Source organism: Microcebus murinus, chromosome 3 (assembly GCF_040939455.1).
Source record: "Microcebus murinus isolate Inina chromosome 3, M.murinus_Inina_mat1.0, whole genome shotgun sequence".
Taxonomy (NCBI): Eukaryota; Metazoa; Chordata; class Mammalia; order Primates; family Cheirogaleidae; genus Microcebus; species Microcebus murinus.
This window is the reverse complement of record NC_134106.1, coordinates 7,583,357-7,724,891: the sequence shown is the minus strand read 5'-3', so window position 1 is coordinate 7,724,891 and position 141,535 is coordinate 7,583,357. Positions and strand designations below refer to the sequence as shown.

The 141,535-nt window shown below is 54.1% G+C and overlaps 2 protein-coding genes and 1 non-coding gene across 6 annotated transcripts; 2 read left to right on the top strand and 1 right to left on the bottom strand.

Moving 5' to 3' along the window:
* The first annotated feature begins 11,754 nt into the window (after positions 1 to 11,754).
* Positions 11,755 to 18,861, top strand: ODC1 (ornithine decarboxylase 1). 2 transcript variants are annotated; one of them, XM_012778980.3, is made up of 12 exons: positions 11,755 to 12,078; positions 14,576 to 14,674; positions 14,780 to 14,898; positions 15,179 to 15,352; positions 15,603 to 15,775; positions 16,013 to 16,147; positions 16,301 to 16,382; positions 16,532 to 16,615; positions 17,313 to 17,475; positions 17,560 to 17,672; positions 17,760 to 17,974; positions 18,369 to 18,861. In XM_012778980.3, the coding sequence occupies exons 3-12, from the start codon at positions 14,797 to 14,799 to the stop codon at positions 18,511 to 18,513; spliced, it is 1,386 nt and encodes a 461-aa protein (XP_012634434.1). In that variant the 5' UTR covers positions 11,755 to 12,078; positions 14,576 to 14,674; positions 14,780 to 14,796; the 3' UTR covers positions 18,514 to 18,861. The 2 variants fall into 2 exon arrangements, with proteins under 2 accessions (XP_012634434.1, XP_012634432.1); XM_012778978.3 differs by having other exon boundaries at positions 11,756 to 12,078; positions 14,765 to 14,898.
* Positions 13,328 to 13,461, top strand: LOC142870361 (small nucleolar RNA SNORA42/SNORA80 family). Its single transcript, XR_012918771.1, has one exon. It is a non-coding gene; the product is annotated as a small nucleolar RNA SNORA42/SNORA80 family (small nucleolar RNA).
* Positions 18,862 to 29,230: 10,369 nt separating the features above from the next.
* HPCAL1 (hippocalcin like 1) lies at positions 29,231 to 133,358 on the bottom strand. Of its 3 annotated transcripts, none has more exons than XM_012778977.3 (5): positions 133,223 to 133,246; positions 48,422 to 48,508; positions 34,835 to 35,236; positions 32,519 to 32,624; positions 29,231 to 29,479 (listed from the first exon to the last, which is right to left on the bottom strand). In XM_012778977.3, exons 3-5 carry the CDS (start codon positions 35,210 to 35,212, stop codon positions 29,382 to 29,384), a joined length of 582 nt encoding a protein of 193 aa, XP_012634431.1. In that variant the 5' UTR covers positions 35,213 to 35,236; positions 48,422 to 48,508; positions 133,223 to 133,246; the 3' UTR covers positions 29,231 to 29,381. The 3 variants fall into 3 exon arrangements, with proteins under 3 accessions (XP_012634431.1, XP_075856660.1, XP_075856661.1); XM_076000545.1 differs by lacking the exon at positions 133,223 to 133,246 and adding an exon at positions 132,753 to 132,821; XM_076000546.1 differs by lacking the exon at positions 48,422 to 48,508 and having other exon boundaries at positions 133,223 to 133,358.
* Between the last annotated feature and the right edge of the window lie 8,177 nt (positions 133,359 to 141,535).

The following is a 141,535-nucleotide window of genomic DNA, read 5'->3' as shown; positions in this document are numbered from 1 at the left end:
ACCATCCTCCATGTTGTGGTCAGACAAGAGAAAATAAAACAACTGAAAATCCCTGTGCCCATTTACGAGGATCAAACCCAGCTGGAAATTCAAGATATGAACCTAAATTCACAGTGTCCAAGTGTCAAGAACAGAGACTGCTACATAAAGTGCTTAATGAATATTTATACAATGAATACATGAATGGATTGACCCATTGAACTTCAAAAGACACACAGAGTACAGGAATTTTATATCATACATTTCATTTTAAAAGGAAAAAAGTCCCTAAAATGGACATTAAGTTTCCAACATCTTCCTTTCAGCAGGCATTTACTAAAGACCTACCCGGCAGCCCACACAGCAGTGAAGGAGAATCTCTGAGCTCAGCCTGGCGGGGAAGATAAAAGTTAAACAAGTAACCACATTAAAGTCTGTGCAAATACCCTGAGGATAACAAAGACAATCTGAACTCATATTTCCTCACTCTCTTGATAAATTTCACTGTAGCAAGAACAAGTAACCAGAATCATTCCAAAGTATTGTAGGAGGTGCTTAATCATGTTACTCTGAAGATAAAGACGGTGTTTCTCCCATCAGACAGCATTTTAAACATATTTTAAGTTAACAAAGTAATTTTCTTGTCCATGGAAAGTTAAACACAGAACAGTGTAATCGATCGTGACACCGGGACTCACTGTACCAGGCAAATCAGGATCTATACCCCACTCAAATGTCATCTGGGACCCTATGTCTACCCTAAGTCAACCCCAAGAGTCTGCATAGAATGGGAGGCTGAGTGTTTGAAATCAGGACCTCATGGAGACTGTGGGTGTGTGGTCTCTGCATATTTCCATGAGAGCTTGGTTTCCAGGTGGATACAGTGATGAGAAAACATCATCCTCCAAGAACCACGCCATTTCATGGGGCAACAAGACAGCACACACACCTAAACACTAACATTCCACCTTGTCAAAGAAGCAGAGACCAGACAAGACCAGCTATGGCCACGAAGATGAGCTCCCAGGGAGGCCAGAAGCAGCGCAGCTACTGGGACTTCACCTATTTGACAAGAGGCAAATTTCAATTGGCAAAGACCTAAGTGCAAGGTACCGCAGGCAAGGAGAAAGCCAGCACCACGTAGATCCAGAAGCAGGTAAGAGAGAAAAGGTAGAGAAAGCACAGCTGTCAAGCCCCTACCAAGGTCAAGGCCTGAGCGAGGCACGTTAGGGTTTAGCTAATGGTCTTACAACCATGAGCCTACAAAATAACGGTTAGATCTCAGACTCAGAGAGGTGGAAAGACCTACTCAAGACCCCACATTAGCTGCCATGAGAGCTGAGGTTTGTGCTAGCTCCAGGTGTGCTGGTTCAGGAAGGGTGGGACACGGGCGCCGTCTGCCCCAGGTGCAGACAATAAGATGTGCTTTGTCTGTAGATAATTTAAAAATAATAATAAAACTGATTAAAAGTTGTTCTGCTTATTATTATCATCATGCCCATCAATTTTAAACAATGTTGCTGATAAAATACCACTCCCTAAAAAAAAATCTCTTTGTTCTAAACAATTGCTGTGGTTACGATGGTGTTTTAATAATACATACATGAACTCCACATTTTCATTACTCGCCTTTTCATAAAGGTATTCTGCACCTAAATTAATTCAGGGAACTCCCAGTTCCACACACGGCCCCTGAGTCACACAGACTTGGCTACAGGTGTGCATTTGGAGAGGAAGTTTCTAATGCTTTTCAATTCTTTAGCAGGCTGGCCAATGTGTCCCCGTCCACCTAGGACTTTTCTGATTTTCGCACTGAATGTCCCAGACCCAGCGGCAAGTCATGTCTTCAACTCTCATGGCATTTGAAATAAACAATAACATCACAGCCATTGTATTAATAAAAGCAAAGAAACAGTTTGAATTGGTTCATCTCCATCATTACCTGTGGTCAGTTTTGGTATTGAAAAATTAAACAGTGGCAGTGTCAACTGCAAGATGTAATATTTTTGTTTGATACACGTTTTAACAATTTATACCGTTTTAATTTATATATAAATATTTAACTTAATTTGACTAGTATCTTTAAAACTGGAGTTTTTCTTTTAAACTTAATTTTTGTTTTAAACCTAAGGAACAAATCAAGAAAATAATGACTGCTGATTTTTACGTAAGTTATTACAGAAAAAAATTATGTTGTATTGACACACTCTCCTTGACACACAAGAAGAGTGTGTCAAAAATTAACTGTTTCAGGTGTCAAATACAGCAGATACAACATTGGTGCTAAGCATAAATTATCTCATTCAGTTCTCACTAAGGAGGCTTCTGTTGTTTTCCCCACTTAGAGCTGAAGAAACTGAGATTCAGGGAAATTAGTTAACATACCATTGAGAAGCTAAGACTCAAATTGATGTGCTCTGTCTCCAGAGCCCACCCTCTGGCTGCTCTGCTAGTACATATTTAAACCCAGGTCTGTCCAGCCCTACAGCTGGGCCCTTCCAGACAGAAAATTGCTGTGGTATGGAGGTCTCGGGGGAGGAGGCTAAGTTTTTTGGTAAGACTATTGCAACTGTTTATTTCAGTTGCATGGCTACATAACAAAGTACCCGAAAACTTAGTGGGGTAAATAATCATCTATTGCATGAATTAGGTCCGTGGGTCAGGAATAGTAGATACACGTTTGTCTCTTTTGCGTGACATTTGGGACCTCAGCTGGGAAGAGCTGGTGGTCCCATGGCTTGGGACTGGACTTATCTGGAAGTGTCCTCACTCATGTGTCTGATGGTTGGTGCTGGCTGTCAGCTGACACCTGCACATGGGGTTCCCATGTGGCCTCAAGGTGACCTGAAATCTTACAAGGTGATCAAGGGCTCCCCAAGGCCACTGTCCCAGCTAGCAAGGTGGAAGCCACATTGCCTTTTTATTTATTTTGACAGAGTCTTGCTCTGCTGCCCCGGCTAGAATGCAGTGGCGTCCTCGTAGCTCACTGCAACCTCCGGCTCCTGGGCTCAGGTGATCCTCCTCCTGCCTCTGTCTCCCAAGTAGGCTGGGACTACAGAAGCACGCCACTATGCCTGGCTAATTTTTTGTTTGTTTTTTGTAGAGTTGGGGTCTCTATGTCGCCCAGGCTAGTCTCAAACTCCTGGGCTCAAGCGATCCTCTTGCCTCTGCCTTCCAAAGTTCTGGGGTCACAGGCCTGAGCCATTGCACCCAGCCTGCATTGCCTTTTGTGATGTGGTCTCCAATGACCTTTGCCACATTCTACAAAAAAGTCACAAGCCTGCCCTGACCGGAGGAGAGACTTCACCTCTTGACGGAGCTGACCGGACACACCGTCATAGCCACTTTTGCACAGTCCGGTTGGCCGCGTCTCTCTCCTCTCTTGTCCAGCTGGTCCCGACTCCTTTAGTCTCCAGGATCTTCTTGGGACCTCTCCAGACCCTGGCCTGTCACAGGTCTGTCAGGCATCCCCAGCCCTGGGAGCATTTTGGAGTGTGGACCCAGGAGGGGCAGCAGATAAGGGGAGACCTTCGCTATGCAGCCTGTCTACTGAGTCTTAAAGACATTTACAAACAACTGTGCAGTTTCTGCCTCCCCGAAATGTCAGAGAAAACATCGATTCAGACCTTGAAATTTCAGGCCCTCGCATTTTCAAAGTAAACCCTTGTTGAACTGATCTGCTGAATGGTTTTGAACATTTCATTTCATCCCAGCAGTCGCCTCCCCCGAGAAGGCACTGCCCATGCTGCCTCTGCCCCCTGCTCTGGCACAAGACAAGCAGCCTGGGTGGAGACCACTGGCCGCATGGACACCTGCTCTGCGTAGGGCGCAGGAGGGATGTGTGAGAAGCATGTCCTGCCAGAGTGAGTGGCCCAGTGGGGAGCAGCCATCGAGGGGACGCAGGGGCCTGTTTGCTGAGGAAGGGAGCGATCTAGCAATGGGCGTGAGCAGCTCCCAAGGATTTCACAGGCTGGAGAGAGAGAGGAGGGGGCTTGTAATGGTGCACTGAAAAGCCCTCCTCCCATGTTTAAGAAAGAAGCAAGAGAAGATGGGAAATTCTGTTTGGATGGACTTGTAATGGGACACCTCTTGAGGACAGAGCTCTGTGATCCCGGCCTCCTGACCATCATGTGTGCCATGGCCCGTTTATAGGACGGAGGATGAACACAGAACACAAAAAGACACACAGACACACACAAAGATGGTTACAAGACTGCAGCGCCAAACGCACCAGTCGTTTTAATTCTATACCCTAAAAAATCGAAGTTACTTCCTTATATGTGACCACCCAGGCCTTGCAGCAATGGCCACACATTCCGGAACACGTAGCCTAAGGACACAGATGTCTTCTGTCTCAAGGTTTCCAGGCAGTTGCTCAAGACGCCAGGCATAGATCACAGACCAAGATTAGCTAGGTTGGGCAGACAGCCACAGGGGGCAGTTTTCCTCCCCAGTTCCTCTTAGGCCGATCTCCTGCGGCTGTGCCTGGCTTAGGTCGCCCCTCCCTTGAGGGGTGTTATGCGTCATTGACTAACCAGCCATCTTATGGGGCTAAGCAGCAATCACAGGAACAATGTGTTTATCCTGTGGCCTGCAGACCTCCACTGCCGTGGGGCTGGGCAGTTCTGGCTTACTTGCAAAAACTCAGGTCCTTTGTTATGCCTCCAGGCAGCAACCCTGTTTGTCACAAGGACCCTTTCCGAAACACATTACTCTTAAATGCTCTGGGCAGAGCACATACATTACTCACTAAATTTAATTCTTAAACCAAGAAAGTATAATGTCAGTCCCCAACACATGTGCTTCTCCAGGGAGCCCCGCATGTGCCAATGTCTGCTCCTCACAACCACCGAGGATGCTGCGGGAAGCTCAGGGTCACCCCTGTGCCACGTGTCCCACGCCACGCCTCTCCTTTCTTCTGTTTTCCTGCAGGTTTTGTTCAGTATGTTCGCTTGCTAGGGCTGTGGTAACAAAGCCCCATGAACGGGGTTTAAACAACAGAAAGTTAGTCCCCCACGCCTCCAGAGGCCAGAAACCTGAGACCCAGGTGTTGGCTGGGTTGCTTCCTTCTGAGGGCAGTGCTGGGGGAGCATCTGCCCCGGGACCCTTCCCAGTTTCAGGTGGCCTGCTGGCCATCTTAGACATTCCTCATGCGCACAAGCACCACCCTCTCCTCTGCCTTCACACTCGTGCGGCGTCCTCCCCGGGTGCATGCCTCTGTGCGTGACTTCCCACTTACACAAGGACACCAGTCACTGCAGCCGAGCTCACCCCAACGCCCTCATTTAACTCGCTTACCTCTGTAAAGACCCTGTGTACAAATAAGGTCACATTCTACAATACTGGGGTCAGGACTCAAGATATGGATGGGGACGCAATTCCGTCGCTAACAGATGGCGTTTTCCACGTGGCCAAGCTCTTCCCAGGAGGCCCCATTTCTAGCTAGGGGTGGATCGCAATCAGTCTGAGTCAACTGTGGAGGTCCCCTGGGAGAGGGCAAGGCCATGGGACAGGATCGTCCCGCTGAGCCAGGAAAGGAAGTGTGCCGGGAAATGATTCCTTGCATAAAAATGGGCTCAGAGGAGGAGTCACCCTTTCCCTCTTCCCACGAGCCTCTGTTTTACCTGCAGATGACACCTGGTGCTGGGGCAGCCCTCTTGGGGCCATGAGGGAGCCGGGCCAGTGCCAGGCATGGAAGTACAGAGAGATGGAAAGAGTCCGAGTCTTTGATGTCGTTCTTGTGGCTCTGGAGACGTGAAACTGGAGCCTCCCTTCCTTGAGACTTCTTGTTACACGAGATGATTAATTCTCCTTGTTGCTTAAGCCAATATGAAATGTCACCCGGTACTTACCAGCACTCTCGTTAGGAAGTGGCCTGCAAGGGGACAGAAGGAAGATTTTGTGAGGCCTCTGGGCTGGGAGCTGAGCCTGTCTGAGCTTGCTGCGGCCCTGCTGTTTCCCGGTGGAGGGATGGGGCTGACCTCCAAGAGTGACACTCACCAGCTCTCTTGCCAGCAGGCTTCTCACTGGGAGGCCTTGGCAGGACCTTGGAGGATGGGTGAGGGGAGAGCGGCTCCTTTTCCTCCTCTGTCTCTCCCCCGCCCCCCATAGCAGCCTCCCTGGCACTGGCTGGTCCCCTCGGTGCTTCCAGCTCCCTCCGGCCAGGGGCTCTCTGTGGTCCCAGTTCCTGCTGGACAGCCTCCAGGTGGCTGCCACCCTGCCAGGGACCCTTTCTCCCTATTATCCGCAGTCCTATCGGTGGTAGTGGCCTCCCTCAGCTGTCAGACGTTCTGTTTAACTATTAATAGTTCCCGTGCTAAATTCCCTCTACTGAACTACCTGCTTTGGCCCTGAGGGGTGCAGGGCATGAAGTGCCAAAGGGAAACATTTTATACCCACGTGTGGCAGCCAACCTGCCTTCTGGCATTGCTGGCTCTGTCTGTCGTCAGCAAAGGTGTGGGTGGGCAGGTGGGACATGCAGGTCGAGGCCAGACTAAATCACCTGCACAACAAAGGAGGGGCCCTGGGGCGTCAGATACCGCTCCCAGAGTGATTCCCTTCTGCTCCACCCCACAGCCCTCAGTCCTCTCCCAGAGGAAAGCTGGGCTTGGGGGACAGGTGCCTCTCTCTATGCCCAGAGATCCTACTCTTCCCCCAGGTACCCCTACCCCTCCCTGACTCACCCTACCTTGGATAAGCCTTTCTGAGCCCAGGTCCCTTTTCTCTGAGCCATTTCTAACTCCTCTGCACTTGGGTCCCCCATGGTGGTAGCTGATGTCACCACTGTCCTGGTGACCAGAACATCTCAGAGCACAAGCCTGGGGGTGGGCCTCCCCTCTGGACCATGAGCTCCTTGAGGACAGGGACCTCCTTGGGGTCATCTTCTTGGCCCTGGCACATGGAAGGAAGAGGAAGTGCTCCCAGCTGTTAGAACGGTGAGCACTGCCCTCAGACCACCACGCCCCAGCAGCCGTCCCATGCCGAGGGGCCCATGTGGCTCCGTCCCCAGCAGAGCCTTGGATGGTCTTGACGCTCGCTTGGCAGGGACGGGGCACTCACCCTCGCCCGGGCAGAGCACACGCCTTCCAGGAGGCCTACGTTGTGCAATGTGCAAGGTCCCTTCTCACGCTGTTCCCTGCCACAGGAGGAAGAAATCTTGCAGGCTCTGGGGCTTCCCCAAGGTGGGGCCCTGCCAGGGTGGGGCTCTGGCAGAAATGGGACAGTGGCAAAACCCAGCAGAGGTGCTGTGACTTGTCGGGTCACAGGGAGTCATCAGAAGCTTAGAAGAAAAGAAAACAAAAGAGGCAGCTTTCCTGAAGTATGGGCTAAAGGTGAGGCATCTTTGGGTTCTCATCAGTCCCCTGCTGATGCCCAAGAAGTCAGCCCACGACTGCAGGGTCTCGAGGGTCTTCCCTCGCCCCACACACCACTCGCACGTAGGAGGCGCTCAGCAGACGTGTACGGAAGGAACAAAATGAATGCATGACCAAAGGAAGACTATTCAGAATCTTTTGTCCCTTGTCCCCAAGGCTGCATCAGAAGAACAAGGACAAGTGGCTTGAGGAGAAGGAAAGAGTTTATTAATTTGCTGGTAAATGAGGAGGTTGGCAGACTCCCATCTCAAAGTGCCAATGTCCTGTTTCTGAGCAGAAATACAGAGCTTTTTTTTTTTTCTTTTCTTTTTTGAGACAGAGTCGTGCTCTGTCACCCTGGCTAGAGTGCAATGGTGTCATTATAGCTCACCACAACATCAAACTCTTAGGCTCAAGCCATCCTTCTGCCTCAGCCTCCCAAGTAGCTGGAACTACAGGTGCACACCACCACACCAGGCTAATTTTTCTATTTTTAGTAGAGATGAGGTCTTGCTCTGCTCATCCTGAACTCAAGCCATGCTCCCGCCTCGACCTCCCAGAGTGCTAGGATTAAAGGCATGAGCCGCTGCCCCTGGCCAGAAATACAGCGCTTTGGCTTCTGATTCATCCCATCATCAGCTAAGACAATCTCGTGACCTTTGCCCAGGCAACCAGACAATTCCCTTGAGCCATCACCTGTGGCACAAGGCACAAAGGACATTTTCCTGCCCCTCCTGACTCCTCCTGCCCCTCCTATATCTCCTGAGGCAGGGATATAGGTTTTAGTTCTCAAAAAAATGTGAGGGGGTTTTGAATACACAGAAAACATTTTTTACTCCTTTTCAGGCCATTTTCTCTGTTACAAGCTAATCCCTCACAAAGCAACCACCAATGACAGATTTTTCTGGACAACCCCAGTTTCAACTTGACAACACTGAGTGTACAAGGAATTGGGTAAGAAGGTAAGAAAATCATGGTCCTGACTTGAAAGGGAGAGTGGTGGCGGGGAGGGTGAGGCAGGAAAACGAAGGTCCCCACAGCGAGTGATTGATGCACGCTCTGCTGGCAGGGGCAGGGCATTCGGGACATCAATGGCCCAGGGGGCTGGGGTGGCAGGAGAGGAGGCTGGAAAGGTGGGCTGGGAAGGCCTCGGAGGCTCCTGGGCACCAGGCTAAGGTGTTTGGTCTTTACTCTGGGGACCAAAGGCCTCCTGTGAAGGGCTTTAAATAAAGGAGTGAAGTGGCCAATCTCAAACCTTCTGTCCCCGTGTGAGATGGCACATCTGAACGCTGACTTGGCACAAACCTAGCAGGACTCTGACTTCAGCCCAGTGAAAGAGACAGGGCCGTGGGAAGTGAGCATCGCTGAATGTCACTTTCTCACTCAGCCTCTGGACAGAGGCCGCCTCTTCTCTGCAATGTACTGTGTGGCCGCTGACCTGCCCCAGGGCCCTCTGGGCTCCTGGACGCCCTGCCCTGGCCCAGTTCCTGCCATTCAGCTCCTGTCCTGGCAACTTCCCAGTGAGCCACGCCAGGGCTGGGGCCAGGTGGGGCCGTGATGCAACAACACTTTATAAAACAAACATCTGGGACTTCCACATGGGTGTCTTCTGCTTCCAACAGATACTTTTGGAAGAGTTCCACTTCTCTGATGACACCACCATTGCTCAGAGTAAGGAGGGCCTCCCTGGAAGTTGCTTTCCACGCCTCAGGCACATCATTTGGATTATCGGCAAAGGTGGCACACTTTCAGGCGTGGAGGGTGGATTGGCATTTTGGAAACTCCTAAAACAATTTGAGGGCAAGGCTAGAGTACTGGTGATTGATTGAGCCATGGAACACTATTTTTGGTGTGACTAAGGTGTCCTGTGGCTGGGCCTCATTGCCCAGGTGTCCTGAATTATGGCACCTTGCTAACCTCCCATAGTCTTCTTCGTGTCACGAGCTTCAGTCTATAGTCAACTCTCTCTATGCTTCCGGAAGAAAGTTGATGAAGCAGAATGTGACCATGAAGAACCCAAACCCATTTTCCAGAAAGCTTTCAATGCCAAATGTTCCAATATTGAGTAAATGGACATACAAATGCTTGCTGACTGTCATCTTTTATGTTATTTCTTTCCCATAAGGGTGATTCCTTAAATTTGTACTCACTATATACCTTTATAAGTCCTTTCATGTAAATAAGTTAACAATTAAGAACAAAAAACCTGTGACTTAGTCGGTCTAACTGAGCCTTAAAAAAAATAAATAAACAAAAAAGATTAATGTAACTATAATTAAAAAAAAAAAAGAAAAAAAGAACAAAAAACCTCCTTCATGGCCGGGCATAGTGGCTCATACCTATAATCCTAGCACTCTGGGAGGCCGAGGTAGGCAGATTGTTTGAGCTCAGGAGTTTAAGATCAGCCTGAGCAAGAATGAGACCCCAGTCTCTACTAAAAAAATAGAAAGAAATTAGCTGGACAACTAAATATATATATATATATATATATATATATATATATATTAGCTGGGCATGGTGGCGCATGTCTGTAGTCCCAGCTACTCGGGAGGCTGAGGCAGGAGGATTGCTTGAGCCCAGGAGTTTCAGGTTGCTGTGAGCTAGGCTGATGCCACGGCACTCTAGCCCGGGCAACAGAATGAAACACTGTCAAAAAAAAAAAATACCTTCTTCATCAGATGTATCTTCATTTTGGGTTCAGAAAACTTGGTCAGTGAATTTATATAGAACTCTATTTGTAAAAGAAGTCAGAGATTCTTTTATTTAATTAGTTTTTTAGAGACAGGATCTCAGTCTGTCACTCAGGCTGGAGTATAGTGGCCTAATCATCCTCCCATCTCCCAAAGAGCTAGGACTACAGGCACACACCACCACACCTGGCTAATTTTTTTTGGGGGGGGAGGTAGAAACAGGGGTTGCCCAGACTGGTCTTGAACTCCTGGCCTCAAGCAATCTTCCCACCTAGGCCTCCCAAAGTGCTGAGCCACAATGCCCAGCCCTGCTTTTCTCCTAAAGAAAAAAAAGATAGTAAGGCAGAGGATGAAGGCCACTGAAAATACACTGAAAGACAATAAAGTCATGCATTTTGAATAAGGCTAGGTTTAGTCACCACCAGTTTAGCTTCTTGAATCCAGGTTAGTAGCTGGGCTTTATGACTCAGGGCCTAACTCCAGCCCAGCTGCCAAGGGCCTCTTAGAGAGTCTGCCTGCAGCCCCTTCCGTCTGCCAGCAGGGTTTAGGGGCAAGGCCTCACCTCCCCAGAGGAAAGTGCGGCACGTGGGCAGGGGTGTGTGGGTTTGGGCCGGGGTGGCGGAGAGGCACGGTGTGCGGGTGACAGCCGCGTGAGTGTCTTGTGGGTGCGGCAGTCGGACAGACCACCTGGCTCCCTGAACCAAGAACTTGCCTCTATTCCAGTTAATGCTTCTAAATCTACGGGAGAGTCACAACTGGCCCCGTCCTTCCCTCCACGCCAGGCTGCGACAGGGATGCCACACAGGAGACATCATGTCTCCCGCAGCGTTTGGAGTGACTGATTGATGGATACGTGGGAGAGCCGGCGCTCCCGAGTGTGAGGAAAACTGTGTCATTGGGACAAATACCTCATCACCACAGAACCAAAGATGTCCCATTGGGCTCTTAAGGCTGTAATGTTCTCTGATGGGTTCTGATGGTTAATGTCATCCCTTGGGGGAGAATTAAGCTTACTAAGGGTGGAACTAACTCCCCTCTCGCTCCCTCTAGTCCAGGTACTTGGCACCCAGGGGTTGCTCGAGGATTATGTAACAATAAAGTCGATCAGGGTGCCCAAGAGAGGAGGGTGCACCGCCCCTCATATCCTTGCACACGTGAAGACACTTCTGCTCACGGCTCAGGTTGCACTGTTCTCCTTCCTCCGGAAGCCCAGTCTGCTCCAGGCAGAGCGGGACAAGGCACTCATTTATTTACGCATGCGCTCATTAAACGACTAGCCACCGCTATACCCTAGACCTGGAGTGCGGCACCAAGGAAGTTTACCAAAACCTCACAGGACTTTGTGGCCATAAAGATCCTTGGGGTGTCTGAGGTCCAGAGAAGAGACGTGACTTTTTCAAGACCACAGAAGTTAGAGGAAGAGCTCCGCTAGAGCACCGAGCGCCTCCAGAGCCCCCCTTCGCCCACAAAACAGCAGGAGCAGTGCCTCAACCGCAGGCCCCTGGCAGGCGTAGTGCGCATGAGCGGACGAACTCCAGGGCAGGGCGGGGCGGGGCCGGGTGGGGCGGGGTGGGCCCGGGCGGGGCGGGGCGGCCGGCACGCGCGGGGCTAGTGCTTCGCGCCGCTGACGTATAACCGCCCGCGCCCCGCCCCCTCCTCCCCGTCCCGGGTTGGCCGTCGCCGGCCCCCGCCCCTCCCCCGGAGGCCTCCCGGACGGAACCGATCGCGGCTGGTTTGAGCTGGTGCGTCTCCATGACGACACGCCGGCGCTATAAGAAGGAGCTGCGCGCCGTGGGGCTTTGTCAGTCCCTGCAGCTGCAGCCATCGCCGGCCGCCCCTCTGCCAGCTGCTCCGGCGCCACCTCGGGCCGGCGTCTCCGGCGGGCGGGAGCCAGGCGCTGACGGGTGCGGCGGGCGCGGCGGGGGCGGCCGAGCGCTCCAGCGGCTCCGGCTCCGGCTCTGCGCAAACGGCCGAGCGCTCCAGCGGCTCCGGCTCTGCGCGGACGGCGGCGTCTGGCTTCTCCATGGGGCTGCCCCGCGGCGCCCGGACGCTCTGAGGTAAGGGCGGGCGGGTGCCGGGCACGTGTCCGGCGCGCCTGGGCGGCCTGAGGGCCCGCGACCGGCACCGACCCGCGCCGGGGCTGCCTGCCAGGGACACGTGGTCGCGGGGCGGACCGCGACCTGGGTGCGCCACTTCCTCCGGCCTGGGTCACCCTCTGGAGTCGGGTGAGGGCCTGCGTCCTGCCCCTGGCTCCCGGCCGCAGGGTCCTGCGGAGACCCTCCCGGTCCCCGCGTCCGGCCTCTCCCCGACCACGTCAGCGGGGCTGAGCCGGGCGCCGGGCCGGAAGCCGTTGGGAAGGCCCCTGCGGTCCTTCAACCGCTATTTGCTTTCAAACCCGGCGGCAGGCCCGGAGCAGGTGCAGCGGAGCCCTGGCGGCCGCTCGCGCTCGCTTTCGTGAGGACGCGCCGTACCCTCTGCATTGTTGCCCTGCAATTTCCTCTTTTTTTAAGTTCTTAATTTCTGCTATTTGTGCGGGGCAGATGACACCGTTATAGGAGCCGGCGGGAGTTGCTAGAGCTTAGATAGCCTTGCAGCAACGATGGCAATAAATACTCCCCTGGCTATGACTTAGAATGGTTTATTTAAGGACTCTTTGAATGACTTAGTGATTTCAGAAGAGGCAGGCTCAGGCTCACAGCGCGCACGTGGGAGCCAGCTCTGAGGTTTTCAAAACAGGCTGATGGCATTGTATTAATATTCTAAATAATGGGTGAAAGTGTAGGGAGCAGAACCTCTCAGGAATGTCTGGGGAGGACAAAGAATGTGTTGGCTTACTTTATTCAAACCTAAAATTGATAAGAATTTAATAGACATGTGAAATTTTTTCAAAGTTTTATTTTTGAATTAGTCCATCTCTCCTAACATTACCATCTTGTGTTAATTGATTCACCATTTTAAATAACTTAACTGTACAGAAATACCAAAAGGTGTTAAGTGAAATTTATTCAAATAAGCTATTCAAATAAAACTTTAAAAGGTACAGAAAAGCAAAATACTAAATAGTGCTGTATTTCAAAGAAATTAAAACTTCCCAAGCTTAAGGTTGAACATTGCCTTAAAAATATTTAACAAGACCTTGAATTTACTCAATTATTGATTGAGCCTATTATTAGCCAATTGTAAATGTAATTAAAACAAAAATGGTTTTGCTGGTGCCTTTTGCCATCTAGGGGCGATTTAGGCAACTGATGAGGTTGACAATGCCAAAAAGTCACACTAGATGGGATCTTACAGAAAGTATACCGTGCATGGGTTTGGATTTATGGCAGGCCTGTCCCCCTGGGCCTCTCATAGTGTCCCATGCCAGAGCAAACTGTGGCCCCGAACCATTGCCTGGCCTGTGCCCATAGGCTCCTGGCACTGAAGCGGGTTGCACAGTGGAAAAGATCTTGCTTATTTTTGTTATTGTTAGCCAGAAATTACTCCCATATGGTTATCATTCATAGCTAAGGAAATATTAAGAGTTCCTGTAAGGACAGTTGGCATTCCCATTATTGCTCATTCGATGGGCACCAATTGTTCAAGAATATTGAGTTCTGATCAGATAATAGCAACTATGATACCGTGTATAAAGTTGATTTGAAGATTACAGTTTAAAAAAATTTGTGCCCAGCTAATACACCATGAAAATTAGCTCATAAAATTCTTTTTTTTTTTTGAGACAGTCTCACTTGCCCAGGCAAGTGAGTGCCGTGGCGTTAGCCTAGCTCACAGCAACCTCAAACTCCTGGGCTCAAGCAATTCTCCTGCCTCAGCCTCCCGAGTAACTGGGACTACAGGCACGCACCGCCATGTCCAGCTAATTTTTTTTCAATATCTATTAGTTGGCCAATTAATTTCTATTTATAATAGAGACAGGGTCTCACTCTTGCTCAGGCTGGTTTTGAACTCCTGACCTCGAGCAATCCGCCCGCCTTGACCTCCCAGAGTGCTAGGATTACAGGCGTCAGCCACCGGGCCCGGCCTTCATAAAATTCTTAAGAAACATACAAGCAGTAAGTTGAGTGCCCTATAAACATGTCCATGATACCTGTTGGTCACATAGAATGATTTCTAGACCCAAAATCATTCTATGTAAGACTTAGTGAAAATAGGAAATAGCAAGATATTTGTGTCTGTATAAATGACCATAATGCCATTTTAAGTTTCCAAAGAGTTGAAACAGCTTTGAAATAAAGCAGACTGACCATTATAAAACTTTTTCCATATCAGTTAACTAAGTGCAGACAAGCTTGAAACCTGTATTCAGCGTTTTCTTTTCTTGGCACAAATATTTGAAATGGTTACATATATATAATTTTAGTGTGCTGCTTTGAAAAAAGACTAGTATTGAATCCTCAGATACTGTAGAAGTTTATGGAGTCATGTGACTTACACCTAGGAATAATTGGGATTACCACACAGTGAGTGACATTGGGTGTGTGATTAGCCTGCTTCCTGTGTATGCTCCGTCAGTGCCCCATCTTTCAACTTGATGTGTTCCTTTTTCATCAGAACGTTTCCACTGTTGATCTGAGGGCACGCGATTCCTGGAGAATTGCCTTTGTGAGAAGCTGGAAATACTTCTTTAAATTCCATCTCTTAGTTTTCCAAGTAAGTATACAGTTTACACTTGGGTTGAAGGTTAATCTTAAGATTTGTAGTGGTAAAGCTTCTGAGAGACTTTCTCCACCCTATTTGCAGCTTGTTGCATTTTAGAGGAACATTAAGGAACCATGAACAACTTTAGTAATGAAGAGTTTGACTGCCACTTCCTTGATGAAGGTTTTACTGCCAAGGACATTCTGGACCAAAAAATTAATGAAGTTTCTTCTTCTGTAAGTATGCAAGGCCCATGTTATCAGTGTACCGAGAATGCTGGGAAAATGGGAAACATTGGTGGGGTCTTGAAAGTGTAATGAGGCTTACCTGTCTTATTGAGGAAGTTAGGAAATTAATTGGCTGTGGCTTGGCCAGTGAAAATGGTGAGGTTCGAGTCAGTGACTAAACTCAAGGGTAGGGCTCATTGAGAATGCTGGGAAAGAGAAGGGAGGCTGGTTGTCGATGTGGCGTGTTGAGAGGCTGCTAATGGTTCACCTGTGACTGCTCTCATTTCAGGATGACAAGGATGCCTTCTATGTCGCAGACCTTGGAGACATTCTGAAGAAACACCGAAGATGGCTAAAAGCTCTTCCTCGTGTCACCCCCTTTTATGCAGTCAAATGTAATGACAGCAGAGCCATTGTGAAGACCCTCGCCACAATCGGGACAGGATTTGACTGTGCTAGCAAGGTAAAGCACAAGCAACAGGATTCAAAACCAGTTATATAAGATGGTCCTGGTGTTTCCATTGGGCAAATGAAAGTTGTGTTTCTTGGGCCATAAATGCTAATGAAAAGAGAGGTGCATGACACCTTCCCATGCTTTTCTGTTTATTCCACTTATTAGCTACATGTGTATAGCATAATACCACTCTTCTTTTTTATTTTTTTTTTTTTATTTTTTCGGAATAGCATCACAGAGCTATACTCTTCTTTTTTAGACTGAAATACAATTGGTACAGAGTCTCGGGGTGCCTCCAGAGAGGATTATCTATGCAAATCCTTGTAAACAAGTGTCTCAAATTAAGTATGCTGCCAATAATGGAGTCCAGATGATGACTTTTGATAGTGAAGTTGAATTGATGAAGGTTGCCAGAGCACATCCCAAGGCAAAGTAAGTTGTTTTCCTCCATTTGAGGGCAAGGTTGGAGTATGGGATACATAGATTCTTATCAACAAACTTAAATTTCCAATTAGTAGAAAATAGTTTTAAATTAACTATTGATAAAACCTAATTATTAGACTCACACCAGAGTTTCAGTCAATATTTAGAGCAGAATTCTTTTTATTTTAGCAGTGGCTGTAGGTGATCTTCTATCATGAGACATCAGACAACTTTTCTTGCTTCTAGGTTGGTTTTGCGGATTGCCACTGATGATTCCAAAGCAGTCTGTCGACTCAGTGTTAAATTTGGTGCCACGCTGAAAACCAGCAGGCTTCTTTTGGAACGGGCAAAAGAGCTCAATATTGATGTCATCGGTGTCAGGTGAGATCTTGGCATAGCTAGTGGCTAAGACATTAAGCAATGCAAGTTTCATGGGCTTTCTGCCACTCTTAACCATTTTAAGAAATAACTAAAAGATAATAAAAAAATGAAAAAAAAGAAATAAGAAATGTCATCTCATCTTTTTTATTCTAGCTTCCACGTAGGAAGTGGCTGTACTGATCCTGAGACCTTCGTGCAGGCAATCTCTGATGCCCGCTATGTCTTTGACATGGGGGTGAGTATACGTGACCTCGTTAGTGAAGGGGGGCAGGACTGGCAAAAGTTAACCGCCTCCTAGTACAGGGGCTTAAACCGATCTCCTGCATCCATTTTTGTGACTTGGTAGAAATCTGAATGTTTGACTTTTAATTTTCTTGCCTCTAGGCTGAAGTTGGTTTTAGCATGTATCTGCTTGATATTGGTGGTGGCTTTCCTGGATCTGAAGATGTGAAGCTTAAATTTGAAGAGGTAATTTATAACAACTGTAATACACAGTAGCTATTTCAGCAAGCTTGTTTTTGGAATATTTTAAAACTTAAGTGTAGTCTTGGTGTGATAATTTGAGTGATTTTCTGTGCCTATCTAAAATTTAAATCAAATGTATTTAATAACATTTAGTTTTCTAAACTATGAATCAGCTTTCCCAGAAGTCTTGGATGATTGGTTATATTAAGATACATTGCTGTGGAATTACTAAGAATATGCTGACTTTAGTACATCATGACTACAAATGTGGTTTGCTAGACTTGTACTTCCTTCCCTTAAACATTTTAAATGTTTAGTCATTTAGGAAGTTATGCAATTAATGAGTTTATAAAATCTACATTCTTATTAAATAAGTTAAGCAGAGTAGAAGGATTTTTATCCTATTGACATAAATAAAAATATTTTGGCATCTTGATACCTCACAAGGTAGTAATTTGTGCTATTTTTTAATAAAATCATATGTATAACCTCTTAAAAAGGATGGTGTGTCCAGAGAGGATTCAAAGTGAATACCAGACATGTACAAACTGGTTTTCAGGGAGATGTTTATTTTTTTGCTTTTGTTACTTAGTGATAACTCTGTGGATGCCTGCTCTCATCATGTCATTTATAAAGCCCTATGATCTTTCTCTTTCATGTGAATTCCCCATGATGAATGGCTGCTCTTTCTGTCTCTTAGATCACCAGTGTAGTCAACCCAGCATTGGACAAGTATTTTCCATCAGACTCTGGAGTGAGAATCATAGCTGAGCCAGGCAGATATTATGTTGCATCAGCTTTCACGCTCGCAGTTAATATCATTGCCAAAAAAATCGTATTAAAGGAACAGATAGGCTCTGATGGTATGTATAAAGGATGAATTATTGCATATATAACTAAAAGTTGATACAAAAAGTGGTAATTATAAGATTAATCTGCCTTTCTAGATGAAGATGAGTCCAATGAACAAACCTTTATGTATTATGTGAATGATGGAGTATATGGATCATTTAATTGCATCCTTTATGATCATGCACACGTAAAGCCCCTTCTGCAAAAGGTAACTTCTGAACCTACTGTATAAAATAATTGAGGTGATTGGTCCCAACAAATATAATTAAATAGTACTTTCTCTCTTTTTGTATAGAGACCTAAACCAGATGAAAAGTATTACTCATCCAGCATATGGGGACCAACATGTGATGGCCTTGACCGGATTGTTGAGCGCTGCAACCTGCCTGAGATGCACGTAGGTGACTGGATGCTCTTTGAAAACATGGGTGCTTACACTGTAGCTGCTGCTTCTACTTTCAATGGATTCCAGAGGCCCACTATCTACTATGTGATGTCAGGACCGATGTGGTAAGTGAGGTGTGCATGTTCATGGTTCTGGCAAGAATAGGCACCTTCTCTGATTTATGCTTGCTCTTGTCTAGTGGAGTAAGAAATTGTTTTGCCCGGGATTAAATACAGACAAATTGGAGGAAAATCCTTCTAGTAATAATGACCTATAATTTTTTTTTAAAGATTTTTCTAAGAAAAGTTTTAGAAAATACTGATTAGGCTATATCTGTATAATTAGAATATTTAAGTAAATGCACATGACTTGTGGTTTTCTTAGTACCAATAAGATAATTATGAAGAAATGTTTGTTTTAGAAATATACTGAATTGCTTCCTGATGGAAAGTAAATACTTTCATGCCCAGTTGTGGGTGACTCAGGGTTTTTGAATATATGTCCTACTTTCTGTCTCAGGCAACTCATGCAGCAAATCCAGAACCCCGACTTCACACCCGAAGTAGAAGAGCAGGATGTCGGCACTCTGCCTGTGTCTTGTGCTTGGGAAAGTGGAATGAAACGTCACCGAGCAACTTGTGCTTCAGCTAGTATTAATGTGTAGATATTATTCTTGTAGCTGTTAACTTCGAGTTTAGCTTGAATTAAGGGATTTGGGGGGACCATTTAACTTAATTACTGCTAGTTTTGACATGTCTTGTAAGAGTAGGGTTGCACATGCAGCAATATGGAAGACTAGGAGATGGGGTCACACTTATCTGTGTTCCTATGGAAACTATTTGAATATTTGTTTTATATGGATTTTTATTCACTTTTCAGACATGCTACAAAAGAGTGCCCCTCAGCTGCTGAGCAAGCATTTATAGCTTGTACAATGGCTGAATGGGCCAAAAGCTTAGTGTTGTGACCTGTTTTAAAAATAAAGTATCTTAAAATAATTAGGCATTGGGAAATTTTTATAGTGTATCTATTCTAGACAGTTCACTAGCCCTATATATAGTTGGCTGTGGAGTCTCACAAAGACTAGTGGATCTAGCCCATGCCTGAGTAGCAGGGAAAGGATGGATGAGACCAAGGCTACATCCTGTGGTGCAGAAAGTACACACCTGCCCAGCCCACCCTGAATATCCAGAGTTGGCTCTGAATATGGGGTGCCTAGAGCCCTTTGCTGCAGGTGCCGTCGTGCCTAACTGGCTTGCCCTGTCGTGGCCAGTGCCCAGGGGAGGTGCATGGGGCCATTTGAGTCTTGCCTGCAGAGACCATAGTTGTTCCTCTGCCTGCCTTGACTTCACTCCCAGGAGTTGCAGTCACAAGTTAGGAACTTTGGCAGTCAGCTCATTTTAATAAATTTAACAGCAATTACTCAGTGTTGAAGATCTTTACCTCCTTGTCTGACCTTGACCACTGGCCTTTTATATTCTCCTTTTACTCAACTTATACCCCTGTCCCCCTAAAAGCATGGCAGGCTGTCATACTAATTTTTAAGCCCCAAAGTAGAAGTTCTGAATCCCTGTTGTCACTGAGGAGGGAAGGTTGTGCGAGAGCCAGAGTTGCCCTAGGAAAGCCACCAGTCATTGTGGGCATCCTGGAGTGTCTCTCTAGCCTCATTAGTGGGTAACAAGAAGACAGCACGGGGTGCAGACAGGGATGCTGTGGCCCTTCTTACCAGGGGGTGAAATGTTAAGCTGCTATAATTAAGCCTGCCAGCTGGTGCCATCAGTATATTTACCAAAGTTGCAGAAAAGAGTGACTTCTTATTCAAAAGTGCCACCTTCCCCCAAACCCTGGGCTCCACACAGTGGACACAAGCACCTTTCCTGGGGCTGCTCAGCTAAACTAAGGCTTGGCTTATTGCCACCTCTGGTCTCCCTGGACCCAGGGATGCCTTGAGTTGCCAAAACAAATGAGATATTATGAGAGCCACAGAGAAGATAGGTTCTCACCAGGGGTGTAGGGAAGGAACACCTTAGTCAACAGCCCCGCCTCCTGTGAATCTTAGAAGTAGTAGGGGGTAACTGTGAGTTCCCCTATGAGGGCAGGTCCCCAGGATCTCTGGGGCCCACTGATACATTAAAAGGAAATTGGCATTGAGTATATATACTTTGCCGAGAAATTTGAGCTAGATAATGATACACTAAAAGGAAATTGGCATTGAATGTGTACTTTGCTGAGAAATTTGAGCTAGATACCAAGCCTAAAATCTTGGTAAATTAGGTCTTCCATTTTAAAAGGGAAGACATTTGCAAGACCACTTAGTGGCAGTACTGAGCTTGAATTGGGAAAAAAGAAGAGAGGTATTCCATTTGAAAACGTAATACTAAAGGTTTGGAAACATTGTTCTCACAGCCAGTTGGGTAAAATGTAATCCAGAGAACTGTCACTAGTGCCAGTGAGTACAGAAGTAGCCCCAGATAATGCCATGCTGTGTGCTCTACAGCCTCTGAAACCTAGCTCTGATCACAGCTCGGTGCAGCCACATATGGGCCCCCAGGATGTCCAGGCCCCGCCAAGGCCAGGCTTGGGTCTGTAGAATGGCCTGCCTGGCTTGGGCTGAGTGGCCTTCCCTAGTGGGAGAGGACAGACCAAGGACAGCCAGGTAGTGGCTGGGGCCATGTCGACACAGCGCTGTCTTCCAGGAAATTTGAATTCTGCTTTCAGTTAATATATCTTCATGTATTATTAAAGATGATACTGTTTGCTCCTGCACAGCTACTGGACATTTCTAGACCTGTGATTTGAAGTGAGTATAGCTCTACAAAGACCATTTGTAAATTTTTCCTCCTAGTGGTGCTGGAGTCTCCACAGAGGCCCCCGTAACATAGGACTTGGGAATCAAGCTGCTGGGGGTTGAAGTTCAAGGCTGTGGTATCCAAACTGAAGGCTATGCCTTAGAATCACTTGGAGGGGTGGGGAACCTGGGGCCACATGTGGCCTTTTGTATGCAAATTTCTGTGAAGTTTGGATTCAGTTGAAGGGCCATACTTGGGGATCTGGAGGGCCACATGTGGCCTTGAGGCTACAGGTTCCCCACCCCACTCTGGGGATGGGGCAGTAGTGCTGGGACAGCTGCATAACCACCTGGGAAAACAGTATCCCCAACTCCTTATACCACAAATTCCAGATAGATAAAAACTCCCAGGCGCAGTTTTAAATGTAACAGATGAGGCCAGAAACATCTGAAGTCAAAAGGGCAAGGGACAAACAAGACTACAATACACATGGAAAGGGCCATTCTCTTCATATTAAAAGAGCTCCAACAAATCTATATCAGAACAATATAATAGAAAGTGGGCAAGACATAAACATGGTTCACAGAAATACCTTTTGAACATGAGATTTTTCAACCTCAAAGAAATGCATATACAACTAAGAATCAGGCGGGGTGCAGTGGCTCACGTCTGTAATCCTAGCTCTCTGCGAGGCCAAGGCGGGCGGATTGCTCAAGGTCAGGAGTTTGAAACCAGCCTGAGCAAGAGCGAGACCCCGTCTCTACTATAAATAGAAAGAAATCAATTGGCCAACTAATATATATAGAAAAAATTAGCCGGGCATGGTGGCGCATGCCTGTAGTCCCAGCTACCCGGGAGGCTAAGGTAGAAGGATTGCTTGAGCCCAGGAGATTGAGGTTGCTGTGAGCTAGCCTGACGCCATGGCACTCACTCTAGCCTGGGCAACAAAGTGAGACTCTGTCTCAAAAATAAAATAAAACTAAGAATCTTGCCTATCAGATAGGTAAAGACAAAATCAGTTTCCTCAGCTGGGTAAGCAGGCACTCGCTCAAACTAGCATGGAGGTACATTATAGGAACAGTCTCTGGAGGAAACTTTACAATATCAGTAATTCACATTTTTGACTCAGCAATTCTAACAAGTCTGATGAAGTACTCTTGAGACTACTCATTGTGGAATCATCTGTGCATACAACAGTGAGCACTGGTGAATTCTCACGGGAATTTGACATGCAGGGAGGCCTTACGGGATGCAGCAGATGCATCCGTACTGACATGGGACAATCTAAGCTAGACAGAGAGCAGGAGGGCAAGGAACACTGTGTAGGATACTATGTGTGTGAAAAGCAAAAACCAAAACCCACCAAATTGTGTGTGTACATATATACTTGCACATGCGCAGAACATCTCTGCAGGGATTTACAAGGAACTGGTCAACAGTGGCTACCTCTAGGCAGGAGAATCAGAGGCCTGGGGAGGAGAGTTGACATGTGTATGTATTACTGATGTTAATCGGCTTCCCAGGTGGAGAAAGACAGGCTCAGACAAGTCACTACAGTTATTCTAAGTGGCGGGCTGGCCACCTACTCCATTAGAGGGCTTTTGCGGCTGTCACCCCATACCTGCTGGGCCTGGGGGCTTTCTTTGTGCCACCTCTGGGCCCAGCTGAGAACGGCCCCCTGGAGGTGACAGTCAACTCTTTCCAATCTGGGCTCTGCCGACCAACAGTCCCGAAAATCCTCAGTGCCTGGGCATGGGAGGGTAGCAAGGGGCTCTGCCGGCTCCTGTTTCACCCAGTTTAATACCTCGGGTTTCAAGGTAGGGTGTCATTGAAGAAAAGGCTTTGCTGAGTTTTCCCAGCCTCTTTTTTACAGATGGGAGAAAGCCCACAGAGGCCAAGGTAAGTTAGTGAGTTAAGAGAAGGGCCCTGCTCCACCACAGGCTCTGCTCCTGGCCTCTGGTTGAATGACAACGGTGACGTGGCTTCTGTCTGTTCTCTCCCAGCTTCGTTTTTGCCCAGGTGGCAGCGGCAGCCCAGAGCACCTGTGGCTCTGAACACCGCAGGGGCTGGTACCTCGAGCTGTCTCCCTCTGTGGGCTTGAGCCTGGAGCTGGACAGACCCAGCCAAACCTGCACTCCCCCCTCCCCAGCCACAAGGCCCCTCCACCGCGGCCACCTCTTAACCAGGAGGCCAGTGCCCACCCGGCAGGGTTGTTACAAAGGAGAGGCAGTGAACCCTGGAAGCACCTGAGTAATTCTTGCTGTCATTATTGGGAGTAGGTGGGTTTTATCCATCCTCACTGCTGCCCCTAGGATGGGGAGCCTGTGACCAGATGTGCTGCCTCTAGCCAGGGCTTACTGAGGTGGAGCTTAGTCGGCGACCTTCTCAGGCCTCCTGTCTTTGCAGGCAAGAGGCAGAAGCAGGGGAGTTGGGGCTTCCCAGCCGGCCAGAGCCCAGCTGAGGATCGGCTCTGCCCAGGAGGAGGCCAAGGGGCCGGGGGCCAGGCTGGGCAAGGGGGCAGAGTCTTCAGGCACAGGGGGCTCCACCGAGTGGGCCATGTGCCCAGCCCTGTGGGTGGCCTGAGCGGGGCCTGGCTCCTCCAGCTTCCAGCCTGTTCCCAGGGTCATGCAGGCCTAACTCCCTGGCTTGACAAGTAAGGTTGCCAGATTTAGCAAATAAAAATAAAAGCTATTGCATGGGACATAAGTAAACTGCAAACTTTGTTGGTGATCTGAAATTCAAATTTAACCAGGTGGCCTGTATTATATCTGGCAACCCTATGTGGCGACAAGTCTTCCGAGTCCTGGGCACTGGGAGCCTGGCCTCAACTCCTCTGTGCTATCTGGTCTGCCACAAGTCAGGGGCTCTTCTGGACCTCAGTGTCCTCTGTCAAAAAGCACACATCTACAGCAGGTCCCCGCAGTTCCAGGGAGCCGCCCACCCAAGCCCAGGACGGCATTTCCACTGTCGCCACCAGGGGGCAGCAGCACCCCACGTGGATGGCGCAGTGGGGGCCACGAGAGCGCGGTGGAGCCCTGACCGTGACAGGAGGCCCCTGAGGGACACAAGGCTGTGGCACCAGAGTGTGGCCCAGCGCACAACTGACAACTCAGCCACACCCCAGACCAGGCCGCTCTCCCACCCCTGAACTCTTCCCAAGGCCCTCCAGGGGAAGGCCCCTGGCCTCCTTTGTAGAACCTGTCCAGGGAGCAGCTGGTGGGACCCCTGCCTGTCCCGGAAGTGGATAATGCCCTCAGCCATCGCCTCCAAGGTGTCTCCAGTCCTGCCCTGGGCTCCCCCAGCACCTGGGGACCCTGCCTGGCCGCCCTCACCACCCTGAGCGCAGCTTGTGGCCTGCACAGCCCTGGCCCCAGTGGCGGGCTGCGTGGCGCTGAGAGCAGATCAGACCCGTGTGCCCGCCCCCAGTGGAGCCGTCCTGAAGACAGCGACCTGGTACCTGTTGCCGAACCAGAGGCAGAGCCCACCCGAGGCCACTGACGCTGCCATCCCCACTGCAGCAGGTCCTGGCTCTTCCACCAGGCCAGGGTGCCTGACCTGGGCAGGGACAGGCTGCTCCGCTCCGTGCCCTGCTTCCTTGTCTGCCCGGGAGCAGGCGGCTGCCTGGCAGCGCTGGGACTGCGGGCGCCGAGGGAGCGCCTGTGCCTGGGCTGCCAGGGGCGAGTGCGAGCTGGGGGCTCACCCTGCCCGGCTGGAGAGAGTGGCCCCTCCCTGGAACGGCCAGGGTGGGCCTGGGTCTGCCCTTGCATGACCCGCAGGAGGCAGGTGGCCCCATTCAGGTCTGAGCCCCAGGGAGGCCCACCCTTCGTGGTGCAGTCCCAGAAGCTGCTGGAAGGAGCCCAAGTTGGTGAGGCTGGGGAGGGCCGCACTCTGCCCTCCCGGGACCACCACCCCCTGCCCAGCTGGCCTCAGCCTGCCCCCCTTTGCCGACCCTCCCCGGCCCCCCACGCAGGCTGAGCCCCCACAGCCACCCTATACCTACCTCCATGGTGCCTCGTGCTCCTGGGCCCCTTGGGCAGTGCCCTGCTCGGCCAGGCCCCCAGCTGACCCTCGGGAGGTGTTTGCTGGATAAACACCTGCCCCAGGTCCCCACCGTCTCTCCGACATCCACTCAGCTTCACCCCATCTCCTTGGTGAAGTCTCCCCAGGCCACCTCCCCGCGGACCCCATTGCGCCTGGCTCTGCCCACAGCCCCCAGCCCCCGGACGTCCCTCCACCGTGCCCCATTCTGGGCCCAGATCCATCGCTGCCAGCGGCACCAGGCCACCGGCTGGGAGGCGGAGTCGAGAGCCGGGCTGGAAGGGCAAGGGGAGCTGGGGGACCGGGACAGGCACAGGCCACTTGTCCCTCAGGCCGAGCCCTGCCCACCACCCACGAGCTCCATTTCCCCAGTCCCCTGAGGGCTCTCTGGCGTCCTGGACCGCCCGGCCTCCCTCGGCTGGGGAGCTCCCCAGGGCCCAGGGCAGGGGCCTGGGGGAAGGTCAGGTCAGGGGCAGACTTGAGGCTGAACTCTCCGTTTTCCCAAATACCTTCCCGGGCCCACGATCTTCCTCTCGGAAGCATGAAGTTCTCGGTGGGTTCCGCCATCTACTCGGGGGGCGGTGAGCCTGGCTGGACCCTGTTTTGGTGGCCCTGCTCAGGCCTGCCCCTGATCTCAGGAGATGGGTGGGGGAGGGGTCCATCCTGTGGCCAGGGCCTGGCCCCGACAAAGGCCCACTCAGGAGGCCCCCTGGGCAGTGTCGGGGGGTGAGACCCCTTTTCCACTATGGGAGTGACCTGGTGGGGGGCAAGGCCTGGGTGCCATCAATGCAGCGCCTCTGAGTCTCATCCAGGGACCCATTGTCCTGTGTTTTCCCAGCACGGGACACGATGTGTGGGGTTTGGGGGTGTCAGAACAGCTGGAAGGGTCCATGGAGCCACCGGAGCTATTTTCCTGAGGTTCTGTGAGCCCTGCACGCCTGTGCAGGATGGCAGAAGGCCTGGGATCCCGTGGCGTAAGGAGAAGGCAGGGCGGAGAGAAACTTGAAGAGTGGGCAGGCCCAGGGCCAGAATGGCAAATTACCAGGGAGGGACAGGAGGAGGCATTTTCTAACAACCAGTCCTGGAAGAGCCTGATCCAAGACAGAGGGAGAGGCTGCCAGAGGATTCCTGCTGAGTAAGTGGCTTGGATGACAGTCTGGGTTTTTCCTCCCTTTGATGAGCTGAGCATCTTGGCATATGGACACCACCTTTGAGGGCTACTTCCCCTCCCTCCCAGGCAGCAGTGGCTCATAGAACCATACTGCTTTCTGTGAGCTCCTGCCAGGACCCCAGATCCACATATTCCACATTTGATCAGAAGCAGCTGTGATAGTTAACTTTATGCATCAACTCGACTGAGCCACAGGCTGCCCAGACGTTTGGTCAAACATTACTCTGGGTCTGTCCGTGAGGGTGTTTCTGGATAGATTAATATGTGAATTGATGGACTGAGTAAAGCAGTCGGCCCTCTCCAGTGTGGGTGGGTCTCATCCAGTCTTGTTGAAGGCCTGAATAAAACAAAAGGCTGAGCAAGAGAGAATTTGCTCCTGACAGCCCTGAGCTGGGACACTGGTCTCCTGTCACTTTCAGACTCAGCCTAGAGCTACACCATCAGCTCCCCTGGGTCTCCAGCTTGCTCACTGCAGATTTTAGGACATCTCAGCCTCCGTAAACACACTCGCCAATTCCTTATGGTAAAACTGTCTATTTCTCTGTCTGCCCATTCGTCTATCTCTATATCCATCCACCCATCTCTATATTTATATCTATCTCTATCCACCCCATCCATCTCTGTATCTCTACAGCTATCCATCCATCCGTCTATCCCTCCATGTATGTATCTATTTACCTATCATCTTTCTCTATATCCATCCATCATCCACCTCTATACCTATCCATCCATCCATCTCTGTATCTCCCTGTCCATCCACCCATTTCCATATCCATCCATCATCCATCTCTATATGCATAGCTATCTACCCACCCATCCATCTATCTCTGTATCTATTTATCCATCCATCCATCTATATATATATTTATCTATCTATCCTTCCTTCTCTATATCCATCCATCATCCATCTTTTTTTTTTTTTTGAGATGGAGTCTTGCTCTGTCACCCGGGCTAGAGTGCTGTGTTGTCAGCCTAGCTTACAGTGGCCTCAAACTCCTGGGCTCAAGCGATCCTCCTGTCTCAGCCTCCTGAGTAGCTGGGACTACAGGAGAGTGCCACCACACCTGGCTAATTTTTCTATTTTTAGCAGAGACAGGGTCTCGCTCTTGCTCAGGGTGGTCTCAAACTCCTGAGCCCAAGCAATCCTCCTACCTCAGCCTCCCAGAGTGCTAGGATTACAGGCATGAGCCATTGCACTTGGCCTCATCATCCATCCTTATCCATCCATCCATCCATCATCTATCCATCTATCTCTGTATCTATTGATCCATCCATCCATCTCTATATCATTCATCCATCCATCTTTCCATCCATCCTTCTATGTACCTATGTATCTATCTATCCATCCATCCATCTCTGTGTTCCTCCACCCTTCTTTCCTCCGGCTCTGTCCCTCTGGAGAACCCTAACGCTGTGGTCATTCCCATCTGTCTCCACTGGACTCTGTTCCCATCATACCTGCAGCCTCTCTTGATTTAACCATTCCCAGTCCCAGTTACACTTTTTATAATGTTCAAGCCGCTCACCGGTGCTTCCTCCAGGCCAGGCAGAGTTGCCACAGGCACTGTCTTGCCCCTTCGTAGCGAGCTGAATCTACCCCTGGGCACCTGGCCCCACCCTCTGCACCCCACCTGGCCCTCCATCGAGGCTCGGCAGCTCTGGGTATGTGGGGGGCTTACTGTGACATGGCCTCTGGCAGCACCGCTGGTCAGAGGGCACGTGGCAGGTGGGCTCATCATTTCTGCTCAAAGAGGTGGGGACAGAGCCTTAAAAGATATGAAAATGACTAAAGAACAAAACAGCTGCTGTCACTGAAGGCCCACTGGGAGCCAGGCTCTGAGCCCTGTGTCTGCACTCATGACGCTGAGCCGGCCGCTGCCCGCGCCCTGCAGGGAAGGCACCGAGGCGCAGGGAGCCCACGCCAGGGGGCCGGGTGGCAGATGCCATCGGTGTCCATCCTCGAGACAGAGCCTCCATTCTGCTCACCCCTCCCCAGCCCTGTGCCCTCTGGGGGAGGGGTGCCTTCCCAGCCACGGGGCTCACGGGCAGCTCATGGCCACCTGGTGCACAGGGGCCACAGATTTGGCTAGTGAGCTGGGAGGCTGGTGGGAGAATTCTGGAACGTCTTCCTCCCTCTTGGTGGCAGGATAGAGGACAGGGCCGCTTCTCTTCCTGCCTCTGAATGCTCCCGTGTCTGGCCTGCTGCCCAGAACCACGACACGGCTGTGGGGACCCCAAGGAGACAGGTCTGAGGACCAAAGCTGACTGTGTGAGGCTGGGGGTGGTGGTAGGGAGGGTGGAAGGAGTCGGGGGTCCTGGGCGGTGCAGCCTTTGGCCGAGTTTCCCACTGCGGGGACCACAAGCGCTGACGCTGCAGGGAAGGCAGGACGGGAACCAGGGCTGCCCAGCGCACGGCGCCTCCGGTCCACACCTGTCCTCTCTCGGAACGTGGCTTTCATACTGCCTCCCTGACTGAGCCGTGGAGGGGGCAGGGGGGGAAGGGAGGCAGAAGCGTGACAGTCAGATCTGCCAAGGATAGTCATCTTTTATTTCCACGAGTATTTCTCGGCGTTTGGCAGATATTGGAGAACAGGCTGCGCAAGATTTGCAGACACAGTGCCGGCTGCGGGAACACAGGAGGGGCCGGGTTTACCAACAACGGCTGAGTCCACCTTGCCTGGGGAGGGTTGGTGCCCCGGCCAGCCGAACGGGGCCTCTCACGGGCAAACACGAAACTCAGAGAATGCCATTTATTTTATCACTTTAATACCGGAAATGCCAGACCAGTCAACAGGGAGGAAAGAGCGCACACGCAGGCCTGCGTTCACTCTGCGGGCGCCAGCATCGCCGCGGCTCGGGCGCATGCATTTCCTTTTGACACGGGCAGGTGGAGAGTGTGCGAAGACCACAGAACAGCCGGGCTCGAGGGGTCATGGGCCACGAGGGGGACCACGCTGCAAAGGCCACCGGAGGCATTAAATACGGGACCTACACGTTACATCTCACGTCACCACACGTATAATTTATATATTAAAAGGAAGGAGACCACAGTATATGTACGTGCAAGCGGCTTTGGTCAGAGAAAACGAACAGAGGAGGTGCAGCCATGCACAGGAGGGGCCCGCCTGTCCACTCTCCCTCTGCCTCGTCCCCACGGAGTCACCTGGGATCTCAGAATAAATTAGCCGGCCTCGGCGCCACCTTGGAAAGTCCTGCCTAGTATCCTCCTCGGCATTGCTCTCTGGGCCCCCTGCGGGCAGCGGGGCGCCCGGAGCCAGGAACACATGAACCTGCGTGTAAGCACATCCCTGGGAGCCGCCCACGGAGGGACCGGGCCGGGCGCGGGGGAGGAGCGTCGCACTGGTCGGGCAGAGGCGGGAGGCGCGGCCGGCCGGGCCGGGCAGGTGCGGCGTGCCGCCTGGGCCCCGGGCCCGGGAGGGCGGGGACGACGGCAGAGGCACCCACTGTTGCAAGCGAAGCTCAGACGGCAAGACGAGCCTGTGTCTCTCCGCCGCCGTCCAGAGGCCCGTCCGCTCAGAACTGGCTCGCGCTGCTCGGGTCGCACTGCAGCAGGCGCACGATGGAGGGGTCGCTCTTGGCACCTTTGATGAATTCTTCCAGGGACAGCTTGCCTGCGGGGCGGGGCAGGAGAAACCGGGGTTAGTCAGTGCTCAGCGTCCTCTGCGCTTCCGAAGAGGGTGGGGCAGCTCCCAAGGCAGGGACGCCCCTCAGGTCACGGGCCTGAGCCTTCTGGAAGCTGCAGTGCAGGCTCCACTCGCCCCACAGGGGAGTGGCGTCTTTCCAGAAGTCCCCCCACGCTCTGCTCACTACGAAGCGTGTGCCTTGCGCAGGAAGAACATGGCACTGGCCTCCGACCCACGTGTGATTCAGGGCAGAGAGGCCGTGCAGGGCGGCTGGCCTGCGCCTGAGGTCACTGCCCGGGGCACCCTGCCGTGTGCTCAGCCCGCTGCTGGGCACAGTGTGGGACTCCGTGCCTCTCCCCGGCGTGGCAGAGGCAGGACTAGACAACGCGGAAGGGACACCCCCCACACGCCACAGAATCTGCTACGTGTAAAGTCGGGACGTAGGAAAGTGGTTTCTAAAACTAAAGCGCCGTGGAAATGTGGGTTCCAGAGGAACCAGTGCTGACACGCACGCCCTCTCCCAGGACGGAGGCTCGGGGGACTCCGCGCTGGGCGGAGTGGCTTCGGAGACTCGTGGGCCGAGCAGGGTGGGCGGGTGTTGGGGTCACCCTCTCCCGTCTCCGTGGTCATCTTGATGAGCCCACGCGTGGGCCTCGCCGCACTTGTTCCGCCCACTCACACGTGCCCCCCCAGAGGCAGGGGAGGCACCTCTGGAGGCCACATCCGAGTGACGCTTCCGGGCCTGCTTGCCCCCGCTGGTGGAGAAGGACCGAGGTTCAGCATGGACCCTGCACCCTGGGTGGCCACGCCGCGCCCTGCGGTGGGGCTCCGCGGCTGTGGGAGGGACGCGAGTGCGCCGGGTGGCCGCCCAGACACGTGCGGCCAGGCCCCGCACGAAGGGCGCGCAGGCGGGGCCGCTGGCGTTTCCGTGCCTCCAGATCTTCCCCTTGAAAGGGGGAAACCGGCAACACCCGTCTCAAAGGCTACCAGGAGGGTGCACTGGGGGGCTCAGCCCAGCGCCTGGCCGGAGGACGCATTCGGTCAGTGGCCAGGAATTCAGCCCCTCCCACCACTGCCAGGCAGGGACACCCGTCCCCGTGGCCTCCAGCAGCCTGGCCTCTTCCAGGGCACGAACTTGATGCCTGTAAGGCCTGGGCAGCCTGCTGGCCCCACCGGAGACAGAACGGCGCCCAGGCTGAGGGGTGGGGTGGCAGGGAGGGCAGCCAGCTGGCACCTCCGCAGAGAAGGTCCCGGGACCCTCCGCTACACAAGAGCGCTGCTGGCCTTGCTGCCTTCCTTACAGCTGGTGAGGAATTTTGCAGGCCTTGGGCCACTCGGGGCAGAGGCAGCAGGGGCGTCCCCTGGGCTAAAGTCTAAAGCCCCCTCGTGGCCTCGATGCACCCCAGGTCTCCAAGCCCAGGTCGACCTCTAGATGGGGGAGCTCCGAGCTGCCTGGGAGGGCTCTGAGAGCTCTGCCCCTCCTCCTGGCAGAGAGCAGGTGGCCAGGGGTTCAGGTGGGGGACCCCTGAGCACAAGGGTGTCCCACATGTGTGGCCTGGACAAGTTTCCAGGAGAGGGTGGCTTTAGGATACTTGTGCCCTGGAGAAACTTCTCAGCCTAGCCCAGAGGCCAGGGGGAGCCACACATCTTTGGGGTGGCCAGGGGGAGCCACACGTCTTTGGGGTGGCCAGGGGGAGCCACACGTCTTTGGGGTGGCCAGGGACATGCTGTGGGCACCGTCGCTCCGAAACCACCCCCTGCCCCTACTCTGAGCCCACCTTCCCTGGCATCTCTCTTCCTCCTCTGCCCCAAGCTCTGGTGCGGACGGTCCCCTGGTCCTAGACAGTCCCAGAGGGCACACTGGCAAGGCACGGGCCATCCAAGTTCACAAGCAACCCGGGAAGGTGCCCTCCGAGGGGTGTGCCAGGCCAAGCCCGGTGGCTGCCCGGGGACACTGTGAAGTCAGGAACAGCAGCCACCACTGCGGAGCTCGAGTAGTGCTGCGGGCTCTAAGGCGCGTCTCACCGAGTCCCCTCTGCGCGAGACCGTGCCCCTCGTCCCTGTCTCACGGGGCAGGCAGGTCTGCGGAGCCCGAAGTCTGTGCCTTGCTGCACTGGAGCGTGGAACACACATTTCAAATCAGCCCAGGGCAATCCAGGGCACAAGGCTCTCTCCTTTTATGTGTGAATGTGTTTTGAAAACTGTCACCTTGCTGCCTGGAACGCTTTTGCTGCCTCAGGTACACTGGAACCCTCGCCTCCCGCCGGGTGACGAGGTCCTCTCACTTTCCTAGACTTCACAAAGCACGTGCCTGTGTATTAGCTTATTGTAAATCCCCAGCACACCCCAGGGAGTATTTTCTTTTCTTAATGTCGCATTTTTTTATTGTTCAGAAGCAAAGTCAACCTGGTTCTGCGGCAGCCCTGACAAAGCCAGCCAGGAGAGCAGAGCCGCCGGGCTCCGCCACCGCCTGTCCCTGCTGGATCCTACCGCAGCCCCCCGCTAATGCAGAGGGGGAAACTTGGGGCGCAGCCTCCGTGTCACTGTGCCACCCTCCCTGCCTCCTCTTGAGACCTGCGCCCCCCTGCAGCGTGGCGCTGGGGTCCTGCACAGCTGTCGTGGGCGCGGGAGGCAGCCGTGTGTGTCCAGAGTTCCCCGGGGGCACTGGGGAGCCCCACATCTCAGCATGATGGCAAGAGCGGCACGGCCAGCACCCCAGCACCCCTCCGCCTGGGACCTCTGACCCATCCCCTCCAGGCCCAGGTGTCCTCGGCACACCTACCTCCCCTCCCCCAAACACACCCCCGGGAATATCTGGACCTCCTGTTACTAGAGAGGAGATTATGGCTCAGGGGGGCCAGGACACAGCCATGGTGACCGTGACTCTGTACCTCGCCCTGCCCATGGCACAGCCACCCAGGCGGGCAGGGAAGGGTGGGGAGCCGGAGAAGCAGCAGGGGGCAGAGGTGTCCCACATACACCTCTGCCACCACCAGCATCGTGCAGACATGCAGCCCCCGCCCCTACCGTCGTTGTTGGTGTCCATCTGCCTGAAGATCTTGTCCGTTCGCTTCTCCGGGGTGGACTCGTCCTCGGGCATTTTCATCACCGAGGACACCATTTTGTAAATGGCCTGCAAAGGACAGCACAGGGTGCGCTCAGAAACCTCCATGCTCCAGGGGCGACGGGCAAGGGTGGGAGCTTCCCAGCGGCCCACAGCAAGGCCGCAGGGGGCAGGATGCTCACAGTGGCCCTGGGGACCCTTCCCAGTGGGAAGAACGTTCCCTGCCCCTCGAAACCACACCGACAGCCCTCACGGTTGCAGTGTTGAGTGAGGAAGCCGGCCAGGTCCGCGTGGAGTTCGTGAGCAGGCAGACGGCTCCACGGTGACGGTGGGGGGACCTCTGCCTGGAAGGGCGGGGTGGGAAGGTGCCAGGGAGGCATCCAGGGGCCTTCTGGGGGCTGGGAATGCTGAGTGAGGGTGGTGGTCCCACGGACAGATACATGTAAAGTTCGCCGCGCTGCCCGCTGCCCACTTAGCCGTGTGCATTTCACCATGCGGCTGTTACACCTGAACTAACAGAAAGTACCGAGCTCCTGAAAGTCGTCGAGAGCCACACCACCAGGCTCTTCTCTGTCGGGCACTGCCCGGCACCGCTGCTGGCCTCCTGTGTGTCTGCCCAAGTGGCCCCGCCCAGGCAGGTGTCCCTGTGCTGGTGATGGGCGTATGTGTGTGCGTTGGGGGGACAGTGATGAGACCGGTGATCGGCAGCTGATCAGAGCATGGTGCCAGGGCAGGGCAGTGCCGCCGTGGGATTTTCTGGGTGCTCTGTATGGAAGTGGCTTGATGGATATAAATGCTCATTCCAAAACAACAGGCCAAGAATGGCTCTTATATCTTAAAAGCAAAGCATTTAAAAAACAACAACAATCCTAAGGCTTCTGATATGTATGGTACCCTACTCATCTCCATTTTTCGGGCAGGGCAGGCTCCCATCAGCCTCACACCATGGGTGGCGTGTGCTTCAGGACACCTTCCTGGGACTGGCCCATGCCGCTGGCCCAGGGGCAGAGCCAAATGCAAAGTCGAGACCTCCCCAAGGTCTCCTGGTGGGCTTTTGGAGTAATTGCCACTCTAATCCATTTTGGGGAGGGTGTAGCAACCAAGTATCCTGTGAGAAGCACCACGCAGCCAGCCAGGGAGCCACCAGACAGCACAGGGGGAAGGCTTTCGGGCTCCGGGGACTTGGTCTGGGGCCCTAAAAGCCAGATCCCATTTGGACAAGAGCAGCTCCTCGCTGCACTGCCTGGTTCTACTGGCGCCTCTAATTTTTGGCCAGTCGGCCCATCCAGTGATAGGCACGCCCATTCCCAAAGGGAAGGGCTACCACGTGGGCTAGATATCTAGGATGCTAGATAGGTGATTCCCAAGAAGCAGAATTCTTACTTCCACACTGCTTACAGCTAAGAGCCAGAAGTGATGACTGAACCGGAGTTCCCCAGGCCCGTGCTTATTTACTCTCACGATGTAAAAACAATCTATGCCGGGAAATTGGGTTGGTCGCCCCAGAGGCCAGCCGCTGCTAGAGCGGGAGCTCATGGATCGAGGCTTAGCCACTGCTGGAGGCTTAGCCCTGCAGTTCCCTACAAATGGGACTGCCTCTGGCGAGGAATTCCAGAATCCTCCCAGGCTCAGGGAGGCACGGGGGAGAGGCCAGGGAGGGGCTGCTCTGGGCACTCTGCTCTGTGCGGCACCCCTACCCTTGGCCACGGGACGAAACGTGGCTTCTTTCTGGAAGACAGTATGGCCTCATCCGCTGGAGCTGCCGACAGGCACGAAGGGAAGGAGAGGAGGTCTCCTAAAGCGGTGTCCTCCCTGTGCGCAGAGGGCACGAACGCTCCAGTTCAACTTTATAACTGCACGCTCCTGGGGACAGGACGAGCTGTATGTCGCATTCTCAAATACAGGGTTCTCCCAAGGTCTTGGCAGTACCTCCTGCAAGTGCCAAGGGTCCCAGCAATTATGCAATTCTCAGGAATTCACCTCTCTGAGCCTCATGTTGTGTGAAATGCAGGGAATGACCCGTAACAGAGCTGTGAGGATGAAACCAATCAGAGTGCCCAGCCAGCCCAAAGTGCAAGTGATCAATAAATGTCGCCTTTATCACTGCTGTTTGCAAGAATCTGCCCAGCCAGGGGACACCTGCTCCCTTCCAAAAGTGCACCAGGTAGCAGCCTGGCCGGGAAGGCCCCAGTGTCACGCAGGGAATGTCACGCAGGTCCCCTCCCTGCAGGAGGCACAGGCTGGGGATGGGGTGGGGGCGGGGGCGCAGCCGGCCGTACCTGCACGATCTCCAGCATCTCGCTGCGGCTGATGTAGCCGTTGCCGTCCAGGTCGTACATGCTGAAGGCCCACTTGAGCTTCTGCTCCAGCTTGCCCCGCGAGGTCACGCTCAGTGCGATGATGAACTCCCGGAAGTCGATGGTGCCGTCGCCGTTGGTGTCGAAGGTGCGGAAGACGTGCTCGGCGAACTTGGAGGCGTCTCCGTAGGGGAAGAAGTTGGCGTAGATCTTCTTGAACTCGTCCACGGTCAGGTGGCCGGTGGGGCAGTCCTTGAGGAAGCCCTTGTACCACTCCTGCAGCTCGTGGTCGGTGAACTCCGTGTTCTCCCGCAGGTCCTGCAGCACCTCGGGCCGCAGCTTGCTGTTCTGCTTGCCCATGGCGGCCGGGGGTGGCGACTACACCTGCAAGACAGGGGGTCAGCTGGGGGCCCAGGGTCCTAAAGCCAAGGAGCAGGGCTGAGCAAGGGCCCCTGCGTGTCCTGTGCCCGGGGCTGGAGAGACCACATACACCCACCGTGTGCAAGCGCCGGCTTCAGCACATCCGAGATCCCAGCCACCCCGGCGGCAGGTGCGCGGTTATTTTATGTACCGCTACTAAGAAAACCGAGATACTCCAATTAAATCAGGACAAGACAGATTCCAACTTTGGGAATGCGGAAATGTGGGAAAAAGTACAACTTAAAATCAATGGAATGAGGCACCGTCAAGTGCCCAGTGAAGGCTGTTACGAGACGCTCGGATTAAAACCCACCCCAGCGTCACCACGCTCGGGGCAAAGGGTCGCCTGGGCCACACCCCAGGCCTTTGTTCCGGGCAGTTCTTTTCTCCTTCGGGCACCATGTTAGGTTTCTATCCTTGGAAGAGGTGCCCAGAAACTATTCGGGTGTCCTCCTTTTATGTTGCCTTTAATAAACTCCCTGGGTGGGAGGAGGATCTGAAATCGGCGCTGGGCAGTAGATGACGTCCCGAATGTCAGTGGGAAAAAATAGGCAGTTAGTTCTCCGAGAGGCCCATGAGTCTCAGTGACCCTGGGGCACTTACGAACGCACCTCGCTCTACCCCACAGTCCCACTTCTAGAAACTTCAGATCTACAGACACCCCCACCTGTGCACATAACTGTGCATGCCGCCACTGCCAGGTCGTTGTCTGTGACACCCAACGGCCCAGATGCCCATCATCACGCACTGGTAAGAAATAATCTCCAAGATGTATTTTTAAGTGAAAGAGAAGATGCAGACAGAGTTTGTTGCTATTTATGGAGAGAGAGAGAGAACCGCACGTGCGTGTGGGTTCATGCCTCTGCAGGGACTTCTGATGGCTGGGGCACGGGGACCAGCTCTAACTCTCTGCAATCTTAGTATGTTGAGCTCTGTGTATTTCCTATTCAAAGAATAAACATACAAAAGCAACAATAATAACCGAGCCTCTGTTTCTTGACCCAGGCACCTGAGGACGCGTCCCCGGTCCCCTCCCTGCAGGATCGAGCTGTCAATTCCTCTCTCCTCCCTCTGGCCTCTCTCCTGGGAACCTCTTGTCACACCATCAAAGCTCACAACCTCTGCTTTCTGCTTTACCAGTAGGTTGATCCTAAAAAGTGGAAACAGCCAGTCTCTCTGTAATGTGCTCCTTGGCTTCTGGATGAGTAGCTGGACTGGGGAGGGGAGGCCTAGGTGGGGCAGGTGCTGGGGGGCTGCACTGCGGGAAGTCCGCAGCCCTGAACACGCAGCTGGGGGCGGGGGGAGGGAGGCACCTCTCTGCTGCCACTGGCATGTCCCCAAACAAGGACAAACACGACCCCCTATTTCACGGAGGGGCTGAGGGATCACAGTAGGACAATGTATAGACAGGAGATTCACCCCCCCCATCCAGCCCTCTTATCCACCTGGGACATGGGGTAACACTGGCCTGCCAGCGTGTTCTGGAAGGCTTGAGAATTCCTGGTTTTAACATGTAGCTAATTTGCTTTGGAAACTCAGTTAATTAATAAGAGAAAATGCCCACTGAGATGTCTACATAAAAAAAAGGGAGGCCGGACGTGGTGGCCTCACGCCTATAATCCTAGCACTCTGTGAAGCCCAGGTGGGAGGATGGCTCAAGGTCAGGAGTTCAAGACCAGCCTGGGCAAGAGCGAGACCCCGTCTCTACTAAAAATAGAAAGAAATTAGCTGGACAACCAAAAAACATATAGAAAAAATTAGCTGGGCATGGTGGCGCATGCCTGTAGTCCCAGCTACTCTGGAGGCTGAGGCAGTAGGATCGCTTGAGCCCAGGAGATTGAGGTTGCTGTGAGCTAGGCTGACGCCACGGCACTCTAGCCCGGGCAACAGAGCGAGACTCCGTCTCAAAAAAAAAAAAAAGGGAAATATATATAAAAACAAATCAAACTACTGCTACCACCATAATGTCTGGCAGAAGAGGAAAAACTTGCAAGACACTGCCAGGATTTTTGTCCTATCGGAGGAGCCCTGGGCCAGGTGTGCACAGGTCCCCTCTCGACTCTGCCAGTCCTGACACTGCTCTCGGGCCTCCCCCAGATGAGCTCCAGGTCCTTCCGGAGTTGCCTTGGGGACAGCTCCGTGTTCAGAGAGCTGCCCTCGGGCGGGCAGGGCTGTGTCCCCCAGCACTCACGGTGCCCAGGGCGCGCCTCACTGGGACAGTTCTCTGTCCTCAGGCCCGGAAGTGTGGGGTGAATCATGTGCCCCCAAAAGATGCTAAAGTCCTGACTCACAGGATCTGGGAGTGTGGCCTTATCTGGAAATCGGGTCTTTGCAGACGATCCGGTGAAGAGGAGGTCACTGGGGTGGCCCTAATCCAATGCGACTGCGTCCTTATGGAAAGGGGACTTGGGCACAGGTGCAGACACACAGGGGGAAGACGGTGAGGAGACAGAGAAGACACAGCCACCTGCGAGCCACGGAACACCCGGGCTGTGAGGAGCCAACTCTGCCCACACCTGTGATCTCAAACTTGTTTTCAGGCACTTGGTTTGCAGGCCTTTGTTAAGGCAGCCCGAGTAAAACGAAATACGCCGCAGGGAGACACACAGCTCTGCTCAGAGCCAGGCACTCCCAGCCCCACAGCTGAAGCCCCTCGTGCCAAGACTATGTGCCCCTCTTACCCTGTTGCCTTTTGCTCCTGGACACACAGCCGGACTACATTTCCCAGCATCCCTTGCAGCCAGGTGGAGCCACGTGACTGCCCCCTGGCCAGTGGTGATGCCCACCACTTCCTGCCTGGCCCTCTATGAGCCCCAGGGCAGCTCCACGTCCACACTTTTTTCTGCCAGCCTGCTGGATGCAGTGTCCAGGGGAGGACTTGGGGGCCCCCGGGGGTGCAGTCCAGGCTTCCCCATCTGAACCCCAGCCCAGCACATGACTGGCGTGCCCATGTCCTGAGCACCCCTGGGGATGCTGCACAGCTGGTATTGATCTAGATGCCCAGGAGGAAAGCCACTCACTGCATGCCATGACGCCTCAGGGTGTTGGGACTTAACTCTTTCCCAGAACCCCAGTGGGGAGAGGCTGTGGGATGAGAGACCTGCTGACAGGAGGAGGTTTAAGTCCTTGAGTGACAGCATGGAGTAGAGTCCTCCCCTACCCAAAGTCACATCCCACTGTGACACGATCAGGAGGTGCATCTTTATCGCGCCAGGCACTGAGGTCGGGGCTGTTACAGCAGTCAGCCAACCCCGACCACACAGAGCAGCCCTGCCCTTCCACCTAGCACAGCAGGTGGCTGCCCCTCCTTCCACCACCAAAGAAGAGGGGAAGGATTTTCTGTTCAGGGGAACAACAGGCCCAGAGGAAGTTGAGTGAAGCAGCAGCAGAAATCGGGCAAGTGCAGGGAAAGAGCTTTCTCCCAAACCAGCTCCCCCACCCCAAGCAAGCATGGAGCTGGCCAGGATCAATCCCCGCACAGGGGCCTGGAGGATCATTCCCCAGAGAAACTGAGACCTGGGCATGCCCTCGGGGCCGGTTCCAGGCTAAGTGCGGGGTGGGTGCTCATCTAGTCCAGTACCTTGGGCCCTCTGAGTACCAGTCCCAGGCCGGGGCTGGCATGCAGGTCCCTGTTCTTTGGTTCCCCAGGCTGTTCATGGCACAGCGTGTCTCAGATGGGGCATACAAAGGGACACAAGGTGGGCACCGGGGAGGGGTCATCCGCACCCAGGGGAGCAGGCGTTTGCCTAGGAAGGCATTTGGAATCATGACTGAATGACACAGGATTTTAACGGCTACTGGAGGCTTGGTCCCCAGAGGCCACGTCCGAGGAGGACACAGCAGAGATTCCAGGGCCTGGGAAGGGGCACACCTGGCTCGGCCTGAAGCAGGCAACGTCATCTCCACCTCAGGGACACGGGACCGAGGCTGTGGTGGGGCCGGCTGTGGCCCCAGGGGCTCCACGTGGAGAGCCGGCCTCCTTCCCAGCCTCCTTCCCGTCGCGCTGTAACTGGTCCAGGAGCAACGGCACAGGCCACCCAAGGTGCTCTCGGCTGGTGTCCATCGCCTCCCTGGCCGTTAAACTGACCAGCTGGACAGTTTCACAAGACGGCCTCCCCGCTATAACTGTTATGAACCTATTAATGGAGCCCATGAACGCCAAGTAAAGCCGCCAGCCTCACGCACGCTGCCCGTCACTCACCAGGACGGCCTGCGTGTGCCTAACAGAGGCCCAGGCGAAACATGCAATACGAAGGCCCTCGTTTCCGCTCTCTCCTGGAAGCTGTCGGCCCCGATGCAAGCAAGCCGCCCTGCAAGGAACCGGGGATGGGTGCAGCGCCGCACGCCGTGGTGCCCCCTGTTATTAATTAAGCAAACGAGCCGATCTTATTGACGCTGGCTGTCTGGCAAGACAGTTGACAGGAAGCAAGCCTTTCTGCAGAGACAGAAAGCCACCACTCACATTTCCCAGCAGAAATGGCCACCGGGCTCCGGTAATTAGGCAAACCCAGTCTTCATTATCAGAGAGTCTTACTTTCATCTCCAAGGAGGGTGGTGGGGTGAGGAATCGGGGTCCCGGGGGAGGGCGATCTAGTGAAGGGCAGAGCCGTCTCCTACTCAGCTGTAAAAGCTTAATATTCAAGCAGGGCTCGGATGAGACTAGTAACAGCCTTCTGAGAGCATCAGAGACGACATTTTAATTCACAGTAATAAACACATGGGGGAGGGAGTTAATATAGCACTTGCATCCATCTCTCTGGTTCTCAGTTACTCTGTTACTGTTCTTAATGTGCTAAATTGTAAAAAAAAAAAAAAAAAAAGAGAGAGAGAGAGAGAGAGAGACAGAGAGAAGAAAGAAAAAAAGAAATGTAAACATGTAGCTGGGGATCCCTATGAAAATATTTAACCAAAGTCAGCACTGCTTATAAATTAAAGCCTTTTTTAAAGGCTCGGTTCTAGCAGCTGCTCAGGGAGGCTCCCGGGGACCGAGTGCTCGAATGTCCCATTAATCCAGCTCAGTGCCGGCTGATGGCGCCTGGCATCTTATCCTATCGCTCCAAAATGCTTCCATCAGCCAGATCTCCGAAGCTTGCCGGGCCCACCAGACTCAGACATGCTTGGAGGGAAGGCAACGGGGGCAGTCAGGGACACCAGCTCCTTATGAAAGACCAAGGCTCAGGAAGAGGCTGGAGGGGCGTTTGTCCTGAATTTCTACTTCCAGGGATCAGCGGGGCTTGGCTCATTCGAGATGAGAGCTGGTGCTGTGTGGGGTGGGGCAGGGGGGTGGGAGGCAGAAGCGGCAGGTGGGGAACAGATGGGTTCACGCTCTTTCTCATCCAGCACCAGACCCAGTTACTTCTCCCGGTGACCCACAGACGTACACTCCTCCTATGGCTAAGCCTCTGTTCCGGGGCCGATTGTATTTTTCAAAACTTGGACCCGTGTCCTTCTCTCCACCAAATAAGCAGGCGAGAGTCAAGCTTCCTGCAGCCTTGGCTCCCAGCATAGTTCTCCAAGGAGGGGCCGGACCTGTCCGGTCCTGACCCGGGCACTGTGCCAGCTGCCAGGACCTGGGCACAGAGGGCAGAGGACGAGGCTGTCCAGGCTGCAGTGTGACTGGGAGGACACTAGAGGGCGCAGCTGGGAGGCTCCAGGGCCTGAGTTGAGACCCCGCCCCCGCCATACTGCCAGCTCACTTTGTTGCCACCCTCATGGCTGCCTCAGTTTCCCCACCTATAAGCTAGGGCTCTTGCCGGCCACATGTGGCTATTGAGCACTTAAAATGTGGCCAGTCTGAACTCACGTATGTGCCCTTAGTGTGAAATACACTGGATTTTGATGACTTAATATGGAAAAAATACTGTAAAATATCTCATTAATATTTTTTCTATCTTGATTACATGTGAAATGATAACATTTGGGGATATAATGGGTTGACTCAAACAAGTTTTAATCTCCTGTGTTTCATTTTACTTTTTCAATGTGACTATAGGAAAAATGAAAATGACACATGCATGTGGCTCCCATCATATTTCTAGTGGCAGGTGCTGGGCAGAGGTAGTGTCACATGGATGATACCAGGTACCCTGGATCTGGGGCTAGCAAACAGGGAACCCTTTGAAGCTCATTAGCACCTTGTGGTAGCCTTTGTTTATTTCACTCCTTCCTGCCCTTGAATGAAAGATAATGGTGTTTGCATTTCACAATTACCTCTGAGTTTCTCTGTCAGCTGGCAGGGCCTGAGAACTCGCTGGAGGCCAGGTGCAGTGGGGAGTCCGGGTCTGACCCCAGCTGCAGTGGGGAGTCCAGGTCTGACCCCAGCTGCAGTGGGGAGTCCAGGTCTGACCCCAGCTGCAGCGGGGACTCCGGGTCTGACCCCAGCTGCAGTGGGGAGTCTAGGTCTGACCCCAGCTGCAGTGGGGAGTCTAGGTCTGACCCCAGCTGCAGTGGGGAGTCCGGGTCTGACCCCAGCTGCAGCGGGGAGTCCGGGTCTGACCCCAGCTGCAGCGGGGACTCCGGGTCTGACCCCAGCTGCAGCGGGGACTCCGGGTCTGACCCCAGCTGCAGCGGGGACTCCGGGTCTGACCCCAGCTGCAGTGAAGACCCCAGGTTCTGACCCCAGTAAGGCTGAGGCTGCAGAAGGAGGGGTGCTCCTTCCCATCTTGGGAGCTAGATCAGTAACGCTGCTGCGGCAGGCCTGGGGAAAGAGCAGGTTGGTGACAGCGCTGGGCAGACGGTTCCTGGTGTGCCCACATCCACACTCCACCTACTGCCCCCGAGCCTGTTTCTGGAGGTCTCCCTGAAACCTCTTGCGTCGCAGTGTTTCACCCGAGGGACGGGCTCCAGGCCAGTGACCTGTGGTTGAGAAATCCAGAGCCTGCCTGACTTCTGCACCCATTCCCCCACGCGTTTTAAATCCCCACGACTCCCCAAAGCCTTTAAAGAAACACAGGAAAGAACGAGGGGGAGGCAGGGCCAGCAAGGTGCGAAGTCCCCTCCGTGTCCTGACCAGCCCCACTTTCCTCTCTCCCGAGGTGGAAATCCCCAAGAGAATGTTCTCTCTCTCGCAGAAACTGCTACTGCGACAGGAAGAGGAACACGTGGGTGGTTCTCCCTGCACACCTCCAGCCTCTGCAGACAGGAGTTCATCCACGTGGCATGCTCTCCTCAGCCCTGGCGAACTCTTACTCACCTGCCAAAGCCCAACACACAAGTCACATGAGGATGCTTTTCCAGCCCCCAGCAATTGCTGTTCCCTCTGCATTCCAACAGCGTTTTTCACTTATGTCTGTTATGACCGCAACTTTTACTACATCATTTGCTTGTCTATTTCCTTCAATAGACTGTGAGCTCCTCAAGGAAAGAGAATGCCTCATTCGTTAGTCCAAGAACCTAAGCATGTTCTAGCCTCAGGGCCTTTGCACTCGCAGTTCCCGATACCTCCCTGCCCTCCCTCCCCTCCCTCCTCTTAGTGTCTCTTGGTATCTGCGCCACTCCCTCCCACTGTGTTCCTGTCTCTGCTCAACATCTTCCCAGCGCAGCTGCCTCTGAGGACCCATCTCAGTAGCATCCACCCTCAGCGCTGGTCCCTTACCTGCCCTTTGCACAGTGCTTCCTACTACCGGGCACTCTGTTCATGCATTTATTGATGGAATGCCTCCTTTTGTTCACTGCTGCAACCCCACAGTGCCCAAAACAGGGCCTGCAACACAATTTGTATTCAATAAATATGTTCGAATTGCCCAGAGCTGTGTATTCAAGGGCCTAGCACAGGGCCTGATCGAACGAACAAATGAATGAACAAAGCATTTTCTTCTCGGATCCTCCCTGCTGTGACATTTTGTGACTCTTCCAATATTAGGGAAGCTGGAAGGAAGGCAAGGGTTAGGATGGTAAAGTGCTCTCTGGCTCAGATTCGAAGGCACACGGAGACTTGGCGTTCTGGAAATCTCCACTGACTGGCACGGGAGCCGCTGCAGCAGAGTAGAGGTTCTGGGGTGTGTTGGACTGGGGGGCCATTCACCAAACTGCTGCCAGCCTCCCCCCGCCCCCTGGTAGAGCTTAGCTATATGGTCCCCAGCTGGGGGGGCAGAATGGGGGCTTCTGGCCACTCTCCAGCGAGACCATTCACTTTAGAGCCGACTTCACTAGAACTCGAGGCTTTTGGGGAGGAGCCCTTTAAGCTACTTCCCCAGCGGGGACAGGAAAAGGACACGCCCAAGAGAACGATCCTTTCCCTTACAAAACCTGCTAACGCAACAGGAAAGGGGAACTCAAAGGCAGGACCCAAATCGAGACCACGGGACTTTTCTGAAGGCAAACGCTGCGTGTGTAACCATCCTCATGTGAGCTCCACGTTTCTGCAGAGGTGGAGCGTGCGGGGTGCCAGGCAGGGGGCCGCCACGCAGCGCCTGTGCCCGGTGGGATGCGGGCCTGCAGTCTCTGCCCTGCCCAGAGCCCTGCTTTGAACGCCGGGGGCTTCCTGGCGGACCTCGGCAACGCCAGGCTGGGGCGGGGGGTGAGGGCTCGAGATGCGTTCCGTCACTCGCACCTCTACGGTTCCCAAGTGCCCGCCCCGAGCTGGGCGCAGGGACACCTGGATGAACGAGACACAGAGGCTCTTTCTGGTGCCCCGTGAAGTGTCATGTGCACCCATGAACGGGGGGTGACGCGCCTAGAGAGACTCAACGCAGGCCTCAGAGTTTAGGCGCAGAGCACGAGGTCAGCTGGGGCAGGACAAGAGGCGGGGTCCGAGCCGGGGCTTAACGGTTCCGGGAGCTTCCACGTGGGGCAAACAAAGGGCACAGCGGTGCCAGGCACAAAGAAGACTGTGTCCTGCAGCGTTCAAGCCCCATACGGCCGGGAGGGGCAGTGTCCCCACACCACGGAGGCTGGGAGCGTCAGCAAGGAGTGGGACCGTGGGAGAAGCGTGTGGCTACAACAAGGAATGGCCCGGGGAGACACAGGGGTGGGGGGGGTGGGGGATGAGGGGTGTGGGGGGGTGTGGGGGGGTGCGCCCTACGGACCACGCTCCGTAGAAACACTCCACATGACTCCACCAGTCGTGGGCTCAGGACTCCGGTCCCGTTCAGCCGTACAATACAAATTCAAAAGTTGAAGCAAATAACCATCCGAATCGCTCAACTTCTTACCCTCAGGCACCCGGAGACCACAAGCTAACTGCTCTTCTGAAGGAAACCGAGGCACGGCAGGCTGGAGAGGGCAGACTGCGAGCTCAGAGGCCCCCTCCCGGTCCCCCTAGACGTGACGCCGTGTGCGGTCGGCCCTGGGTGGGACACAGGTGGGCTTATGGGGGTGCTCCCCCTGCCCTACGGATGTTGTCCTGGGGTACAGGAGGCCCTCTTAGCACCCAGGCGTCAGTGACCCAGACCCGACCTCTGGGAGACCACACAGCAAGCACCTCATTCTTGCTGCGCAGCTCCGGGCCTGTTACCTCTCCGGGCGCCTTTACGGGCAACGAAGGGACTAACAATGTAAAACCGCACAGAACAGTATGGGACACATGGATAGATTAACAAATGTAGGGCGTGGGGAGGAGAGGCAGCTAGGGGAAGGAAGAAAAAAATACCACCAGACCTTAGGAATTCAGACTAATTGCTTGAAAGGCAGTTCAAATTTATAAAGTCTAAGTCAAAAAAATACCTGAAAAATTTCCTCTGAGTTCTTCATCAGGTAAAGGGCAAGGCCTGGGCAGAGTGGGCATCTGCAACGAGCAGGTAAGAACTCTGCTATTAGCACAGCTGTCATTTTCAACTTCAGAGCGGAGGCGGCGGACCGGGGGGCTGCGAATAAGCCACATGCCCGACAGCTCTCACTTCCCTCGCCGGTAACATGTGGGTGTGGGCAATGTGGTCCCCGTGGCACGTTCTAGCTTTAAAAGCGTCTTTGAGTCTGCCCCAGAGGAGGCCTCTGAAGCAGGACTTCCTGCCCTTCTCCCTGGGACCTCGTCTGGAGGATCCGTTCGCCCAGCTCTTGTCCGAGGAGGTGGGAGAAAGCTATCTTTCGGCCAGGTGTCTGCCTAAGGAGATGACTCCATTCTCATTTCACGGGCCTCGAGTGAACTATTTCCAAATTTTGAATTTACGTGCCCCAGTGAATAAGGTCTGACCACATTCTAGCATGTCTTGGCGTCTGCGAGAAGAAACATTATTAACGTTAGCCTGAAAAGGCGTTTGCAAGACACGCGTGCCTCCCTGGGGTTCTGTGGCGCTGGCACGCTCAGCCCGCGGGGCAGGCCCCTCTGGGACCTGCGGCCCCTGGGGGACGCCTCCAGCCAGACGCCTGCCCGGGACCCACTCTCGGCCCAGCACACCCGTCCGAAAACTTCTTATTGTTGTTTAAACTTGGAAGAAAACCTCCAGTGAATCATCTCATGCGCTATTTGATTCACGTTTGATGTCTCTGGGAAAAAATAAAAACAGTAAATCCTTCTCAATAAAACGGCATCAGCCCGAGGAGACTCGCGCACAGGCACGGACTGCTGGCCCCCGGGCTACTGTGGGGAGCTGTCCTTAGAGAGCGCGTTTAGGATCAGGAGTGGGGACAGCTCACACAAGCCGGCCTTTGCCACCTTTATTCTTTAAATCACAACACCAGCAGCCGCATGTTCTGCAGGGAGAGTTGGGGCGATGCAGATTCGCCGCTCCTCAGCACGCTAACTGAGCACCTGCTAGGTGCAAACCACGGCGCTGAGTTACATGAGAGACGTCCCCAAAGCGCCCGTGCGCTGATCGGGAAGGCAGGGTCTTCCTTCTTCCCTTCTCCACCCGACTCAGGGCCTACTGAGCCGGGCACGGAGCCCGGGTGCTGGTGGCAGAGCGAGGCGACACTCCAGGACGGACCGACAGACTCGGGCCCCGTCCTTCCCTGACCTCTTCCCCAAGGACACGGAACTGCGTTCCATTTACGCAGGGAGCGGCCAGGAATAATCCCACAGCCAATTATTAACACGGCACCTGAAACACAGGAAGTGCACGGTAATTGTCCGACGGGAGGAAGGAAGGAAGTCAGGGAGGGAGGGAGAGAGGAGGGCTAGAGACCAGGCCGCTCCTTCCAGACAACCTCCAAATCCTCGGGGAGTCCCTGGCCCACGGAGCACTGTCCCCGCACGCTGTGAGCGCCGCCTCCCTGGCCCACGCAGCTCTCTGGCTTTTCCATCAGACACTTTCAGATACTCTAACTTCCGTGAAAAAGCCAGTTTGCTGGGGACCCTCTGAGGGCCTGGGAACAGCCGGCAGAGCAGATGTTTGCTCAGATCTTCTACGATCCCGATGTTTACTTCTAAGCTAAAAATTTGCACATGGGGTCTGACAAGTCCCAGAAATGTTCAAGGGGTCGACAGGAGAGAGCACGTGCAGTCTGGGCTGTTCCAGAAAGCCCGGGCCGTGTGCCTGGGGTGGTGCTGGACCCCTCGGGGAGGGGAGGACAGGAGGATGGTGTGGACGCCACCTGAAGAGGCCAGTGACTCGGGTGGGGGAGCCGGGTGGGCGAGGACCTGGCTCAGAGGCCCCCCCCTCCCCGGGGCACCGAGCGGCGGCGAGGCCGGGACAGCATCATGGCGCAGCCTCCGTGCGGCACTGAGCAGACACCACTGGAGCCGCGCTCCCCTCCTCCGTCACCCCCGACCGGGTGGGGAGCCGGCTGGGCCTTGCTCGCGTGGGATGTGGACACAGCACCTCGCACAGAGCTGGGCTCGCAGCAGACGCCCAGGCGCCACTCACGGGCCTGGGTACCTCGCCAGGAGCCCACGGTCCCGCAGCGCAGCCAGGATGACGGCCCGACCCTGCACGGGCTCCAGGGTGGACGAGAACCCAGGTCAAGTCGTGCTTGCCCACAGCGGGGGTGTGTGTGTGTGAGCGAGCATGCACGCGTATGTGTGCATGGGATCTGCACCCCAGGGCTGAGGGCTGGAGGAGACGGCCACAGGAAGTGACACTGCAAAGTTGTCTCAAGTCACTCTAAAAATAGCGCTCAGCACACAACACAGGAGGCTCTTCCCTTCCTGGTGCCCTGCCCATAACCTCAAGTGCGCACAGGGGCCGTTGCAGGAAGCCGGTGTAGACGGCTCCTGAGATGCCCACCGGCACCCGCACACGCATTAGCACCCAGAGGGAGCCAGCCTGCACCGTGCCCTCCTGCCTCTTCTCTGCAGACCCCACATCTCCACGCCCTGTCAGTCTAACATCTTCCAGAAGAACTGGTGGCTCAACAAATCCCTAGGAACAGCAATTATCTTTTGAACCTGTGGACGGGCGCAGTGGTTCCTGCCTGTAATCCCAGCACTCTCTCCCGGTGGTGGAGGCCGCTCTGGAGCACCTGCTGCGTGTCGCTGAAACACGCAGGGCCCAGCACGGGGACACGAGGGACCCCCTCCCGCGCCCGCGCCAGCCCTTCCACGGGCCCGCATCTTGGCACGGCTGCCAGCCCCGGCGGCTGCCTCTGTGCTCGGTGCTGACTGTGGGCCTTGGGCGGGGACACCCGTATGTATGCAGGTGACGTCCCATGGCACAGAGCAGAGGTCGCCCCGCTGTCCAGCTCCAGCAGGGCTGGCGGGAGGAGACCAAGTGAGTAAAAGCAGCGCCTTGCACACGCAGCTGTGCCTGTTTTCTTGGGGGGAAGAAACCAAAGACCCCCTCGTGAACCTGCACCCCGAGGCCCAGGCCCTGCCTGGGTGTCTCCTCCCAAGCCGGAGACCACTTTGACGAGGGCGAGGAAGGGACAGGCGGTGGGAAGTGCCCTCCCCCAGGAAGACGGAGGCGGGAACACCACCCCACCCACAGGATGCAGGCGTCCCTGGGCCGAGGTGAGGTGGGGCCGGCCGGCGGGCAGGGAGCACGCTGCCCTGGAATGCCCTGTGCCGCTGGTGCCCGGCGGGAAAGCCACCGCGGCTGGGCTGCTGGGGACTTGCACCTGCCAGGACCACACATGGGCCACTGGCCTCTGCCCTCCGCACTGCGCACGCCGTCCTGGGGTGCTGGGCGGCTGCCCCACCCCAGTCTTCCCTGCTCCTCCCACTGACCTGGCGCAGCCCCACGTACGCACGGGCTGCGCCCCATGGCGAGGCGGGAGCTGCCCCTCCCCCCCCATCCTTACCCGCCTCAGGCCAGTTGGCCTCTGGGAGTCACTTACCCGAAACTGAGCGGAGGCCAAGGCGGAGCGGGTCAGAGCCTCCAGGGACTAGTTCCACGTCCTTGACCAGGCCACTAGACCATGCCCCTGGAAGAGAGGACCGACAGGTCACGAGGGACGTGGACACCCTGGCCCAGAGCCCACCGTGCTTCCCTCCGGCTGCTGCACTGTGCTTGGCAGGGGGCCACGGCTTTTGCAAGCTCCACGCTAAACACTGAAACCCCCGGCTCTGGCCCCCACCCGCCCATTACAGGCAGCGGCACGTGCTCACCGGAGGAGGGGCGTCCCCAACCGCACCGGCGCTGGCCGCCCCTCAGGCCGGGTCGCCAGGTATCACAAGGCTGGCTCGGGAGCCGAGAGTGGCCATGGCCTCTGCGACGTGCAAGCCGGGTTCGAGTCCCGATGGCATCGCCCCCCAGCCGATAGCGCCCTCCAGGCCGCCCCAGAAACAGCTGTGTCCACCCAGCACCCCACGCCTGGGGCTGCGTGCGGGTTCAGGGGAATCGCGCGCCCAGCCCTGGCCTGGCGGCCCCTTCAGGTCCCTCCAACCCCCGCAGCCCCCTTGTTTCTCAGCAGGCGCCCCCAGGGTGGCCCTCACCATCCGGCCTCCACCTGGTGGGCCTCCCCGGCCCAGCGCAGGGCACGGGTCAGTGCTCAGAAAAGGTCAGGAAGCATCACCTGCCACTCAGTGACAAGGCCACACGGTCACTGAGAAGGGAAAGTGTCCCACGTGCCCAACCACTCCCCACCTTCACACCTCCCTCCAGCTCCGACACAGACGCCCTCTGCGTGCGGAAAACTCAGGTGGGCCCCCCGCCCCGCCTCTGCCCGCCCCAGCGCAGACTGGTGACCTCCTCGCCGTGAACCCGCAGCCTCCAGGACCTGACGCGTAATAGCAGTGCTGTGGCTGACATCGCCGCCCAGCCACGCCAGCTAACAGCTTTCTGTGCAACTGTTTGCATAATCCAATGTCATCCTCACAACAGCCCTAGGCATAATTACTGTCCCCATTTTACAGATGGGGAAAACTGAGGCTTAGAGAAGCTAATCACTTGCTCAAGGTCATTGTTCTTCCAGGGAGCAAAGCCAGGATGGAACAAGAACAGTCTCTTCCCCTGAGACCCCGTTTCTCTTCCTCGTCTGCAGCACACCCACCGGGTATTTTCTCCCGACATGCGGTTCTCTTCCTCCCAGCAACGATCACGCTTACACACACGCACTGCACCGAGAAGTCTGTCCCCCTGGAACGTGCCAGCGGGGCTCCCCTCGCCCCTGCAGAAGGGGGGCTGTGTCCCGCCTCCTCCTACCCCTCAGCTGACACAAGCACCGCAAGGTCAGGCACGAGGCCACTCCATTTCCGCGCACCTGGTGCCTGGCCCAGCGCCTGTATATAGCAGGCACTCAATAAATAATCAATGTTTGACAAATGAATGCCCCAAAATGCATCGCATGGACATTATCGGAAGCAAGGTGTATCGTGCTCAGAGTTAAAGTGCTGCCCCGTTTCGCTAATATACACTTTTATAGGCCAACTATGGAGTGCAAACCCACTGCTGGGACTCAAGACCCGGAGGGGAAAAGCCACGCATCCTCCCGCCAAAACTCTCACTGGGAGACCACTGTGCTCTCCGATGGTATCGCATAGATACGTGTCATTTATATATGTACACATACACACACGCACATATATATTTAATAGACTTTTTTTAGGGAAGTTTTAGGGTCATAGCAAAATTGAGTGGAAAGTACACAAAGTTCTCATATACTCCCTTCCCCACCTCCAGGTTCCCCCCTTATCAACACCCCCCACCAGAGTGGGGCATTTGTTGCAACTGATGAACCTACACTGACACATCAATCTCCCCCAAAGCCCACAGTTTACCCTGGGGTTCACTCGTGGTGGGGTGCCTTCCACGCGCCGTGCGGACGCGTAGTGACCCGTACCCACCGCTGCAGTGTCACCCAGAGCAGTCGCTGCCCTAAAAGTCCCCCATGCTCCACCTTGTCTCAAGGCACTTCCAAGGTGATGGTCCCAGCTAAGGGATCTCACCACTGTGAGCCCTGCTGAGGGATGAAGACCTGGGTAGGGTCAGGGGCCCTCCACAAGGCCAAGGAGAAAACCAGTAACGGAGCCCGCAGCAGAACGTGCCAGCTCCTCAGTTCAACATCCCGCCCTCCCAACTGCCCCGGCAGACAGAGCTCGTGCCCACCCTCAGTTTATGGAAGAGGAAAGGGACTCTGGGACACCAGCCCAGGTCACACCTGGCTAAGCGGGATGTTGGACGCCAAAAACACAAATCCCCAAACACGTGCTCCGTCCTTTCCAGCTGCTCTCGGTAATTAAAGGGGCCTGTAAGAGGCCATGCAAGGAGGTAAGCAAGTACCCCCTCAGGTCAGGGGGGCTCTGTGTTCCCCACGCCAGAGCAGGTGACACCCCATCTGCTGGCCCTCTCGGCAGGACGCCCTCCCACCACCTGCACCATTAGCGCCACGGGGCCTCTCCGGGCTGCAGGTCCGTCGCTGTCCAGCTGCAAAGGCCACACCATCTCCAGCCTTGTGGCCCAGCCCTGCAGGACCAACATGCTCAGTGACCAGCTCCACAAAAGCTCCTTCTATCTGTCCGTCCCACTGGCAGGCATGGTAGCCCATGGGGAGAGCAGAGGGGAAGTTCTGGTCTTGCTGAGTGGGCTTCTGGGCTTGCTGAGTGACCTTGGCACACCCTGTGACCTCTGCCGTTCTCAGTTTCTCCATCTGTGACAAAGCAGGTGGGCTGGATCCCCGCAGAGGAGGCCAGGCCAGCTCTGACACCAGGCTTCCTAGCAGGAGGAGGGTCCACCGTTCCAGAGACCTTGAAGACGCTGGCTCCCAGGCTGCTTGGGGACACTCCATTAACTTGAATTGCAAATTTCCTCCTGGCTCTATCGCTAAGCCACAGGGGCTCCCTGGCCACCAGCTCTCCAGTGACAGATAAAGATTATAGTCATCGCTGGAGACAGAATCAAGTAGCAGAAGTCATTATGCAGAAATAATTATGTTGAGTTATGTCTGGCTGCTCCTGATTTCTGTCTAGCGATTGTCTCACAAATTGTCTTGCCTCTTCCTCTCTAGGAGAGCAAAATGCAGAGGCCTGGGTGCTTCCCACAGCCCTGCCGAACACAGTTCTACTGCTCCGAGCTCCTCCTGCCAGCTGGGACGTCGGCACCCAGGGTAGGGGGCTCTGTGAGGTCCTTTGGCTGAGTGCTTGGGAGACAGCCAAGCCTCCTGGTGTAGAAGGCAAAAGCCCTGGGTGGGGGTAGGGGGGGTCACACTCACAAGTTCCCCTGCTGGGCCCCACATGGGGGCCTCCTTCAAGGCCCCTTTCAGAGCTCACTGTTTTGTGGGGTCCTTCCTGACACTCTACCTCCTTCATCCCTTGGTTCATATCCGGCCTAAGGCCTCTGCCTCTCTTTGGTTTGGGTTCTCTGGCCAGTAACTTAGGCCATGAGCAGGTCTGACCCATTCTTGTGCTCCAGCTCCTAGCACAGGGCTGGCCCAGAGCAGGGCCCCGGGAGAGCTGCGGGAGAGGGCGGCAGGTACAGAGGGCTGTGTGGCCGCACTGTCCGGGCTCAAGGCCCAGCTGGACTATTTCCTAGTTGTGCAACCTTGACCTGCTATTTAACCTCTCCCTGCTCCCATTCCCCCATTTGAAAAATGGAGATGACAGTCATACCACTTAGCTCATCAAGTTTTGTAAAGTTTATTGGCTCCTTAAATGAGCCAATGCACAAAAAGTGCTTGGTACACAGAAAGAATTCGATAAATGTCAACTATGACTGAAAGAGCAGGGAGAGGCCTGCAAGAATCTAAGCCAACCAGAAAGACACAAACTACCAAAACTTACTCAAGAAATCAGCAATTTGAAAGACCTCTAACAAGTGAAGAGATTGAATTAGCAAGCAAAACACTACCCACAGAGAAAAGCCCGGCCCAAATGGCTTCACTGCTGAATTCTACAAACATTTAAAGAATGCCAATTCTTTACAAACTCCTCCAGAAAATAGAAAGGGTGAGTATACTTCCCAGCTCACTCTGAAAGGTCAGTAATACCCTGATACCAAAACCAGAGAAAGATTTCACAAGAGAACAAAATGATAGACCAATATCCTTGATGAATGTGGACACAAAAATCCTCAACAAAATAGCAGCACACCAAATGCAGCAACATATAAAAAGGATTATATACCATGGCCATGTAGGATTTATGCCTATGAATGCAGGGTTGATTAACTATATAAAAATTAATGTAACAATATCAAAAAATTAAAAAAAACTAAAGTTTCAGCATGTCAATAGATGCTGAAAAAGCATTTAATAATATCCAACACACTTACATGGTAAAAACACTAAAAAACTACCAATAGAAGGGAACTTCCACAACCTGATAAAGGCTATCTACAAAAAACTCACAGCCAACATCTTATCTAATGGTCAAAGACTGGATGCTTTTCTCCTAAGATCAGGAATGAGACAACGATACTTACTCTTGCCACTTGGATTCAAAATTGTACTGAAGGTTCTAACCAGGGCAATTAGGTAAGAAAAAGACATAAAAGGAATCCAGATTGGAAAAGAAGAAGTAAAACAATCTCAATTTGCTGAAGACATAATCTTATATATAGCAAATCCTAAGGAATCCACTAAAAAACTATTAGAACTATGTTCAGCAAGGTTGCTAGATACAAAATCAATATACAAAAAATCCATTGTATTTCCATATACTTGCAATTCAAAAATGAAATTTAAAAAAACCAAAGAATTAAATACTTAAGAACAAATTTAACAAAAGTAAAAAACTCATACTCTGGAAACTACAAAACATTGTTGAAGGCAATTAAGGAAGATGAAATAATTGGAAAAATATCTCATGTTCATTAATCAGAGGAATTAAAATTGTTAAGATGGCAATACTCTTCAAACTGATCTACAGATTTGATGCAATCCCCATCAGAATCTCAGTTCTTCATGGAAATAGAAAAGCCGATTTTAAATTTTTTACAGAATTGCAAAGGAACTAGAATAGCCAAAACAATCCTGAAAATCCAAAAAATCCATGAATGAAGAACAAAATTCCAACCTCAAAATTTAGTGCAAAGCAATAATAAGCAAGATAGTGTTGTACTGACACAAAGATAGACATACAGATCAATAATATAGAATTGGGAGCCCAGAAATAAACCCACGTATCTATGGTTAACTGATTTCTAATAAGGGTGCCAGGACCACCAACGGGAAAGAATATCTTTTCAACAAATGGTACTGGGAAGCTGAATAGTCACGAGAAAAAGAGTGGATTTGGACACCTACCTCAGATCATATACAAAAATTAAGTCAAAATGGGTCAGAGACCTAACTGTAAAAGCTAAAAATATAGAACTCTTAAAGGAAAATATAGGGGTAGATCTTCATGACCTTGGAGTTGGCAAAGGATTCTTACAGCACCAAAGCCCAAACAACCAAAGAAAAGATAAACTGAACTTCATCAAAATTTTTAAAATCTTACAACTCATAATAGAAAGACAAATAACACAGTTAAAAAACAGGCAAACAGGCTGGGCGTGGTGGCTCACACCTATAATCACTCTGGGAGGCTGAGGCAGGCAGATTGCTCAAGGTCAGGAGTTCGAAACCAGCCTGAACAAGAGCAAGACCCAGTCTCTACTATAAATAGAAAGAAATTAATTGGCCAACTAATATATATATAGAAAAAATTAGCCGGGCATGGTGGTGCATGCCTGTAGTCCCAGCTACTCGGGAGGCTGAGGCAGGAGGATCGCTTGAACCCAGGAGTTTGAGGTTGCTGTGAGCTAGACTGGCCACGGCACTCACTCTAGCCTGGGCAACAAAGTGAGACTCTGTCTCAAAAAAAAAAAAGTCAGATCAATACATGTATTGGCAAGGATCTGGTGAAATAGGACCCTCATATATGATTGGTGGAATGTAAAATGGAAAACAGTCTGGCTGTTCCTCAAATCATTAACCATACAGTTATCACATAACCCAGCAATTCTACTCCTAGGTATACACCCAAGAGAAATGAAAACACGTGTCCACATGAAAACTTGTACACAAACGGGTGTAGCAGCATTATTCATAGTAGCCAAAAAGGTGGAAACAACCCAACTGTCCATCAATGGACAAAAGGATAAACAAAATGCGGTCAACCCATACAACGCAACATCATTCAGCCATAAAAGGGGAGAAGACATATGCTACAACACAGATGAACCTCATCAAGGCAAGTGAGAGAAGCCAGACACGAAAGGACAAATGTATGATTCCATCTATATAAAATGTCCAGGACAGGAAATATGTAGAGACAGAAAGTATAATACATCAGTGGTTTCTTAGGGTTGGAGGACCAGGGGTAGTAGTTAAAGGGTATCAGGTTTCCTTTGGGGGTGATGGAAATTTTCCAAAATGGACTGTGGTGCTGCTTGCACGTGTGTGCTAAAACCATTGAAGTGTATATTCACACCGTGTACTTTAAATGGGTAAACTGTGTGGCATGTGAATTACATTTCCATGAAGCTGTTTTTTTTTTTAAAAAAAGACTCTAAGTCAATGTCCTCCTAACCCTCTCTACCAGAGGACAGGAGAGCAAAGAGCAGAGTCACAGGAGCAAGGGGTCAAATCACGGGGTTTGCAAGCCCTGCAGCCAGGGGACATGCAGGTGTCAGCACTGGTCACCCCTTACAGACGGGCGGGACGAACAGTGTCAACCTAGCTGAGTGTGAGAACCTGGCAGCCTCAAATCCGAGGCGTGGCCCCAGGAATGTGCTGTGGACTGAGCTATAAAACTGCCTTGGGAAGCCCCGGCGTGCACTCCACACCATGCTGAGTGTCCGACATGCGTGTCAGGCACAGGGACACCGTGCCCACCTGCCCGGTGGGGTATACACTCAGATGTGTGCGGGTGTCGGTATGCACTCAGACACAAGCTCTTAGGGTCACCCTGCACTCAAGGTGGTGACTGGTCCACTGGGCTTGGAGCAGGAGCGCGGTCCTTCGGGATGTACTCACAGTCCGTAAGGAGGCGCCGTGGGAGGACCTCTCAGCTCAAGTCCAGAAACAGCCCAGACTGTCACCCGGGCCCTGCAGGTCATGGCCTAAGCAAGCAATGGCTCTAGGGCCGTTTATGGGGCCAGTCCCTCCTTTGGTGGCCCAGCCCTGCAGGGCTTCGGCGCCCATCCTCCTCGCTGGCCAGTCCCAGGGAAAGGCGGCCAGGAAGGCGTCTTCCTTCCAGCACCCGACCCGCTCCTCTCCCAGGCACTGGCTCCGCGCCGACTCTAGGTCCGGCCTCTCCTGCCTGCTCATACCCAGGAGGTTGTGTGCTCAAGAGATGACAAATTATTTTAATATATTCTGAAACCCAACTTAACTAAGAAGCAAAGTCCCTTAGGGAGGAAAAAATATAATGGGGTATGAAGTTAAAGATGGATGGTTTTTGGATTGTGACTATTTCAGAGGTGACTACAGTTTTTAAATGACTAATTCTACTTCAGTCCCCAGGCAATAAAATAAGCGCAGTTGCTCAAAGAATATGGTTGCACAGACGTTTCGCACAACAGCTCTTTGTAGAGGCATTTTCTCCCCATTCAAGGAACTGAAGTGCAGAGGAGACTATGTGTCCTGCAGGGGCCACCAGGGTGGGCTGCGGTCTGGGAACAGCCTCAGAGCACACAGTGGAAGCCAAGCCGGATGAGACCAGCCGGGCTGCAAGCTTCACAAAGGGGTGACGCACTGGACAGACTGCCCCGCACAACAGTAGGCTGCACCCCGCGCCATGTGGCCATGACCAACGCCCTGCACAATAGTAGGCTGCACCCCGCGCCATGTGGCCATGACCAACGCCCAGCACCAGCTGCACCCCGCGCCATGTGGCCATGACCAACGCCCAGCACCAGCTGCACCCCGCGCCATGTGGCCATGACCAATGCCCTGCACAACAGTAGTCTGCACCCCGCGCCATGTGGCCATGACCAACGTCCTGCACAATAGTAGGCTGCACCCCGCGCCATGTGGCCATGACCAATGCCCTGCACAATAGTAGGCTGCACCCCGCGCCATGTGGCCATGACCAATGCCCTGCACAATAGTAGGCTGCACCCCGCGCCATGTGGCCATGACCAATGCCCTGCACAACAGTAGTCTGCACCCCGCGCCATGTGGCCATGACCAATGCCCTGCACAACAGTAGTCTGCACCCCGCGCCATGTGGCCATGACCAATGCCCTGCACAACAGTAGTCTGCACCCCGCGCCATGTGGCCATGACCAACGCCCTGCACAATAGTAGGCTGCACCCCGCGCCATGTGGCCATGACCAACGCCCTGCACAATAGTAGGCTGCACCCCGCGCCATGTGGCCATGACCAATGCCCTGCACAATAGTAGGCTGCACCCCGCGCCATGTGGCCATGACCAATGCCCTGCACAATAGTAGGCTGCACCCCGCGCCATGTGGCCATGACCAACGCCCAGCACCAGACCACAGGACCCCTGACTTCAGAGAATGTCCCGTGTCTCACTGCAGCTCCCACTCCCACGTCCACGACCCGGGCACCTGAGCTCCCGCCACATAACAAAAGACCTACTGTCTAGGACGACTTTGAAGAACTGTTGGCCTGTCCACTGAACACTCACAGCTGCATAACTGGTGCCAACCCCACCTGGAAACTTTCCCAACATCTGTCTGAGATGGGTAAACACACTGCAGCACATTCACACAATGGGTGCTGTAAAGCCATGGTCCCCAACCCCCCGGCTGTGGCCCGGTTCCATGGCCTGTTAGGGCCACCCGCGTCACCACCTGAGCTCCGCCTCCCCCGCCCCCCCCACTCCCGCCCCACCCCCCTCCATGGAAAAATTGTCTTCCATGAAACTGGTCCCTGGTGCCAAAAAGGTTGGGGTTGGGGACGGCGGCTGTGAAGCAATGCAAATGAACCCCAGTAACACATCGCAGAAACACAGCACTGAGCGAAGAGGCCAGGCACAAAAGCCTACGGGTTACACGTCTTAGTTCTGGCCGCCGTAGCAGGTGGCCACGGCTGTGCAGACCTGGACTCTTGCACCCCTGCAGGTTCGCATCTGCCGTGGGGCGAGGGATGCAGACCTGGCTTCTGGGTACGGGCCTGGGGCTGGGGAAGGAGTTTATGTTTTATTTTAAGCACAACTGTTGTAGAACTTTGAAAACCAAACAGTGCTGCAAAAGTATAACACTAGGCTCCAGGGAAAGGAAAATAAGATGCCCCGGCCCTTGGGCGGCCCAGAAGTGAGACCTGTCGGGCCCGGTGGGGGGGGACGGGGGAGGCACAGCTGCTCCCGGAGGCGCCGCGTTTCCTTGAGAATGAAAACTTGTCTGTTCACTCGAGACCCTCCACGGGCAGGAAAGAAAATAAAACGGCTCGTTGCCCATTAACAGAATTCTTGGAACCTCCCAAGCCCCAGCCACCGCCACCCCCCCCATGGCTCCCTGATGCCACCAACCCGGGGACCAGGGGCCATAACAACCTGCTCTGTTGTTCTTCTCAGGGCCAGCCTGAGGCGCCTCCTGTTCCAGAAGGAGCAAGATAAAAGGAACCTTTGCCAACGGGAACAATGGGGCAACCATAGGGGAAACACCGGAGAACAAAACATCCGAACCCAGCCCAGCACTTTCCGTCCCGGCAGCCTGTGCCCACAGACATGCCTGCGGTCCGCCGTCCACCCTGGCCCCCGCGAGCCTCAGGCTTTGCGGGGGCCTTAGAGCCCTAGGCTGGAAACCGCCAACGGTCTCTGGGGGCCGAGGCTCCCATGGGGGTCCTGCCAGGGCAAGGAAGAGAAGCAGCCAGGCCTCCCGCCACCCGCAGGGCCACCTCATCTGCTGTACACACAGACCTTCCCCCACGGTTTCACCTGAGAGGAAAAGGTTCAGCTGCAAAGAAGAATAAAAGGAAAGAAAAACTACCCATTTTATCCAATCCTTTCCTTTTATAGTGGAACAAACAGAGGCCCCAAGAGGAAAGGGTCTTACCTAAGATCAGAGCCAGGTGTGGCCAGGCAAAACTCCTGCCCATTTGCAGGGCAGAGGTGCAAAGATTCAGGCAACTGCCTGACTAAGTGCCCCTTCCAGCTGCTCAGGCCACATGTCACCTGTTACCTCTTGGTTACCTGTCACATGAGCTGGGGCCACAGGCCTCCCTGAGCACCACTGTTAAACACCCTAAAAGTTTCATTCATGATGATATTGGAGGCCAGAGAAGGACCAGCAGGTGCGCAGTTTGGAAATCGCCATGGGTACTGCCTGCCCACAGCGCACTGCCAGCTGTCCCTGCCGAGGCTGCTCCTGGGCCCACGCTGGACGTGTCAGGGACAGTGGGTGCTCAGAGCACCAGCAGTGGCATGCGTGTGGGGGTGTGAGCCAAGCACTCCACCACTGTGGAAGAGCCTCCTCTGACAATGGGAATCCGACCCTCCTCTGCGATGCGGTGAGGACCACCGGAGGGGCTGCAGTCCCACCGACGTGCACTCTTTAGGCGCGCAGGCCTTGGCGCGCAATCTGAAGGTGGCATTAAGGACGCACCCATCGCCGGGCACATCCGCCCACATGCTGTCCCTCCGGCTCCTCACAGGCCCCAGCAGGCACTGACCGTCCCCCTGCTACAGATGAGAAACAGAGGTCAGAGGTGCCGAGCGCCTTGCCCCAGGCCACACAGCCAGCCAGCTCTGAGCCAAGAGCTAGACCGGAGCCCACCCGGCCTGCAAGCCCTGCTCCCCGACCAGCTACCTGCTGGCACCACGCCCTGCCCCTCGGGGATGCCAGAGACAGAAACCTTGCCCTCAGGAGCAATGAAGGAGAGAGGAAACCGGTACTAATTAAATATTTAAGTGTAATTAAGTGATGAAGTGCAAGGCGGTGCAAAGGGTGGGCCTAATGCAAAAGGCAAGGTCTGTGGGGAGGCGGGAGGGGGTAGGTGGTGGGCAGAGGGGCCCGGCCAGGCTCCAGGTGCCCACCGTGACTAAAGCCTCTGAGTCCCCTTGGCCTGCAGACCCTTGCAGTTTGGCATCCGAGGCCCCGGACACTCACCTGGGGTCTCAGTCTCACCAAGTGGGGCAAAAATTCTGAGACTCCCACACCGCCTTCCCCCATTCCCAGGGCCCCGAGCCACCTGTGAGGGCTGCGGATAACCTGTCTGCTGCGCTCCTGTCCCCTCTGGGCTGAGTACCCGGGGAGTATCCTGCTCCCTGTGTCTCCAAGCCCCTGCATAGCACTGAGAACAGCGCAGACTCAGTAAACATGAAAGGGAGGCACCAGTGAGCCGCAGCTCCAGGCAAAGCCACGTGAGATGGGCTGGGGAGGAAGGACTGGGCCCATCCACGGAGGGCTTTGAATCCTGGAGTTCAAGCCGCGTTTGGCAATAGGGAGCCATGGTGGGCTCCTGAGCGATGGACTAGGAGGAGGATCAGCTTAGCAGCCTGGGCAGGACGGATGCCATGTGTCAAGGTGGATGTCAGGGAGACCAATGAGGGGGCAGGTGAGCAACCTAGGCTGAGGTCAAGCCGGCACAGGTGAAAACCTGAAATTTTCCGGCTAATTGTGACCATATGTGGGTTTCAGCTTGTCACACACCCAAACTGGAAACAAAGTCTGTCTCATAGGCATTGATATCCTAATTGCCAGACAGCCCTGGAACCCAGGCCCAGCCCGAGCTCTGGACCGTGCTTCCTGAGCAGGCCGAGGAGGAGGGAAGGCAGTTTCCCCACAAGGAGACGAAAAGCAAGAAAAGCACCCGGAGTGGAGAAGCTCGGACCCCTCCTTAAACGCAGCCTACAAAGTGCAGCCTGGAAACAGGCGTCCAGGGCAGAGGGGATGAAGCCACGCTCTCCCGAAGCCACGTATCAGCAGCCTACAGGACGCGCGGCAGCCGGGCGCAGGATCTGTGAGGAAGGGACAAGTCATCTGAAAACAGAAATAAATTATTCATCCCCCACAAATGAGCGGCCCCTGGGTTCCCACGGCAGCCGCCGCACCACAAACACCCAAAGGCCCCGAGAATCCCATTAGCGACACGGCTCGGCCCAGCAGACACCAGATTCCGCCGTGGCCCGAGCAGACAGCTCACCGTGATCTGCCCACACGGCTTTCCATTCTGCATCCGAGAGTGAAATCAGCCTCGCACAGCAAACGGAAAATCACAGCCCGGCCCGGCCTCGAGACACGCGGGCCCCTGCGAGGAAAGTGCTTGTACCAAGGCACTCGATTCACCCACATCGCCCGGGCTCCTGCCGGGGGGGACCAAGCCTGCAGCCGCTGCGCGGTACGGGGCAGACTCCTGCGCCCCGTCCCACAGCCCGGGTGTCCACCTGGGACACTGCAACCCTCACACGTGCCGGGACCCTCCCCGGGGGGCAGTCACGGCTGGCCGGCCTCCCACCACTGGGCGGCTAGGTCGGGTTCTCAGCCTCTGTGGGCCCAGGGCCTCGGACAGGCTATTGTGATGATGACGAGGACCATCGCCAAGCAGTGTACGCACGCACACAACACACACACACACACACACACACACACACACACACACACACAGGCATTCAGCAGAGGCCACTCACAGCAGAGGCGTCCCGTCACCTCTGTCTCTATTATGTTTGTGATTCCAGTCTGCCCAGCTCATTTCACAATTGGAAAGAAAGCTCTTGAGGCTCTTTCCAAGTGCCAAGCTCCGGCTGTCGTCGTGGTCGTGCTATTTCCCCTTCTGGGACACTCCCTAACGCCCCAAGGACCCGCTCTTCCCTCAGACCCCCGCTCAGGGTCCCTCCCCAGGGAAGCCCCAAAACTCTGGGCCGCTGGCTTTTATGCTGCGGTGTGGCTCCCTTCCCAGCTCGCTGACAGCATTTCATAGCTCCTCTGGGACTTGCTGATTACCGCCTGTGACCCCGCAGGGCAGGGACCGTGAGGGGAGGGGGCCGTGTCGCCATGCCCAGCACACTACCTGGCACCCAGCAAGCACCACTGTGGAGGGAAGAGGTGAGCGTGTGAGTGACAGGCCACCGCAGAGGGACCGGCTGCCCCAGCTCCCGGGGGCTGGGTGCTGGAACCCTCCCTGTGCACCCTCCCACATGGATGACAAGGGGCTTTGGTCCCTCGGCCCTGAGCTTTCACAAGGGGTCTTTTGCAAGAACAACACGGGCAGCCTCCATCCCATGCCCCACGGGGTCTGGGGGGGAGGCTTATCCCACAGGACTGAAGAAGGAAATGACCATTCAGCTGGGTCCCCTCCTCCCTCGCCCTACCCTTGGGGAAAGAGGTCTGTGCCGGTCCTGCTGCCAGCCAGGATCGGAAGCTTAGTTTAAAGAGTGACGGCAAGTACCAGGAAGCTGGCTCTGGCCCTAGAGCAGGTATGCAATCCAGAGCTACCAGCAGAAGGCGTGCATTTGTGTGTGCACACACACGCATACACGGACACATACATATAATCTAGTGGCTCCCAGCTGGAGTGACTTGGCCCCCTTGGAGACATCTGGCAATGTCTGGACACATTTTTGGTTATTACAATGGGGGGAGAGTGGGTCGTGTCTACTGGCATCTAACAGGTAGAGGCCAGGGATGCTGCTGAACGCCTTGCAGGGCACAGGGCACTGCCGAGGTTAGGACACCCCGACATAAACACACCCCCCTACTGCTCACCTCTTGGATTGACTTTTCAGCCAGTCGAGGACTGTAGTGGCAAAGGGCGTGCAGAGGGGACATGCCTCGTCCCCAGAGGAAGGGCCCGGGGCTGCGGGGCGTGCGGTGCTGCCACGCACATCGTTGCCCTCAGAAGTCTTGCACGAGCGAGCTGCCACTCCCCTGCTTCGCTTAAACAGGAAGGAGCTCTAGGAAACGGAGCTTCGAGTGCTCAGGAAAAGGGCCGAGTGCCCCGCGGTGTGGCTGGCAGACACAGGAAGGTGTGCAGGCTCTGTGGCCGGTTTGTCATGGAGACCACGCTCGGCAGCTGCAGCCGGATACACACAGGAGCAGGGAGGGGGCGGCGCATGCGGTTCCTTGTCCAGAAACAAAAAATGTCGTTTCGTTCCAGCCTCTAATCTAGCTGACATGTTTCGGGATGCATGCCCCTCTGTGCGACATTTTGGATGTGGCCAGTTCATTTTTTTTTTCTTAATTCATAAACTTAATTTTTTTTAGAGCAGTTTAAGTTCACAGCAAAATTGAGTGGAAAGTACAGAGAATTTCCACACACCTCCCTCCTGCCCTCCCCACTGTCAATACCCAGCACCAGAGTGGTATGTTTGTGACACTGCATGAACCTACAACGGCACATCACTGTCACCCGGAGTCCGGAGTCTACATCAGGGCGCACTGTTGGTGCTGGATACTCCGTGGGTTTTGACAAATGTGCAATGACATGTGTCCACCGCTACCCACACAGGGTAGTTTCCCTGCCCTAAAATCCCCCGTGCTCCACCTGTTCGTCCCTCCGTCCCCACTAACCCCTGGCAACCACTGATCTTCCTACTGTCGCCATAGCTTTGCCTTTTCCAGAATGTCATGTGGTTGGAATCACCCATCTGTAGCCTTTTCAGATTGGCTTCTTTCATTGAGTGTAAGCATTTAAGTTTCCTCCGTGTCTTTTCAGGGCTTGATAGCTCATTTCTCCTTAGTGCTGTGAAATGATATCCCGTTGTCTGGATGTACCGTGGTTCATTTATCCATTCTCCTACCCAAAGGCATCTTGGTTGCTCCCAAGTTTTGGTAATTATGAACAGAGCTGCCACAAACATACACGTGCAGGTTTTTGTGTGGACGTAAGTTTTTTTTTTTTTTTTTTTTTGAGACAGAGTCTCGCTTTGTTGCCCAGGCTAGAGTGAGTGCCGTGGCGTCAGCCTAGCTCACAGCAACCTCAAACTCCTGGGCTCGAGTGATCCTTCTGCCTCAGCCTCCCGAGTAGCTGGGACTACAGGCATGCGCCACCATGCCCGGCTAATTTTTTATATATAATTAGTTGGCCAATTAGTTTCTTTCTATTTTATAGTAGAGACGGGGTCTCGCTCTTGCTCAGGCTGGTTTTGAACTCCCGACCTCGAGCAATCCGCCCGCCTCGGCCTCCCAGAGTGCTAGGATTACAGGCGTGAGCCACCGCGCCCGGCGTGGACGTCAGTTTTTAATTCCTTCGAGTGAATACCATGGAGCGTGACTGCTGGATCATAGGGAGAGTGCGTTTAGCTTTGCAAGAAACTGCTAACCTGGCTTCCAAAGTGGCTGTGCCGTTCTATATTCCCACCAGCAATGAACGGGAGCTCCTGTTGTTCACATGCTCACCAGCACTTGGAGTGGCCGGTGTTCTGGGTCTTGGCCATCCCGATGGGTGTGTAGCGGTGTTTCCACCTGCAATTCCCTGATGGCTTTAAAGCCATATTTACTCTAAAATCACAGAGCACCAGTCTTTACTGTAGACCAGAGCCTCAAAATGCTCCATCAGGGAACCCTAACGACATTATGTTTTGGTGGCACAGAGAACCTGGGCAGGAATTGATACAAAGGGTGTCACGACACCCCCAAGTTGTCCAGGGGAAAGACAGGCTGACAAGTTCAGTCCCTTTAGTGCTGCCTGACACAGCAGAGCAGTCTCCAGCCGAGGCCCGGCCATGGGAGGTGAACATCTCTACGCAGGGCACTTTACAGTGCAGGAGTGTCACATTACTTGGTCATTTGATGTCTCCCCATGGAAACCCAGGCCTGAGAAGACAGGCGACTTGCTGAGGTCACACAGGGGAGACTCTCAGTCCCTGTGCGGGACGTCTGCTGGGGTCAGCAGCCCCGGGTCTCTACTATGCAAAGCACAACATTAGGTCCTTACAGAATCCTCTAAGGATCTCAGGTGGCTCCTTGCTTGGACGAAGGGATGCAGGCACCTCCTGGCTGGTGCCCGCTCCAGGGGCACCTGGACACCTCAGGCAGGGCCAGCAGGCCACCTGGGGCCCTGTTCTACCCACTAGTCCCATGAGGACGTGGGGGCTGCCTCTGTCCTGCACAAGCAGTGGTCCAGGGGACCCAGGCCCACCAAACACTCAGTGGTTCCCACATTTGAACTTCCTCACTGGGGAGGTAGGCTAGTCTCTGAGCTGGAACTGAAGTCTCATTTATACATTCGTTCACTCATTCAAAACATTTAAATTGAACTCCTGCTCTGCGCCAGCCATCGTCCTAAGTGTACAGATACAGCAGAGAGCAAGAGTGATGCCTGCTTTCAAGGAGCTCACGGTGTGATAAGTGCCCCACCCCAAGTGGCACGTGCCATAGGCAAGAGTGCAGGATTCCAGGGGAGTCCAGGGAGGGGCCTCCAGCCTGACCTGGAATCTGGGAAGGCTTCTCAGAGGAGGTGACATCTAAACAGGCACTTGAAGGATGACTATGAGTTAGCCATGCAGAGAGTGGGCGGTGGGGCAATGGGGGGAGCAGCTCCCCCCACAGGTGGGCTGTGGGGAGCAGCTCTGCCAGGGGCCTTAAGAGAAGCTTCTACACCCCTACTGGGGGCAGCTCAGCCCTTCAGGCAGGTGGGCCCTCTACTGATACATCACAGAGGATGGTGGGTGGTGGTGGCCGGCACCCCAGCCCCTTGGGCCTGAATGGATCCCAGCTGGGGAGGCCTTTGGCTCAGCGCCCGAAGACTTGTTCCTGCAGGCTGTCCTGGCTGGAAAACTCCCAGGGACCAGTCAGTTAAAATAGCCAGCAGCAAACACGCCACACCCCCTGCTGCAGCAGGCCCCTGTGTCAACATGCTCCAGAGTTCACGGACCCAGGTGTGCCCCATAAGACGTGGGCTGAGCCCAGGCGACACACACGTGGCTTTCCCACACACCTGCCCACACTCCTCCTCCAGCCCACTGCGTATGAGCTGGTATCTCCAGACCAAGCAAACCGTGCCTACTTCTGACTGAGAGCTGCATTTGTTTTTCTTCTTTAATTGCAAATTTACTGTGGCAAAGGGAAAAGCTGCCCGACAGTTGCACAACCAGTACATCAAACAGCTCTTCAGGGCTGTAGGCACTTGTGCAATTTAAATTCTGCAGAGCATTTCTGAAGTGATTATAATTCGTGTCTGGACTCGGGTCAGGAGTCCACCTCCCCAACGAGAGGGCACACCTGGCTCCGGGAGAGCCTCGTGCAAAGGACCCAGGCCAGGCCCTCCCGATTCCAGCTCAGGGCTGCAGCGCGGGGAAGAGTCGCTGTGTGCGCTCTGAGCCGTTCAAATCTTATTTTTTCTCAAACCCGTACTCTCATGAATGAACGACTCTATACTTAAACCAAAGTGCAAAGCCTGCCGTTCACCCCGTTACATTTCATCTTGTTTCAGCTCATCTTTTCCACCTACCAGAGCTTCTGGAGTTTGAATAGCTCTCCAGTTTTGCGCCCTCAGACAATCTGTCATCCGTGCCACCTCTACATAGCAGCAGAAGAAACCGCCGACACGGTCACGGCACAGCCATATGGCACCATTGAGAGACGTCCAGTGGCGACGGTCAACCCCTTACTCAAGGCCTTTGCGGTCAGGCCATCCGACCACCCACGAGGCCATGCAACTGACCATTGCTCGGCTCTCAGCCCAGGTCAGCCGTGGCCCTGCGGAATGTGAAGTGTCTGGCCCACGGCCCAGCCTGCCGAGAAAGGGGGCCGGGTCTGCGCACCCTCCAGGAGGCCACCCTCACACCTGCCTCTGGCACCATGGAGGTGCACAGAAAACACCTTCCCTCCCAAGCAACTTCCACAGCAACACCTCGCTCATCTTTACAGCTTTTCTGAGAAACAAGCAGTGAGGGACATTCACAGACACACAGAGGGAGGCGCGGGATTTCGGAGAGCAGCAGGGCCGGACTTCAAACCTGGTCTTCAGCGTGGCCCGCTGGCGCCAGCACACAAGCGCAGGCCTGAGCGCTGCAGACGCAGGGGCACCTCCCGCTGGGGGCGGCAGCGGGCGGGGCCGCGAGGGGAGGACGCAGGGCTGAGTCTAGTCCCAACTCCCCGCTCTGCCCTGACGTCCCTGGGAGGGTGTGGCCTTCTGTGGGATGAGGAGGCTGGACTGAATCACGTCCAGGTCCAAAAACTTCTAGGACTTGTCATTCAAAGTTATGTTTACAAATAATTTTGAACGACACAGGAGATGGAACAACATGGCACTAAACGGAGAAAGCAGGACCCGAAATGACCGGGCAGTCTGACGTCAGTGACGGCACAGCTCCACGTCCCTTAGCCTCGCTGTAAACCAACTAGGAGAAACGGCCCCCGGTGCCTGCTGTGCTCATCTACGAGCTGCAGGGCTGTGGATTATGTTCGCTGGTTTCTGCACTTTTCACGTTGCCTACCACGAGCGTCCCAGTCCGTCCGCCCTAGACCCCCGGGGCGGTCACAGACTGAATGGCTGTGCTCCCAGCCCAAGCCCAGTGTGACGCCCTAACCCCGACACGACAGTGCTAGCAGGTGGGGCCTTTGGGAGGTGATCAGGGCTCGCTGGGGCCATGAGGGTGGGTTCCCACGATGGGACTAGTGTCCTTCGAGGAAGAAGAGGCCAGGGCCCACCTGCAGTCCACGTGAGAGCACAGCAAGGACGCGCCCTCCCCCGCGCCCGGCTGAGCGCACACCCTGATCCGGACTCCAGCCCCCAGAGCTGCAGGAATGAGCATCCACTGTCTACGCAGCCCGAGCAGGCTGAGAGACGCTCCCTCCTTTGTGAGGACAGGAGGCAAAACAGCTGCAACTGAACCTCTCTGGCCCCACTGGCCTTGGAAATGTTAACCGTTCCTGCAAACGAGCCCCACACCTTTCAAAGCAGCTTTCAAAAGAAACCCAAAGCACGACACTATACCTTTCTCTACTTTGCCTTGGCCAAGCTAGCTGCAGAGTCTGGAACCTGGAAAACGCCAGAGAATTCAGACAGCTCATGCCACCCTCAGGATCCTGCCTTGATGGGACTGTCACCAGTCCCATCGAAAGCCCTGAATCTAGACAAGTTACCCCAAAAGGGCCACTGTCATCCTGTCCCCCAACATCTGGGCTGTCTCGAGGTCACAGGCCTAGAAGTTGCTACTTTGCTCGGTTAAGGTATTTGGCCCAGAGATAAGATCCGCCTTCAGCATCTTCTCCCTCGGTCCAGCCCCATCTTCACACGCCCTTCGGATGCCCTCCCTGGGTGCCCTGCCTGCACCCACCCCCCAGCAGCTCCTGCTCCTGGGACACTGTGGAGGCTCGTTTATGTTTCGTGTTCACTTTCGCACGGGCCTGACAGCTCCTCAGGACAGAACATCCCAGTGACCATTCTGTGTCCCAGCGCCACACAGTGACGGGCGGCTGGGGCCCCGGCAGGCCAGCCCAGGGCAGGTGTGGTGGCCCAGGGCAGGTGTGGCTGCGAGGAGCCCCTGCCCTCGGGGCTGAGGCTCTGCCAGGGCTAAGGAAGCAGGTAGGAGCAGGTAGGCGGAAGGGACGCTGGGAGCAGAGGGGAGGAGGAGAAACAGGAGGTGGGGCTCGGTGGGGGGTGGGGTTTTGGGCGAAGGAGCACCTTGTCCATCCGGGCACGTGTGTGCGTAAAAGGTCAGGGCAGAGGTCTGCGAGGCCATGACACTGGGATGCCAGCAGGTGGCCACAGCAGGTAAGGCCTGTTAACTGTGCCAGGGAGTCCACAAAGTTGGGAAGCCAGCAGTATGCTCCTTATGTTTTCAAGTCCATGTACCTTTCCAGGTGAAGCACCTCTAAAGGTCAAGCAGTGGGGAAAGTACCATAAACACAGGGTGTCCCAAAGGCCTGGTGCCACCAGGTAAGGGCACATCTGCTGCGGCTCAGCTAGGCCCCTTCCACCCGCCATCGTTCAGAGCCCGTCACTGGCGCCAGCGCGCCGCTGTGGCCGGCCTCCGCGCACCCCTCAGCGGTGCCGTGTGGGAGACGCAGCCTCGGCAATGAACAGCAGCGCTTCCGTTAAACAAATTAGCGCACACCCGGGCCCGGAATACTGCCAGAGCCTTCAAAACCGGGCCACAAAGGATGACTTTAATAAGACAGGAAAAACATCTTTGATCACGGATCATGTTGAACAAGTTACAATGCAGTATTTTAAAAAACACAGTCTGATTATGGTAAGCCAGAAAAATACATATTTTATGATGTTCAAGCGATGGAAGACCCTGCGATCAGGACCGCCCCCCTGGTGGGAGTGTTTATATTCTCGGCCAGATTCTGCAGGTGCTCCAGAAGTGCTGTCCTCACTCCCTGCCCACCTGGCCCCTCCCACCTTGGGCCCTGCACCCGCTCTGCTGGACGCTCTCCCGGGCAGCGGTCCCCACACCGTGCCCAATGTCACCTGCTCCACGAGGCCTGCCACAACGGACTTGTCTGAAATTGCAAGACCCGCCCTCCAACACACCCGACTCCCACTGTCTGCCCTGTCCCTTCCCATGGCGTGTGTCCCCTGGCTGTTTATTACGTCTGTCATCAGTCTCCTACTAAATGAGACGCTTGTTCTATTTTTCAGGCGTATCCCCAAAACCTACAACAGTGCTCCGTACACAGTAGGCGCTCAGTGAATACTGGTTGAATGGATGGATTAATGTTTACTGCTGTAACAAGGGGGAAAACAACGACAAAATATTTAAATGTCATTTTTTCCCTTCATCTAGGTCAGGCACGTTTCCCCTTAACATTAGACCTGAGTATTTTGATATACTTCGTTGACGTTAAGAATGGCATTTTGGGGGTAAAGTCAAGTTTAGTAAGGTATGCTTTACACACAATAAAATTAACCCTTTTTAGGTGTACAGTTCAGTGAGTTTTGGCAAATGTATACAGTTGTGTAACTACCAACATAACCACTGCAGCACAGGACTGAAATATTTTAAAATTATATGTTAATAAGCGGTTATAGCTCATATGAATGTATCGTCTTTCCAACTACTCTCCTGAATTATTTCATTAATTGCTTTCCAATTGAGTCTTTTTTTCCCAGGCGCGAAAGCAGCCAGCACCTGCTGAGTGCCCGCTCTGCGCAGGGGACCGCAGGAGAGGCTGCTTGGTTGCACTTTCTCCTCCAACCCCTGGAGGAAGGTACTGTCCCCATGCCCCTCTGTAAGGAGGACACTAACATCTGGAAGTCGCATAACCTGCCCAAGGGCCCATGGCTGCTGCGAGGAAGATGTGGGGCTCAAATCCTGGTCGATTCTGACTTCAGAGTGCATGTTGGTCCCTGAGCGCCACAGGACAACTGGTGGCATCGCTGCTGTGATCTGTGTCCTCGGCTCTCGGCTCTCGGAGCAGGAGTGGCGGTGGGACCCTCGTCTCTGCCCACCGCAGCTCTGACACCTGATGGCTCCTGCTCCCCCACCTGGGCCCAGGGAAGCCCTGAGCGCCCCATCCCCACCCCAAGCCCCAGGAGGGGCCGTTAAGTGTCCAGGCAGGAGAGGTTCCCTCGCCAAGCCCGTCCTGCCTGGCGAATCCTAGGGAAGAACAAAGTGTTGCTAAGTTGGGGGAAAAAACAAACATGCTTTACAACAGCAGATAAGGAACGACCTCACGAAATTCTATCTCCCCTGGCAGGGCATCCTTGGGTGAGACCACTGCACGCCACAGTGCGGCCGCTCCTGCTGCGGGGCGGGTAGGAATTCTTTCCTCCCCTGCCTCTTTTCTCTTGTATGACTTTCTAGTACTTCTTCCCTAAAGACATCCAGCTGGGGGGGGGTCTAGGCTCAGCTGCCCGCCAAAGACCACGCTTCTGCGGCCAGCCCACAGCATGCCCATGGCATTGCCCACACAGCCACCTGCCGCTGTCCCCTCCTCCTCCCTCCGTCCATCCAGTGTCTTATGGCGTCAGTTCTGTGTGGCGAATAAAGCCAAGAAGTCCCGACCCCTTGAACTTCCCCGCTCGCCGACAATCACAGATAAACAAGGTGATCACAGGGGGGTCCACACCACGCCACCAACACGGTGATTAGCCACCTGCTCTGAGCCATGGGGCGGAAACGTCCGCCCGCCCACTCCGAGTCCTCCCCGGCCGGCACCCAGCTCAGGCCCGTTGCAAGAAGTACTCAGAACGCTTGTCACAATGTTTTGTGTTTGTATTGGAATTAAATACTCCTGTGTCTGTCCCCCGTGCTCCCGGAGGGCAGGGTCTGGTTCAATCCCACCCCGCACCTGGGCGCTGGGGACAGGCTGCCTCCCCCCCCCCTCCGTCCCCGGCCTCCCAGCTGCACGGTCAGCCCCAGGCAGGTTCTGTCTCTGCATCCTGAAGAGAAACAACTCCTGCTGCAACGCTTAAAGACGCCAGCAAGAAAACACCCAGCCTTGCAATGCGAGTGCCAACACAGCAAGGAAAGCAAACCAAGACCAGAAGGGAACACACACACGTGAAAGCCTATGTTGGAAGGGGACTGCCAGAGACTTTCTGCTTTGCCCTGTATTTTGCCAATTTTCTGATATGTTGTTATGTAACTCTTATAATTAAAATAAGTGTTCCGTGCAGCCCGATGTCCCTGGGGCTCTGGTGTTCTGCCCCACTGACCTCGAGGACTCGGATGAGGCTCGGGGAGGATCTGGGGCACCCTTAGGGAAGGCGGGAGCCCACAGCATGTGAAGCCCATCTGGGGCCCAGCAGGAGAGCAGAAGCCACAGGCCCAGCCAGGTCACCTGAGCTCGAGGGACAGCCAGTCATGAGACTAGGGGAACGAGGACTTGGCTAGGCTGCATCTTCCTAGAGGCCCAACGGGGAAAACCAGACCTCATGTCCCCAAATACGTTACAGAGTCAACCTCGCAGGAGCCCCAATCGGGGCGCAAGGGGATGTGCTAGAAGTTCCCAAGGGCCCTGGGTTCCAAAGATTAGACCTAGATAAGATCCTTGGGAGGTGGGGAGGTCCCAGGCTTGGGGGCTGAGCCCAAGTCTAGGGGTGCTGGTGGGCCAGGCCAGGGCCACCTGGGTGGGAGGCCCTTCTGGTTCTAGAAGGCCGGTGGCCAGTGGAGAGGGGCTGCTTCTCAGGGCTGGCTGGCAAAGACTAAGGGACTCCCAGTGCTCCAGGAATACAGAAGCCTTTTGTCCTTGGCTGAGAATTCTGAAACATTATATATATATACACATAAACACTCCAGGGGATTTTGTGTCCTATATCATCTGCACTGAGATCCGAGCGGCACCCAATCTCCGGTTTCTAGGAACATTTCTGTCACTCGTCACTTTAGATCACTTTAAATTTTAATTTTTCTATTATCAAGTCAGATAATGATGATACTTCAAGGCCCTCCATCCCCCTCATGTCTTATTCATGGGGAAGCAGCACGGATGGCATCACGCACAGAGAGCTGCCCGGGCTGAGGGTGACAGGCGGAGCTGCACCCTGGGGCTCCCTTCCCACGTGGGGCTATCGGCCAGAGACCACCCCCTGCCTGCACCGGAACCAAAGGGGCTACCTGGGGCCCCAAAGCCCAGGTCAAACTACGTTCAGAGCATGCACAGAGAGCCCAAGCCCTGTGCTGTCCCTTCCTCCACTCCAAGCCTCAGTTTCCCCATCTGCCTCTCATTCCAGCCAGGGGATCTTGCCCACCTCCCAGATGACTCTCCTTCCCCAAGCATCCTCTTCCTCTTCTCCCCCATCCACAACTGGCCGGGAAGCCCCACGTCCAGCCTGCTGCGCCAGGAGGCTCCTGGCTGGTCACAGCTCTTGGGCCTGCTGCCCTCACCCGTCTGGCCCCGAGCTGTGTCCCTCTAGCCTCATAGGCTGCACCTGCTCAGGGCTCACGTCTGCTCGGAGGAGAGTGAAGCAGTGCCTGTGGGTGGGGCTCCCTCTCTCGGGTCCCCGGCAGAGCTGACCCCTCCCTCTGAGGGTCACTGAAGTGACAGCAGCCAGGAGAGGGGCTTCAGAGGCAGCAGGGGGCAGAGGTGGGGAAGGTAGCCGCCGTGGAACCCAGAGACTGGCCCCCTCTAGACTGGGCCACAGTTCCCGGGCCAGGGAGCTGTGACAGCTGGCTCCTATGCACCCCACAGGCTCCTGGTCCTGTCCTTGGGGCGGGGAGCAGGAGCAGCTGGCACTGTCCCCACAGGTGACAGCCCTTCTAAGGAGCAACACAGGTGTGCTGTGGCTGTGGCTGACAGCAGAGATAGCGACAGCCCTGTGCCACCCTCCCGGCAGGTGGGGAGGAAGAACTCCCCAGGCCCATCTCACCTGGCCTGGGAAGGCTGCAGCTGGGCGGGGGGTAGGGGGCAAGCACGGGGCCCCCGCTGCTGTGCCCTGCCACGGTGACAGTGCTTGTCCCATTGCGTCATAACCAGACACTCACCAGTCTGCCCCCCACCGACTGGGAGCCCCTGGGTGGGCCACCCTTACCCTTCCCTATGTCCAGAGTGTTAGACACAGCATCTGGGACACAACAGGTGCTTAATAGATGACAGAAAGCATGCAGTAGGCGCTCCACATGCTCTAGGAGATTCAGGCTGTGCCCACCTCAGTCTGCACAGCCCAGGGTGCCACCAGCATCCCTGCGTGGCTCATGCCATGGAAACGCGACTTTTCTGACCTTTAGCCCCGGCTGAGGACTGACCCGACACACAGACAGAGCAAAACCAAACTCAGCCCAGATGGCGAAAGACGGCTAGACTGGACACCCAGCTTTTAGGCCATGCAGTTCTCGGGTTTTTACATAAGATAAAGACAACCATTGTGTGTATTTCTTCTTCTGCAAAAATAATGAGGGCAGACGAAAGGGAGACTGTGAAACAGCCTCCTAAGAATGAGACAAGCATGCGAAGCAGTGCAGGCCTGGAGCAGGCGGCTGGCCCGTCATTCAGACTCCTGCACCGTCACAGAGCCACCCCTGACGTGGAGCCGGACAGAGCCAGACCCACCGAGGGCCCGCCCGCACCCCGGCCCGTCCTCCAAGCCACGCTGACCTTCGCGGGCAGGGCCGCGCCTGCAGTCCTGCCCTTGCCAGGCGGTGTCCTCTAGGAGGGGAACAGGAAACCTCAGAAGGAAACGGGAGTGTGGAACGCAGAGGCAGGGGAGGGCTGCCCTGGGAAACACAGGGCAGTGGGGGAGTGGAGTCATGGGCGAGAAGGACAGGGTTTCTCCAAATCGCCCACCGACCAACAGGACACGAGGTTCTGTGGGACCCCAGGCCGGGACTGAGGGCGACAGGCGGAGCTGCACCCTGGGGCTCCCTTCCCACGTGGGGCTATCGGCCAGAGACCACCCCCTGCCTGCACCAGAACCAAAGGGGTTACCTGGGACCCCAAAGCCCAGGTCAAACTCTATGTTCAGAGCATGCAGAGAGCACAGAGCAAACAAGGTGGACAATTTGCTAAGAAAAGCTCTTCTCAAAGGAGAATTGGAAAATAGGTCAAAGACATGGGGCAGATGTGGACACAGCCCGGCTTGTCTACTCGGCTCCAGAGACAAGGCCACCTCCAAGGAGCCTATATATATTCAGACTGGTGTCCCCTCCAACTGAGCAGCCAGCCAGGCTCACACACCCCAAGCTGCAAACAGCAAGGCCACAGGAGCCAGAGGCCACCCCCTGGACCTGCCCTGACCATTCCCTAGGCTTGACCTCTCCATCCACCTGGGCCTGGTGATCCTGCCCTGCCCACTGCCCCTCCCCCCCCCTGCCAGCTCCCGACCTGGCCCTGCTGCTGGGAGGTGCCAACTCAGCCTGGGCTCCTAGCAGCAAAGGGGGCAGCCCCCATAGCACGTCCAGTTCTGTGCCAACCTTAGAGGGGCCCCTCTACCTTATAGATGAGGAAACAGAGGCCCACAGGATGCATGCCAGCCAAAGCCAGAGGCACAGTCAGAATTTGAACCCAGTCCTCCCACTACCCTGCCGCTGCCTAAGCAGGGCACCCCTCAACAAAGGAACACATCCTTGGGAATTCTCAATAGCTGGTACAGCTTACTGGGTGCCCCTCACCCCAAATCAAATCATACCCCTGGCAGGCTCCTGTACCCTGCTAAAGGCCAGTGCTAGCGGTCACCTTGTGGTCCGGCGCCTACGCTAAGTGTCTAGGCGTCAAGGGCCAGCTCGCAGTGACCACTCACTCAGTTCCCACATGCTGGACCCTGCTCTGGGGACAAACAAAATGCAACTCGCCCTAAGCCAGCACCTGCTCTGCTCCTGGGAGCCTCTTCCTACCAGCACCCAGCCAGGCTTTCCTCGGAGAGACCGTCAGTTCTGCACACAAGGATTAGGGCTTGTCCAGGTGGCAGTGAACAGGCCAGTGTCAGACCAGGCTGGAAATCCCAACCCCGAAGTCTCCTCCAACTGCCAAGTTCCACGCACACACCTGCAGGCACGCGTGTGGGGGCACGGGCTGCATTTCTGTCCCTCCACCCCCACACACAGGTGTTCCACCTGCTCCAGGACTGATGGGAATTCAATTGGAAGAAGATAAAACCAGAGGCGATTTGGGGATGGGAAGGTAGGCACTTCGGAGGGAAGGAGACATTAGCAATGAAGCAGAAAAGGGGCTCCAGGTTTAGCCAGGCAGCTCCAACAGGCTCTCAAAGAACATGTGGGCTCCACTTGGGCAGAGGCCAAATGCACTATCTGCGTCCCGGCACCCCAGGGGCCTAGCCCAGCGCATGCTTGAAGATAAGTGGGCCAGGTAGGCGCCTGCACGCTGACATAAGGGCTAAGTATAGAAAGGGAAAGTTGTTTTTCCAAAAGCGTTAAGAAGCACATTTCAAGGAGTAAGGAGGTCTCAAGGACACGCTGGGGGTATAGCCTAATGAGGACAGAGTCTTTTCCTTTTTCAAAATTATAAGCTAAACTTCTTAAAGTATAACTAATTCAGGGCTGGTTGAATCTATGCCTCCTTTGAGATCACTTTCAGCTTTCCCAAGTGGACCCGAACATGGCATATTCATTATTATTTGATTAATAGGGAATTAGTGACAATGAACAAATTTGGCTGGCTTAACTGCCACCTCCTCCAAGAAGGCCTCATGGATTCCCTCCCAGTTCTCCCTCTACACCTGGGCTGCCGCGAAGCCCTATCCGAACCCATCATGTGAACACCTCCCTCTGCTTCAAGTCCTTGCTGCTCTTTAACTTGCTCCTGCATGGGGCAAGAGCTTGTGAATGCTGTCAAATGGGCCCCAGCTCTGAAGAAGCGGGAAGCCGAAGCCTTGCTCAGCCCCACCAAGTGTGTGCGTTCCCCTCGCCCCGCCCCCGAGGCCTGCAGCCATATGGACCCCGCAGGGCCTAGAAGGGCCTCTGAGCCCCCTGCAGATTCTACAGGCACCGCAAGGCCAGGGAAATCCCAGGGAAATCTGGAGAGAACTCCCCGAGGGGTCGAGTGAGCCCCGAGGCCAACAGCCCCTGCCTGGCAGGATGGGGGCACAGAAATCGGGCCATGGACGTCACGTGACTCTACACGGCAGAACTAAACGGCTCCCTGCTGCCCCGAACCACAGACCAGAGGGAGGATCCTTTCGCAGCTGCAGGCGCCGCACGCACGGTTTTCCGTCTGAGTGGGTCGTCTGTGTGACGGGCAGATTCCACCTGAACGGCAGAGGCAGGTGACACTGCCCCGGCCTGAGGCAGCAATGGGACCCTGGGCTCTCCCCGGTCCAGGGTAGAGCCATCGCCGCTGCCAGCTCGGGAGATGTGCTTTTGGGGAACTCGGGTAATTACGGCATTCCCCTGCTGTCTCTCCCCACTCGGTTTAGACGTTGGCGAAGAAAGCGAAGCCGGTTGTGGCAATGACTTCCAACAGATATAATCAAATAAACTATTCCTGGATTCTGCAAGTACTGAAATGTCGGTAATTCAATTCCTGAAATGTCATTTCGGAGCTGCCGGTGCAGGCCGGGGAGGAAGCTCAGTAAACACGCTCATCAGTTCAAGCCCACACACCGCTGACCTTGAGCCCGAGCCGGGCGCCGGGCTGGAGGCCCGCTCCCCGAGGACGGGGACAGCCACCGCCAGGCACGCCCGCCCGAGGAACCAGTCCAGGAGGGAGGCAGCGACAACCACAAATAAATATTGACAAGGCCACGGGAGGCGTGCCACCGGGGAAGCGCAGGAACTTGCTGGGTGAGGGAGGGGAACGCCACGCGTCAGGGGAGTCAGGGGCCCCCAAAGGAGGCTCTAGGCGTCCATCAATGCTCCGCCTGCTCCGAGACTACGAGCCAGGCTGGGGCTGGGTTCGGGGACACAGAGAGCTGGGACTGCCCTGCCCTCAGGGAGCTCTAGCCTAGTGAACACAGATGCACGTGTACAGGGGCGCATGTGCACATACACACGTACCAACGCGTATGCACACACACATACACACATGCACACGCACACAGTCCCAGGGCAGGCAGGATCACATGAAGGAAAAAGACCCCATGCAGCACCGGAGCCAGGGCCAGGGGTCCCCAGCGACTGGCCGGCGGCGGAGGCTGACTCATGCACTAACGCTGCGCACCCTCTGCTCCAGCACGGGGCCCAGTGGCATCAGCCCCAGGTTTTCCGTGAAGCCTGAGTCAGGGCACAGGGGTATGGGACTAGGTCTTTTCTGGCACTTTTGAAAAATTTTTGCTAGACAGCCTAAAATTTACATCTAAACCAACATGTGTGATTATGGTGATTATTATTTTGCTTTACATGTTACTTCCTGAAACGTATGGGTTTTCTACCATAAGGGCATTAACATTTTCGTTTTAAAAAAATGCCAACAAAATCCTCCCTCAAAACACCACCGCCATCTGCCCACCATCCCTGCGTTACGAATCTAACTAGAGCAAGTCTCTGCATATTTGGAGACAAAGTTATCCCCAAGTCCCGAGCAGACAACCATAAACTGGGAAAACAATTGGAAACCTCCGGATAACAGTCCCATGCAGACTCCCCAGCGTGCCGGGGCCTTGGCCAGGGTCTTCTTGGCAGGCTGCTCCCGGCCCCTGTCGGGTCATCTGCACAGTGTCAGACCAGCCTGGCGATCAGGGGCAGGGACAGCATCTCTGTGCAGTCCCCCAGCAGCCTTCCCGCCTGGTCCAGTGCTCTCATCTCCGCCCGCCTGGAAAATCCTGGGCCCACGCAGCCCCTCCAACAAGGTGCCGGGTGAGACAGACCCAGGGCTGCCTCTGGCTCCAGCAGCCGGACTGTTGGTGCCTCCACTATGCTTGGGGCTGCAGGCTCAGAGATGGACCTGGCAGAGAATCCACACCAAGGAGCTCCACCTGGTGAGAAGACGGGGTGGAAGTGGCACAGGGAGCCTGGGCACGGCTGGGCTCCCGAAGCCAGACAGAGGTGCTCCCGGAACAGCCGCCTGCGAACCAAGTCTGAGAAGACCAGATCTGTACTTAAAGCAAACTGTGAGATTTTGCACCTCACAGGCCCCAGCTGCAATGGCCCCGTCACACGGTGCGTCCACCCCTGGTCTATGCTCACGTCATGCTGGAGCTCAAGGTGCGGACTCTGCGCCCAGCAGGTGAGGCACATTCACAGAGAGATGGGCGAGGTCCGAGAGACGGGCGAGGTCCGAATCCGGAATGCAGCAGGCTCCCCTGCACCTCCCCTCTGAGCCCACTTGCGAAGTGAGCCCAGGAGGGCCCACCCGCTGAGCGGGTGGAGGGAGCCTGAGTGAGGTGGGCGGCCGCTGAGCACCTGCAGCCGCCCTCGCAAGCAACTCGGGGAGGGAGATGAGCACAGTGGGGTTGGGGGTGGGGGGAGAAGAGCCATCCAAGATCAGATGGGAAGAGAAACGAGGCGGGCTGCAGCCTCCCCCGGCCCCTCCCCAACGCCCCCACCCCAGGCTGCCTATTCAAACAGCAGGTGCCCCATCCACACACTCCAAGGTGCAAGGTGCACTGTGTCCAAGAGCCCAGGGGCGAGCCCCAGAGGAGGGGCTCAGGCTCTTGCAAGTACTCCCCACCTGGAGGAGAGAACACCCCTGGGGAAGACCAGGATCCCACCTATCCCGGAAGACCACCCAAGAGGGGCAAGATCAGGGTCAGGGACTAATATCTCCCTGGAGACCTCAGTTTCCTTTCCCATAAATGAGGTGGATGACTAAGTTCCAGAACTGGGTGGTGGCACACACACTCACTCGCACACTCACTAGAGTAGGAATGGGTGTGCACAAATTCCTCCTGCCTGGCTCCTGAGACTCCGGGTCATTTTCAGGCTGGTGGTCAGAAGGATCAGGACACCCACACCTGGTGGCACATGGGTGATGGGGACACAGGGTTGCAGGAGCCCACTACTACACAAGGCTCCCACAGTGGGTGGGCTCGGTGGGGCAGAGGGGCTTGGTCCCCCTCGGACATCGGGAAAGGGGCATGAAAGGAGGAGGGGGACACTTAGGAAAGGAGCAGTCAGGGCAGGGGAGGGAAGCTCCATGAAAACCGGCCAATGGGAGCAGGGGTGGGGGGTCTCCTCCAGCAGTGAGCTGGGCCAGGTGGCGCTGGGACAGTCCTCCCCTGGGACCTATCTGATGGGCCTCCTCAGGTGCACCCCCCCCAAGCTTCTAGTCTGCCTCCGTGGCCATTGAATTCCAGACCACTGACCCTGGAGGGCTGCTCCCTTCCCCGGAATCCGCTGCAGCACGCAGGAGGGCAAGCGAGTGTCACCCTCATGCCCCGTGCTCGGGGCACTGGGCCACCCCTTACTGCTCAGGAAAAACGCTGCAGGCTCCTGGGGACAGGCAGGCACGTGGGCTCGAGACAGCTGTGTGAACACGTTGTCATGGCCCCTGAAACCCTCTCTCTGTCACGGTATAGATTCCCAGGCCAGCAGGGCATGATGGCCATAACCCTGGAACTTTTAACTACTTAACCTTCCTGAGTCGCTTTCCAGAAAAGGCCGAATCCCTGCAAGACACGGAGCTGAGACTTGAAGGCCCCTGGGCGGACCTCCTGACACCAAGACTCACCGTCCCCACACCTGCCCAAGGCACGTGGCCCCTCCTTAGAAAGCCCATGATCTCCATTAGTTGGGGAGACAGATTTGAGGCCTGATTCCCCATTCTCCCAACAGATGTCTTCTGTATTTAAAAAAGAATTCCTTTCTTCCTCATTGTCTCCATAACTGAATCTCTGTGCGGTGAGTAACTCGACTCAAGCCAACCTGCCCCGTGGCTTAGATGACCGGCTCCAGGCCCAGCTCGCACACCAGGCAGGACACTCCTGCTCCGGCTCTCTAGGACCCCGCCCGCCAATCGTGCTGGGAGCCCGTGCGCCCAGGCAGGGCAGAAGGACACCAGCTCCGAGGTCACTACAAAGCTCTTCCCAAACCGAGGCCCTGAGGCCTTGATGCAACCCTGTCCTGCACCCAAGGCTCACCCCTCCTCCGGGCAGCGGCCCTGCAGCCCTGGCCAGGGACCCTTCCCGGTGGGCGCCTGGATCACCGGGCCCTGCACAGGCCGCAGCTCACTGAGCACGAGCTTCAGGCCGAGTGGGGGCACCAGACGCCTCACTCCCACCAGGTGACCCTCCACCCAGCACCCCGGCAGCTCCTGCCTGCCTGCCACGCTGCGGAGCCCTCGGAATCAGAAATACTTTCCTTGCCAGGGTGTCAGCGTGACCTCAGGAGCAGAGCTCCGGGAGAGCTACTCCTCCACTGCTCTGCCTCCTCATTGCAGTTATTTATTTATTTACTTTTTTCCTGAGACAGAGTCTCACTCTGTTGCCCAGGCTAGAGTGAGTGCCGTAGCCTCAGCCTAGCTTACAGCAACCTCAATCTCCTGGGCTCAAGCGATCCTCCTGCCTCAGCCTCCCAAGTAGCTGGGACTACAGGCATGCACCACCATGCCCAGCTGATTTTTTTATATATATATTAGTTGGCCAATTAATTTCTTTCTATTTATGGTAGAGACGGGATCTCGCTGTTGCTTAGGCTGGTTTCGAACTCCTGACCTCAAGCAATCCGTCTGCCTCGGCCTCCCCAAGTGCTAGGATTACAGGCGTGAGCCACTGTGCCCGGCTCACTGCATTTATAAACAATAAAAACCCTCCCATCTCAAAGCCTAGTTCAGAAACAAACAAACAAAACACTGACACAGTATGGGTTAGAATGAGAATAGGTTTCAAAACCATTGAAGGTGCTCCGGGCTGTGTGACTCTGAGAAAACTACTTTCCCTCTCTGGGCCCGAGAGGCCCCACTCACACTGTCCTCTGAGGCCCTTCTCTGCTCAGGAATCTTCTGACCACGTCTTCGCTAACACATTTCATAGCTGTGCCAAAGCCACCGGTCCGACTGAGCTCATCACTCAGAGCCCCTACCTGGCGCGGGGCCTCCCTCTGGGCTCTGGGCTGGAGGAGGGGCGAGGCCTTCTATGAAGGGACTTGCATCTGACACAGCCCCTGGCCGGCCCTCCCTTCTCTCCCCAGGCAGCGCACTCCGGATCCCGTATCTGCAGATCAGCAGTCTGGGACTGATGTGTCCCTGGCGGGCTGCCAACGACGGAACGTTCCAGCAGGACATCACAAAGGCCACCGCCCCGCACGCTCACCTTGCCCTTCCTGAAGGAACGGAAATGCACCTCTACGAGGAAGTCAGGGACGCAGCAGGAATGCTCCTTCCCCGTCCTCTCCTCCCCCTGCCCAGCCGGTCCTCCACATTCCCGGGACGTCTGTCCACAGAATTAGGACACTGAGGAACTGGGGGTCAGGACTCACGGGCACTCGAGACTCTGCTCGCTGCCCCTCGCCCACGTTGCCGCCACTGCCCCTCTCCCCCCAGCACCCCTCCACATGCCTGCCCCTCCCTCCCCAGGCACTATCCAGCACTGACTGCTGTCAGCTCGCTCTTGACATCTCGGTTCCAAAGCTCCATTGGCCTCCACGATACTGGCATACAGCAAGTGCTCAATAGAGACACTCACTGGTTGGGCCAGATTCAATGGCAGCACAGTCAAGGTAAACTAGCTCCTGTCCCACCACTTACTATGACAGCAGTGTGATCTTGAGCACACTACTCAACCCGAGTCTCAAGTTTACTCATTTTAAAAGAGAGGTGGGCATGGCGGCTCACACCTGCAATCCTAGCACTTTGGGAGGCCGAGGAGGGAGGATCACTGGAGGCCAGGAGTTTGAGACCAGCCTGAGCAACATAGCAAGACCTCATTCCTATAAAAATATTTTAAAAATTAGCCAGGTGTGATGGCAGGTGCCTGTAGTCCTGGCAACTCAGGAGGCTGAGGCAGGAGGATGACATGAGCCCAGGAGTTGGAGGTTGCAGTGAACCTCGATCGTGCCACTGTCCTCCAGCCTGAGCAGTAGAGTAAGACCTTGTCTCTAAAAGAATAAAAAATAAATTAAATAAAAGAGAGATGAAAATCCCCATTCATAGGGCTATTGTGAGAATCAAATTAGCTAATGTATATGCAAGCCTTTGGCAAGCGTTCAAGAGCTATGGAAACATCATTAATGTTATTATCAAAAGATAACGGTCACCACATGGGAAATCCAAGCCTCTAATGTAATAGAGTCAGATTCACAACATAAAAAGGGCTTTAGGCATATGTTAAGCATTATGTACATGGCTGAGAAAATCAGTTTAGAATAATTAATGAATCCGTCATCTCCAGTCCCCCAACCTGGCGGTTTCACAACGAGGACAGAAGGACCGGACCTGGACAGCCGGGGCTGGTCAGACTCTTCGGTTATGACTTCTCTCTTCCCACAACTAGGGAAACTGATGGAGAGCCCAGAGACCGAGCGAAACGTGATTTACCTGCACACTGTCCTCACTAGATGATGGCCCAAAAGTGACAGCCAGCTCGCTTCCTTTCTTGGATCCACCCGTCCCCACCGGCCCCTGCTGACCACTGACCGCCCTCCCCAGGAGCCCGAGGCCAGCCTGGGCGACCGAGCCCCGAGGACAAGCTGGAGCGGCCAGGCACGCCGGGCTCTCGGGGCGTCGCTGTCCAGACCCAGCCCTGGAGAAGTCCAGTCCCCCAGCCGCGGGGCCGGGCGCTGAGCGCCACAAGAGCAGGGCCACATCCAGCCACATAACTCCACGGATCCCAGCGCCTGGCAAACACGCTGCACGGGGCAGACACGGGGAGGTGTCCGCTGACGGAGGACTGTGGGCACACGGCAAAGTGCCCCTGGGCAAGTCCAAGGGGTGAGGAGGGCGGCGGGGGGAGGATAGAGAGAGAAGGAGAGAAAGAGGAGGAAGGAGGGAGGGAAATGAAAGGAAGAAAGGCGGACGGGGCAGGGGAGGGGGAAGAGGATCCCAGGCAACCGACTATTCTGGGATGTGTGCAGGGCTCTGGCCTCACGCTAGGAAGACGGCTGGTTTCCTGCCACATCGATTTGTTTTCCAAATGAACGACTGATAAGATTCAGTTTTATTTTGTTTGTTTTCCATTTTTTGATACTTATTAGGCTGCTCGCTAACTCTGAGAAGTCCCTCCTAGAGCAGGGTGGCCAGGGCTCTCTCAAGGCCTTGGCTCAGCATCCTGGGCTCTCCCGAGCTTCTCGTTCTCTGGAGGAGGCTCGCTGTCCCTCTGGCCTGGAGCTAGTTCCGTCCCCGCAGGTGCACGCTGCCTTGGTGACACCAGCACAGTCACCCGGACACCCTCCACCCCCAGGGACCGAGGCCCTGGTCCCCTTGGCCCCGTGTGGCCCCTTGGCCCCGCGCCTCCTCCGGCACAACTCTCCCCAGCCCGCTGGGCCCGGAGCCCCCGCCGGATGGAGTCCGACCACCCAGCACGGCGCCTGGCACCTGCAGGTGGAGAATGGACGTGGGAACGAGTAGCGGTGCTGCCCAGCGTCCTGCCAAACCTGGCGGGCAGCGGGAAGGGAGGCAAGAGGCAAACTCGGAGCCTGGCGGCTGAGGCATGACAACGACAGAGCCTGCTTTGACAGGGTATCCGTGCGCGCTGAGGCACCCACAGCATGTGAACAAAATCATCACCGCTGCGGGGAGCGCTGGACGCCAGGCCAGGGGATGCTCCTCAGAGTGAAGAGGGGCTGGCCTGGGCTGACTGCCACCCCTCAGGGGCTGTGGGCTGCCTGGGTCTGCAGGGGAGGCTGCCAGCCACCACGAGGGCCTGGAAGGACGCACAGCTTGGTCAAGGTGTCCTTAAAGACTTGCTTCCTTCCCTCTGGGCCCAGGGCTCTGACAGAGGCCACGGCCCCAACTTCCTCCTCCCCGAGGGGCAGAGGGTGGGAGGAACGCTCTCTCCATGCCAACTCTCTGCCTTTAATGTTGCTGGTCACACAGGCCTTGATGACTGGGCCCAGAGGGACATTCCTCTGGGAACAAAGATGCCTCGTTTCAACCCTTCAACTCTGCTTCGGAATCTCCTGCCTGCAGGGACTGGAAGGGAAAGCAGGTGACAGGCACTGGTGACTAGGAGCCCCCTGACCCCTGCCGGCGTGGGGTCCAGAGAGCCTTCCAGGCTCACCTCCCCCATACCTGGCCGGCCTGTGCACCCACCCTGCCAGCAGCCACTGTCATCGTCACCAGGCGTTCTGAAGGCAGCAGGAAACTGCCTCTCAGACTGCTGCGCTACCCATGCGTTGCTTCCCTCCTCGCACCTTCCGTCAAAAGTAGGGCTTGCTCCACTGTCGCCACAACCCCGATGCCATTGCACATCTGCCCCCTGTTTATTAAAGGGGGATGCTCAGGATCACTGAGCATTCAGGGCCATGTTTTCGGCCAGAAGCCGGACCCGAACTTTCTCCTTCCTGCAGCAGTTCCTCGTGGCGCTGGAGAAAGGCGCCTTCCACCAGGGCCGCGAGGCGGCCAGCGGCTGCAAGGGGAGCTGTGTCGGGAAGGGGAAAGGCAGCCTTCGGGCAGGCTCGGGGATTCAGCCCCTGAGCAGGTGCTAGGCTAAGGTCACAGCCGGGGTCTTCCAAGCGGCATCCTGGGGCAGGGTGGACGGGAGAGGGAGGCTGGGCGTGGTCCCCTCTCCCCTCCCAGCTGCTCCCACTTTCCTTTTTTCTTGCCTAAAGGAGTTGCTGCTGTTTCATAACAGGAAGACAGTTTTGTTTATTGCTGTTGGGGATGGGATTACGTAGGGAGGGAAAACATGCTTTCTTGATCTTCCTCTCTAAACTGCAGGTGGGGACAACAACCAACGGGAGTAAATAACAGTGTTCTGCAAACACCTCTCGGGGAAGAAAGGTCGTGATATTTAAAAGAACATCCCGGCCTCATGTTGGATCTCAATCTAGGGTGATCTAATAAAGATGCAGGAGGCATTTCTGCTCTAACACGCTCCTCAGAGGAAATGCCACCACAAGCAACGGTCTGAGACCAATCAGGGCAGCATTCTGTTGACGCCACGGCCCACGGGGTCCACTCCCCCAGCGGCCACGCGGGACGGCTCACGGGCACCTGTCACAGCTTCCCCGGCAAACACTGGCAGCACAGAAGGCACAGAGCTCACGCTGCAGATGACGAAGTAAGACAAGGAAACACTGCAGTAGGTTAAGCAAAATGCACATAGGAGAAAGAACAGACCCTGAAACAGCTGACAGCCCGGGTTGTGAGCTGTGCCACATGGCCGTGGTCACCCACTGGCTGACCTGGCCTTGAGTGCACCACACACCTCTCTCCCTTCCCACCTGGGGCTGCTCCCGGGATGGACGGCGCAGGCGCTGTGGAGGCTCGGGGGGCGGGGGTGGGGGGGCCGGGCCACAGGTGGAGAGCACCTCTATCCTAAAGTGCTTTACAGATGTGGGTACACAGCTGGGCGGGGGGCCGGGGAGCCAGTGAAGGATCTGCCCCCAGTGCAGGCAGGCAGGCCGGAGTCTGTCTGCAGGGAGACGGCCCTGAGCCCAGGGCAGGAGCTGGACCTGGGGGCAGGAGGGTGGGCGGAGCCTGAGGGGACATGGGGGTGGGGCTGCACAGGGCCCGGGGGCCACACAGGCAGGGGCTCCTCAGTACCTGTGCCTCTCTGCCTGCCTCCCACCTGCTCCGGGACACCATTTCCTGCTGCCAAGCTCCAGTGTGGTGTGGTCTGTGGGGCACAGGCCTTTACACCCCGGACCAGTTTCTTAACCTTCCTGGGCTTCAGGGTCCTCACCCGGAATTCAGGGAAATACGGATGGAAGGGGGCCGGGGTGTGCCCCCTCCCCAGGGCACCTGGCCCAGGGCAGCTTTCACCAGGCACGCCCCGCCCCAGCCCGACTACCACTGTCCCGGCCCACACTGTCCTGCCCCGGCTGTCACCCAGCCTGGCCTTCAAGGCCCAGTTCGAATCCACCTCCCCCATGCCTCAGGCAAAAGGGGTCTCCACCATGGGCTCACTGGCACGAAGAGGCCCAGCTCCTTGTGGCCTCAATGCTTTCACATGAGGATCGCGAGTCACTGCAGACACATCCCATGTCCCTTCCAGGAGGGCACGTGGTTTAGTGACTTAGGAGCTCGGTGTCCTTAGGCACGTTGCCAAACTTTGTTGTCTAAAACAGAGATAAACCTGTCTCCCAGGGTTGCTGCTGGAATCAGAAGGGCGAATACATGAATGAATTAATGAACAAATTTTGTAAAGGGCCTGGCGCAGAGCGAGCGCTTCATAGGCGTTGGCGATTATTAGTATTAAGCCAGTTACCAGTTGGTCAGCACCCTGGTGTCCACGTGTCCGCTGAGCGGGAGCGTGATGTGAGTTTTCTTTCGCAGCGGGAGGACAGAGGGAACATTCGCCACACGATCTAACAAACGGGGCCAGAGTGCAGAAGCCAGACTTCCAAGTCCCGCAGAACCTAGAACGTCAGCGCCGAAACGCCACCATCTCTCAGTCCTGGCGTTTTTCAGCCCCTGGCGGCCAGTGTATGCCTCTGCTTCAGCAGAGGGGAGGCAGTGAGGGTGGCCAGACTCCTTCCCAGATAGAAAAGCAGGGACCCAAGGGGGGAGGTGGCTCACACCTGTAATCATAGCACTCTGGAAGGCTGAAGCAAGTGGATCGCTCAAGGTAAAGAGTTCGAAACCAGCCTGAGCAAGAGCGAGACCCTGTCTCTACTAAAAATAGAAAGAAATAAATTGGCCAACTAAAAATATATTGAAAAAATTAGCCGGGCATGGTGGTGCATGCCTGTAGCCCCAGCTACTCGGAGCCTAGGAGTTTAAGGTTACTGTGAGCTAGGCTGATGCCACAGCACTCTAGCCAGGGCAACAGAGTGAGACTCTGTCGAAGGAAAGAAAAGGAAGGAGGGAAGGGGAGGGGGGAGGGAGGAGGGGGGAGGGGAAGGGGAAGGGGAAGGGGAAGGGGAAGGGGAAGGGGAAGGGGAAGGGGAAGGGGAAGGGGAAGGGGAGGGGAGGGAAGGGAAGGGAAGGGAAGGGAAGGGAAGGGAAGGGAAGGGAAGGGAAGGGAAGGGAAGGGAAGGGAAGGGAAGGGAAGGGAAGGGAAGGGAAGGGAAGGGAAGGGAAGGGAAGGGAAGGGAAGGGAAGGGAAGGGAAGGGAAGGGAAGGGAAGGGAAGGGAGGAAGGAAGGGAGAGAGAGAGAGAGAGAGAGAGAGAGAGAGAGAGAAAGAAAGAAAGAAAGAAAGAAAGAAAGAAAGAAAGAAAGAAAGAAAGAAAGAAAGAAAGAAAGAAAGAAAGAAAGAAAGAAAGAAAAGTGGGGGCTTCCCAGGCTGAAGCGATCGCTAGGCACTCGGGATCCCAGCCCAGCTGGCCGACCGGAAACGGCTGCTTCCCAAGGACAGAGAAGGGTCAGTGCACGTGTGAACCCAGTGGCACGGCCTCCTCTCTTCCCCTAATCTCCCTCCCCTCCACTCTGGCGTGTCTGTCTCCTCTCTCTGTGTCCCCGTGTCCGTGGCCACCCTCTCTCTGCATGTCTCTCCCGCGCTCCATCTCCCCCGACCACCGTGTTTGGGGGGCAGAGCAGGGCCTGGTCTGCGGCCACGCTGTCGAGCTTCGCACAGAATGTCTTCAGGCCAGTTCCCCCGCCAGTTAAGACAAGTATGTTTTGCAAAAAGGCCCACAAATCAATGCCATCCCACTCTCTCTGTGCAGCCCTTGGGGTAAATTACTGTGGCGTGACTAATGTTCCCAGGGAAGAGAACACACTCTCCAAGGGTGAGCCCGACGCTGTCACTAGAACATGTCCTCAGCCAGGGGCCCCCTCTCCAAGTAAGAGGAAAATAGGAACTAGTTTCTGAGACCCTCACAGCAGTGCCTGCCCTGTGGGTCCCTACAAGGAGCCAGAAGAAATCTTAATACTTCTTTATCTATTTAGAAAAAAATCTGTACATCTCCATGGAGTTTAATCTTCAAATGCCTCTGCAAACTAGCTACACACCCTCCCCGAGCCCCGGGCGGTCAGACTGATTTCCCAGCCGTGCCAAGGCTGTCACCGCAGACGCCAACAACGTTGCAGTAGAGGATCCAGGAGGAGCTGCCCACCTACTTTTCAGGAGCAGTTAAGTGTGCGGCTGTCCTGGCAAACACCTATGCGCCCTTCAAAGCTCAATTCACACGTCCCCTCCCCCTGCCACAGCCACCGGCCCCAAGAGCCTGCAGGCCTCTAAAGACGGGTGCATTGCCCACACTGCTTCCTGTCCTTCCGCTGGTCTGCGAGCTCCCTGGACACAAGACATCACCTCCCTCATCTTCATCTCCGCAGCTCCTAACGCAGTGCCTGGTGCATGGTCCATGCTGGGGGTGGGGTGTTGAATGGCAGGATCCATGAAGAGGGTGACAGTTTGCAAAGCAAAAGCTGTGTCACAAGTTCTAGCACAAGGCTGGCCCACAGGCTGTGTATTTAGGATCAGATGTTCTTGGAAAACCTGGGGCACTTAGACAATAAGCCCCCATCCATATTCTTCATTCTTAAAGCCTATGCAAGAACCCCAGAAAGAAGCAAAAAGTAGTTTTTGAGCAGTTAAAACCCTTGTCCTTGCCCTGCAGTGCGGGACCGTGGAAAGAATGTGAGATTCATAGCCAGGAGACCTGCACTGAGTTCTGATGCCTTGGTCTCGGCTGTGCGATGAGCCCGGGAGCCTTGGTTTACCTCTCTGTAAGATGGGAGCAATGACCGCTCCAGGACACCTGGCAGGTAAACCTGGAAGGTGGCTGACCCCGACCGTGGCCTTCACTTGGCCAGGTCGGCCTTGGCATCGGCCCAGAATTCCCCCAGAAGAGGCTGGGGATGCTGTTCAGGTGGACGGGCGAGCAAAGTGCCCCCTTAGAGTTCGGGGGGAGAAAGCAGGCCTGGGAGGCTCCCAGGAGGCGGGAGCCATTTACTCAGAAAGTATCTGTGGAATGAAGAAAGCAGGGGTGGGGCACCTGCAGCCTTAAGGTCACATGTTCCTTTAAGGCCACAGTATCCTTTAAAAAGGATATTAAAAATCCTTTCTAATAAAAGGAGTTTCTGTAAAATTTGGATTCCGTCAAAAGGCCGCACTTAAGAATCAAGAAGGCCACACGTGGCCCTAAGGCCCCAGGTTTCCCGCCCCTGGTGGAGGATGGAAGGGCTGAGGGCTGTGCCGGGGAGGAAGGAGCAGACTTGTCCTGGCCCTGAGGGTTAAAAAGGAAGACACCTAAGCTGAGGCCTCAGGAGAGCAAGCTAGGGAAGGACCAAGCGGGGGAACTGCATGATTCTATTGTTGGAACACACTGCTGCTGGGGAGTGAGCGCCCTGTCACTGGAGGAGTGCAAGCCCAGAACAGATAAGCGATCACATCACAAAACTGTAATATTAATACAGTGGATCCAAGTGTGGGCGCTCAGAATATAAAGTCCCTCTAGGTAGGGATCCAGCAGTCCGACTCTAGACCAGGGGTCGTCAGACTTCTTCTGTGAAGGGCCAGAGAGTAAATATTTTGGGCCTTGGAGGCCACAGGGTCTGTGGCCAACTACCCAACTCCTTAACTCTGCCTGTTGCACGAGAGCAGCCAGAGATAATGGCACAGTGGCGAATGAGTGCGCCCGTTCCAATAAAACTTTATTTGCAGTAACAGGCAGTGAGCTGGACTTGGTCCACGGGCCTGTGGTGTCATCCCAGGGAAGCTGTGGGTCAGGTGACAGTGTTGGCTCTGCCCTCCGTTCTGAATTGTCTAGCAGATCCTTCACCTTCAGGCCCGACTAAAAACTATCCCAGGCTACTGCCTTTAAAATTCTACCATTCATTTGACTATTCTCCCTAAGATTGTGTATGTTTGAAATTTTCTTTACTAAAAAGTTGAAAAAAGAAACCTCCCCACAGTCTGGCCTTTCTTGGAAAGCTGGTCACTTCAGTGGCCTCTTCTTAAAGGCACAGCAGCTGCACTAGGCAGTGCCCTCCGGACAGCTCTGGTCCTGGGACCACAGTGTCCAGAGTTTCACTACCATCAGAGATATTCGTTCGGAGGACTGACTATTCTGCTGAGATTGCACTCTTTCTTGTTCTCGTTGGTGTTAAAATGTGTTTGGTATCGTGAGAGTAATGGTAGGTCCTGTGCTCGGCAGACTTGTACAGGCCTTTGCTGGTTCTCAGACAAACCTGTGACCAGCAGGACAGAAATGCACCCATTTGACAGATGAGGAAACCGAGGTGCAAGAAGGCAAAGGGGCCTTTCCGAAGTCCCCCAGCAAATGAACAGCAAAGATGAGAATTGCATCCTCACTGAGTGCCAGCCAGCCCAGGCACTGGGGATTAGATCTGCCCTTATCTTCACCTGGTCAGCCAAAAATCCACCCCCCTCCCTTTGTCTGCAGAACTGACAAAGCACACTTTTCATGAACAGTCTTCTTTTTTCAGTGATCAGTGCATATCAAAAAGTATCAAGTATGCAACCTGCTCTGAAGTTTTTGCAATGTCAGGAATGGCATTCACCTTTAAAGAGCTTGCAAGTTGGCCAGAAAGACCAGAAGAAGATTCTTTCCGTCCTGCTACAGAGAGTGCAGAGGGCTGGCATGATCTACATGTGGTCTGAAGGCCTGGGCAGAGCTGAGGAAGACACCAAAGGTCCCTCCTGCTGGAGCTGGGGGGACACTGAGCCTGGAGCTCCCTCCCCAGCTCTCCCTGGGGGGGCCTGAGCTGGTTGCCGCGACTCTCCTGACCCCCTGGTGCTGAGACGCCCACCAGGACCAGAGGTAAGCAGGGCCCAACCAAGGAACCGGAGCCCAGACGTCCCCAGAGGGCTGCGGAGGAAGGGACGGGCCCGGGTCCTGCCCCAGCACGCGTGGCCTGTGCTGATGTAACAGCCGGCGGAGGGTGAAGTCAACCGTTTCCAGGAGGATTAATTTAGATCCAGACACCAAACCCTCCCGGGAAGTCAGCCCATTAAGAAAGAGAAAGAGATTTAAGCTGAGCATGGAAAAGTTCTAGCAACGTGTGGGTGGGAATCGAGGTATCTTCCACATCCTGGGGGGGGGGTTCCAGGGACGGAGAGGGGGAAGGGAGGCCCCCCGGGCTGAGAGGACGGGACGGAGGAAGACTGCGAGGTGGGCCAAGAGGGAGGAAGGGGTGCACAGACAGACAGGCAGCAGTGCTCTTGGTGTTTAAGGGTCTTTTATAAAATAACAGCTCTCTTGAGATACAGTTCACCTACTGTACAATTCACATGTTTGAAGTGTATAACTCAAAGCTTGCACAGAATTGTACAGCCATCACCACAACCAATTTTAGAATACTTTCATCTCCCCCCAAAGAAACCCTATACCAGTTAGCAGTCACGCCCCGTTTCCCCCCAACGCCCAGCCCCAGGCGACCACTCTTCTATTTGCTGTCTCTATAGGGTTGCCTGTTCTGGACGTGTCATACAAATGGAATCACATTATACAACGTGTGGCCTTCTGTGACTCACTCCACTCACTTAGCCTAATCCTTTCAAGGTTGATCCACATTGTGGCATGAATCTGCACCTCATTCCTTTGGCTGCTAAATAACATTCCATCGTGTGGATATAGCACATCTTGTCCGTCCATCCGACAGTCCGTCAGTTGCCAAACATTTCAGTCATTTCATTTTTAGCTATCATAAACAGTGCTGCCATAACATTTAGGTGCAAGTTTTCACGTGGACATGAGTTTTCATTTCTCTTGGGTATATGCCTAGGGGTGGAATTGCTGGGTCACATGGTAACTCTGTATTTCAATTTTGAGGAACTGCCAGACTGTTTTCCAAAGTGGCTGCACTTTCATCCCACCAACAGCGTGTAGGGCTCCAACTGCTCCATGTCCTTGCTCACACTTGTGCTCATCTGACTTTTCAATTCGAGCAGTCTTCGTGGGTGTGAAGTGGTGTCTCCCTGTGGTACCAGTTTCATTTCTTTTCTTTTCTTCAGAGAAAAGTCTATTCAAGTCCTTTGCCCATTTTTTTAATTGGGTTGCCCTTTATTATTGAGTTCTAAGAAATTTTTATACATTCTAGATGCAAGCCTAAAACATATATGATTTGCAAATATTTTCTCCTCTTCTAGGGGTTTTCTTTTCACTTTTTTGATAAGGTCCTTTGAATCACAAAAGTTTTGAATTTTTGATAAAGTCCAATTTATCTATTTTTTCTTTGCTTGTGCTTTGGGTGTCATATTTAAGTAACTATTGCCTAATTCAAGGTCTAATTCAAAGAAAACTTATATACCTTTTTTTCCCCCTAAGAATTCCATAGTTTTAGCTCTTACATTTAGGTTTTTGATCCCTTTTGAGTTAATGTTTTATATGGTGTGAGGTAGGGGCCCAACTTCATTCTTTTATATATAGCTATCCACTGGTCCCTACACCATTTGTTGTAAAGACGATTCTTTCCCTGTTGAATTATTTCCTACCTTTGAAAATCAAATGACCATAAATATGAAGATCTTTTTCTGGATTCTGAATTCTATTCCACCCATCTGTGTATATATCCTTGCACCAGTATTGTACTGCCTCAATTACTGTTGCTTGGTAATAAATTTTGAAAATCAGGAAATGTGAGTTCTCCTACTTAGTTCTTCTTTTTTAAGAGTGTTCTGGCTATTCCAGGTTCTTTGAGTTTCCACATGAGTTTTAGAATCAGTTTGTCAATTTCTGCAAAAAACCCAGCTAGAATTTCCATAGAGGTTATGTTAAATCTGTAGATTAATCTGGGAGCGATGCCATCTTAACAATATTAAGTCTTCTAATCCAGGAACATGAGAGATCGTTCCATTTATTTACATCTTCTTTAATTTCTTTCAAAAACATTTTGTAGTTTTCAGAATATAAGTCTAGCGGTTCTTTTGTTAAATGTATCCCTAGGCGCTTTATTCTTTTCAATGCTAGTGTAAATGGAATTATTTTCCTAATTTCACTTTTGCTCATGGCAAGTGTATAGAAATGCAATTCATTTTTCTATAGTGGTCTTATATCCCACAAACTTTGCTGAACTCATTTAATAAGTTCTAATAGCTTTCTTAGTGGATGCCTTAGGATTTTCTATACACAAAACCATGCCATCTGCAAATAGAAATAGTTTCACTTCTTACTTCCCAATCCAGATGACTTTTATTTCTTTTTCTTGCCTAATCGCTCTAGCTGGACTCTCCAGTACAATATTGAATAAAAGTGGCAAAAGTAGACATCTTTGTCTCATTCCTGATCTTAGGGAGAAAGTTTTCTGTCTTTCACCAGCAAGTGTGGTAGCATGATGTTCCCTGTTGCATGTTGTTTAGAGACAGGGTCTCACTCTCCCACTCAGGCTGGAGTGCAGTGGCACAATCACAGCTCATTGTAACCTCACACTCCTGGGTTCAAGTGATCCTCCTGCTTCAGCCTCCCACGTAGCTGGGACTACAGGCACACACTTCCATGCCCGGCTTTTCCTTTTTTTGTAGAGTTGGGGGTCCTGCTATGAGGTCCAGGCTGCTCTCGAACTCCTGGCCCCAAGCGATCCTCCCACCTTAGCTTCTCAAAGTGCTGGGATTATAGGCATGAGCCGCTGCACCCAGTGGCTGTGACATATTTAATTTTAAAATCTTCAGCCTGGAATTCATAACATTAGGAGACTTCTCCGAGTCTTAAGAGAGAGAAATCACACAAAGTTTTCTGTATATAAAAGCAGGCACAGGCCGGGTGCGGTGGCTCATGCCTGTAATCCTAGCACTCTGGGAGGCCGAGGCGGGCGGATTGCTAGAGGTCAGGAGTTCAAAACCAGCCTGAGCAAGAGCGAGACCCCGTCTCTACTATAAATAGAAAGAAATTAATTGGCCAACTAATATATATAGAAAAAATTAGCCAGGCATGGTGGCGCATGCCTGTAGTCCCACCTACTCGGGAGGCTGAGGCAGCAGGATTGCTTGAGCCCAGGAGTTTGAGGTTGCTGTGAGCCAGGCTGATGCCATGGCACTCACTCTAGCCTGGGCAACAAGTGAGACTCTGTCTCAAAACAATAAATAAATAAATAAATAAATAAATGAATGAATGAATGAATGAATGAATGAATGCATGCATGCATGCAGGCACAGATAGTAAAAAGACCAGAAGAAAACGGATTTACCACCTCCAATGGCCTTCCCCACTGCCCCCGGACTATGGGACGAGCTCTGCCCCCTGCTGGGAGGCGCAGACCACACTGGAGCCTTCCACTCTCTGAGTGGACCACACTCTATTGTGTGTTTTCAAACCTGCTTGTGCCAGTTATGCTTAAGTAATTACATAACTTAATTAAATTATATGTAAACTGTTAGATAGGAGTTACAAGGGTGGTGGTTTTAGGACACAGGTGAATGCTCCAGGAAGATGGCTATTCAATCAGGCATGAACAAAATAGCTGTGCACTATCGGGGGCGTATGGAAACCTGCTAGTATTTGGTGTTCAGCTCCCACTTCACTTGACAGAAACAGAAACTGAGGATCTCAGAAAATGCACAAAGGTGTGAAAAATCATCCAGTAGACCCATAACCCGAGAAAGGTCTTGGCTTTAAACCAAGAGATAAGGGATATCTTTATCATGTTTGATACTAAAACGAAATGGTTTATGTCAAAATAAAATGCTCAGTACGTCTCTATCATATTCATGATCCCCTCTTTAATAACCGTTTCTCAATCACCCAACTCCTCGCCAGGGCTGATGGTACTAGAAAAGCAGGCTTCTTCTGAGCACTCAAATGCACGGTGGTTACCTGGGCAGGCATGATTAAATATCCTCTTTTTCTATCTCCTTTTCTTTTTTCTTTTTGGACAGAGTCTCACTGTGTTGCCCGGGCTAGAGTGCAGTGGTGTCACCATAGCTCACAGCAACCTCAAACTCCTGGGCTCAAGCGATCCTCCTACCTCAGCCTCCCGAGTAGCTGGGACTACAGGCATGCGCCACCATCACGCCCGGCTAATTTTTCTATTTTTAGTAGAGACGGGGGTCTCCCTCACTCTTGCCGAGGCTGGTCTCAAACTCCTGACCTCAGCGATCCTCCAACCTCGGCCTCCCAGAGCGCTAGGATTACAGGCGTGAGCCACCGCGCCCGGCCTTTGTCTCCTTCCTACCGTTTAGTATTCCCGAGACGTTCTGACGAGTCTGGATTACTTTCATGGTACAGAGAAAGTATGTAAAATTTCTTTTTGAAGACGTAGATTCCGTCCCTGCCCGGCAACAACGGGAAAGGATTACGAACGCAGCGCCGTGACACTGGGGCCGAGACAGCGCCCCAGGGCCACAAAGGAAAGCAAGCGGGAAAGGTGCGAAGGGCAACTGAAGCAACGAAGTGATCGGGACTCACGCAGGTGGCTACTTTGATCGCGAGTTAATAAAACGTTGGAACGGATGCGTGCTGGGGCCGCACTCGAGGAGGGCACCGCGATTCGGCGCTGGGCGCTGACGGGCAGACGGGGGGTGGGGGGGAAGCCCCACGACAGGCTGGTCCGGGCTTCCTGGGAGAAGGCCAGAACCCAGAGTATTTTTAAAGAAACACAATGTTACTGCTCTGGTGTGGACAAAATAAGTGGACTAAGAGGCCTGTTTCACAGCCTCCAAGCCCCTGCCTCGCTGGGCTCCATCCCGCTTTTACATCTGCGGCACCACGCTAGGCTTACAGCAGGTGTCTAATAACTGCACGAAAGCACGAGCGACGCTGGGCCTTCTGCGACAAGCCAGGCTCCGGGACGTGGGCCTTCCACCGCCCCCTCCCGTCCCCATCTCAAAACTACGAACACGTTTTCTTACGCTCGAGACCGACTTCGCTGAACCCGCGCGCACCTGGCTGCCCGGGGACGCGGCAACGAGGGGCTTGAGGAGCGGGTCGTTACGTGGGCCCCGCCGTGCTCTGTGCCAGGCAGCACGCCGGATGCCAGCGAGACCTCTGCCGGGCCAGGAATAAAAAGCCACAGCGCCCCTGGAAAGAGGTGCTGGTCGAGGTGCGTTCAAACCTGCAGGGGGGCGGGGGCAGGGGGGCCCCCAGATAGCCGAGTTGGGGCTGAAGGAGGAGCAGGCAGTTGTTGTTCGGGCTGACAGGGCTGCAGGGCGGGTTGTCTGGGTTGTTTGGGTTGCCTGGGGCCCCAGCACAGCCTGGGGGGAAGAAACCTCCAAAGGAGGGGCAGTAGGTGTAGACATTTTACATCCGCCTTCCCTCCTCACTTCTGCCCCACCTTAGTCCATGCCTTAGCTGGAGCATGGGGACAATGGCCATTATCAGGCACATTTTACACCATCAAGACATCATGACCCAAGTCAGCCACCAGCTCCAGAAGAAGCTTTTCCCGAGTGTCCCCCCCAGCGCCCACCACGCAGTCCGAGACAGGCTCTGCCCGGCCGGGAGGACCCGCTCAGCTGGGGCGGGGGGAGGGGCCTGGGTGGTCGAATGACCAAACCAATGACCGAGTGAGCACGTCACTCTCCAGAACGGGCACCTCTGAAGGTGGAGGCGCCCAGGGAGGCAGGTGTGCTCCCTCTGGTTGAGGATGACCCGCGTGCCCGGCTGAACCCACAGCAGCAGCTCCTGCCCGGGCCTGCACCTGGGGCGGGGTGGAGGTGCTCCAGAGACTTCCGAAAGCGGACGCCAGCAATGCCATGCTCGGGCTCATCTGCGAGCACTGTGTTCCCGGGAGGACGAGAGCAGTTGGCACCACCCTGCAAGCAAATGCAAATCCCTCAGAAACTAGTCTGGGTGGGAGGGTGGGCTGGCAGGGAGGGTGAGAAGAACAAATGTTTAGAATCTGACATCCTCCTGAGCGGCCCTGGCCCCAGTCAGCCAGTCAGCGCGAGAGAAGGGGGAGGCGGTGCCTGCCGTGTGGGGGTGCGTTGGAGGACCAGACACGAGGAAGGAAGGGGAGGAAGGGGGAGAAAAGCGAGAAACTCACTTTCTCGTTTTTATACTATGCTGCTGAAAATGCCGTACGCTCGGTTCTGCTTGATGGTGGCGGCGGCGGCTGACACTCCAAGTGCCCTGCCTGCACTTAAGCGCCGTCGATAAAAACCATCGTACACACAGCCCCAGGGGCTGTGCTTCTCAGCTTCCTCACGGTCCTCCCACCTGGGCAGACGTCCTGAGCAGATCGTTTACACTCGGCCGGCTGGGGACACCAACACCCTCCATGTCTCTGGGAGACAGCACTAAGGAGGAAAAGTGTCACAAGGGGTGGGGATGGGGGCCGGCAGACAGAGTTCATATCCGAGACCCCAAAGCCCAGCCCTGAAGGGGGATTTGGGCCGTGCTGGGGTCGAAGGCAGGTCGGGTCGGTCCCCAGGCCTCCTGCCCAGTCCCCGCCGCGGCCTGACACGCGTCACAGCACTGCTGAGAGAGAAGACTGGGGAGGCCCCCGGGCCCCCATGTCCCCAGGTCTCCAGTCGCTGCTGCCAACTCCCTTCTCTCCCCCATCCTCTCAGAGGGCACAGGTGCAGCCAGGCTAGTGCCCTGCCTGGAAGCCACCGTCCCCACTCTGATAAGGGAGGTCTGAGGCCCTCCAGGCATTGCACATATGTGTATACACACACACACATGCACACGCCTCACTTGCTCTCTCACACACTGACGGACACAAGGCATCACACATCCGAGCACACAGACACCCACGCACCTTGGCTTTCTCGCTGGCATGTACAGACACCCACCCAGGCACGCTCCCGGAGCACGCACTCGTGCACACACTCAGACTGCCCACCACGCAAACTTCCATTTATTTCCACAATTATCCCTCATGGTTTGGAGAAAAACAGACCATCTGTGTGCCCGTGCTACTTAAGAAATCTCCCAAAATTTGCCAGATGTCCTCAGTGGTTATCCCACTTGGTGATGGAGGAGGGGGTTATAAATTAAGAATTGTTTTCTAGTTTCTGCACATTTTCTAAATATTCTATGGTGAACATGCATGATCACATTTATGTTCAGGAAAAGCTAAAGTATACAATTTTTAAGTTTTTCTAGGCCGGGCGTGGTGGCTCACACCTGTAATCCTAGCACTCTGGGAGGCCGAGGCAGGCGGATCGATCAAGATCAGGAGTTTGAAACCAGCCTGAGCAAGAGCGAGACCCCGTCTCTACTAAAAAAAAAAAAAAAAAAATAGAAATTAATTGGCCAACTAAAAATATATAGAAAAAATTAGCCGGGCATGGTGGTGCATGCCTGGAGTCCCAGCTACTTGGGAGGCTGAGGCAGGAGGACTGCCTGAGCCCAGGAGTTTGAGGTTGCTGTGAGCTAGGCTGACGCCACGGCACTCTAGCCTGGGCAACAGAGTGAGACTCTGTCACAAAAAAAAAAAAGTATTTCTAAGACAAATGGATAGCATCACGGTAGGACACATTCGCATATCCATCTCCTTCGCGTGTGCACCCAGCACTGTGCGGGATTAACTGTTATCTCCACCTTACAAATGAACGAGCCACGACGCAGAGCGTGGGAGCACTGCCCAGGTCACCCTGCCAGCAAGGGGCAAAAACTGAGAATACGGTACCCTCACTCCTGGGAAAAAGGCTTCTCTAGTGTTTCCCAAAGACAGACAAGGGGGGGGGGAGAGAAGGGAGAGAAGAGAAGAGGGGAGCTGATATGTGTGAGGCGTGAGAAGCCCATCTCACTCATTTGATTATAAAATATTTCTGAGCCACCAGATGGTATAATAGTGGCTGCAGATGCCCAATAGCTTTCCTTAATTTCTTTGCACAGGGCTCCATTTCAGGGCCTGAAGAGTGATATCCAAGAAGCTGTTCTGGAGTTCCATAAAGACAATAACCTTACAATTTCAGAAGCGCCACCCCATGCATCCGCTTAACAGATGTGCATGCGTTCCCGCTTCCTGGATAAACAGGCCTTATGCTAATCCTGAGGCACCTGGTGGCACTTTGGGGCCCCCTCGCTGGCAGGGCCTGACCGGGCAGGGCCTAGGATGTGGGCTTATTGCATACTGAATCCTTGGCTCCGGGCCGCCGCACACTCTGCACAGACGGACGGTCACAGGGATGGCCGTGGGGAGAGAGAACATCAAAGACCATGTCCCCAGCGTCCTCCGAGCAGGAGCCGCCGCGCCTCCGAGATCAAAGCTGAGGGCTGACGAGTTCACTGCGGCACTCCATCGTCTGCTTGGCCTGTTCTGCCTTTCTCGCGTTCTGTTTGGTTTTTAATAAGGAAGGCTGCGTCACGGCTCCTTCGACAGCTCAGCAGCCTGGTTAGGGAGCAGCAGAACCTCGGGGCTCTGTGCAGCTGCTCTGCTGGGCCTGAAGCTGCCCTGCAAGGCGGCCAGTCATCAACGCTCTCCGCGGCCAGAGCGGCGCGGCCTCCGGGGAGGCACGGGGCCTCGCTCTGAAATTGCTCACCTGCGAAGAGCAGGCCGTCAGCTGGCGTCCAGCCCTGCAGACTGACCCCTCTGCTCTTTCTGCCCTAGCCTCCCCTCTCTCCCCACACCCTCAGCCACCCCCACCCCAAGAGAATGGCAGAAAGACTTTAGGTCACCAACCTAACAATCTTCACAAGGAAGGGTTTTGTCTCTGGTCTTCGAATTTAGTCCAGTTCCAAATCAATCACTTAGACTTGGCATTGGCCACACTCTACCCAGCGTCTACAGTCACAGGCAGTCAAAACCTGCAAACCCACACGCCAGAGGCGCCACTCGAAGCCATGCCCATCTTGAAAATACTACAGACTTCCAGAAACCTCCAAGTTCAGAACCAGAAGAAAGGAAGACCCAGGGGACAACAGGAAGAGCTTACATGGAGGTGTGTGGGCAGATTAGGGTGGCCCACCTGCCCACCTGGTGGCCCACTATGCAAACACCCCCTTCCCACCCAGGATTCCTGGGGGGAGATATGGCACTATCAGTCTTTCACACGCTAGTAAGAATTGCCATCATCTTACCCCTAGAAGAGAACCTGTATTTCAAAGATGGGCCTTCTTAGCAAAAGGGCTGGGGAGGAGAGGTCAGTAATTTGAGTATAGTGTGTTTTAGGGGGGCGGGGCTGTTCTCTGGGGGGTGCTAAAGTGAGTGCCTCAAGGGAGAGCAAAGTCTTGGGCAGGATGGGCACACCAGAAGGAAGAGGTGCAAAGAAGAATGAAAGGAGCCAATGTTGCCTTTGCCTTATAACTCTGCACCCAGAGCCGACCTCCATTAGGGGAAAGGAAATAGCTCTTCCTCCTCCTCCTCCCTCCCGCCAACACGAGTCCCCACCGTGGGGCAGAGCCAGCCTCACATCATCGCTGGGTGCTGCAGCAGGGTCTGGTCCCAGGCCCCGAGTGGAATTCCTGCGGAATCAGGCCCCAGGCCCGACGTGACTTTAGCTGAAGCTCCCTGGTTTCACCTGCAGGGAAGCCTGTGTCTCGACTTCTGGGAGCCAGCCCATTTTTAAGCCGGGGGCTCCCGGCAAGGCCGTCACACAGCCCAGCAGCCTGCCAGCTCACAGGGACGCGAGATCTTTCCAACTGCAGGAGACAAAGCAGAAGTCCCCTCTGTGCTTGCCCAGAGCACTGCCAGGACGGGGGTGGGAGGAGACACACGGGGCCTGCACGTGGTGAGATGACGCTTATGACCTAACCCAGAGCGCCACTCACAAAATTTCACAACCGCATGGCCCAGGTGCGGCTTTCTGAATTACCTTGATCTTGCATGGGGAGGCCTGGAGTCCCGGGAGAGGGGGCATGGGGTGGTTTATGAACCAGCCCGGAAGTTATTTAATACTATGACAACAAACTCCTCGCCAGGCCACGCCCGCCGGCCATCAGCACTGCTGGCCCCACTGGGGCCTGAGGCCGGAGCTGCCTCTGCTGCAGAGAGAGCAGCCGGCAGCCACGGAGCCTGGGGGGAAGCAGCCGCCAGCACACACGTCCATGGGTGCTTCAGGTTTGATCCTTGTCACAGCTGGCTTGGGGACACTGACACCCCCCACAGGCACATGCCCGAGCTCAGGCCAGGCGTCCAACCCGGGGCTGGCCATCTCCAAAGCCTGTGCTTCTTCAGCGGGGCTCGGCCAGGCCCCAGTGAGGGGCAGCCTGGCCACAAGTGGGTCTGGGGCTTGGCAGGGAGAGACGCAAACAGCCACTCACAGGCCGCAGCCCGAGCTCCAGCCATGGGACAGAGAGACGAGCAGGGTCCTCAAAGGCCGGCCACATCGCCCTGAACAGCTTCTGCAGGGCAGCCGCCCCGCCCAGGAACAGCTTGTGCGTCTCTCTGCCCAGAAGTCGGGCTGGATGAAGAAACAAAACTCAGCTAGAAAGAGAACAGGAGCCCCGGGAAGGAGCTTAGTGCCCGGCTCACCACATCTGGCTCTCTGCAGCCAGGCACCTCTGCACACGCTGTCCCCAGGCCTGGGACGCGTTCGCCCAGTTCCCTCCCTGCTGAAAGTTGGACGTCCTGCAACGCCCAGCACGAGGTCGCCTCCCTGGGCCAGGGTAGCCAGTCGGTCGCCCCTGGAGCTGTTATTTATCCTCCCCCATCAGGCCTAGCGCTCTGGTCATGGCTGGGTCGCAGTTCCCTGGACCAGCTGGCCTTGCCCAGAAGGCAGGGCGGTGGCACCCAGAGCACCTTCGCGATGTGCACCTGGAGGTGTGTGAGGCGCGGGCGCCCGGCCTGCTGCTCGTTCAGTGCCAAATGGATGCTGGTTCCCCAGCAATGAGACATCTGTCTCAGCGCCTGCTAACTCCACATCTGAATGAAACAGGCAGCGAAACTCACGATAAAGGACCCTTTAACCTCCGGACCTGTGGATGTTTCCGAAGCATCTGAATTTTCGCAGGTGATCAGGAAGTCACAGACAGCCACGTCCTTCGGGAAGCACAGGGCCACGCGAGGCCTGCTCCCGCCCTCCCCTGCCTCTCTCGGGCAGACTTGCAACACAGCCTGAGCACAGAGAGACACCCCCCGCCCCCCAATGCAGAAGAGCCAACAGCTCCAATTCAGGTTTCTGAAGCCCCTCCCCCCCCCCCCCCCGCAGCTCCCAGGTGTTGAGGAGAGAGTTTTTGTTTAAAGACCCCCAGGCTCTTCCCCCAAAGTCCCCACCCGGAGGTCACCGTGAGCCTGACCACGGAGAAGGCCCAGCAGCTCCTCTGGGGTGACGTTTGTGCCACCATTTCTACTATGAATCTAGACCCCTGGGTAGCCAACCCAGGTTTTAAGGAAAATTGCCCGGAACAGCCCATTTGCAGCATGACTCCACTGAACACCTGCCTCCAGACATGCACGGGGCGGAGCTCAGCTTCGGGGCCATCACATGCAATTTATTCTCAATTTATCACCCAGCCCATGCCGTATCTAGAATTCTTAACAGATGTTCTGTGAGGGAAGGAAAAAAGCAGACTGATTTGACCCAGAGAAGCGAAGTCGGAGGGTTAATTTAATGAAAATGGCCTGACTGTAAGAGCTCTGTCGTGCCCGGAGGCAGGGACAGGACGGGCCTCACAGGCGAGGGGCCCTGCGATTCTCCTAAACAGCGCTTGGAGACGAGACTAAACCTGACACTCAGAAGCGACTGCATAAAAGCAAAGCTTTGATCCCAGCTCCGCGGCTTGCAGACAGTGGCCCTGCAGGTCCAGTCCACTCTGAGGCCCATCTCCTCGGTGCCAATGTGGGTGCCACCTCTACCCCCCGCCCCCGGACGACTCTGCACCCTTCTACAGGCGACCTCAAAAAGTACCTCTTCTACTATCACGAGGGATATTCCGAGTCACCCAACATTAACGGCACATTAATAACCAGAACATTCCTCCGCCAATCCCTGGAAAACATGTTTATCAAGATCGTGGTGCGGTTTTTAGCAACAGGCCCTGCAATGCCACGGCCACGCCCTGGGTGGTCAGAGCAGCCAGGGCCCACACTCCGCCGAGGAGCTCCGGCAACTGACGCGGGGGCCGAGGTGGCCTTGCTGTGCCGGTGAGGGAGCCGGGCTCACAGCTGGCGGAGGGACGGCACCCTCGGGGCTACGTCTCACTTCTGCTCTGCTGTGGGGAGAAGGCAGAGCAGGCCCCCTCCCCTCCCCCACCCACTGGACTCCCCAGTTTTGAAGGGCCGCAGTGTGAGAAACAGGCGACGTCTGTCACAGGGCCACAGACTTCACCAGACCAACACGAGCACGAGAAAGCCCCCCCACCCCAGTGTCATGAGGCCAGAATCCCCCAGAGGCTCACACACACAGCCGGAGGCCAGGCCTCCTGGCACAGGACAAGAGGGAGAGTGGCAGGCACAGCTGGGTGCACGGAGGAGCCTCAGGCCTCAGCGGTCTGGCAGTAGAAAGATCCAGCACCCAAGGAAGCCCAAGAGGCCCTCCAGCCCAGGACCACTGTCTCGCTGCGCCTGCTGCCAGGCCCTGCCACTCATGAGAGCGTGGCGAGCCCTGTCCCAGTCTTAGTGTGTAACCTTGCGTGCTCTGTGTCCCAATTTCCCCATCTGTAAAACGTGGACAGGAGCACCTACCTCGTAGGGTTGTTGGTTTTTAAGCTTTTTATTGCAAAAATTTTCAAATGTGTACAAACCCGAGAGACAGGTATAATGAATGACAGACACCCACCACCTAGCTTCATGCAGCCGCGTCCAGGCACACTTGGGTTTGTCTGCGCCCTCGCTCACTGCCCCTCCCCGGTGCTGCCTGGCAAACACATCCCAGATCACATCCTTCCGTCTCGAGCTGCTTCAGTAAGCTAGGGGGTTGCTTTGAGAATTAAATGAGATAATGCAAGCAAAGCACTTAGATACAGGATCTGGCAAGTAGTAAGAACTCAATCAACATTAGGCTGTGTGCCCTGCTATGATTAAATTACTGGCTGGACATCACCACTGTACCACTGCTGCCGTGCTCCCAGCTGCCTCTGCTGCTACCACGTGTCGCTGTCATCTCTTCCATCACGTGGAAGGCCACCCACCTTGGCCACTGCATGGATGTGCTTCCAAACTCTACAAGCTCCACAGGGGTGAGCTCTATGACCACCACCTCCAAGCACGTGGCACCGAGGGGTCTTGCCGAGTTGATGCCAGGTGCACAGGGGGTCTGCCCCATAGGTGAAGACCAGGCCTCACCTTCCTCACACACACCGGGGAGCCAGCAGGGTGCCAGGCACACACAAGGCAGCTGAACAACCCCAGCTTCCACTCCATGCGCCCTGCCTGTGCCAAGAGACACGCAGACGTCGCCTCGTTGAGTTTCCGACCCCACGAAGAGTGAATGAGCTCTACTTTGCAGGCCGGGAGACTAAGGCTCACAGAGATTAAGCAATCTATGTCTTTTAAAAAAATCACACAACTGACATCCAGACCTGCCTGATTCCAAAATTCACATTCCATTCTCTTATGTTGCCTCCCAACAATCTGTCAAAGTATTGTCCATTTATATTTGCTTTGTGTGATGTTAAGTGTACAGGTCAGTGGTTTTTAGTTTATTCACCTTGTACAACCATCACCACTAATTCTAGAACATTTGCATCACCCCCAAAAGCAACCCGTATCCTTTAGAAGTCACTCCCATCCCTTCTCCCCACTCCCTGCAGTCACAAATCTATTTTCTGTCTCTAAGGTTTCCCTGTTCTGGACATTTCATATAGTTGGAGTGATACAATATGTGGTCTTCTAAATGCATCACTGCCTAAAAAACTCACCCTCCTCAATAAACAACCACATCTCTTCAGTCCTGTTGACTAACGGGATTTGTGGCGCTCCCCTGGCTTTCTCTAAAAATAGTAAATCCCCTCCCCAAATCCAATGATGTCAGCGATACCTTAATACAGGTTAAGCTGATGCAGCCATGGGCAACTCATCCTCCCAGGGCGGGCTCCGAGGCGCTGCCAGGGACACCACCGAGGCCCTTCCTAACGACCAGCCGGCACTCGGTGCTTCTCCAAGGACCCTGACACCAGCCACCCAACATGTTTAAAACCAGGGCATGAGGCCGGGCACAGTGGCTCACACCTGTAATCCCAGCACTTTCGCAGGCCGAGGCAGGAGAATCACTGGAGGCCAGAGTTTGAGACCGGCCTGGACAACACAGTAAGACCCCATCTTTACGAAAAATATGGTGGCATGCACCTATAGTCCCAGCTACTTGAGAGACAGAGGCAGGAGGATTGCTTGAGCCCAGGAGTTCGAGGCTACAGTGAGCTATGATTGTGCCACGGCACACCAGCCTGGGCAGCAGAGGGGGAGGCCATCTAGCTGTAATGGCACAGAGCAGAGCCGCAGCCAACAGGTGATGGTCATGTCACTTGAGGGAGAAAGAAACCTTTGTTGTTGCAAACCATTAACAGGGACATTAGTTACCAGAGCATAACTCAGCTGACTGACACACCAGCCATGTGCCACTAATGCAAAACTGCAAACAACCTACACGTCCAGCTCAATAAATAAATTATACATCTCCACAATGGACTGCCAATGAAACGAGGTATACACTGGCATAGACGAACATTCTCAATATGCTGTTCATTGAAAAAAGCAAAATATAAAATAGTACTACTGACAAAAGATTAGTCTCTAGAGTAAAAAAAAACCCACAAAAACAAAAATGAGAAAAAAACAAAACAAAACACTATATATCAGTAAGAAAGAGATAATCTACCCAAAAGGAAATTGGGCAAAGGAAATGGGCATGCAATCGTTTACGGCAGAGGACATCAGAAAGGACAATACACTAAAACCATCTCCAACCGCACTGAAACGCAGGAAAGTGCAAATTCAAACAACCGTGAGATACTATTTTATGCCCATCAAAGTGTTCGGATGTTAAAGTCTGATCATGCAAGTGCCGGAGAGGTGAGGGGAAGAGGAACACATTTACCCTTGTAGAGTGAAACTGCCATAAACACCTTGGAGATCAATTTAGTAACAAAACAGTACTGTTAAGAACGAGCATACTACAGGCTCGAACAATTCTGCTGCTAGATGTTTTAGATATCTACAGGAATTCTCGCATGTGCTCATATTAATTATCTACTCCTGTGTAAAAAATTACCCCCCAAAACTTAGCAGTTTAAAACAACAAACATTATTTTTTTTTTTTAGACAAAGTCTTACTCTGCTGCCCAGGCTAGAGTGCCGTGGCATCAGACTAACTCACAGCAACCTTAAACTCCTGGGCTCAAGCGATCCTCCTGCCTCAGCCTCCCGAGTAGCTGGGACTACAGGCACGCGCCACCATGCCTGGCTATGCCTGGCTAATTTTTTCTATATATTTTTAGTTGGCCAATTAATTTCTTTCTATTTTTAGAGACAGAGTCATGCTCTTGCTCAGGCTGGTTTCAAACTCCTGACCTTGAGCAATCCTCCCACGTCGGCCTCCCAGAGTGCTAGGATTACAGCAGTGAGCCACTGCACCCAGTCAACATTTATTATCTTACAGTTTCTTTGGGTCAGGAATGTAGGTGCAAGGTAGCTGTGTACTTCTGGCTTAACGTCCCTCATGAGGTTCCAGCTGGGCTTTTGTAAAGGGCTGCAGTCTCATCTGAAGGCTCAGCTGGGAACAGGGGGTGGAGATCTGCTTCCAGGCTCACTCACATGGTTGCTGGCAGGCCACAGTCCCATGCCATGTGGGCCTCTCCACGGGGCTGCCTCATGACACGGCATGTGGCTTCCTCCAGGGCAAGGGATCCAAGACAGAGCAAAAAAAAACCACACCCAAGATGGAAGCCACGGTCTTTCTATAATGCCAGCAGTGAACACCCATCCTTTCTGCTGTATTGTTTAATAGAATCAAGTCCCTAAGTCCAGTCCACACCCACGGGGAAGGGATTACACAAGGGTGTGATCACCAGGATGCAGGATCACCGGGGCCATCCGAGAGGCTGCCTTCCACGGTGCTCACAGAGAATCGAATATTCGTTACGGCATTCTTGGTAATGGTGAGAAAATGGAAATGACCTAACTGTATACAACTACAGAAATGGAGAAATGACAGCCTATTGAGACAACAGAACTCTACATAGCAGCTAACAAAAAGGAGGAAGAAGAAAGCTATGAACCCCATCTATGTACCAACGTGGATACAGCTTACAAAGTGACATGAATAAGCATGCCACTTAGGAGCATTTCTAACACATACAAACTAATGTTTTGTTTAGGCTCTGCACATATGAAGCACGAGCACACAACATGCATGGACAGTCCCCACTTCCCTCGGCAGACGGGCCTCTGGGGAAGGAGAGGGCAGAGAGCAGGAGGGGGGCCTGGGCTGGCTCTGCGAGGTGTATTGCTCATCACAGTGCAATCAATGAAAAGAAAAATGTGATCTTATTTTTGCTAAGACATACACATATTTCTGTTACCTGTACCTACAAGGTGTCTATAAAGGTTGGACACAGATGACATTATTTTATTTCTTTATAGATTGAAGATGCCTTTGATGACACTGGGTCTCTTTGCCTATGTTCTCAGACTTTAGGGACAAGTTTATAGAGACAGAAATGAATCTGGAAGGGTATACTTAAGAATGCTAATAAGAGTTATGGGGGGGGATATTTATGGGAGTTCTTTTCTTCTCTTTGCTTTTCTTTGTTTTTCCAGTCTTATTGAAGTGACACTGAATTTTTGCATTAAAAAAAAATAAAATAAAAATGTCTTCCAAAATCAAATCCAGCTCAAAATCAAAATGGCCACAATTGAATAGCAAACGCATCAGCTTGGAGAGCACAAAGGAATTCCAGGTTGAAGGAGAAGGACTGGGGTAGAGGGAGAAAAACAGCCGCCTACTTGGGAAGGGACCAGGCGAGTCCCAGACTTGGTGCCAGGCCAGGTGGAGGATGCACCTGAACCCACACCCTGGGGAGACACCTGGGAGGCTGCAGCGGAACCCAGCCCTGGATCCCAGGAGGCAGTGGCTTCCTGCCGTCGCCTTGGCTGAGAGAAGAAGCTGCTGAGGCCCGGCTGCCGCTCCTGGGCCTTGAGTCCTGGCTGAACCCCCCCCCCCCCCAGGGTTCAGAGAGCAGGGTCGGAAAGAGAAACGCTAGGCCAATTCCCCAGCACAGGTGCAAGTGCCTACCATGATTAGCACTTACGACCACCGGATCCGGGCTCCTGTGGACGTCCTGTCTCTGCACATCACTCCTGCCACAGGGGAATCAATGAACTTTAAACAGGATGTACCTTGGTGCAGAATTCACAGTGCCCAGGAGGCTCATTAGAGACCACGCTCAGAGGCGGTCCACAGCACAGGGCCGGCTGCACCCCAGATCCAGGTGTCCCTCAAATCTCCTGCAGTGCCCAGGTGACAACCTCCCCTTAGCCAAACGTCATTCGGGCTCCTCTGAGCCCTGCTCGCCTGGGCCTCGACCTCGGCCCTCCTGTCTTCGGCCCGCGCAGCCTTAGCGAGAATCCTGCCAAGGCAGTTTGGCGAGCCCCACCCTCATGTCTGACCTCCCTTGACATCTGATCAGGTTCCTCTTCCCGCACTTTGGGGTCCAAGTCCTTGACCCGCCTTCAGCAAGTGTCCCCTCCCCGGACGTCTCCTGTCAGTCACTTTCCACCGCTGACCCCCACTCTGCTCCTTGGCCGCGACGCCCCGCAGTCCTGCTGTATCGGGTTGAGCCCGCCCCTCCGCCCTGCTGTAACAGGGATGACGCCACCGTGATCGCCTTGGATAAAGCCTTCCTCGCCGTTTGAACAAGGCTCAGACCATTTCTTTTCTTTAAAGCCCACAGCCTGGCTGGGCGGTGCAGGGGCCAGCTTCACCCCTTCCTTGCACGCTGCTCCGCCCCTACCCTACCCGAGCAGAAGTGGCTACAGAAGGGGTGCGGGGGCCAAACAGGGAGGGGCCTCCTGAGAGCCGCTGGGGAGGGGTAGGCCAACGGCCGGAGTGGAGGAAGGACAGTTCCAAAGAAACTGGAAACCTGCTGGGTAGATGGAACTTCACAAACCAGAGACATCACGACGCTACTCCAATGAAGCTCAAATGGAAGGAAACAGTAAAGGGTCAGGACATCAGAGAGGAAGAGCAGGAAACAGAAGCCAGCTGGGTGTCGGGCGGGGAAAGAAGTCAGGGAGCAGGCGCCAGGCCCAGCTCTGCCTCTGGGTGTGACCTCGGCCAAGCCACTTCCCCCTGGGACCACAGGCTGGTTTCTGCCCCAGAAGTAGGAAGGGAGGGGGACGAGATGAGCAAAATGAGTGTAAAGGACAACAGGTGGCAGGCAAGGAGCCTCCCTCCTGAAACGACAGGTGACAAGGAGCGCTCCCTCACAAGCCCTGCCAAGGGCACTTTGCCAGCACGGTGGCGAGCTCGGCCAGGGGCCACCACAGGTGTGGCCAACATGACCAGGCAGTCGGCGGTGGCTTACTTACGTCCACACCCACAGAAGGCCACAAACGCCACGTCAGCGGGGAGGAAGGAGAGCAGGGGACAACGCAGAGCCTTGGCCAAGGAAGGGGCGGGTGAACTCCACAAAGCCAGGGCATCCAGCGAGGTGCCGACAGCCACCACGCAGCTTTGCCACCGGCTGTCATCACAAAATCCCTGCGAGTTAGTTTCTCCCCTGGAAAATCAGCCCCACTGTTGCATCCATATGACCAACGAAGATTTCCTGTGTGTCCCAGGTTCAGAAAGGGTGTCCCATGCGACAACATAAAGGAGGGACCCAGCCCAGTGCCGGAGAACCCAGAACCCCCTGGGAGACAGGAGGAAACACAGGGGGAAGGGTGACACATAGGTGAGGATGGAGAGGGCACTCGGGTGACAGGAAGCGCACGTGTGTGGGGGCCCAGGAGGCGGGAAGGGCCGTGCGTGCTCAGCAAACAGCAGGCAGCACCTGTGGTGGGGGCGGAGGGTGATGGGGCAGAGGGTGATGGAGCGAGGCAGGGGAGGCCAGCGGGAGCCGGGCAGCACAGACCCAGGCACGGGCTGTCCCCAGGGCCTGCGCTGCGCTCTGCAGACCGATGGCAAGTCCCGAGATGCAGAGCGGGAGGAGGGCGCAGTCCCGAGCCTGGCTTAGAGAAACCACAGGGAGGAGAGGAGAGCAGATCAGAAGCAACGACGTGGACAGCCTGGACGAGCAATGAGCCAAGATGACACGACAGCGGAGGACAGGGGACTGGCGGGAGCCGCTCTGGGGCACAGTCAGCGGGCCTTGAGCCGTGGGCGTCAAGGCGGGTGTGCCTGGAGCACTTGTTTAAAACGCGAGTTGTAAGGTGCCACCCAGCAGCTTCTGACTCACCTAGCCTGGCGTGGGGCCGGCAGCCTGCATCCTCAGGTAGACCGTCCACGCCTGGAGAAACACCGGCTTACAGAGCAAGTGGTGTGGGCCCTGAGTGAGTTAACGTGTAGCAAGAACTAGACCTGGCACGTAAAAGGTGCTCAAGCCAGGAGCACAGGTTCACACCTATAATCTCAATGCTTTGGGAGGTGGGAGGATTGTTTGAGGCCAGGAGTTCAAGGCCAGCCTGGGCAACACATCAAGATCCCATCTTTACAAAAAAAAAATTAAAAATCAGCCGGGTGTTAGATCTCTGGTCAGATGCCACAAAAAAAGAAAGAAAAAAAAAAATCAGCTGGGCATGGTGGTGCATGCCTATAGTCCCAGCTACTTGGGAGTCTGAGGCAGGACAATCACTTGAGCCCAGGAGTCAGAGGCTGCAGTGAGCTATGATGGCACCACTGCACTCCAGCCTGGGGGACAGAGCAAGACCCTGTCTCTAAATAAATTTTTTTAAAAAGCCATTCACATTTCCTTCTTGATAGTGCTGGCTGCTGATTCTTGAGTGCGCTAAGCACTTAATTCCCTCATCATTTACATTGATCCTCTTAGCAACCCTATTAGGTGGACACCACCCTTCCCGGTGTTAGGGGCTGACTTGTGTCCCCCCAAAATCCAGATGTTGCTCTAATCCCGACTACCTCACACTGCGACTGTATTTGGACGCAGGTTCTATAATAAAGAGGTAATTAAGGGGAAATGGAGTCATTAGCGTGGCTCTAATCCAATGACAGGTGTCTTTATAAAAAGAGGAGATGAGAACGCAGACACTCCCAGCAGACCGACCACGAGAGGGCACAGGGAGAGGCGGCCGTCCACCAGACGAGGAGAGAGGCCTCCACCTGTCCTCTCCATCAGAGGTCCCTAAACCGGCCCCTCCCTGCGGCGCCCACACGTGATCCCTCCACACACAGCACCGAGCGGGCCGCTCTACACGGAAACACCTCTAGTCTGCCACATAGACTGCACAAAGTCTCTAGTTTAAAGAAAAAAAAAAAAATCAAAAGGACCAAGATTAAAACAACAGGAAGCATTTTGCGGGTTGGAGACCACTTGTGCAGGTGTCAGGAGTTCCTTCCGCACGGCCTGCCCCATCCTAAAGCCTGGAGCCTCGCCTCACGGCAGACGCACTCTGTCAGCGGAGGCCTTCCCCTCTGCGTGCACGCGGCGGGAAGCCACGCGACCCCGGCCACCCTGGAGCCCAGGAACCAGGGCCTGGGCAGGGCTGGGACCCCGGGCCAGCAGGGGAGGGGAACCTGCTGGAAGGAAAGTCTAGAGCCACGGTGAAGGCACTGGTGTCCCTGCGCTAACAAACCACGGCCAACGTACTGGTTTAAACGCCGCCGGCATATTTTCCTGCGGTTCTGCCAGTCGTCAGTCCCACCGGGTCTCACTGGGATGAAGGTGCTGGCAGGGCGGGCTCCTCCCGGAGGCTCTCGCGGAGAATCTGTGTCCCTGCCTTTTCCAGCTTCCACGGCCGCCCACAGCCCTTGGCTCGAGGCCCTTCCTCGTCTGCAAGCCGGCAGGTTGCAGCTCAGCTCGTTCCCACAGCCACGGCTCACTCCGACCCACTGCAGCTGGGACCGTCCTTACTGATCCTCCATCATCCGGGACACTTGCTCGTCTCCAGGTCCCCGATCTTCATCGCATCGCAAAGCCCTTTGCCACATAAGGCAACACAGCCACAGGTTCCAGCGATCAGGGTGTGAACACCTGCATGCGGCGTTGCCCTGTCTACCACAAACTACTCAGAGAAAGATCCAGTGAAGCTCAGAGCAGTGGTGTCTGACTTCTGGGTGCACAAGCACCCCCAGGGCAGCTTAGAGGCATTTTGAGGCTCACTGCTAGTAACCTTGATGCAGAGAGGTAGGGGCCCAGGAATCTGCATTTTAAATAGCTTCCCCAACAACTCCCCACAAGCCCAAACATCTAGGGCAGAGAACGTTCAGGTGGGGAGTGACCGAGGTCTTAGCGGCACAGGGTTCTCCCGAGAAACAGCGAATAGCATATGCAGGAAGAGATTTATTTTGGGGACTCGGCTCACATTATCACAGAGGCCGACAGGCCCTGCGATCTGCTGTCTGCCAGCGCGAGACTCAGGCGGGATAATTCCAATCCACGCCCGAGGCCCGAGAACCGGGAACTCCTACGTCCAAGCGCAAGAGCAGGTGCGTATCCCAGCTTGAGCAGGGAGAGCAAATCCATCCTTCCTCCACACTTTCGTTCCGCTCAGGCCCTCCGTGGACTGGAGCACGCCCACCTTCTTTACTCAGCCCACTGACTCAAAAGCTCACCTCTTCCAGAAACACCCTCCCAGACACACCCAGAGGAAATGTTTCACCAGCTACCTGGGCAGCCCTTAATTCAGTCCAGCTGACGTGTAAAATTAACCATTTGCTGACCGGTAATATTTGGCCAACAAATATTACTGAGCACCTGCTGTGTGCCCCAGACACACCCAGTGCAGATTCTGTCACCTAGGTGCTGTTAACCCTTGAACAAGTCACTCGGCCTCTCTGGGCCTCAGTGTCCTCTGTAAAATGGGGTCCTGGCCATCACTCGCCTACCGTGGCGAGTTCCTGGAAGACAAAGGAGACCACACACGGAGCCAAGTGCCACATCCACATGGCGCTGTCCCCTTGGCTGTCCCCCCACACCGCACAGGGCAGGCCACTCTTGCAGCTGTGCTAGTCCACAACCTCACGAACAGCTCATGGACAGAAACGACCCAACCTGTCTTTTACACTCACTAAATCTAATGGGTCACTATAAGTGAAGTTTCTGATATATCAGTCAGGAAATGAAAAGTCACGGGTCAGGTGCTAAGCATAAATCACCCCCTTATGAACACATACATAGTAAGTCATTAACGGTAACACTACCTGCAGAAAATGCTGCCCAGAGAATTAAGTCCCCTGCAGTTTGGCTCCAAATAACTCCACTCTCTGCTAGAATAAGCCAAGGCTCGTGGACAAAATTAAGTCCTGGCTCAAGGTAACAGTACTTACACCCACAGATGACTTGTGCAGTGAGCTGGCTCCTGTCCTACTCTTAAAAATGAAATCAGAAAAAAAAAATCAACTGATCCTTAATGTTAATAACATAAAGGAACCAACATGAGTACAATAACGCTTTAATATATAATCCTCACGACAGCCTTACCAGGTCAGTATGATTGACATGTCAGGAAACCGAGACTCAGAGAATTTAAGTGACTTGCTTGGGGCGCACAGAGGCAAGAAGCGAAGAACCAGGGTCTAGACCCCCACACACTAGCCCCTGTGTGGGGCTCAGAGCAGTGACTGGCATGGTCCTTCCTGTGGGTCACCCACGTAGCTACTACGGAGTTCCCGTACACATTCTGGGGCAACAGAACTACTACCCACAAAATGCATGCTTTGAAACTTTAAATGATCTGGAGCGCTGCAAAGTATCCCCAACTCTTTAGCCAGGGCTGCAAATCCCAGGAGGGGTGGGGAGGGTGAAGCTGGGTTCCAGGTGGAGTCAGGTAGCAGACCTGGAAGATGAGACCCGGCTCAAACCCCGGCAGGGCAGGCTCGTCTGTCTCCCTGGGTGACGCTGCAGCGAGAGGCGTCAGAGCTACATCCCTCTGAGATGCAGGATCCGCAGGGGAGTCGGCCAGCCCACTGTGCTCTGTGAAGAGGGGCTTCCCAGATGAGCCACTGCCCGTGCTGAGCCTAAGGGACAGCCAAGACAACGAGCCGGAGGCTGGAATGAGAGCAGAGGCACGCAGGGCAGCCGGATCGCAGGGGGGGCACAGCAGCGTGGCAGTGGCCAGCAGCCAGGCGAGATCCGGCACCTGTTAGCAAGCACCAGCCAGTGTTAAAACGCACAGGGAGGGAGAAGCAGGGACGCTGCCCGGACTCTGCCCAAAGGCAGAACTCCCGCACGCACCATGCGCTTGTCGGTGCTGCTGGGGAGAAAGCAAGCAAGTACCAGGGACTCCGGACAAGCCCCTGCGTGCACCAGGCACAGCAGGGCTCCAGGGGCGTAACGCATCGTCTCCTCCGAGTCCCACCTTAACCCAGTGCACTGGCCAGGGACGGCGGTCTTACCAACTTCACAGGGCAGCGGGGTGGCAGGCAGGCAGGCTAGCACACACGCCAGGTGGCAAATTCCCAGCCCATTCCAGCCCCACCTCCAAGGAGTGGCCAGGCAGGGCTCTGCAAGCAGGCCCAGCCCCAGGGCTCCTGCCATCTGCCTTCAGAGCCATCTGCCTTCAGAGCCACCTCCTTCCACACACATGCTGACACACCTCCCAGCCCTGCCTCCCCGCTGGGGCTGGCCGGGCAGCATTCTCACATAGCCCCACGGCCGGTGGCCCCGTGACGCAGGGAGACCCCCTCTGCACTTACTTTGAGAAGAAGAAACTCCAAGAGAATACGGCGCCATTAACCAACGTTTACCCCATGCCCCTAAGAGAGACTGAAAACAAATCTGTCCTCCCATGCAGCCTGCTGCCCTCTGGGTTTATTCTGGCCAGGATGTGTGTTCACTGAGCACTCGACAAGTTCCCTGAGAAAGAGTCTAGCCACCGTGGGAGAGGACAAAGGTCAGGCCACATGACCAACACCATCTTTTGACCCCATGGCCCTCTGCATTCCCCAGGGCCTCACTGCAGGCAAACGCCCCGAGATTGCTCAGTGGGTGAAATGCTAGTGTGACAACCTACTGCCTACACAGAGTTTAAAATCCCCAACTGCTTCTTCATTTCCCAACTGCCCCCCACAGAATGGAAAAAGACCAGTCCTGTTGGCTCTCATGCAACAAGGAAACGGACCCACAGCCCGATGGTGGCACTAATTAGCCCCAGCTGAGCCTGGGCAAGCAGGACCACAGGGTAAACACACGAGGAGGACAGGCAGTACCTCCGGCAGGTGACCCCGCCCAGCCAGGAGAGCAGGTGTTTAATATGCACTTACAGCTGCAGTTCGTGGTGCCTTAAAATCATGCATTGCGTTAGGAGGCCTCTCTGCAGGGACACTCTGAAGGAAATATGGAGGCAGCTCTGGGCTTGGCCCTGGGGACTGAGGAGAGCACCCTGCAAGGCCGGGTCTGCCGGACGCTGGCAAGGGAGGCGGCTGCAGACACACTCTGAGCAGGCCTCAGCCAAAGCAGGTGCCAGGGAAAGGCTCGGGAGCACGGACGGGACAGCCCGGCACCCGGGACCCCACCAGCCCTGGCACTGCCGCCTTGGACCCGAGACTGGGACAAGTCACTCTCAGAACCCTATGTCCTCGTCTGTTAAACAGTGATGGCCTCAGAGGCTGGGGCTGAAAAATCAGCAAGCCTACGTGATGACATGGGAGAACACATCGTGAATTGCAAACCCCGTGAAAGTGTCGTTACGATGGCCAGTGGGTTAAAGGCACCCCCAAACAAAACACAAACGCGGGGCAGGGATTCCCTGGCCAATAGCCAAGGTGATAAAAGAGGTCCCATTCTCACCAGTTAGGACAGGCAAGGCACCGGGCCAGTTTCCTCCCCTTCCCTGTCTTTATCATTCACATTTCCCCAAAATGCAGGCTGAAACCCTGTGGGCAGATCGGGAATCCCCAAAATTAACCAGCAATTTTTGAGAAGTGCTTGATGCCACATTATAATCACAGCCATAGAGTGGCTGTCCCTAAATTGAGGAAACTAAGGCAGAAGGGGAAGTGACTTTCTAGTTCTGGCTGAACCTGGGGCTTTAGGTCACCAGGTCTCCAGGCCCCAAACCTGACTCCAGAAAGCTCCACCCCCTCCCTTACGAGATAAAGTCACTACATTAGCCGACCGAAGGAAGAATTTCTGAACAGACCACTTACACGATAGTGCTGTTGTCATGGTAACCAAGTCTTAACAACTTTGGCATTTCCACAACCTCAGATTGATCCAGTTCTCAAAATTAACATTACAATGAAATAGTATTTGCATTTAATTTATTTTAATTGGCTTTTACACAACGAAATGTCTGGGTTTCACCCTTAATAACAACAGGGTGATGAGTTCTTAATAGTGGGACCCTGAGAAACATGCAAGATGAAAACTAATCATTTTACATGTTCATAACTGGAAAAATTCTTAACTGACTTTCTTAAAGTACATTTTACTTAATTCTCTTTCCGAGACAATTCCTTTTGCAAGCTGAAGTTCATCCTTTTAGACACTGTTCTTGTATCACATTTAAAAATGAAACATGATGCATTCCTTCTTTCATCAAAAAAAAGAGAAAAAAAATGAAACATGAGAAAAATTGGAATGTTGAAGGTGTCTCCATGAAGCAGCCACAATGGAAGTGTGTATGTAAGTTCCAAGTGGACAGGGACTTTCACTGTGTCTTTGTGTTTTTCCATTGAGGCATCCCCAGTACCTGGCAGAACCCCTGGCCTACTGGAGGCACTCCACGGATGTTTGCTGAGTGAATGGATGCAGGCTAATTCTCATCACTCAAGTTCATGTGTATGAAGCACTAGGACAGTGCGGGTCACTGGAGCTTTCATCGTTTTCATTATACATGGGACGTGGTTCGTGCCCGGCTAAGAGAGTACACTGCTGGGCCTGCAGGAGAGGGGCCAGCTCCAGGGTAAGGGGTAAGGTAGGGGCTCTCACCTAGGGGCCAACACCAGTAACAGTCTCCAGCCACCCACCACCCTCCACAGTTCCACTTAACACCCACCTGCCGCCAGGGCCGGCTGCAGGCCCGAGCAAGACCAGCACAAGACGGAGATGAACGGGATGTGTTTGCTCTCTGCTCTCCAGGGGACTCTGTCCAGCTGCTGGAAAGACAGACTTTTTTTTTTTTTTAAGTGTCATTCCCCTAGAGAGGGGCTCTAATGCTGAAGGTAGGGAACAGGTGCACAGGTGACACCTGGGGAAAGGGACTGGCTGGCATGAGAAGCCCTGCTTGCTTCTTGGAGGGGGAGTGGGTGCTGGCCAGCTGTGGGTGGGAGAGGGAGGAGTCAGGGGTCCCCAGCAGGAGGAACAGCAAGTGCAGAGGCCTCGAGGGGAGCCTAACAAGGAACTCGCAATATGCACAATGCAAGCTGGAGCCCTGGGATGGAGGGACGAGGTGGAGGGCAGGGAGCAGGCCGCATCCTGGAGGGCATCTCACACTGCGCTTGGCGCCGGCGCCTGGCTCTGCAGGTGAGGTCTGGGAGCGGGGGGCAGTAGGCCCCACATACATTCATGCTGGGACTGCGTGGGGTACCGCCTGGGGAGCCGGGAGACCTGCTAGAACCAGACAGCAACGCAGTGGTGGTGAGGGCAGTTCAGCAAGGTAGAGGGGCCAACTGGGAGACCTTAACCCTGATAACCAAGTGGGACAGCAGCCAGGATGGAGGGAGAGGAAAGCAAAGAAAGGGCTAGAACATCCCCCAGGCTTTCATGGTGTCTGAGCAGGCAGGGCTCTGTCTGGGGTACTTGGGGACAATGTGAATGTGTGTGTTGGACATTCCATCAACAAAGAATGCATTTGGCTGCAAACACCATAAAACCTGGCAAACAATGGCTTACACGAGAAAGAGTTTTCTTTGAGTCCCAGAACAAAACTATGGAGGCAGGGGTCCAGCACTTCGAGAATGCCACCGAGGCCCCAGTCCCTTTCTGTGTCCTTAGCACACGGATTTCAGCCTCAGGACGCTGCCCGACTTCCAGAAATTACATCTGCTTTCCAGGCACGAAAACAAAAGATGGGCCAAGAGCCTCTGTCTTGGGACTTTGGCTCTTTATTCGTAAAGAGAAGCCCTTCCCAGCAGGCTGAAACTAACCTCTCACAGCCCAGACTCACTGGGCCCCACGGCTGGGGGGCAGCTGGGGAGGTCCAGCCTTTCCTGCCCAGCCTCCTGGTGGAGGGGCCCTGTCACTCGCTGTGCCTGCTGTCCTGCTCCTCAGGCCTCCAGGGGGGCAGCCCCCTCATCTCCTCCCAGCCTTTGCTCAGATGTCACCTTCTCATGAGGCCTTCTCCGACCACCCTACTTAAAACTGCATCCCTCTATATACTAAGAGAAATGAAAACATATGTCCACGCAAAAACTTGCACACAAAGATTTCTAGCAACATTGTTCATAGTAGCCCAGGGTGAAAACAGCACAAATGTTCATCAGCAGATGAATGGGTTTTAAAATTGTGGTTTACCCGTGCAATGGGATATTATCCGGCCATCTACAGGGAAGACGCACGGATACACGCGGCCACGGGGAGGGACCGTGACAGCATCATGCTCAGGAAAGGGAGGCAGACACAGAAGCCACGCAGCGTACGCTTCTGTGTATATAAAACGTTCAGAAGAGGCAAATCCACAAGAGACCACAGGTAAATTATTGGTTTCCAGGGTCTAGGGCAAGAGGAGATTGAGGAGTGATTGCTAATGGCTGTGGGAGTTCTTTTTTGGGTGATGAAAATGTTCTGAAATTAGATGGTAGCGATTGGTACTCAACTTTGCCATTATACTAAAACCAACTGAACTGTATATTTACAAATGGTGACTTTCATGGTATGTAAATTATATCTTAATTAAAAATACTTTCCCCCCCAAATAAAAAATTGCATCTTTCACTCAACCCCTATACGATACCCCTACCTGCTTTACTAGTTTATTTTTTTCCACAGTCTAATCACCTGCTAAGTATTACGACATTATACTATACACTCTGCTTATTTAGTTTACTGTCTGTTGCTCCTAGCTAAAAACATAAGCCCCGAGAGGGCAGGCCTTCTTCCGCCTGGATCTTTCTCTTTGCAGTCTGGCACATAGTAGGCACAATGTGAATGAATGAATGTGTGAATGGGCGCTTCCCCAAGGGGCCAGAGTGGGGCCCACTGATGGGAGAGCACCTTTGCCTAGTGGGGGATCCTCTCTCCAGGCCTGGTCTCTGCTTAAACAGGGACTACTGAGCACATGGTCCCTGCCCTTACGGGGACCCCAGCCAGGCAGAAAGATGAGACTTGTGTTTGAGAGGTGACTGTCCCGGCCACACAGGCAGAGCAGCAGTGCCCAGGCAAAGCAAGGTACCTGAGCTGGCCCAGGACGCTTCTTGGAGGAGGTGGTCCCCAAGCACGGCTGGGAGCAGGGATGGGGACTTGGGAGGCTGCAGGAGAGCAAGAGAGCCCCCAAGGTACAAGGGCTGGCAGGCAGCAAATGCTTCTCCCCTCCAATGGCGGTGCAGAGAATAAGATAAGCATTCTCTTTCCAGTAATTCAAGACCCCAGGCCCGCAGCAGGGAGTCCCTGCTAATTTCAAACTGCAAGTGCCTGCCCCACCCCTCGGCCCATCATTCCAACAAAGGTGATCACACAGGTAGCTGCTGGGGGGAAGCTGCTTGCTAAATTTATGCTCTGATTTGAGCCAGGCCTGATTGTGTTTGCACAAGTGTTTTTCATCCGAGCACTCAGTTCCCAGGCTGCCCGGTACATAAGAGCAAGTTGCTCCCCTGCCCGCCAGACAGAAGGACTGAGGAGATCTCTGCTGCAGAGCAGGCGGGGCGAGAGGATGCTGACCTCTCCCGTTTTCTCTGCGGGGCTCCGGACATCTCCTTCGGGCTGACATCTCGCAGGAGAAAAGTGGAAAACATAGGTGACCACAGACCATGGAAAGAAAAGAGCAGAGGAGTCAGAACCCACATTTCCGAAAGGGGAGCCACAGGGACCCAGCTGTGTCAGGGCCGCAGGAGTGAACACAGAAAGATTGGTGCTGATGATGATGATGGTGGTCCTTACATCGACACTGCACTTCAGAGTTCACAAGACGTTTAATGGCAACTATGACAACAATCCCGCAAGGGAAGCTGTGTTCCCATTTCACAGATGAGGAAACAGAGGCTACAAGGCAGTGCCCATCAAAACACGAGCGTGGTCCTAGCACACACAGGGATGACATAGAGAAGGCAAATTCCTCACGGATATAGAGAAGGTAAATTCCTAACGGATATGGCGCAAGCCCTCTGGGGGATGGGCATGCTTGTAGCTTTGACTCGGGTGGTGCAAAGGCAATTGATGTAACCAAAGCATTCCCCCCCCCTTAATACTCATAAATAAATAAATCCCACTGAGGCAGAAGTTTTTTTAAACGATGGGCTGTCCAGTGCTGGGGCCACAGTAGACACTTGTAGGCCACATACCCACAGAAGCAGTAAAAAAGTGGCTGCTGCCTTTTCTCATGAAATGACTGCAGAGAAGTCACTTCTGCAGGAGTGGGTCAGACACCCACCTTGGGCCTCCAGCGGCTGATGCGGGATGCTCCGTTTCGGTGGGTTTGCAGATGCTAAAGGCAAACTAAATGAAAGGAGAAAGGAAACTGCTAATATTTGACAAGACCTAGGAAGTGCAAAGAGCTTTCCACAGCCAACCGTCATCTGACTACCTTTAGAAACTATTCAACAAGGCCAGGCGTGGTGGCTCCTGTAGTCCCAGCTACTCAGGAGGCTGAGGCAGAAGGATGGCTTGAGCCCAGGAGTCCGAAGCTGCAGAGAGCTATGATGACGCTACTGCACTCCAGCCTGGGCGACAGAGCAAGACTCTATCTTTAAAAAACAAATTTAAAAAAATTTAAAAAAAACACAAAAAACTATTCAATAGAGAGGGACCCAAGAATATGCACAAATAGGATTTTTTTAGTGTATAAAATTATCAGAAGCAGACTGACAAAGCACTGTTATACATTCTGAAAAATGCTGATGAATAACAACGGATCAAACAGAACAGATGACACATCACCCATCCAACAAGGCACGTGCCCACCCATCCCACAGGGACAGCGAGAGAGGCTGGCGGTGGCCGAGGCTACCATGAGCCAGGGGTGGATCAGCCCAGCGCCCCTCCCTGGCTTCACGCAGTCTAGGATCACGACTGTAATACAGGCTCCACGGGGCAGGGCCTGCAACAGCCCCGCTCAGCACGCCACCCCCAGTGCCCAGGCCAGGGCATGGCACACAACATGTGACTGTCGAGTTAATTTGCTGAATTTTACGGGATAATCGTCACTCACACTAAAGCAAGCATCCCCTAGCTTTACGAAAAGATGATGATGTTGTTGTTGTCTTGGATAGGTGGTCTTGATGCATTTAAGTGTTTCTGGCAGGAAAAGGCAGGGATAAAGCACCAATCGTAATTAAGCAAACAAAACCGATAATTTTCTGGCAAAATTATGCCAGAAACCCCACACAATGCAAGTCAACTAAAAACCTCTGACCTTTGTTTAGAAAAACTTAATTCACACTATTTCAGAAATATCACATAAAGTGAGCCGACTCCTTTTCCAGGACAACTGGGATACCCAGGAAACAACAGGGAACACCTGGTCTCCATGGCAACCTACCTGTCTCCCGTGATGGGCGAGCAGGTTTCCTGCCTGTGTCGAATCCTGTAATAACCTGAGGACCCGGCACTTGAAAAGAGCAATTTCTGAACACTGGAGCCAGACTAATTTTTTTTTTTTTAATTTGGTATCTATATGGCTAGGAAGATACTAAAATTATTTACCAGGCATGATGGAATTTTGATGACAATTATATTTGCTTTCTCCAGATCATAAATACAGACAGTGGACTATAAAGACGTGATTCTTTAAATATCTAATACAAGAAACTGCAAGCAGGTGCTGAGCATGTAGCAGAGGCAACCTCTGGCTCCCCAGATTGCAGGGGGGATGCTATTTGCCTAGGGAGACAGCCCAGGCCCGGCATCTCTTTCCTTCATTCCCCCCGGAATTAATCTTTCATATTAGCCAATTTCTCTGATGGCTGGCCTCGTCTTCATAACTTTCCCCTGCTGATTCAATATCCTGGACTCAGACTGATGAAACCCCTGAAAAATGGTGGGGGTAACAGCCTAAGCCGCCTTTGGAGGGATGCCACCAAAAGCCAGGCATGGCCCCAACAAGGGTGGAGGTGGCCCTGCCTACCAGCCGGCAAAGAAATACAGTCAACCGATGTCTGAGTCACAGGGACAGGAGCAAGGGTGGCCACCAGGAGTGCTCTAATTTACAGGGGCTGGAGAGCAGCAGGTCTTTCCTGTGGAGTCATAAAGGAAGGGCAGGGATGGGAACAGAGAAAGCTATTTTCAAAAAGAGAGCCGAAACACTCGGCCTGACAGACAAGCAGCAGGGAGCGCACTCCTGGAAAAGCAGGGGCTGTCGGTGTCGGGACATCAGACCAGGTCAGTAAACACCCACGGCTAAACAGCAGGAGCCACCGAGCCTCCTTCCCGGTCAAGAACCGAAGTGAACGCCCAAATTCAAGCAAACGATAAAAGAGAAAAACATTCTAGATCATAAACTAACTCCACGCTCTGCCACACTGAAATGGTGAATTTCTTAAGAGACTTTTCTTTATATCCCAATTAATAGATTTGCTCGGTATTGAATGTAGATGCAGTCAGCAAATTCTAATAAGGTATTACGATATATTTCCATTAATTTAAATAATCACAAGTTTGAAAATTAGGGGCTCCAGCCAGTCTGACTATAACAAGAAAGTTTGCTAGGCAAATCAGGAAGGAAAAGAAGGAACAGGAGTTTGGAGTTCCTTTTAAAACCTTTTTTCTTTCTAATTGCAAAAATAATTCATGTCCATTGGTGAAAATTTAGAATGTAGAGAAATACGAAAAAAGCAGGAAAGAGAAATCACCCACGATCCCATCAGATTCAACCACTGTTAACAGCGGTATATTGCCTTCCCACCTGGTCTCTCTTTTTCCCTTCCAAACAGAACTGAAATGAAACTGTCTATATAGTTCTATATTTTTCCTCCCAGCCCCACATTTGGGAGAAATGTTTAAACAGCCGATTTTCAGCCCCCTTAGCAAATATCTACCATGCCACTGCCACTAATGTGCTGATCTCCAATAATTCTTAGCAATTCATTAAGAAGACCGATCCGAGACACAACCTGGTCAGCAGTGTGCATCGCTGCACCCATTGCGTCTGAAAACACTACAACTACTTGTTCTCTGCAGTACTGTCTACTTGTGTCTTTTCTCTGTTCACAGTTGGTGCAAATAAGAAGCTCAGCCGACCAGTTTCTTACATGTTCCGTGGTGTCACCTCCCAGGAAGAACGTGAATACATCACTATAACGAGACGGCAGCACTGCCAGCAGTAGCTTTTCTCGCCAGCGCATCCTCTTACAGGGACAGTGAAGCAGCTCCTATTAATAAAGAAGGACCAGCCTGGAGCCCACGAACCCAGCCCACTGCCAGCCTTCTTCCGTGCTCCCACAGTGGACATCCACTGCAGTCACTCACCTCTAAGTCTGGCTCCTCCTTCACACCACAAGCCCCGGTCTGCTTAACCTCGGCCTCCTTAACACAGGAAGTAGCAGAAAAGGTTGGTTGAATGGTGAGCTGGGTGACAAAACCAACCCACAGAGCTCACCGCCCTAACTCCCAGCTTCAGTCCCTACCGCTCCTCCTAACCTATGCTCCACAATCTGCTGCTCAACAGTATCAGTTTCTTCTGAATTATAATGCCACCTATTAACGTGGCAGTTGCTAAGGTGTCTGTATTTCCTAAGAGGTTCATTTTTTTGCAGTCATTTTAGCTATGAAACCTCTCTCTATGCTCTGTGTTGGATGTATCCTACAATGCAAGTTTACATTTTTAAATCTTTTTTCCTGAATTGCAGAGCTGACAGAGGATTTAGCGGTTATCCAGCCCTAAACCCCATTTGACAAATGAGGGAACAGAGATGTGGAGTGGAAACATTTCACGTGCTAAGTCAAAAGCCAAACATGAATAATAGGATTGGGTCGCTCGCCAACCCATAAAGCTTCGGTTGGCTTCCAGACCACTGTCCTGCAATTTTAACAAACACTTAAAACGTTTTCTCACCAATCAAAAACAAGCACAGAAAACAGGACAAGCACACTAACCTGGCCACTCAGGCCCACAAAGCAAGCCCTTCAGGCAAGGTGTTAAGATTTTAAGTCATTTAATGCACCACCGTCCTACTGTTAAGGAACTGGGGGCTAGTTCAGGCACACATCTGGGCACCTGTTTTGTTTCAGGATCTGTGCCAGGAATGGGGGTGGCGGTGTCACCGAGGAGAAACCCACAGGGTCTTACCTAAAGTGGCCCACCGCCCTGGGCAAGGCGGGCAAGCATGACACCCAACCAGCAAGGTCGGGCTCCAGCCAGAACAATCTGTCCTCCCTGAGGGGGGCAAAGAACAATGCCACAGAGCAGGTAATGCTCCTGGGTTACTCCTGGGCCTGAAAGAATAGTGTGATTCTCTCAGAATCTTCCAGATCAGCGATTCCCATGGAGTCACTTTCAGAATCAGACATCAGCATCCATCCACTTGGTCCTCTATACCTGCAATCATCTCGTCCTCACTCCCCTCATCACCACCCTCCCCGGCAGTCGTTGTTAGCCACAACGAATAGCTAACTTGGCAGGAACAGGCTACGTGACTCAGTGGCCCAAAGGTTGTAAAACAATGCAGAGAGTGGATGATGATGGTGACAGTGACAGTGGTGGTACTGGTCATGATGGTGGTCATGACAGTGATGGTGATGATGGTGATGGTGATGATGATTATGGTGATGATGGTGAGGGTGATGATGATGAGGGTGATGATGGTGATAGTGATGATGGTGAGGGTGATGATGGTGATGGTGATGGTGATGATGGTGATGGTGATGATGGTGATGGTGACAATGGTGATGGTGATGATGATGATGGTGATGGTGATGATGGTGACTATGATGATTTTGGTAATGCTGGGGATGGGGATGATTTTGGTGATGGTGAAGATGATGGTGATGGTGATGATGATGGTGATGGTGATGATGGTGATGGTGATGATGCAGTTCTGGAGAGCCAGCAACTGGCCCAAGACAAGCCACAGGGGAAGGAGCTATGGCCACAGCTTGGGGGTCCCTGGCCAGAGAACCTGGATTTCCTCACCTGTGTTGTACTTCCCCTCCCCCCACGCCCACCAACACTGGCGACGCTAATTCCCAAATGTACAAGCTTTCCTCCTACGGCATGCTCTGGGAATGACCAGCCAGGCCACACTGGTTTGGGTCGGGCAATAGCACCATCATCAAGAACACATGCTAATAAAAGCAGCAATCCTCTATCCCCGTCTTCAGAGAGAAGAGGGAAAAGCAGAAAACAAGAATGGATTGTACAGGCCAAAGTTCCGGCACAAAGGAAAGAAGGGCCTTAGCACCTGCCAGAGGTGTGTTTCTACCTCTATTTACTGGGAAGGGGAAAGGCACAAAGAGGCCAAAGCAGCCACCAAGTTTCCATGTGGAGGCTAAGCCCCCCGCCGACCACCCTGGCTGCAGCGCCAAGCACGGGATCTATGCCGCGCGGCTAAAGGGCTTTCAATGAGGACGCCCCTGCCACTGCCACACTAGGCCGGGGCGAGGGGTGGGGGGTGGGGAGGCCACCAGTCCTGCCGCCCCTGACCCTGCCTCAGCCCCCAAGGGCGGGGGGCTTTTCTGGAAATCTCACATCCCACATGCACTATGCCAGGACCGCCGCTCCAGCCACAGGCAGAAAATACAAAAAACTGCATGAGTTGAAAATGATGTTTTTAAACATCGGTGACTGATTTTCAGAGGTCCTCACTTACCTCCAGAAATTGATTACAGGGCAGCAAACAGAAAGGGTAGGAGTGACAGGGAAAAGTGGGGGCTGTCATCAATCCTGTTTTCTGGAAACATCTGTCAAATGCCCAGAAAGAAGGCAGCAAGCTGAGCATTTCGCTGCTAGAGGAAGAAGAGGGCTGTGATCCATACACGCCGCTGCAGAGAATCACGATCTGCCATCGTGCCCTGCATCCTTCCTCGGCCTGCGAGCACAAACACGTCCGAACTTGATAAATGCTTTCTGAGCACTCAGAGGGAGGGTGGACAAAGAGGCCCTGGCCTCCTTGTGTCTGAGAACCTGGGTTTCCTGGCCTGCAGATCTCTTTGCACAGCCTCCCACGTTCAGGGTCACCACGGGTGCGTCAGGAACCCTGAGGGACTCGTCACAGAAGGCGTGAGGCTGGGACAACCCAAAATGGCAGGTCCCCAAACTCCACGCTGTGACCGGCACTGGCTCCCTTCCGGAAGTCTCCACACACACACAACTCCCACAGGCTCTCACATCAAACGCCTCACTACTGCAGTCTGGCTTGACATACACCTAATAAACTTGAACTTGAAAAGGAACGCTGCACTTAGTGGCAGAGGTGGCACTATATCCAAGAATGTTTAAATAGCGAAGGCAGCCACCACCACTTACTGCACACAGGCGACCAGCCAAAGGCTCGCCTGGACACTCACGTCCGTGTCTCCTTTGCTTGTCTGAGCAGGGTCTGGAACCCCTTTGTGCACACGAGCAAGTTCAGACGCAGAGAGCATCAGCCAGCCAATAAACGGCAGAGCAAAGACTACAGCTCAGCTCAGGTCTGCCTGACCCCAATGTCCCGATCTTTCCTCAAAGGCATTTTGCAAATGAGAGTCTAACAGTCCTGATCATTCTGAACGGAACCAGACGTTCTTGCTGTCCACCGCGAGAGCTGTCTACACCTGTGGGAGCGCGAGACCGTGTGGATCCTGGCGGTCTACACATGAGACCCAGATCCACCTGGCATATAGTGGGTAATTTCTGTGTCTCAGTTTGGGCATCTGTCAAATGGGCTCTCCTCCTCTGCTACCTTCCTGAAAGAACAAAAATGATGCAAGGAGAGAAATTCTTCTGAAATGCAGGAACCATCAAAGTACACAACACCCGATTCCTCCCTCACCCCGTCTATTCAACCAGGAGACCCCTCTGCACGCACACATGTATTAAGCCACTCTACCTGTTCAGTGGTGGACCAGGTACTGGGGCAAATGGGACACGTCATGCAGCACTCCTGCCCTAGAAGGAACTGCCGTGGCTTGGGAAGGGATGACAAGACTCGCATAGGAAAAACTGAACACCGGCCCAAGCAAGGCCATAAAAGGGCATATTATTACTATCAAATTGGGGACAGAAGAGAAAATGACCTAGTTTCACTTTTGATCCTTCCATTTTCTGCTGATGGCCTTCGGCTACGTATTTGCTCTGGGCCTCCTCAGTTTTTTCATTTAAAAAATGGGTTTGGCCGGGCGTGGTGGCTCATGCCTGTAATCCCAGCACTCTGGGAGGCCCAGGCGGGCGGATTGCTCAAGGTCAGGAGTTCGAAACCAGCCTGAGCGAGACCCCGTCTCTACCAAAAATAGAAATAAATTAATTGACCAACTAAAATATATATACAAAAAATGAGCCGGGCATGGTGGCGCGTGCCTGTAGTCCCAGCTACTTGGGAGGCTGAGGCAGGAGGATTGCTGAGCCCCGGAGATTGAGGTTGCTGTGAGCCAGGCTGACGCCACGGCACTCACTCTAGCCTGGGCAACAAAGTGAGACTCTATCTCAAAAAAAAATAAAATAAAATAAAAATGGGTTTGATGCCATTTGCCTCACATGTTCTTGCTCAAACAAGACAATGTACACAGCAGCTCCACATGACCCGGCACACTGCACGCCCTGTGTTTGATTAATAAATTCCAACACTCTGTTAGACACTCGGGAGCCAGACAAAAGAAATGTGAGGAAAGCAACTTCAAAGCAACTTCAGTCGGCCCAGCAAACGTGCCTTGGGTACACTGTGGGTGCCAGCGCTGTGCCAGGCACAGGCATGAGAGCCCCGTGAGATGGCCGAGCACCCGGCTCCCCTCGTCAGCGCTGGGAAGAAAATCAGTTCTGATGTGAAGACCCCGGGAAGGCCACACGGAAGAGGCCCTTGAGCCAAACCTACAGCGGACAGGCAGGAAGTAAAGGAAATCTAGACAGACACGGGGCCTGTCAGCGGCTGCTTGTGGGTGGGGACAGGGAGTGACTGCAAATAGGCTAGAGGGACCTTTCTGGGGCGATGGATATGTTCTAAAACTGGATTGTGGCTGGCTCACGCCTGTAATCCTAGCACTCTGGGAGGCCGAGGCGGGCAGACTGCTTGAGGTCAGCAGTTCGAAACCAGCCTGAGCAAGAGCGAGACCCCGTCTCTACTATAAATAGAAAGAAATTAATTGGCCAACTAATATATATATATAGAAAAAATTAGCCGGGCGTGGTGGCGCATGCCTGTAGTCCCAGCTACTCGGGAGGCTGAGGCAGCAGGATTGCTTGAGCCCAAGAGTTTGAGGTTGCTGTGAGCTAGGCTGACGCCACGGCACTCACTCTAGCCTGGGCAACAAAGCAAGACTCTGTCTCAAAAGAAAAAAAAAATCTTGATCTGATGGGTTTAAAGCACTGTGAAAAATAAATAAATAAAACTGGATTGTGGTGATGGTTGCCAACTCTGTAAATTTACTGAAAATCATTAAACTGTACACTCAAAATGGGTGCACTTTATGGTATACGAATTATATCTTGATAAAGCTGTCGATTAAAAAAAAATGAGTAGGAGTCTAGCAGATAAAGAAGTCTGGGTGTGAGAGAAGAAAGGAAGGCACCAACTCATCCAGCCCCTCCCCTGCCTCTACCTCCCTTCCCCAGTGTCAGCTTAGAAGGGGTTTCTCCACGAAGCCCCCCAGCCTGGGGCAGGGGCTGCCCTCGGTGGCACTTCAAGACCCACAGGCTTGTGTGATGGTGTCCCCACCCCCCAGCCCAAGACCTCAAACTCCACACAGGCAGGGGGGACGCCGGGCTTTCCCAGAGCCCCGCTTGGAGCAGGCACACAGTAGGTGCCGGAAACGCTCACTGAGCAAGAGACCCACGCTGGGTGGGGAGCCGAGTGGAGGCGGCGGAAGGGAAAGAGATGATGAAATGTGTGTTTGAAAGAGAGAACGGCTGACAGCGTGGAAGAGGTAGAGGAACTGGGAGCCAGGCTGAGCTGGCAGGGCTCTGCTGTGCAGGAGGAGGCGTGAGGTCGGGGAGCAGAGCCAGGGCCACAGAGAGGACTGGCCACTAGACGGGTGGAGTGAAGAGGGCGCAAGTGCTCCCCAGCACCCCTGAGATGCCCAGCAACGAGCAGACGACACTCCCTGGCCACAGCGGTAGAAGACGCAGGTCCCACGAGGGAGAAGAAAGAGTTCCTGGCTCTGCTCTGATGTGTAGTAGCTGGGAGCCCGCCCCGTCCTGGAAGACAGCGTGGGGTCTGCAGCTTGGGGAGTGGGGGGGAGAGGTCAGGTGTGCATCACCTGCCAGTGCACAGGTGAGCTCGGCCAGGGGACCCAGGCCGGTGGAGGGAGACTGTGTCTTGGGACACACGCAGCATGGCGACTGCCTTCGGGGACACCTTGCTTGCCGGAGGGGACGCACAGCAAGGAAAGATTTTGGTGGCAACAGGGTATTGAGACAAAAATTGGAGAGACGACTTCTGAGAGGAGGACCACACACAACCCGAAAGCCTTCTTCCTTTCTTCAGGATCCTGGCAACCTTAACCATGGAGTAAGTGCTTAACGATCTTGAGTTTTCTTAGCCAAGGGTCAGAGACCCAGCACTTGGTTGGCGACCATACTTCTCATCCGAGGCAGGAGGAGCTGATCCGGTACCTCCACCCCAAGGACCCTGGCTCCCCGCCAAGGTGAGTTGAACCTCAAGCGCAAAACAGAAACAAATACCCAGAAAATACAGCAGCTGGATTAGCTAGCAACGAAGGTACACTTGGCTAATTAGGGAAAAGGAAAACAGCCCCAAGAAGTCATCTTCCCTGCTTTGCCGCTGACAACAGGAAGAGAGCTGAGGTCCCTGGGAAGGATGTCTTTAGTTAGTTATGCCTTATAAATGCAGAGATGTGAAGGCTTGCCTCTCAGATTCTATTTTACTTGAAACGACATGGCCAAGGTAGGGCTCTCAAAAGGATTTACTGTGCTTTTCAGATGATAGGGAAAAAAATTCTTTAGACTTATACCTTGCTCATCAGCGCCTAAGAAATGTTCCACCCATCAAACTGTATTGATTACCTAAAGTTACATTACAACCTGCACCACTTAGATTCCAACCAATTTTTTTGGTGGAAAGTGATTTGAAATCAACCTTTTTTCCATAGGGCAAGTGGCACGGAAAGAGCCCTAAGCCCATTCGATATCTCCATATACAACCACCCTGTCATCACCAGATTAGAAACCCAACCCCAGGGGAACAGGACAAGAGCTACGTGAGATCACAGATGCACAGCCTTACGTGTGGACGGGGGGGGGGGGGGGGGGGGCACAATGAAGAAACCCACTGAGACGATGAGTGAATGGGGAGCCCCAAAGTAGAGCAAGATTAAAATCTCCAAGTGTCAGCTCACCCTTAGCTCCAAATGTGCCTTCCTTCCCCAAGCACAATGACAGCAGGTGCTGACAAACTAGCAAAATAATCCCCCAGCAATCCCTGGGCTGGCAACTCATAAACTGAACACATTATCCCACAACAAACAAGCATGGTTAGGGCTTGCTGGAATGCAGGGTTTTAATACAAACCTGACCTGAATCTAGATAAAAAAAAATTCAGCTGCCAACTAGCTTAATCTTCGGTGCCAAATAAACACTGGGGCTCCCTGTTAGAAGCCCAGATTATCACTGGTTCATGAGTGAGCGTGGTACTTCACCACTTGTGAGTAGCAACACGACGAGGTCTTAGAATAAGTTTTGGGGAAGGACATGTTGAGCAATAGGGAGGCAGAATGACCCTGATACGCACTCAACACGGTATTGCATGTGCTTGGGAACCCTTGGCATCGTGTCTGCAGAGACCCGAAGGCAGGGCGTGCGGACACCACCGCTTCCAGGGTGAAACTCTACAGCCGCCCCAGGCTGACATGGTGCTGGGAGAGTGCGAGGACCCGGGCTTCGGGGAGTTGCCAAAGGGAGCCCACTCTTTGTCTTGCCACGGTGTATCTTTCTAATTCTGAACAGCCCTGTGGCCAGAAAGGGGGACTGGGGTAAATTCTGAATTTCTCCAAATTCTTTAATCTCCCGAAGCCTCTCTCCCCAGCAGGCCTTGCTGGAAATCAAACGGGCCCTTGGCTGGAGTTTGAGCAAATCTCGGTTTTTCGGGGGGGTTGGCTTGTGGTGGTTTCCCCACAGGTGGAATGTCCTGGCATCTGACTCCCAATGTCGGGTCCCCCAAATGGTTATCACCCGTCGACATCTACGTCCCACCTTAAAAATGGCATCAAAGTAGAATCCACAGGGAGAAGACAAGGCTGGAACGTGGCACTGCACCCACCACCGGGCGAGGCTGCGGCGCCCCAGGCCTTTCCTCAGGCACATTATCCAATAAAACCTCAAGAGCAGTAATTACAGGCGCTTTCAAAAGCGAAACAGAAATAGATCTAGGGCCAAAACACTGGCTTGCTTGAGACAAAAGGCTGGCTTTGACGAGGGGGGAAATAAACAGCTTTTTGGTCTGTCTTCTGAGCAGAGAAAGCCGGGCTGGTTTTTCTTTTTTTAATATTATGGAATCTGATTATGGGGAAAGAGTAGGATTCAGATCAAAAGCTCTTTTCTCCTCTAGGATATAAAATCATTTGATGACATGGAAAACAGGTTGCATTCTAAGTGTGCCCTGTCACCGAACCTGGACGAAAAATTAGCTTATTCCATCCCCCCTGCCTGCACCCCCGCTGAGACGTCAGGGCTCCGGTGCTGGTGGAAGAGGAGCCAAAGGACCGCACCAGAGGTTCCCGCCCCTGAGTCGGGAACGCCGGCGGAGCGCGGGCTTCTCCCCGCACAGCACAGCGCGGGCGCACCGGGAAAGCACCCCACGCCGGAGGCAGGCGAGCCGGCTCCCCCAGCGCGCTGCTCCATCTCGACAGCCTCTAGCACCGCAGCGTCCGTCGCTCCTTCGGTTAAACGCTGTTTTCCGCCCGCGAGGGTCCTGAGAGGAAGAGCCCAGAGCCCCGGCGACGGAGCGAAGGAACCACCCGTTCTGGCACGAGCGGCAGGGCCCCGCATCCCCGGACAGGACAGCAGGGCCGGAGCAGCGCCGAGGTGCGAATCGTGGGAAGAGCTGGGCGCACATCCACTGCGGTTCAAATTTACGAGTAGTAAATTTGATTTCAAAACTAAGTATCTTTTAAATTAAGGTGTGGGACTGGGAGGTAGGGTCCCAGCGGTCCCCCACCCCCCCCACCCCCGCCTCCGGCACGAGGCTGACAGCCAGGGAGCGGGGGCGGGAGGGGGTGGAGCTGGAGGGTGTCCAGCGCCCGGGACTCGGCGTCCTGGCGAACACCCTCCTCTGGGTGGAAGCGCGTCGGCCGGGAGGACCGGGAGTGGCGCTCGGCGAGACCAGGCCCGGCCGGGATGCCCGCGAGCCCGAGATCTGCTCTGCGGGGAGCGCCGCTTTCGCACCACGGCTCTCAGCTCCAGGAGGGCGTCTCCCCCGGGACCAGGCACTTGTTGAACAAAAGGGCTCCAGACTCCGCAGTGGCTGCCTTCCGGGCACGAGAGGGACGCAGCTCCTGCGCCCGCCCGCGCTGCGCGCTCCGGCACCCGAGTGGCCGCGCGGGAGGTGCGGCGAGAAGGCAGCGCACCCAGCAGCCCAAACTTTCTCCCACATGGGCGCGTCGCCGCGAAGTTGGGGCCGGAGACAGACACGAAACACGCCCCGGGGGGATGTAAGAGCCACCCCCCCACCCCCGCCCACGATAAAGGGAAAATAAAGAATAAAAACAGGAGATGCCACTCCAGTTAACACAGCACCTACTACGTGCCAGCACTGGGCCAAGAGCTATCTTTAGTGCGTTCTCATTTTACCTGTCACGACAGCCCCCCCAAGGGACTAGCTGCCCCCATTTGAAAGAGAAGCAAATTGCAACCGGGGACGGCGGCGTGTCCGGCCCAGTGCGGGTCCGAACGAGGCCAGGGTTCCGTTCATCACCCCACCGGCCCGGGAGGAGGGAACGGATCGCCTCCGCGTGGGCCCCCACCCTTGGCCGAATCTCACGGGCGACCCACGTGGGCCGTGCAGACCTGCCCCCTGCGCTGCTAGCCCGGGCTGCCCGCGAGGCCCGCACTTGCCCCGTCCGTCGGGTCCCAGCCGTCCCTGAGGCTCTTAAGCTCCGCACTGCGCCGACCGACGGGAACAGGAGGCCGGACCGCCCACGCCCACTCCACCACCCCCGCTCCACGCACAGCTGCTCACACACGACACCCGTCCAGCACCGGTCCCCACCAGCAACTGCGCCCCAACGCACAATTCCACAAACGCAGTCCAAAATGTGCACACACGGGTCCCCACGAATACACGCCATTCCAAAGACACACACCGTCCGCGGTCAGCCCCAACTCCACTGCGCAGAGAAACACCGGTAGCCCCCCCCAAGACACACACACACACACACACACACACACACACACATGCGCGCGCTAAGAACCCGACTGCAGCGCACGCCGGTGCACACGCCCGCAGCCCCGCGGCCCCGAAACCGCCCCTTCCTTACCGGCTCCGGCGCAGGACGCGGTCCGCCGGCTTCCCGAGCCCAAGTTCGGCGCCGGCGGCAGCTGCGGCGGGCGCGGGCCGCCGCCCGGGACGAGCGCGCCGAGGCCGCGAGGAGTGGCTAGGAGCGCGGGCCTCCGTGTGCCCGCAGCCGCCGCGCCGGCCCTGCGCTCATCGCCGCCCGAACGGACAAAGGGAAGCCGGCAGCCAGCGAGAGAGCGCGGTGGAGGCGCCGCCGGCCCGCCCGTCTGCCGCCCGCCGCCGCTGCGGCCCGCCTGCCGGCTCCGGGAAGGAAGGGACGCGGAGGCGGGACCCGGGGGCGGGGCCGGGGCGGGGCGCGCGGCCGGAGGCGGGCGCTCAAGTTTCCTGCGGACCCGCCCCCGCCGCGACCACGCCCCCGGCCGCCCGCCTGGTCCCGCCCCCGCCGCGACCACGCCCCCCCGGACGGGCGGCGCCCGGCCCGCCCTCGCCGCCCCGCCGCTCGCTCCCCCGGCCTCTGCGCCCACCCGGCGCCCGGCTCCGCCCCAGCCCGCGCGGATTTCGGGGCAGGGGCGGAGTCGAGCAGCGGTTCCGCCTCCCTAACCCTTGGCCTCTGGCCTGCGGGTGTGAGGGAGGTCGGGAGGCGGCGCCCCGGAGCGGCCGGCCCTGCCCCCGCGCCCAGTCCCTGGCGTCCTCCGCAGGAAGTGCGCTCCGGGTGGCCCGGGAGGACGAAAGGCGGGAGTAGCCCCAGGCCCCTGCGCCTCCACCCACCTTCCTGCGCCTGGGTCGGGGAAGGAGCTGGGGGCCTGGAGGAGAGACCTGGTTCCAGTTTTGGTGCTGTTCGGTGACTCTTTAGGCCGTTCTGGCAAGTCCCTTCGGCCTCGTTTCCCCACCAATAAACTGACGGGGAGGAAGAGGCTTCTTAGGGTCTCCCCCGACGTGCTAGGTCTCCAGTCTACATGCTGGAGAGGGGGCTCGGCGACGTCTCTGCCCGGGGCCCCCAGCCTGCGGTCCAAGGGGCAGCTTCCTGCGCCCCCTGCGATGGCACCCGCCCTATCCGGGCAGGAATCGGAGGCCGCGCTTCCCAGAGGCCCCTTCCCCTGCAGCTCCTGAAAAACTGGGCCTTAGAAGAGCAAATCGATACACACATCCACCCCACCCGCCCCGCGCATCCCTGAAGACAGGCAACCACAAAAGCAGCCATAAATGTGGAGCTGGGCGATCGTGTTAGGCTGAGACAAAACTGTCTTTCTAGCGTCTCTAGGGGAAAACTCAAATCCACAGAAAGCGGGCTCAGTGCGCTCCTACATCGCAGGAGGCTGCGAGGGAAACGTGCAAGAGCCGCTTCCAGGGGCAGTTGGGGGGCTGCCGGGGAAAGTGGTCTCGTGCGGGCCCCTCTCTCTCCCTGGGCTCCACAGGCAGGATGGCAGCACCAAACCTAGAGGAAGTCCGTCCCCTCGTGGGCCCTGCAGTGAGGATTAAATGGAATCATGACTGACAGTCAGTTAACCACGTGACGGAGCCTGCTCAGTTGCAGGTGAGAAGCCCTCAGCCAGATGCCCAGACCCAGCCCATCAGCCATGTGACCGCAGCAGAGGCTGTGTGGGTCTCGTTAGCCGGGGCAGGTTACGTGGTGCTGTGGTCAGATTACAGTTCAACCTGCGTGGGGAGCCCGGCTTCTTCCACGGAGCGGTTCCCCCAACCCCTTCAGGGCTTCCGTGGCCTCTATTGGTTGCGCTCTTCCAACAGGAAAAGAGCTAGCTGGGGTCCAAGGGGATGGTCTGGGAACCAGGCCTGGAGGTGGCACACATCACTTCTGGTGGCATTCATGGACCAGAATTGGTCGCACAGCACCACCTGGGTGCAAGCAGTCTGGGCGTTATGGTCTTCTCCCGTGCCCAGGAGAAAATGAAGCCAGTTGGGTGAGCCGTAGCAACATCCCTGCCACAGAAACTGAGCACACTTTCCCCAAGCAAGTCGCAGGGCAAGGCAGTCCACGTAAGCATAGGAGGGGCAGAGCAGGGTAGCCACAGGCAAGAGGCAGGGCAGGGAACGGAAAGTTCAGGGAGAGCTCAAAAGCAGGCATTCCTGAAACTGGCTGGCTCGCTTGTCCCTCCACGCTTTGCCCAGGGCTTCCTCTCCCCCGTAGGACTTTGCCACTTCTCACCACCAGTCTGTGACCTGCCTGTTCCTCAAAGCTCAGGTGGCTCTCACCTGGCCCTCCAGCGTCTCTGATCTTGTAAAGAAACAGCCTTAATCACAAACCTCTGGCTCCAGGTGTGTGTATTTCTCTCAGATGAGCTAGAAATTGGTCTCTTCCTTTTTGTCCCTACTGTTCCTTCAGGACAGGGACGGTATTCCCTTTACGGAGCTGAGTGGAGGGAGAGTACACAGTAGTTATTCAATAAGTGCTTTTGGATTTAATCAACTAGAGCAAGGAAAAAAGTGAATTCACAGTAAGGTGTTGTATGGTTTCCTGCGGCTGCTGTCACAAAGTACCACAAACCAGGTGACTTAAACCACAGAAGTTTATTGTTTCACAGCGCTGGAAGCCGGAAGTCCAAGATCAAAGTGCCGGCAGGGTTGGCTGAAGAATGTGAGGGAGAGTCTGTCTCGTGCCTCCCTCCTAGCATCTGGTAACCCCATGCCTTCCTTCGCTTATGGATGGCCATTTTCTCCCAGTGAATTCACAACGGCTTCTCTCCCTGCCTGTCTCTGTGTCTAAATTTCCCCCTTTTTATAAGGACACAGTCATTATTGGATTAGGGCATACCCTACTGACCTCATCTTAACTCAATCATCTGCAAAGACCCACTTTCCAAATAAGGTAGCATTGGTAGGTACCAAGGGATAGGATGTCAGCATCTTTGAGGGAGGGGGAGAATTCAATCATAAAAAACTTCATGCTGTATATGCAATTTGCCTTTCATATGATGACTGTAAGCACTTAAGACAGAAATAACTTTCTTAATGATAATATCTTAGTTTTATGACTATTTTTTCTAATTTTTATTGTGTTAATGTATACCTAACAGAAAATTTATCATCTTAATCCTTTTTAAGTAAACAGTTCAGTGGTACTAAATACATTAATGATGTTGTGCAACCATCACCACCATTCAGCTCCAGTAAAACTGAAACCGTATACCCATTAAACAATGACGGCTGCTGTAATACCTCCTATAAGTGAAATCACACAGCATGTTCTTTTATTTCACTTAGCATAATGTCCTCAAGATTCATCCAGTTCAAAACCAGCCTGAGCAAGAGCGAGACCCCGTCTCTACTATAAATAGAAATTAATTGGACAATGAATATATATAGAAAAAAATTAGCCGGGCATGGTGGCGCATGCCTGTAGTCCCAGCTACTCGGGAGGCTGAGGCAGGAGGATCGCTTGAGCCCAGGAGTTTGAGGTTGCTGTGAGCTAGGCTGTAGGCTGACGCCACGGCAATCATTCTAGCCTGGGCAACAAAGGGAGACTCTGTCTCAAAAAAAAAAAAAAAAAAAAAAGATTCTTCCATGTTGTAGCTATCTGGCAGAATTTCTTCCTTTTCAAGACGCAGCAATATTCCATTGTACCTGTAAGCCACATTTGCTTATCCATTCTCCTGTCAATAGATACTTGGTTAGCTATTGTGAATAATGCTGCCATGAACGTGGGTGTACAAATATCTCTTCAAGACCCTGTTGTCAATTCTTTTGGGTACATACCAGACATGGAATTGCTGTGTCATATACTACTATTTTTAACTTTTTGAGGGACTATCATAATATTTTCCACAGTAGCTGTATCATTTCACATTCCCATCCAACAGTGCAAAAGAATTCTAGTTTCTCCACATTCTCACCAATGCTTGTTATTTTTCTTTTTGATAGTCACCATCCTAATGGATGTGAGGTGGTATTTTATTGTAGTTTTGATTTATACTTCCCTAACGATTAGTGATGTTGAACATCTTTTCATGTGCTTGTTGGCCATTTGACGTCTTCTTTGCAGAGACGTCTATTCAAATCCTTTGTCCATTTTTTAATCAAGTTGTTTGTTGGTGACTTTTAGGAGTTCTCTCTATACTCTGGATATTAATCTCTTATCAAATATGATTTGAAATATTAATATTTTCTCCCGTTATGTGGTTGGTTTTTTACACTTATTTTATCTTTTTTTTTTTTTTGAGATAGGGTCTCACTCTGTCACCCAGGCTGGAGTGCAGTGGTGCCATCAGAGCTCACTGCAGCCTGGAACTCCTGGGCTCCAGTGATCCTCCTGGCCTCAGTCTACCAAGTAGTTGTAGCTGGGAGTACAGGCAGGTACCATCACACCTGGTTAATTTTTCTTATTTTTGTAGAGACAGGAGTCTTGCTATGTTGCCCAGGCTGCTCTTGAACTCCAGGCCTCAAGCAATCCTCCCACTTCTGCCTCTCAAAGTGCTGGGGTTACAGCCATGAGCCACCATGCCCAACCTGATTTTGTCTTTTGATGTTTAAAATTTTTTAAATTTTTTTAAAATCCAATTTGTCTATTTTTTCTCCTATTGTCTGTACTTTTGATGTCATATCCAAGAAATCACTGCCAAATCCAATGTTGTGAATGTTTTGCTTTACATTTTTTTCTAAAAATTGTATAGTTTTAGGTCTTACATTTATGCCTTTGATCCATTTTGAGGTAATTTTTGTGTATGGTGTTAGGTGAGGGTCCAGCTTCATTCTTTTCCACATGGATATCTTGTTTTCCCAGCACCATTGTTGAAAAGGCTATCATTTCACCATTGGATGGTTGTGCAACGCTTGCCAAAAGTCATTTGACCATGTGTGCGAGGGTTTATTTCTGGATCTCTATTCTATTCTATTGGTCCATATGTCAATCTTTATTCCAGCTACCTCTGTAGCTTTGTAGTAAGTTTTGAAATTGGGAAGTGTGAGTCTTCCAGCTTTGTTCTTTTTCAAGATTATTTCAGCTATTTGGGGTCCCTTGAGATTCCATATGAATTTTAGCATGGGTTTTTATATTTCTGCAAAAACAGAAAAAGAAATCATAGAGATTGTGACTTTATTGTTTTTGAAGTACTTTTACATATGCTATCTCCAACATTCTCGAGATTATTTCCGTATTTTACAGCTGAGGAAAGCTATGCCTAGGGAAATGACATGTCCCAGGTCACATGTTAGGATCAGTAACAGCCAGGTCTAAAAGCCAGACTCAGTGTCGTTGTGCTGGGCCCACACAGGCTCTGGAAGAAATACTGATTTCTAAAAATCTGCTTGTAGCACTTAAGTAAACAAGTGTGTATTCTACTAGGGAGAATCTTCCAAATAAACATGCTCACAAACTCCTGTTGGAAGTTTGGAAGAAGTGGAGGGTGGCTTGTTTCTAGGTCCTCCTTGAGTCTGTCTCCCAGTTTGATTTGTGATGACAGAGTGGAGACGTGTGGCTGCCAGGAACAGAGCGGGGATGCTCATGCAGGCTAGCGGCAGCACCTCTGGCTGCCTGCCCTTCCCCTGACCCCGGGAGCTTGCAGGCGGAGGAAATGGCCCAGAACTCCTGGCACCGCCAGCAGCTAGACAGCAAAGAGGTGCCTGGAAAGGGGAACGTTAGAGATTTGCCCTCACCTGTCAGCCTGCAGAACCGTGGGCTCCTGCCTTGAGTCAGCGGACGGGTCAGAGCCGGGGAATTCGGATCATTACATCACGCTGTTTATCCCGGAGGCACTGCCGAAACAGACCTGTGACCGAGGCTCGCCAGGGATGGTGACTCAGAGGAAGGTTCTGATGGGTCCCCTTTTCCCCTTCGTACTTGCAAGCTCAAGTTAAATGGAAGCGTCCCCTCTCGTAGATCAGCCACCCTGCTGTGGACTGAATCGTGTCCCCAGCCCTGAAATTCATATGTTGGCACCCCAAGCCCTGACGTGACTGCGTTTGGAGATAGGGCTCTGGGGAGGTAATTAAGGTTAAATGAGCCATAAGAGTGGGGTCCTAGTCCAGTAGGATTGGTGGTCTCAGAAGAAGAGAAAGAAAGGCTGTGGGAAGACCCAGTTCAAAGGTGGCTGTCTACAACCAGGAAGGGGGGCCTCACCGGAAACTGAATCAGCCAGCACCTTGGCCTTGAACTTCCAGCCTCCAGAACTCCAGTGTGCTGTGTAACATTTCATCATGGCAGCCTGAGCGTAAGCATGGGCAGGCCCTGTGTGTCCTTCCTTCTTCTACTTCCCACCCTGTCTGCCCCGCCAGCCCTCTCCAACCTCAGGGCTAGGGTCTGGGGACCCTGCCCTCCAGGACCAGGGGCTTTAATAACATGGGTTCGTTCCTCGGGCAGCTCCTTGCCCTCTTGCCTCCTCTATACGTCTGCCCAACCTCGCTCGAGGGCGCGGGCGGGGCCTGGGCGGAGCGGCCGCCAGGTAAGGCTCCCAGCTGGCTCTGCTCTCACTGCCACAGGGAGTGCATCTCCAGCGCGGCCCCTGGAGAGGCGGGGGAAGGGGAACAGGGCTCCAAGTCAGACCAGCCCGGCCCCCAGCCTCCTCTGTGAAGAAGACTGTTTCACCCAGCTCACAGAGTGCTGGGAGGCTTAACTGAGCTAAAAAAACAAAAAAACTGTAGCCCCCTCCCCTCTTCACTTCTCCCTCTAGCAAACTTAACACATTCTCTTTAGCAGCCTTGATTGGGCCCCAGTCCAGGCTTCCAATTGTCTAGTCTGTGAAAGGTGGGTGTCAACATCTCCCTTGGAGTAAGAGAGGCAATGCCTGCAAAGGGCCTGTGGCACGGTGAGCGCTCAGTGAATGACAGCGTATCCTTTCACCGCCATTGTCCTCAGGATCCGACTGACCACTCAGCACACGTGTGTTAAGAGAGCCGTCCCAGTGGCCCACAGCTAGGAGGCGCGGTGTTGGTCCCAGCTCCAGCATGTTCAGCTGCGTCACCCGAACAAGACACCTGCCCTGTCTGAGCGCGTTTCCTCCTGTGCGCCGTGCCCCGGACCACCGGAGGGAGGTGGGGCACACGGAGCGATGGTAAACAGCGCTGCACGCTGTGAAGTGCCCTCCAGGGACTGCGAACGTGGATCTTGAAGCGGTGGGGCTGGACTCGTGTGCTCCTGCTGGCGTACACAGTGGGGTGGAGGAGGGCCCCAGGCCGGGGCTCCTGGTTGCCCAGCGTGGGAGGGGCCCACAGCAGTGGCCTGCTGCCCCCCCCCCACAGAAGGCCTGGGGCCCTGCACAACTCGCCAGGCGTCTTTTCCATGCAGTGAACCATGAGGGGAGCAGCCCAGAGTCCATTTGGCTGCAGAACGCTTATGCTAAAGCAGGAAACCCAAAGCCAAACACAGTGGTTTTGACCGCTGCCTCAAACCAGTTTGAACCGGAAAAGACTGCTTGCCTTTCCAGCCCTGCTCCCAGTGGCTGCTCTTCTGGGAAACAGAGCTCGTGGTGCATGTGCCAGGCACGGGTCAAAAGGTGCGTTTCTCCCTGAACACAGACCCGTGACTACTATGGGGTGGATGTGACAACCCTGCGGGTCCGTTTGCCCCCCGTTTTAATCTCCTAGTCCAACGCTGTCCAAATCCCAACAGACAGAAAATGCAACCCATTTTCTTTTAAATTCTCTGGTAGGCAGATTTTTAAAGGTAAAAAAGGACACAGGTGAAATTAATTTTAATGATGTATTCAATCATATATTTATATATACATATAACATGTAATCAATCTAAAAATTATGAATGAGATACTTTGTATTCCTTTTTAATGTCTATCTTTGAAATTCTATTGTGTTCTATACTTATAGCACATCTCAGTTTGGACAAGCTGGAATTCAAGTGCTCATCACATGTGGCCAGTGGTTATCATATCAGACAGTACAAATATATACCAGCAGATCCCAAACTTTAGTGTACACCAGCATGCCCTGGAGGGCTTGTTAAAAGATTCATTGCTGGGCCCCATGCCCAGAGTTTCTGATCCAGCGAGTCTAGACTATTGCTTGAGAATTTGTATTTCTAACAAGTTCCCAGATAATGCTGTTGCTGCCAGCCCAGGGAGCACACTATGGGAACCACCAGCCTAGACAGTCCTCTGAGGCAAGCAAGAGATGTGTTTTCTGGTTGACATCTGGGGAAACTGTCACTTCTACAAACCACGGTAATCGGGACGGTGTGGAGCTGGCATAAGACACGTAGATGAATGGGATAAAATTGGAAATCCAGAAACAAACTCTCACGTTTATTGTCAGGTGATTTTTGAGAAGGGTGCCAAGACAATTCAATGGGAGAAAGAATCACCTTTTCAACAAATGGTACTGAGAGACCTGGGTGGCCAAATATAAGAGAATGAAGTTGGGCCCCTCTCTCACA

What these genes read in the sequence shown, in the direction of transcription:
- ODC1 (XM_012778980.3), top strand. Translation starts at nt 14,797, where the DNA reads ATGAACAACTTTAGTAATGAAGAGTTTGACTGCCACTTCCTTGATGAA. An exon ending in GATTTGACTGTGCTAGCAAG is followed by an intron (nt 15,353 to 15,602) that starts GTAAAGCACAAG and finishes CTTCTTTTTTAG; the next exon opens with ACTGAAATACAATTGGTACA. An exon ending in GCTATGTCTTTGACATGGGG is followed by an intron (nt 16,383 to 16,531) that starts GTGAGTATACGT and finishes TCTTGCCTCTAG; the next exon opens with GCTGAAGTTGGTTTTAGCAT.
- HPCAL1 (XM_076000546.1), bottom strand. Translation starts at nt 35,212, where the DNA reads ATGGGCAAGCAGAACAGCAAGCTGCGGCCCGAGGTGCTGCAGGACCTG. An exon ending in AGATGCTGGAGATCGTGCAG is followed by an intron (nt 32,625 to 34,834) that starts GTACGGCCGGCT and finishes TGTCCTTTGCAG; the next exon opens with GCCATTTACAAAATGGTGTC. An exon ending in GATGGACACCAACAACGACG is followed by an intron (nt 29,480 to 32,518) that starts GTAGGGGCGGGG and finishes CCCGCCCCGCAG; the next exon opens with GCAAGCTGTCCCTGGAAGAA.